This window comes from Micromys minutus, assembly GCF_963924665.1.
Source record: "Micromys minutus genome assembly, chromosome: 1".
NCBI classification, from domain to species: Eukaryota; Metazoa; Chordata; class Mammalia; order Rodentia; family Muridae; genus Micromys; species Micromys minutus.
The window spans coordinates 17569756-17713934 of NC_137969.1; the positions used below are offsets into that span (position 1 = coordinate 17569756).

Below are 144179 nucleotides of genomic sequence, written 5' to 3' on the forward strand. Positions count from 1 at the left end.
GGGCTTAAGAACGCGTAGGACTCTGAGCGGTGTCATACGTGTGCGTGGACTATGAGTGGACTCCATGGTTTCAGACTTCCAGACACACCTTGAAGGTACCTGAAGAGAAGGCTACTCTTCTACCTAGACAGAGATGGGGCAGGGCATGGACTCTGCCCAGTTGGAACACTGGGTTAAATGAGATTTTTATTGTCTTCATTTCTTTTGAGTCACTGTGACCAAATACCTGACAAAAACAACCCAAGGCAGGAAAAGTTTGCCTTGCCTACAGTATCAGGGGTTCAGTCAGTGGTTGCTTGGGCTCCTGCACTTAGAGGAAACATTGTGGCAGAGGATGTTCTGTGCCTCATAGTGGATAGGAAGCAGAGAGTGCAGGAAAGACCGTGGACCTACTTCCTCCAACTAGATTCCACCTACTAAGTTTTCTAGACACACCAGCAGGAGATGAAGCCACCAACACACGAGCCTTTGGGGACACATTACTTACCTCTCATTGCTGTAACAAAATACCCGATGAAAGAGAAGGAAGGTGGGAAGGAAGGAGAGATTTGCTTTGCACACCGTTTCCGGGTACAGTCCTTCTGGTTGGAGAAGGCATGGCGGCAGAGACGTGAGGCAGCTGACCACATTGGTTCCACCTGAGGCAGGAAAGAGAGAGCGATAATGCTGGTGGTTAGCTAGCTTCATCACGTTTATTCAGTCCGGGATCTTAGCCCATGGAATGGTGCCATCCGTAGTTTTGGCCACTTTTTCTACTTCAACTAACTTAATTTGGGAACACCTTCATAGACATACCTAGAGGTTTCCCTCCATGATGATTCTAAATCTCATTCAGTTGACAATCAAGATTAATACATCACACAAGGCTGTTGTATCTGCATACCCCCAGACTTCCCATTTTGCTTCCTATTTTGGGACAGGGTTTTACTAAATTGTCCAAGCTGGCCTTGAACTCATTCGGAACCCCAACCAGGCCTCGAACTTGTGATCCTCTTTGCCTCAGCCTCATTAGGAGCTAAGATTATAGCCTTATGCTACCAAGTACAGGCCACTGGAAACCTCTTCTAACTCACTTGAGGCTAAGCTGACTACTCTGCCTCCTGCCTGTCACCTTGTGCTCATCCACTGTCGGGGTCTCTAAATGTCACCCCGGTATTTAGTTGTTTCCCTACTACTCAGTGATGTACTTCCAAGCTAGACAGGATTCCACCTGCCATGGAGATATGGGTGTGCCCAAGGTGCCCAAGTAAGACAAAGGTATTTAAAGTTAAGATGGGGATTACTGAGTTGTTTTGAAGTCGACTATCCTTACCTGCAGGATCAATAACCCAGAGGGTGTCAGTCTGAGGCTGAGCAGGCTGTTGCTGGGTGGGCCTCCTCATAGAGGTAACTGTATGCAAGCAAGGTAATGGTGGTATTTGTGACAAGTTTTGACTTTGTTTTGAAACAATTGCCGCTTTTCCGGCAGTGGTTGGTTTGTGACGATCCATGCATTGTGGCCTTTTGCCAAGAACTCAACGTTCACATGTCTCAAAAGAAGGGAAAGAAAGAAGAAGATGTGGGGGAAGAGAGAGAGGCTGGAGGGGGAGCATTGACTTGAGCAATTAAAAGCAGCTCCAGGACAGATGTCTTCTTGCTTTTACCTCTAGCTTGTCCCCTAGCCCTTGCCTCTAGGCAACGGCTAACACACCCCAGGAATAATTCATTGGAGAGCAGGCACCTCCATTCCAGTGTTCCCTCCATCCACTTAACATATTTTCCTCTTTACCTTATAGAATGGGATGTTTCAGAACCGTACAAAGCACCCCCAGGACCCATCACCCAGCCTGGATGCTGTCACTGTCCTGAGTCTGACAGCCTGCCCCAGCATTCCTGCAGATACCTCTGCTTAGCAGGGGTCTTTTCTATAGAAGCCTGGGTCAGTTTTTCTTTTCTTTGTGTTTCCCACCTCTTCAAGTTAATCAAGGGATGGCACTTCACTGCTCTGTATCCTGAGAATAAAATCGGTTCCTGAAATCTCGTGCAGTGTGAGAGATACCCATTGATGTTCTTGAATGCACATTTGCAACTCTGCTCTTGTGTCCTTGTTAATCTCTAGACTCCTCTAACCTCAGTCAGTTTTCCAAGGCCTTGGTTGTCCAGCCTTACAGTTGTTACTTTGTGGCCTTCGAACAGGTCCAGAGATTAAATGGGGGAAGATGTAGTCATTTGTTTATATGTGACGCTGGGGACCAAAACCCCCAGCTTGCTCACACTAGGCAGATGCTATACCACTGAACTATGCCCACAGTCTACATCTTCCTTATCAAGCTATTAGTTTGTTTTTATCGGCCATTTAATAGAATCTGTCTGGTCCACTCCAGTGCACATGTGGTAACATCACCTCTGTGTCTCCAAGTGTGCAAGGCAAGGCTGGCCTGGGGCAGTCTGAGTGCTTCATAGAGACTGAAGCTTTTCTTCTGGCCTCTGCTCCTGTGCTAAGAGCCTCCGAATTGGAGGAAGGAGTGGAATTTGAAAGTGAATTAGATGTTAATTGACATTGACTTGGAGCAAGCCTGCCAGTTCTCTTAATCTCACAGGAGCTTCAGTTCAGTCAGGCCAGCCAGTTCATGCTCACGGTCTCTGCCCTGTGGTCCCCTTCATCACCTGAGACCCGTCCCTGCCGACATGCTCAAGATGCTACAATTATCCTGCCAGCTCTTTTTTTTTTTTTAGGGCTTTCACCAATTTCTACCAGTTTTCATGTTTATCGCCTATTTTCTTGTCTGGAACAATGGCCCTAGGAAAGTAGAAAGCATCATTTTGTTGGTGAATGGACCTCAAGTGCTTGTATCCGACTGGCCCAGGCATGTTGTATATTATCAGTGAATAAATTTGTTTTTAAGTACCAAGTGATGCTTTCTGAACCATCTTTCCCTGCAGGACTTCTTGAGAACTGGTTGCATACCATGCTTAAAGGTGTTTAAATGCTTAAAAATGCTGACCGTTCCCCCAGGTCAGCCAGATGTGGAATCCTATTTCAGCCGCTTGCCAGCTAGACATTCTTGGGCACCAAATTCGTTGCTCCAAGTGTGAAATGATATGGTTCTGGGTGAGTTGTGTGCCTTTAAATGATGTCAGTGTCCTTTGGGCCTATGAACAGGATCGTATCGAAAACTAAGGTCTTTTCAGATAGGTGGAGTCAGGAGAGATCCTTTCAAAAAGGAGACAATGTAGAGGCAAAGGCAGTTGAACACAGAGAGAAGATGGTATAAAAACACATGGGGCACTTTACCTGTGAACCAAACAATATCTGGTGCTGAGAGAAGAGAAAGAGCCAAGAGGGGAGCTGGGAACAGATCATCTATCACGGCTTCCAGACGGAGCCCTGCAGATGCTTTGGTTTGGGCCTCTAGGCTATAAGACAGCGTGTTTAAGTGACCCTTTCTACAATATTGTCATAGCAATCTCAAGAAATGAATCCAGACCTCAGACAGAAAGTCCTTCGAAGGCCGCTGGCTGCTGTTTCTATACTGCTTAGCACCACGTAGCAGCACATGGCTACTGCCCATATTTTTGGTTTGGTTTTGTTGGATAATACTTTCTAAAATTATCTCAGATGTTGTGCCTGTGAGGTGCTTAAAATAACAGTTGCTTCAGTTAATCATGACTGTGGATTTTATTAAGTAGAGCCTGTGTCTGTAAGTTTCAATTTCCTTCTCCCGGGAAAACGGGAAAAAAAAAAAAAAAAACAGCCCCTCCCCCAACCGGTAGGCAGGCTTTCATGAAAAGAATGTAGGTAACTCAGTGCCTGGCAAAGGCCAGGAAGTTAATAAATGACAGCAACAGGTGCCTCAGGCTGCCCTGCCGTGTATTCCATGATCTTTAAGAAGGCTTTTGCCGTTGCCATGGTTACTTGTGTTCTTCAGAGCTTAACATTTCACTGTAGTCCTTCCCCCCTCTGCTGGTATTTGTTGAAAATCTATCGTGTGCTAAGCAATATTTCATTCTATCCACAGGAAATTTCAGTAACAATTCTGTTCCTTTTTTTCCCTAAAGACCTATTTGCTCATCCTTTTTTTTTTTTGGTCTTGTTTTGCTTTATAATTCGTCATGTATGGCGTTTTATGACATGTGTATGGTGTGAGGAGAACCTAGTCCAAATAGGGAGGTTGGAAAACAACCGTAGCTGTTGATTCTCTCTGTTGCAGTAAATATTAAAAAATAACAATCGTTTATCTCTCTGTTGGCCCTGAGGTCTCACTCCTCAGGCCCAATTTTAGTTTGGAGCTGCATGTTCCTCTGGCGCCCGGTCTGAGCTGCCACCACAGTTCAACTCGTCCGCACAACTCCCTTCCCTTGATGGTTTTCTACTGCCTGTTCTCTGCCTTTGTCCTGGGGTATTTCTGTACCCCAAAATCCCACACAAACACAACTCCACAGCCCCATAGCTTTTCATACTGGTTTATATATTCAACTCTCAATCTACAAATCCTCTATACAACAAGACTGCATCAAATAGACAAAGATACAAACTGCCCTTCTATATGAAATATTAGACCTGTAAAATTCATAACGTTCATAGTTTTTAACAGCAATAAATCCCACTTGGGTCCAGCTGGCCCTTGGGAAGCTCCATGTTGCCTTGACCTCTAACCTCTGCCCTCTGACCTTTTTCCAACCTCTCAGCTCTCTCTACTTCTCTCCCCCTGCCCAGTCACTGGCTTTCCTTTATTTTACTAGTTAAAAGAGAAGGTTCAGTCACGTGACTGTGACTAGCCAGCCATTCTGGGGGAAGTGAAATTAACATTAAAATACAAACAGCTTCAGGACAATCTACATCTCTGCTTTCATTTTCTCTGTGCCAGGGTTTCTTGTTCTTCACTGCTATGTGTAGCAGGCTAGCTGACTATGACCATCCAGATTTTCCTGCCTATACAGCTAGACAGGGAATGGAACTGTATCATGTAGGCTGAGTATATGGTAAAGATATTATACTATAAGACTTAGTCAGACTATAGTCATAATCTTTGGCATTCGAGAAATTGCTATCAAGATCTTTATAGTATGTATCTGATAACATTCTGCCCAAGTTTAATACTAATTTTGCTTGTGATTTATGTTTGTTTTTTAAAATTACATATATGCATGTCTGTTACATATATACATATATATGTATATATGTATGTAGTACATATATATGTAGTGTGTGCACACAAATGTAGGTGCCTGGAAAGGCCAGAAGGTATTGTCTCCCCTGGAGCTGGAGTTAGGGCAGTTTGAGCTGCTCAACATAGGTGCTGGGAAATAAACTCAGGTGTAATTTTGATTTTTCTCGCCCTACTTTTAAAAACAGTTCTTAAATGCTTAAACCTCCCTTCTTGCCCATCGCCTCCCAGAGGTAGTGAAAAAGAAAGGCTTATTAGGATACAGGAGAAGTGGACCTGTTTAGAAATTGTTCTTTGAAGCAAATCCCATCTGTATTGTCAGGAAATAAGAAATTCAGTTCCCAGACGTCAGCGCCAGCTCAATGCACTGGCAAACACTTCACTAATACACCAACAATCCCGCTTGGAAGTGTTGGGGTAGCAAAGCAGCAAAGGTACAACCTAGCAGAGACTCCTAGTACCAGTCAGCAGGAGGGACCAGGACTACCAGGTACACCAGAAGTTCTTTGCTGAGCCTCCCTCAGTGAAGTGGAAGATCAACCAAGACACGAGACCAAGTAGCCCCGCAATGCTAGCTCTACAGGCAAGCCCCTCTCACAGTCTGCTGCGTCCTGTTTATACTCCCTCCAAACATCACATGTCCTCCACGGGTCTTGCCTCAGTACATGAGTCTGTCTCAGTGAAACTCCACGTGAGTCAGCTGACATCACTCTGCCAATCGGCCCAAGTCTTCGGAGGTGGCAAGAAGCTGCCAGCACACCACCAGATTTTGGTGTGTTTCTAGGCTCTGTGGAGTCCTGACAAACGATGACCAATGAACAATGGTGAAGTGTACCAATGCCATCCAGTGTCACCCACCATCTGTTGGGTCCTTCCTAACATCATGTGTCCTTTCACGAGTTTGCCTTAGTGAAATACCCTTTCGCCTGTGTTCGATTCAGGAAACACCCCTTCATATGTTTGCCCCAGCAAAACACCATCCAACACAACTGACTCTTTAAAGAAACCAAAAGTTTCCACTTCACTCCAGGTCCTCTGGAGGAACCATCTTTCCAGCCCCAGAACGTTAAAAGAAACCAAACTCTAGAATTTGAGCATTTGGGGTTGTCACCACCTGAGTAGAGGCTACTATTTATAACTGATGGAGCTGACACTTGGGATATCATTAAACATTCCTGCATGTACAGAAAACAGTTCTCTCCTAGAACAAGGATGTTTCCAGTGACAGCAAATTTCTTTTTAAACATTGCTCCCTTTCATCCCTGTCATTGAAAAATGTTGGGCCATCTAACCATTGTCTATTTCTAGGCATGATTTCTACAAATCTCTCCCACTAGCAAACTGGTTTTGATGCTCTCCAGTCTTCACGGTTAAGACCAGCCTATTCACGTGCTCAGAATGGATACAGCTCTTTAAGAACCAGTCTGCTTTAAGAAATTGGTTTGCTTTCCATTGCTGTGATAAACATCATGACCAAAAGCTACTGGGGAAGGAAAAGGTTTATGTCATCTTACACTTCCAGGTAATAGGTCATTACTGAGTGTAGTCAAGGCAACGATTTATGTCAGAAACCTTGAGGCAGCAACTGAAGAAGCAGCCATGGGGGAATGCTGTCTATTGGCTTGCTCACCCTGACTTGTCCAGTTTTCTTTCTTACATACCTTAGGATCACCACTGTCACCACCCACAGTGGGCTAGGTCCTTTCATATCAAACACCAATCAATTGCCTGTAGGCTAATCTGATGGGTGGGTGCACTTTCTCAACGGAAGTAACCTCTCCTTAGATGACTCTAGCTTGTGTCAGGTTGACAAAAACCAACCAACACACACCTCATGCTTGCGCTAAGGATGTGGCTTAATACGATGAGGTCCTGGGCTTAATCTGTAGCTCCTCAAACAAAGCAAAGCAGAAAACATCCTTCATGCTTGTTAATTAAAAACGAGAAATCATTCTGTGTTCTCAGTATTCAAAGGGAGTTCATTGGCACCTTTGTTTCCAGCAGCTGCTTGGGACATTGAGTGAAAGACTGTCCTGAATGGAGCTGTCGTGGGAGAGATTTAGAAGGATGTATGACCTCTGGTGTGTGTATGCAGCAATTATGCACCAGCAAACAGACAGCTGCTTTAATCCCAGGTCTGTGTTAGAAGCTCTTTAAAATTTGTTTAGCAGTAACCATGGGGTTCAATTTTCCTGTGCATAGTCTAATTTTAATTTTAAAAAAATCAGTGGTATAATATGTAAAGCTTTGCTATTTATCTCTCCGAGATAATAAGGCCCATTAGGGCTTCTAAATTCTAATTTGCAAGGACTTAAAAAAAAACAAAACACGACTCCTGTGTAAATACACAGTGAGTGTGAAAGCATTTGTTCAGCTCATGGATTGACAAGGCAGCCACTGAGAGGCTGTAACTGGACTAGTTCAAAGAGTGACTTGAAGAATGCCATTTATACGGGCAACTGGGAATCTGAAGCTTTTTTGTCTTGTTGTTGTTTTGTTTTTAGATGAAAAGCTGGTCAACGTTCAGCTGACAATGAGGAGGAGCACAGCACAAATTTGGGAGGTATTTGAAGGAAGGGGAAACACAGGCTGAGTTCTTGGCTGCTCTGGGGTGGATCATAACAGATAAAAGCTTTCTTTTTTCTTTTTTTTTTTTTAAATGCTTGTTTGTTTGTTTATTGTGAGTACACTGTAGCTGTCTTCAGACACACTAGAAGAGGGCACTGGATCCCATTACAGATGGTTGTGAGCCACCATGTGGTTGCTGGGAATGGAACTCAGGACCTCTAGAAGAACAGTCAGAGCTCTTAACAGCTGACCCATCCCTCCAGCCCAGGTAACAGCTTTTGAACTGAGTGATGGTCTTGTACTTCTCTTCTCCCTGGCTTGGAACCTCTTCTGTGCCAAGCGAAGTGTGGTGAGAGGCAGGATGCCCTCACGCTGTGTAACTTGGGCTTTCTGATGCTCCCATCGCCTTTGCTGCATATTAAAGGTACACTAATTGGTTACTAATGGTGAATTCCCCCATTTCTTTTAGTGAGTATTACTATCACCTGAGATAAGAACTGTCTCTACAGAGCAGGGATTTATTTGAAGCAGTTATGGACTGGAGGGAAGGCTCCCAAGCACAAAGCACAAGTGTACCCCACAGCACTCCTATGGAACCACTGGCTGAGTTTCCCAAGCTCTCTGCAGTTTTTATTTTGCCCTGTCTGGCTCTTCTGTCTGCTTTACTGTCACTGTTTGGAAGCTTTCTACCTCTGCCCTTGAGTTAGGCTGTGGCCTGGTGGATCAGACACAGATCACACCTGAAGTACAGGACGAATGTTTTATTGCCTCTTGGTTACTAAACCAGTCATGTTATTTTTGGCAGCCTAGCCTAGAGGTAAGGCAGAGGGAGAAAAGCAAGAGGAACAGGAAACCATGCAGTAAAATATTTACAGGAAAGAGTTGGCTTGCTTGAAGCAATTCACTGGCCCTTTCTCCTTGTCTTTTTTTTCTCCCCTCTCTAATCACGTCCCTCTTCCCCTCTTTTAGTTACACAAGCATTAGTCTTAAAAGCAATGTTGAGATGTAAATTCTTCTTAATTTCTTAATATGATGCCATGTTTTGAGTCATGCAGAAACACCATTTTAATAATTAAAAATACCCATTTTGCTATAATCAATCACAAATGTCCCTAACAGTTCCACTCTGTCCCTGCTCTGTGTCTGTTTCATTTCATCTGAGGAGCATGGCTTCTGTGGTCCTGTCCCATGACTGCTTTGAAATCTAGATGAGCAGGTAGTCCTTTATCCTCAGGACAGGCTCCAAATAGCTGATCCAGGCACTTCGGAATTAACATCCCTCTTAAATCCCAAGTAAGTAAAAGAAGCAAGCTCTGGGATACAGAGAGCAAAGGACTCAAGGCTGAGCTATAACAGCCTCTGCTAGGCCCCTTTGTCAGCTTCACCATGGAGACCACTAGCCTTCTTTGATGATCTTTACAGCAGCACTGTAGGGAATGCATAAAGTGACATTGTTCCTTTCAGAGTACCCTCATTCCTGGTAGCAATGGTCAGGTTAACCAGAATAATTATTCACAAGCATGTTTTTGTTTTAGTTTTAGTTACTGCAATATCTAAAACCAAGGAGAAGACTATGGAATATTGCTTTTTTAAAAAATGTGTTCTGGAAATAGCTAAAGAAGAATTTTTTGCTTTTGTAGTTCATGCTGCCCTTGAATACCCTTGTCTTCCTAGTGCTACAAATATGGACATATACCAGCATCGGTATGCTGCCTCTCTTCGTATGGTACTAGAACCTGAGCATCAGACATGCTAAGCACATGTTCTTATATTGAGTTAGCATGCTTCCCCCCCAGCCATTGCGTCATTTATAAAACCATATGACCCTTGTTACATTTAAAAACTTTATTTTAAATTTTGTGGATCAGTGTGTATGTGCACCTGAGTGCAGTTATCAGAGGAGACCAGAAGGTGGCGGTATAAGAGGTCTAGCGCTGGGGTTATAGGCTGTTGTGGGGTACCCACATGGTACTGAGAACTAAATGTGTGTCCTCTGCAGGAGCAGTAGGAGATGGTAACTACTGAGCTGTCTCTTCGGCTCAAGGCCACCCAGGATATATCCTACCACTGGGCTTTGTGCTTATTCATTTGTTCACATCCAACATAGACCATGCTTCAGGCAGAAGAGGGTTAGGGAAGCCTATAAAAATGTAAGAAAAGGTCGAAGCCTTGTGTCCTAAGAGATGTGAAGGCAGATGGTTGTGTAGCCACTTCCTCTGGCTTGAACCAGTCCTTCCTGCAGGGAGGATCCAGAAAACCAAGGAACAGGGTGCTCAGGAAGCTCAGAAAGTTGCAAGACTCACAAGGCGTAGCATTATGCAATTGTTCCAGTCTGTCACGGAGCTGCTTGAAAGCTGCGTATGGAGCTCCAATGAAGTGTTTTTTTTTTTTTTTTTTTTTTTTTTTTTTTTTGTTTCCTTTTGTTTTTCCAGACAAGGCTTCTTTGTGCTGTCCAAGTTGTCCCTAAACTCATTCTGTAGACCAGGCTAGCCTCAACCTCAAGAGATCTGCCTGCCTCTGCCTCCCAAGTGCTGGAACTGAAGGTTGTACCACCACCCAGCTGCACCCAGCTACAATGTAGCTCTTTCATGACCTTTCACCTGAGCTGAGCCCGGATGGTTTTTTCATAGATTTACCCACCTTTGTGTTACCCGGATTCCTGGAAGGAGCCCCTTATTCAAATTTCTATAAATAACCCTCCAAAAACTATTTAGTTTATCAAGCTAGATTTAGAAAGATGCATCTTTGGTTTTGTGTCAATGAATGCCCTGGTTGAACAGCTCACATCTCCATAGGAAAAACCACACGGCAATGAACACCCATTTCAGTTCAACGTGGCACTGGTCAGAAATGATTTTACCTATTCTCTGGGTTCTAGAGGCCAGAGCTGGTCCAGCTTTGGGGCTTCAGTAACTTTATGGCATCTGGCAAGCCTGCATCATACAGTTCATCATTAGTAAGATGTTAGAAAGCTCTTGTTGACAAGGTGATATAAAAATTCATCCAGAACACAGGGCTTAGAGCGTCACCATATTAACTTTGTGGATGTTACGAAGAATGTGGAGGAGCATGGGTAGTCAGTCCTGTGATGGTTTGCAGACACAGAAGCTGGATTCAGATAAGGCCATAGGTGCCTGTGCTGGTAAAATAGGCAGCTCAGGAGCAGCTAGAAGCTCTCAGGAGAGAGAACTCAAGTCTCAACCTAACACCACCCTCAGTTGCCTCTGAGCAGGAGAGCTGTGGAGCCTAGAGTACAAGAGACTGTAAAAGGGGTAACGGGCTATCTTAGACACCTCTGGTACCCCAACACTGCCTGCTACAGTTTTGCGTGGTTTTTCAGGGTCTTTCTGAATGAACTTTTTCTAGACCTTGGCCGTATGAACCATGTGAACATTCAAGGTCAATTTCACCTTCCCCTGCCCATCCTCAGTGTATGATATAAATATATATATATATTTGTATGCTATATTTTACGGTGAGAGAATTACTAAATTAAAGTGCGTTTGTCAGGGCCGGAGAGATTGAGTGGCTAAAAGCATTGGTTGTTTCTGTAGGGTTTTCCCTCTTGGCAGAGTATTTGCAGAGCCCAGTTCCCTGCACCCATCCCAGATGGTAGCTCACAACTGTTTGTAACTCAGGGAAAACACCTTTTGCCCAACTCCACGGTCACGTGTTACACATTCACGTAGGCAAAACATTCATACACATAAAATATTGTTTAAAAGGTCCACATACCTATGCTTCATCATCTTTCAGCCATTCTTTCATCTGTCTGTCCATCCACCCAACAACCCACACACAATGAATACGCATCATTTGGTGGTAAACATGTTCCTGTGGCGCTATTCTTCCCTGGTCTATTTTTTTTTTTAATCAGCCTTTGGTTGAATCCAGGAATGTGAGTGATCAAAAGCGCCAGTGTTGTAATTTTTCTCCACCTTAAGTTTTTTTTTTTTTTTCTTCTTCTTCTTCTTTGTTCAGTTGTTTTTAATAAAATGTACTGGGTACCAGTAACGCGACTTCAGAGCAACCTAAGAACCAGGACCGAGTGTGTGGAGGCTAAAGAGTTTAGGAGCTAGCGGCCTTCTAAAGAGCGACTGGGGATTAAGTGATAGAGAAGGGTGTTCCGGGACTGAGCAGGGATTTCAGCAGGAAATAAATGCTCTGCCCCGGGGGTGTCCCCAGGGCATTGTAGCCTAGCCGCTCACAAAGTCCAATCAGAGCGCGCTCAGAGTCACAGCCCTAGGCTCCTGCTCTTTAAATTACTGAACCTTGTGGAGACACCGGCACCTGGCTTTAAGCTCAGCCCCCAGTAAGTATGTTTCTGAGGGAGTTGGTGTATTTCTTTAACCCCATTCCCCCCAAACCTCTGCCATAGACCCCAGAGGACGCAACAGGTTCTCAGAGTCCTGGGGTCCCGTAGTCCTGCCTCAGGCACCCTTAGCCAGCCTAGGGCGGAGCAGTGGGGCGGGCTCTCACCCAATCACCCCTCTGGTGCCCTGGGGCTGGACTTTTAATTCGTGAATTTAGTGGAGGGAGCCCAGCCTGGAGGCGTGGGGCTGGAGGGTTCCAAGACCCTTGGCGGGAGCTGGACCGAAGTGGTGAGTTGCTCTGAGTGCGGACCCAGTGCGGGGGCTGAGCACCCCCTCTTCTAGAATACCCAGGGCAGGGATGGGGATTGGAGTAGGTAGACCAGGGTCTCCCTCTGTCTCCTCAGCAGGTGGCGGGAACCTAGATTGTCTTCCCGGAGCCGGACGGGCTGCAGGGTGGTGTGGGTCCCCGCCACTGGGCGACCCCAGGGTCTGGAGGACTGGTTAGAGCGTGCAAACTTTCCCCCGCGGTGGTGGCCGGCTCCGCTCCGCGCCACTCTGCTCCGCTCGGGTGCTCCTTCCATCCTGCGGAGGGGTGGAGGTCGCTGGGTTCCGGCGACGCGAGCAGGAGGCAGTGAGACTTTCAGGCCACCGGCTCGCTTTCGGGCAGGGGGGCCAGAGGAGGTTCGGTCCGCGTCTTGAGAACTCTTCTGAGGTAAGGAAAGCTCCGGGAAAGGCCGGAAGGGTGGGGGACTCCCGGCCACCAGTCACCATCTGCTACCTACGTGCAGCTCACCGTGCTACTGGCCGGAGCGGGAGGGCGACGCGGGTGCAAGAGCAAACCGCCGCCCCGCGGCCGTTGCCAAGAGCACGCACCAGGGATGGAAATCGCGGCTCTAATAAGTCCTCAGGGTCACACAGCACCGAGACTTTCGGCTTCCCTAGAGACGGAGACCCGGGGCGCTCAGGGCATACCTTGATAGAATGCGGGGACCAGGGACAACAAAAGGAATATGGACTGACCAGAGCTTTGTGGCTGCTGGAGGATCGGGGCTCGGGCTGAGTTTCCGAGAATGGGTCAGAGAGGTTCCAATCCTCAACCCGCGTCCAAAGAGGACCCGGTGGGGGAAATCTCTTGGTGGCGCTCCGGACGGCGTGACTCCGGGACGATCCCCTCCCCCAGGCGACGGCGGATTCCTGGAGGCTCCCAGCTTCGCGCGCCGCCTCGCAGTCGGTTCTTTTGTGTTCCTCAGCCCCGGAAAGGCTCCTGAGGAGGGGGGAACCAGGGCTGGAGGGCACTGGGTCTGGTGGCGGCTTGTAGAGAAAGGCAGCGGAGTAAAGGTATCAGCGCTTCCTGCAGCTCCTGCCTACTTCGGGAGCTCGCTCTGTTGCTCTCTTGTTCAGTTGTGGACTTTTCTCATGCCCTGGCGGAGAGCGGTTTGCTCGGCTTTTTGTGTGTGGTTGCTGGCCTTTGTTAAGCGAGGGGAAGATTGAAGTCCTTTGCAGGCCCCTCCACCCTAACTCACTAGCGATCCAAACAACTTGAACAATGAATTTGCATTGAACCATATAACAACTTTTTTTGTTGTTGTTTTGTTTTGATTGACCAATTGAATATTGGCAAATTCCTACGGTTCAGCTTGGCTGACTACTTATTTTACTCACTCTTTGTGAATTTACCTCTTTGAAGCACCACGGGGCTGGCATCTGTCCGGTGGTTAGTCTGGAACATCAGAACTTTATGAACAGCACGCATTGTGCCAAGTTCTTTACCTGTTAGCATGTTACCCGCCAACCCCATGCAAAAGCCCACTTCAGAGAGTGAAGCAACTGTCACTGTCACAGAATTAGTAAATGGGTCCAGAGACCTGGTCCTGTTTGAAAAGACGATTTTTTTTAAGCAAGGTATTTTACTTTTCATTTAAGTATTCCATGATTTTTTTTATGGACTTCCTTATGGTTTTATGGTGAACTGTTTCTCTGTGTTCCAGTTCGGTGAAGTAAACAAACATCAAAGAAGGGCTGGAGAAAAGGCTCAGCTGTTGGGAGCACTAGCTGCTCCTCTAAAAGACCCGGGTTCAACTCCCAGCACCCACATGGCAGCTCACAACTATCTGTAACTCCAGTTTTAGGGAAACCATGACAACAGGCATGTGGTGCACACATAGTCCCACAAAGGCAAAAATACCCATACACAGAAAATAAATCTTTAACACAGTATAATAGCAATGCTTAAAGTATGGTTGATTTGGATGGGAGAGAAACAGGGTTTGTCAGTTGTCAAGAACCATCACCTGGTTTTCAAGAGCCAGGAAGTCTCCTTACAAATGATACACACTTAACCCAGCAAGAGTATGAGCAACAGATGTTTCTTGTGGGGATAGTGACTTAGAGGAAGTGGCAGGAGGGTTGGATAGCCAGTCTTAGTAACACAAGACAGTTTGTCAGTCCCCCTGATTGATGAATAACTATGGTGGGCAAGGTAGGTCTTGGATATGGCTCCTGTATTGCCACTGTCTTTCTAGAATGAATTAGAAACCACTCAGCTTCAGGCCCAAGAGAAAGCCAGCCTAGTCTGGCTCACTCCCAGGACCCTTTTGGTCACTGCAGCTGGCCTCCCAATGAGAAGTAGGGCTGCTCCCCATAGGACTCACAAAGGTGGCTCTGAAGTCAAGTGCCCCTTCATCCCCACAGCTGCTCCCCAGAAGACAGAAACCTACATCCACCACGGGGACCCTTGTAAAATAAAGAGTGAGCGCTTTCCATCAAAAGAAGAAAATGAAGCTAATGGGTTTCCCTGTTTTCTTTTAAAACCAGTGTTTGCAGAAATGTACTCCCCCAAGACTTCAGTCTTAGAATCATGTGAGGTAATTGTTTAAATCTAACTTTAGTAGGCTCCTTTCCCTGTTTGAATAGAGTGTGTTTGGAGTGGAAACCAATAACGTGCCCAGTCTAAGCAGGAAAATGGCCAGGCGGACTTTGCCAACTCTGACCTGTTTAAGGGGACAGACGTGGAGGAAGCAGATTCCAAAGCTTGCAATGGTGAGGGTCTCAAGAGAGACTCTACCCTGAAGGGTGGATCGGTAGTCCTGCCTTGGGTGACACTGAAGGGATGGCCTGCTGCCTGCTTTGAGGACACAGCCGTAGCAATTCTGGACTATCATTCCCAGGAATGTAGAACTGCCAACAGGAAGATGCTTGGCTCTGCTGTAGAGAAGGTAAAGGTGATGACTTTGTGCCAGCTTCGTTCCCATTTTATTTCAGCTGTCCTGTATTGGGTATCTCCTGGGTACCAGGCCCTGAGGATACCTGGAGTATCCCCTAGCACCTTCCACTGCATCTGGGTCAGGTCAGGTCAAAGCACCAGGAACAGGGTGTTGGTACCTTGGTCTGTTGTTCTGAAGCTGTATCCAGGAAACCTGCCTCGTTCTTGGAAAGTGACAGGAATAAGCAGAAAGGTGTTCTAAGAAAGACGTTGGTTCAGCCGTTTGCTACCTTCACGGTTGCTGGTTAAAATTGAAATTAGGGCTGACAAAGTGGCTTCATAGTGGGGGAAACCTGAATAACTGTCAAAGCTATGAGCTCAATCCCAGAACCCACAGTAGGAGAGCACCAACCCCAGGAACTTCTGAAAACTGTCCTCTGACTTAGGTGCCACAGTGCGGGTCACCCTGCCATGCAATAAGTAAAATTTGAAGTGCCATTTAATAAGCCCCATCCCAGTTGTTAGGTTGGTCATCAGTATAAGTCAGCAACCATGTTTTAAACAAAGAAAAGTATTTTATGTGCATGAATGTTTTGCCTGCATCTGAGAATGTACACGTGTGCCTGTTGCCTGTGGAGGCCGGAAGACACTGGGTCACTAGGATCTGGGGTTTGGAGTCCTTGTGAGTCGCTGTGTGGGTGCTGGGAATGGAAGTCAGGTTCTCTGCAAGAGCAACAAAGAAACAGGAGCTCCTAACTGTTGATCCATCTCTCTAGTCCCCAAAGACTGAACTTGAGGAAAACATAGTTTGTGCTCTTTGGGCTGTTCTCAGAAGGGGCTCTTACCAACCAGCGGGGTCCTACACTAAATGCCTTCTTTTCCTAGGTTGCTCTTGTAGGTTTTTTTGTTTCGTTTTGTTTGTTTTCTTTGTTTTTTGTTTGAGACAAGGTTTCTCTGTGTAGCCCTGAATGTCCTGAAGTTAGTTCCATAGACCTTGCCGGTCTGGAACTCAGAGATCCACCCCCTCCTGGGGTTTTCATTGCCACTAACGGCGAAAATCTTTCTTTGTCACTTGAGTTTGTTTCATTAAGTGCCTACTTTATAACTCTTGTGACTTTGGTGTTTTCTTATTGGATGTTTTTGCACTTTCTGCAGGGGGATGAAGAGAAAAGTGTATGTTTGAATCCCACCTGGCCTCTGAAGCCACACGGGCACATCCGCCTCTGCCCTGGTGAACAGAGGTGTTTCTTTCCTTTGGGATTTCCTTCTTCACTCTTTGCCTGGGATTTTCAAGCTTGAGCTCCGAAGCCTGCTTATTCCTAGTGCTCAGGAGATTCTATCTGTGTCTGGGGCTCGGTCTCATTACCAGGAAGTGTGCCTTTCTCAGTTCCTGAGACTTTGATCCTTCCAGGTTTGAGGCCCTTAGGCAAAGAACTGGCCAAGGTGTGTGTGTTTGTGTGTGTGTGTGTGTGTGTGTGTGTGTGTGTGTGTGTGTGTGTGTGGTTTGTGTATGTGTGTAGTTTCTGTATGTGTATGTTGCGTATGTGTATGTATTGTACATTTGGTGTGTGTGTTGTGTATGTGTGTGGTTTGTGTATGGTTTTTTGTGTGTGGTTTGTGTATGTATTGTGCATGTGGTGTGTGTGTATTGTGTATGTGTGTGTTGTGTATGGAGTGATTTGTGTATGTGTGTGTGTGTTGTGGGGGGAGAGCAGAAGGAGCCCTTGGACGCCATCATCAGGGTCACAGGGCACACTGTGGCTGTAGGGCAGCTTGATCCCAGGAGCCACCTGAAGATCTAAGGCAGACGGTGATTTGTAACTCTGTACAGAAGTAATTGGAGCAAGATGGGAGCTCCTCTCCAGACTGCTCAAAAAAGCCTACCTCTTGGCTAGTTTTTTTTTTTTTTGTTTCTTTGTTTGTTTGTTTGTTTGTTTGTTTGTTTTTAGGAAATGCAGTTTTCGTTTTCTTTTTTTTCTTTGTCTTACAACTTTGTTTAAAAAAGAAAAATACATGTACAGATTTTTAAAAGCATTTTGGCATAAAACTATATGAATATATTTTTGTCAGTACTTGATTCTTTTAAAGGTTTGATAGTATGCATTGAAATCTTACTACTTACCATAAGTATAAAGTACATGTAGAACAGATCGTAACATGGAAACAGTCAAAGTTTTCTTGGTGTGTTTGGATTAAACATAATGATTTTTGAATACCAAAAATTGCCACAAGGCTATATTCTTAGCTCTTGGATTATTAATGACTTAAGGTCTAGGTGTACTACACTCCGAGAGGGTGCAATACACTTATTTTTTTTTTCTAAGAAGGACTGACAATTTCACTTTTTGGCCTTTGCTTTTCTTTTTTTTTTGAGCTTCATATGGCCTGTTACTTGTTTCTGGGGTATTCAAAACTTTCTGGGACTAGTATCCATTTATCAGTGAGTGCTCTTTTGTGACTGGGTTACCTCACTCAGGATGATATTTTCTAGAAACATCCATTTTCCTAGGAATTTTATAAAGTCATTGTTTCTAGTAGCTGAGTAGTATTCCATTGTATGAATATACCACAATTTTTGTATCCATTTATCTACTGAAGGACATCTGGGTTCTTTCCACCTTCTGGCTATTATAAATAGGGCTGCTATGAACATGGTGGAACATGTGTCCTTATTGTATGTTGGAGCATCTCTGGGGTAAATGCCCAGAGTGGAATAACTGGGTCTCCAGGTAGTACTATATCCAATTTTCTGAGGAACTGTCAGACTGATTTCCAGAGTGGTTGTACCAGTTTACAACCCCATCAACAATGGAGGAGTGTTCCTCTTTCTCCACATCCTCGCCAGCATCTGCTGTCATCTGAGTTTTTGATCTTAGAATTTCAGGGTTGTTTTGATTTGCATTTCCTTGATGACTAAGACTGTCAAGCACTGTCTTAGATGCTTCTCAGCCATTCGATATTCCTCAATTGAGAATTTTTTGTTTAGCTCTGTACCCCATTTTTAAAAATAGGATTGTTTGATTCTCTGGCATCTAACTTCTTGAGTTCTTTGTATATATTGGATATTAGACCTCTATCAGATGTGGGGTTGGTAAAGATCTTTTCCCATTCTGTTGGCTGCTGTTTTGTTTTGTTTTGATTTTTTGACAGTGTCCTTAACCTTACTCTTGGCTAGTTTTAAGGTGTACTTGCTTTGAACTTTGATAGTGAGTCTTGTCCTGACTTTCTTGCTCTTAGCGCCCTGAGCTTCTCTCAGCAGGATCTATCTCTCTTAGAATGCAGGGAGTGCTTGCCTGTCTCCGTGTCCCCTTCCCAGTGAGCCTTGTACTTACCCTGAGTTAGTTAGTAGCTTATCTAGCACAAAACCCGAAAGCCTGTCTTTTAGACCGAGGCACTTGGACTCCTTTCCCCAGGAACTTTTTAATCAGCAAATCTAGGCACACATATCAAATGCTTACGGATAATAGATGATAACTTCATTTTAAAACAAATCTTATCATCTATATAATTTGACGTTTCCATAAAGCAAATTTGCATGCCAAGAAGGTGAATGTGGCTGTTTGTTTGTTTAACACAGTACAACCCAAAGATACACTGATATGAAAAATGCGGAGGAATGATGGTAAGGAAAATATCAGGGTTCCTTGGTTTCTGTAATTAAACCGTCACGTTTCTATGAGAACAGAACTCTTTGTGTGTTAGTAAAAACACTGAACTCCAGAAGGGGCGGCAGTCTGTAAATCTAAACTGAAGCATTTTGGGAAGTGTTCATTCGTGTTTCATGGCGTAAGGGAGGGCATGTTCAGTGCAAGCCTTGTGTATTGTGTGTTCAGAGCCAAGGCTGCAGTCACATCTCCTCCGGAGCCACTGAAGGGCTGTGTGCATGCTGGATCTAGTACCTCTAGGTTGCTAGCTGATTTATTACCTGTGAGGAATGGTGTTAGGAAGTCAGGTGTTTTGGATTCTTTCCCCGTCCCCACACGTGGCAGTGGTGGCCATCATTTGGATTCTTGTTTCTTACCAAGTCTTCAAGGGTGAACAAGGAGCCTCCTTCGGCCCTGCCTCTCACTTCTTGGGTGCCTAGTCATTGGAGACTGTGACTTGGAATGGGAGTGTCCCATAGGATGACCGAGCTTATCAGAAAAGCAGATTTCAATTTCTGTTTGCCCATGACCTTGAGGTCGTACCTTTCGGGCTTAGGTGTGATGAAATGCTGGGTGTCTGGAATGTGATCTGTTGGTAAACAGAAGGTAATGAAGCTGTGCCTTCAGTGTAAGAAGGGCAGCAGAAACTTTAAAACGCCGTGGCTGGGGACCTCAGTGGCACCAGCCGGAGCTTGGGTGAGTTTGTGGTGAACAGAGTAACAGAGCCCTGATGTTCTGGTTAGAGCTTGGACTCTGAGGGAAAATGCTGAGTTAAATTCTGACCACACTGTGACTGCCTGGTAATTCTCGCGGGTTACCAAGATTCCTTCTGCACATGGTATCTCTAAAGTGGGATTATGCCTTAAAAGTATGTAGAATGTGCCTGGAATACAATGAGTGTTTGATGAATGTCTGTTTCCAAGAATCAGGCAGCTTCAAGAACCATGCCTGAGGTTTCTAGACCCCAGAAACTTGTCTTCTGATTCATTCTTTATTGAAGGAAGAAGCCTCCTCCTGGTCCCTACCTGTAGCTCTGGAGCAGGCTGGGTGCTTGGTTTCCTAAGTGTTTAATTCTAAACCATGTCACCTCCCCTGGGGTGGGCTCGCTCCTGGAGCAGGAAAGGCTGTCTGTGAGTAACTAGTGTTCTTTCTCTCCATACCAGGGATGGTACTTTGAGTGAATGACCCCCTTGGAGACCACTCTTCTGCTCCCCTTGTTACCAGCCAGGAGGCAGAAGATTCCACTGGTCCAAGAAGGGCCCATTTCCCTTGAGCTTCCGGAAAGTACCTCATGCTTCGGGGATCAGGCCAGCTATGGCTCTCATAGTCTGTGTCCTGCTGCTACTGGGACTGTGTGGAAAGGTCAATTCAGGAGGTCAGCCTGCATTCCGTAACACTTCCGGGACTTTGAATTATGAATTGCCTACCACAGAATATGAGACCCAAGACACCTTCAATGCCGGGATTGTTAGCCCTCTCTACCGAATGGTGCATATCTTCCTCAACGTGGTCCAGCCCAATGACTTCCCTCTAGGTGAGTGTTGACCATGGGGAGGATTGATTTACTTCTCTTGGTTTCGAAATGACCAGGTTACCATACAGAAGACAATCAGCAGTGCACAGTATGAGGTTCAAAAGCACTGACTACACGGGGGCGGAAAATATTCATATAGAATTTAGAAAGATGTGTAATTGGTTAAGCTGGGTGAGAAACAAAACTGAATCCTTTTGCGCTGTTGCGTTTCCACTTTATCTTGCTTTGTCTTGTTTCAAAGTGTGTCTGTGTGCGTGTGAATGTGTGTGTGCACACACAGAAGTGAAAATTAGGGTAAAAATGCAAGTTGCTGGTCACGAGATGAGAGGTTGATGGTGATCAGGCAGTTGGTGGTGTTACCACCAAAAAGCAACTTTGACACTCCTTAGGGCAAGGACAGACATGTCTAGACTTGCTTCCACGGTTAACTGTTGCAGTGCTAAGACATTAGTGTGAGGAAGGGAGGGTTGGTCATTTTGTAGGTCAAGACTCTTGCTCTCTGTACACGATACTGATTTTTCCTTGACCCTGTCTGTAATTCTTTAACCTGGGAGCCCACTGGTGTGTGTGATCACGGGGACAGTCCTGGGAAAAGGACAATGGCCCGTGCGAAGAATCTTTCCTGCGGCCTGCATTTCTGATGGACTTAAGCTGAACCTCTCCTAAGCTCGTCTTTAAACTACAGAGATTTGAATACTGGCGTCAGTTATACGGTTGGTGGCAGTTTAAAAGGTGAACGTGGAAGACTCTGAAACAAGGAGAGCTTAGATGGTCTGGGCTAATGTCTTAAGAGGGTGTGTGTGGGGCGCACGGGTTATTGAACCTCACTGCTTACATTATGGGGCTATATTGTCGTTTTCTTTCTGTTAGAAAGTTTATCTATTTGTTTTTATTTTACGAGCCTTGTTGGATTTTCTGTGTATGTGTTTGTCGAGTGAGGTTGTCAGATCCTCTGGGACTGGAGTTACAGACAATTGTAAGCCATCATGTGGGTACTAGAAACGGAACTTGGGTTCTCTGTAAGAGCAGCCACTGCTCTTGACCATCTTTCCAGTCCTGACCGGTTAAGTTTTAGATAACACTTGCCAGAACAAAGAATGAGAAATTGCCTGGATCAGGTTGGCCTGTGAGCACGGCCATGTCTGAGGGAATTTGTATTAAGTGCTTTAGTTGAGGTGGGATGGAGCGCCCATCTTGAAGGTGGACGGACAGCCTTGTAGACTGGAAGGAAGGAAGAAGCTGTAAGCAAGTATGGGTGTGTTCTTGTCCTCTGCTCTTGACTGTGGATGACATGTGACTGGGTGCTTGGGATCCTGCTTTGACTTACCTCAAATGTTGGACTGTAACCTGGAATTGCAAGCCAAATAAACCCTTCCCACCCTATGATACTTTTTGTCAGGATATGTTAGCACAGCAGCAGAAGTGAAATGAAAAACAGGAACCTTTATTGTTTCATTAAAATGCATGTTTATCATCTGTTTTAGATTAACCTGAAACAGTCTGAAGTATTCTTATCAGGTTTTGTTTAAACTTTAGGTCTAGGAAATAAGTCAGACTGGGTCTTTGGTGTCACTGAAGATGATCTTGAATTAAACATTGTTTAAATACATATAGAGATAGAAACAGACATTCAGACATACAGTGATCTCCCTCTCTTAGCCTTTTTTCACAAGGAAGAAGTCTCACCATGAACATAGTACATATGGGCTTCACCTAAACCTAGTTATTCCCCAAAGTCCACATCTCCAAGTGCCAACATATTGGAGCTCAGATCATGTATTTGGAAGGAGCAAAGATAGTGGGTGTCCTATTCTGTATTCTATTGCTGTGAAGAGACACCATAGCCAAGGCAAGTTTTATAAAAGAAAGCATTTAATTGGGGTTGACTTATGGTTTTAGAGCTTTAGACTATTATGATCATGATAGGAAGCAAGGGGACACAAAGGCAGACACAATGCTGGAGAAGTAGCTGACAGTTCTATATCCAGATCCACAGGCAGCAAGAAGAGAGAGCCACTGGGTCTGGGCTTGAGCTTTGGAAAGCCCAGCCCTAGTGACATACTTCCTCCAACAAGGCCACACCTATCCCGACAAGGTTACACCTCCTAATCCTTCTCAAACAGTGCCACTCTCTGATGACTAAGCATTCAAATATATGAGCTCATGGCAGCCATTCTCATTTAAGCCACCACAGTGGATAAGGTGGATGTCCACAAAATACTTTGGCTAAGGTCAACAAGAGCCAAAGGTGTTGTGAGCCAGAGTCTAAGTAGAATTTCGTTGGGGGAAGAATCTGGTTGGTTCTGGGTGGGTAGATCACATGAAGGTGGATATTTCTACAGTTGTCTAGAGGGATAACTATGAACATATCATTATATATGTTCATATGTATATATACATACATATACACATACATGCATACTTAGGGAAAGTGGAAGAGGGGAATGCATGCAATAAATGTAGCATTCATTACGTGTTCAAAGGACAATACTTTTATCTTAGCTTTGTTAGCATTTTATCTAGGCTCCACCAAACATATTCCCTCTCTCCTTATCTTTTTATAAAGCACAACAGCTTTTACAGTGTCCTGCAGGGATGATCAAGGCCAAGTTGTTAACTTTCAGATCTTTGTTTCTTGTAGATGGACTCTGACCTTACTCAACCTACTAAAGAACTCTTGTTTATAAGGCTTAAATGAGATGTTGTGTATAAAGCCTGTGTTTAAAACCATGGCCCCAAGGAGAATCAATAATTGTGGTTGCTATTAAACTTTATTATCTGTTAGGAAAAGTTGGCCAAATATGACGTTTAAGTTGATGTAGGGAGAAGACAGGGAACAAGATGACTCCCTGGGCATCATTAAAATGTCCCTGCTGCTACTCCCTCAAGAACATTCTACACAGAATTACCCTGTTGGAATCAGTTCTGTGACTTTGCAGAGGGTCTTAAGTCCAGTCTGGTTGGCAGGCCCCTAAGTTGCAGAGTGGCCGCCGGGCAGACGAGAGCAGAAAGCAGAGCAGATTCAGGGCTCACAGCCGTTCTCAGTGATCATGCAGGCTCTTAGGTGTTCTCTGCTTTGTTCTTTACTGATGGCCCCAGTAGTCAATCCATAAGGTTTGCTTTGTTACCTATAAATTCACTGGAATCTTCCATATGTCTTGGAGGTAGATAATGGTGAGAAGTGAGCATCAGTTATAATCATATCTCTTAGCTTGGGAAACTGAGTCAGAAAGGGCACATGTTCAGATTGTTAGAAACAAGCAGACCGAGAGACCGTTGTTTCTGGGTCTAGTTATTTCTCCAATAATCATTGGTTTCCTACGGGTAATCTCTTTTTTCCTTTTATTTTAATATTGGGTGCTCTTAAAAACAAAAACAAGCATGGATTAGGCCCTGTAAGAAAAACAACAATAACAACAAGGGAAAAGAACAACAACTGAAAGACGTACAATAACCATGAGTCAATAAGAAAACTGATAGATAGTCTCTGTGTGTGATATGTGGGCATTGCAGACTGTCCACTGCAGGTGTTAAATAGTTACCTCTTCCAAGTCTATTCGGCCACATGAATTTGTTCCAAGGTAAGACCTGGAGCCATTCTGAGGAAGCAAGCAAAGGGGTTGGTTTGGGGAGGGGGTCGGGAAGACATGTCTGAGTTTAGTTATGAAATATTCTAAAATAATTGTTCACCCTGCTTTAGCATATTCTTAAATTAGATTTTAGGATGATTGACCTATTTCGAAAAGTATGTCCAGGCTAATGTCAATCCCCCCTGGGATCTGGCGCGTGTGGGCATGGCTTGAAGGTAGAATTGGGGCAGGAGGGTGAGTGAGACTGGGTTCCCATGCGTTTGGGATCTCCTCAGGACATTAGAGTATAGATACTCCTATCCTGTGGTTAAATAAACTTATTAGCTGAGGCAATCAAGAGAGTAGAACATCAGGTTGGAGGCTTGCACCACGGCCCTCAGTGAGGCAGGAGATGGCCTTGCTGTGGGGAGTCCCTCTGCCTCCATCAGCACCAGAGACCTTAGCTGTCACGCGCCCATGCTTCCCGCCGCTAGGAACAGGCATGCAACAAACAGATTCTTCTGCGGATAACCTTTATTGAACAGCACTTTGAGCAGGGGGCTTCTTGAGCAGGAAACTTCTCTCTGAGCCGGGGACTCCCTACCAGGTTCTACTGTCTAGGTGACCCCTCACGCGCAGTCCCCCACGTGCGATCTCTCTGTCCAGTCTCTGTCCACTCGGGACCTCCCGCAATCTCTTTTACTGAGTCTCTCTCCACGTGGGATCTCCCGCAACCTCTCGTATTGGGCTTCTCTCCACGTGGTATCTCTCCGCCATCCCTCCAGGTGGGGTCTCCCGCAATCTCTCCACTGTCTTCCTCTTCTCCTCTTCCTCTCTCACGTGGGGGAGAAAGTGCACTGCTATATATGCCTAAGAGACTTGTGTTGCTACCTGATTGGTGCATCCTCCTGTAGCTCAATCACGTGCCCCGAGAGCGGGCTATGACGTATGTGGCGCATGCGCATTAAGTCTCTTGGCTGGGCAACAGCTCTGTTTGCTGAGTTCTCGGCGGGAAGCCGGTGCCATGTTTGGGTGCGGCACAAACGGCTCCCTACACTTAGCATCTCCTGCCTCCTCCCAGTGTGGTCTTTTTTTTTTTTTTTTTAACCACAACCCTCAACTCCCACAGTCTTGGTTGTATAAAATTTAGATTGGCCCAGGTTACAGGCTTCAGATTAGCTTCCCGATTAGCATCTTATTTTACACTTATGTGCTTGTGCAGCAGCTTGTTTACTTCTGTCCTTATTTCTAAACCCCCAGGGAAGACAGTCAACATCTGGACCCTCTCGGTACCCATGGCCAGGGTGCTGCTGAGTGGGCCTGGGACTGCTGTGAGTTATCACCATCACCACAGTATCAGAAGCAGAGAGAGGAGGTTCCAGGAGAGTTGCTGGCCAGGTGACCAGCTTAATAGGTGTGCCTGTACTAACATCTAGGTGCCATTAGGTGATAGCACCTGAATTCATGCTAAGTAGTCATTGTCTTTTTGCAGATCATGTGACTCATGTTGGCACTGGACTTTGCCAAAAATAAGATCACAGAGGGGAAAAAAAAAGATGTGTCTTGCTCTCTCCTCCTGGTGTCAGTGTCTTTCTTTGATGGGCATCCTGTCCCTCCTCCTCTTCCCAGCAACTTTACAGGATTAGACAGGTTGGCCATTCTGATCTAGATCCTCATCTAGGGCCTAATTTTACAGTAGCTGAGGCCAGAACACGGAGTGGATTTCGGAGGTCCCGCAGCTAGCAAGCAGTTGGCTGCAGCTTTTAGGCAAACACAAGGAAAGTGAGATTCAAAAGGCCTAAGAGACAGGGCCGCAATGTCCCTTGTGTTGATGGCCCAAAGAACACTACTGAGCATCTAATTTTATATTTGTATGTATGTGTGTGTGTGTGTGTGTGTGTGTGTGTGTGTGTGTCTGGTATGTATGCATGCTTGTATGTGTGTTTGTGCATTTGTGTGTGGTTGCATGTGCATGAGCTTGTATGTGTGTATGTGCTTGTGTCTGTGTGTATGTGCGAGTTCTTGTGCGCTTTTGTGTGCTTGCATGTGCTTGTGTGTGTCAGCTTGGATGGGCAATGGGTGAGTCAAGGTATGACAAGCATCTTGCTGTGTCCGTTTCTCCAGTCTCATAGCACTGTCGTGCCTCAGAACTGCAAGACACGTCCTGACAACTATTACCTCACTCCTTTGTGCACAAAGTCCCTCTGGTTGAAATGTGACCCTTTCTCTCTTCAACTTGTAACAAGCAGCAGGAAGAGTCCTTCAAAAGACTCTGGAAGTGGGGCTTCCTGCTCCGTGGGGCCCTGCCCTGGAATGGCTCACCGGTTTCCTCTAGCCCCTGTAGGAAGCAGATTAATGTGAATTCACACATGGGAAACGCCAAAGCAGTGCAGGATGAAGCCGGCCTGGTGGGGAATCAGCATGGAGACTCTAAAGTATGGTCTTCATAGGGCTATGCCAGGTCAGAGCTGCCCAGCAGGATGAAGGCAGAGAGATCAGAACCCCACTGTGTGGCTGGGGTCTAGATCTAGAAAATCACCATTCTCTGAGTGATGGCAAAGAAAGAGCCTGGGCCTTCTAGCTTCACTAGCTCTATGTTGTTGAGCAAGTTACTTAACCTCTCTGTTCCCCTGGAAGATGACAGTTGGTCACGGCTCTACCCTGGGGGTCACAGTGTGTAAGTATTAAGTAAATATTTATAAAGCGCTTAGAATAACCCTTGATAGTAACATTCGTTGGTGTTTATTTCTTTAGCAGATAACATACGAATGTTTATAATCTGTAATTGGTTAAACCCAGGTTTGATCACAGAGACAAAAGAAACAGTTATGTGACCCTTGAACACTGGCTTTGCAGTACAGTGTAACAGATGGTCACAGTTTGGGGCACCTACACAAGCTCTAGAATATTCTGGGAATAAACTGGAAGCCAAAAGTCCAAAAATCAAGGTGTCAGCACAGCTTTGCTCTCTCCTAAGAGCCTAGGGAAGAATGCTCGCTTCCTCCGGTCTGATAAGTGTCCCTTGGCCTATGTGGGGTCACTGCCATCTGTCTGTCCTCCTCTCTCCAGGGTCCTGCTCCTCCAGGATGCTTTCACCTCAGCATAAATTTAACTCGTAAGGAAAGACTTTCCGCAAATGACATTTGTGGGTTCTAGGGCTGGGACTCCGACCCTGTCACTTTGACGGCCTCTGCTCAACCTCCTGTATCTTCTCATTCTTCCCCCGTTCTCTGAATAGCCCCTCGCAGCTCAGAGACGCTAAGCCTCAAGTTCTATTCTTAGAATGTGATCCAGATTTGTAACCTGGTTCGTCTGATTCCAAGCACTCTGCACCCCAGATCTGCAAAGCCTGCCTTCCTGGTGGGAGTCTGGTGCACCTTGGCTGAGAGCGTTGACTGAGGTACCTGCCTCCCAACAGGCTCACAAGCTGATTACCACCTCCCACTCCAGTCAGCTCTGACCCAGGCCGGAGGACTGGTTTGCTCATGGCTGTTCTGACAGTGGCGGAGAAAGAAGAGGAGGCTCCGTAAGGAGACTGGCATTTGAACTGAGCTGTGAAGTATATGGTTGAGTCCCAGAAACAGGGAGAAGCTGAATGGTGCAAATTGAAACCGACTCAGCAAAGGTCCTTGAGAAAAGGAGAGCAAGGGTGTGTGTGTTTAAACAGAAGCATGTAGATAGGCTGTGGAATGCCCACATGAGGGTCCACAGACAGCAAGGAGTTAGGGGTCACTAGAGAACCTTGTACTCCTCACCACAGATCGCTACCTGCAGGAGACCACAGAGACGTATGCATTTGCCTTCAGTCTTGGGGAAATTCCTCGTGTGTCTGGAGTTGGGCTAGCTCACTGTCACTCTAGCATCGGTGTTTTCTGGGGGTTTAGTGGAAGCATTGAGTTCTTAGGCTTTCCATGCCGTTCTTAAAGTAATCTCTTACTTCTTAAAACACTAAAAGAGAAAAAGAAGTCAAAGCAAAAATGTGTGCGCAGATCGACATGGATAAGCTGCTCAAGTTGACCTGTCACAAATGTCACACACCTGCAGCAAGTGGAAGACCTGTCTCCTTCAAGACCACACCCGAAACTTGCTCCTTGGTCACGGTCTGCCAAGATTAGCTAGCTGACCTGCCACTTTGCAGTGACAAGGACTAGTTAGTATTCCTGGTGGACGCTTCTCAAATGTAGTCTTAGTTCTGGTTTCTCTCCCTGAGCATGTTATTTATGAGGATATTGCTATGTCTAGCTGTAAATATTTCTTCTTCACTATATATCGTTCCGCTACGTGTACATATCAGAATTTGTTAATCCAACCAACCAGATTGATTGGTATTTAAGGGTTTCCGGTTGAGTCATTATGCATTGTACTGTTATGAATATTCTTTTATATGTCTTTCAGTGACTTCATACAAAATTCTGTTCATGTGAGTTGCTGGATATTTTCCCCCACCAATGCTACCAGTTTTAAAAGATATATTGAATCTTTTTTAAAAAATTACTAAGGGACTCGGTGAAGTACTTTGCCCCGAAAGCTTGAGGTCTTAGTTGAGATCCTCAGAACTCAGATCAAAAGCAAGGCACATGCTTGTAACCCAAGCCTGGGGATGTGAGAGACAGACAGATTCCTTAGCCTCGTCTGCTGAGTCTGCTAAGTCAGTGAGCTTCAGGCTCACTGAGAGACCCTGTCTCAAAAAAACGAAGGCCAAAGCAATCCAGAAAAGACACCAGACGTCAACCTCCGGCTTTGACATGTACACATTATACATTTGCATGCACACACACTAACATATATGTCTCAATACACATGAATAAGAATTACTAGGGAACATTTGAGATGTATACGAGAGCAGGACAGAGTCTAATGGGGCCTACCCTTTCCAATAACACTCTCCTGGGTTATCCTTCACCCAATGCCCACCCCCCCAAACAAATTCTAACCGTTTTATTATTTGATCCACAGCTGGTTAAATGCAGAATCTATGGATAAGGTGGCATGACTGTATTTACAAAGGTCAGACCAAAGTTCACATCTGAGGCAAAGCAACTTAGAGATATTTACATACCTCCAACCCAAAACATAGATGTTTGGTTGTGCTTCTCAGAGGTTCCTCCTGTGGTGGTTGTGATGGTCTAGAACTTATTAATCCAACCTGTTCTCTAATATGTTTCAACTTTGAGAGGGCATGGGATACTCTGGGAAATTTGTGACTTGATATTTTCATACATCGGGCATCTTTCCATGTTTGTTCCTATTATAACATTTCTGAAGTTAAAAATAGCTCCTTTTAATCAAGGAATTTAAAACATCCACTGGCCAATTGTTTGATATATGGCCAAGACTTAAGTTTTGCCTTCATTTTGAGTTAACTGAAGTTCCAAAATTAGTGTTTTGATATAAATCATGCTCACAATGCATCCTTTATAAATTTAGGTTTCTTTGTTTTGATTTCTTTGAAGTTTAGCAAAAGCGAAAATACTTCAATTTTGAGTGCCAGATTTGTAGTTCAGTTTCTCCTCAGATATCAAAATTACTGGCCTTTATATCTGGTTTATTTGTGTGTGTTTGTGTGTGGTGTGGGGCCTTCCTTATACCTGTAAGGCCTGTGCCTTCCCACTGAGCCACGCCCCGGAGCCACGCCCCAGAAGCCACGCCCCTGGAACCACGCCCCCGGAGCCACATCATCATCTCTGATTAGGTTTTCAGCTCCCAGTGTCTTTACATTCACGTTTCTGCACTTCATGTGATACTTAGTCATAACTCATTCGAAACTATTTATTATATATAAAAAGGCAGAAAAATCGCGTGTCAGCAAATTCAGTGTCAGGCTGAATTTCCTACTCGACTACAATCCATATGCGTAGGGGGATTTCCCCTAATTGGCTAATAAAGATGACAAGAAGCCAATTGGTGGGCAAAACCCAGGAGGTGAGTTTTTCAGGGAGAGAGGAAGAGGGCTTTTTGGGCAAGGTGGTGAAGAGAGAAGACATGCCGAATGTAGGTTGGGGAGGGAGACGTCAGACCTGGCGGAAGCCTCCACCGCCGAAGAATTCCTACACAGAGTAGATGCTTAGTAGGACTTTAGATTCCGTGCTCAGCGGTCGTGTGGTCGGCTTGGTTTTAAATGCTAAGATTGTCTGGTGTTTCCCATTCTTAACGATTCAGGCGGGCAAGTGAGAGGCCGCATCTGTGTGGCGGTGCTCTGCAGAGCCTGCCGCGGGGGAGGATGGATGGTGGACCGAGGTAGCTCCAGACATTCAGGAGGGACACCTGCCCGGCCGCTTAGCAAAGCCAGGTAGAGGAACTGATAAAGGAGATCTCAGGCCTTTGCATGGGAACAAGGAACAGACAGAGACCAGAGCAACTTGGCGAAGCTAGCCCTGGAGGCTGGGTGAGACCACCATTGCTGGCAACTAGCCGGAACAAAAATGGGTTCCTTTTAAAATGACATACTACACATATGTGGAAACCCTAACCCCCCAGTATCTCAGAAGATAGCGTCATTTACAGATTAGAGTCATTGAGAATGTAGTTTATAGTTAAGATGAGGCCATACTAGAGCAGGCTGGTGTGGAAGAGGGTTTTTGTGTATGAGTTGAATGTGTGTGTGTGTGTGTGTGTGTGTGTGTGTGTCTATGTGCTTGTGTTTATGTGGGTGCTTATATCTGTGAGGGTGTGTGTGAAGGCCAAAGATACATATTGGGTTCCTTTATCTTTCTCCACCTTTGCCCACTGGACATAAAGCTTGCTGTTTAGGCTAGACTGCTTCCTAGTGAGCCCTCTGGATTCCCAGCTCTTTCTTGGATGCTGGGAATCTCAGGTCTTCATCCTTGCGCTGATCCATTACCTTGGCATGTGGTGTCTGTCCTTTCAGGGGAGAAAACCTGGAAACAGACGGGGAAAATTCTGTTTTTAGGTTGCTGAGTCTTCCCTGCGAAACAGGAACAGACCCAGCATTTTCAGCTGGCCTCTGCTAGCTCCTGGGGTGTAAGTATTCTGGCAGAAATGAAGAAGATACTAGCCAAACTTTTGCCCCTCTCTTTGGCCATCAAACCATGAAAATAATGAACCTAAAGAAACTGGAATCTCCCCCAGGAATCTCAACCTCTGGGTCTTCCAAGGACGAATTTGCCTCCTAGGAAGAGATGCACACAGGATAACTTGTCAGATACTTTGCAGTAGAGACTGAGGCAGGCATATGCGTCAGTGGCTGGCAGAACCATACCTTGACCAGGATTGGGTACTGAGCGGCCAAGCCTAGCTTGCTGGGCCCTGACTGTAACAACCCCGGTTACAGAGATAACTTTTAACTTAAGTTATTCAGTCTCTTTAACAATTTGAGGTCATGAGATAGTGTCTTCTAGGCTGGTCTTAAGCTCACTTCTGCCTTAGTTAGGTTTCTATTGCTGTAATAAAACACCGCAGTCATGACAACTTGTAGAAGAAAGCATATACTTGGGCTTATAGTTCCAGAGGGTTAGAGTCCATGATGGTGAAGCAAATTTATGACAACAGGAACTGAGAGCTTACATGTGATCACCAGCAGGAGGCAAAGTAAAAAACACTAGGAATGGTACAAACCTTTTGAAATGAGAAGTCTATTCCTAGTGACACACCTCCTAGCCCTTCCCAAACAGTTCCACCCACTGGTGGAACTTTCGAACTGTATCTATTTTAACTTGGTTCTTTACCTCCCCTCCCCGCTTTGTTAGTTACTATTTTATTTATCATTATTCGTTAATCTTTTTTTTTTTACAGTCCAGTCATTATCCCCTTCCCTGTCTACCTTCCAACTGTTCCTCATTCCATTCCTTCTACCCCATCTCCAAGATGATGTCCCCAGCCCTCCACCCCACCCCACCAGACCTCCCCACTTCATATCAGCTGGTGTATGCTGCCTGGTTGGTGCCTCAGTGTCTGAGATCTCAGGGGTCCAGCTTAGTTGAGATAACCTATGGTGTTGCCTTCCTCAGCTTCTTCCAGCCTTTCCCTAATTCAGCCACAGGGGCTCAACTTGATTCTTATTTCCTTTTTTAAAAAAGACATATTTATTTATTTTTTATTTATTTAATCTATGTGAGTACATGTGTACACTGTAGCTGTCTTCAGACACACCAGATGAGGGCATCAGATCCCATTACAGATGGTTGTGAGCCACCATGTGATTTCTGGGAATTGAACTTAGGACCTTTGAAAGAGCAGTCAGTGCTCTTAACCACTGAGCCATTTCTCCAACCTGATTCTTTTTTCTTTTTATTGGATATTTTCTTTACTTACATTTCAATGTTCTCCCCTTTCCCAGGTTTTTCTCTGGAATCCCCCAATCCATCCCCATCCCCTACCTCTATGAGAGTGTTCCCCCACTCACTCACTCCCTCCTATCTCCCTACCCTGGCATTCCCCTACTCTGGGGTATTGAGCCTTTACAGGGCCAAGGATCTCTCCTCTCGTTGATGCCTGATAAAACAATCCTCTGCTACATATGTTGCTGGAGCCACTGGTCCCTCCATGTGGACTCTTTGGTTGGTGGTGTAGTCTCTGGGAGCTCTGAGGGGGTCTGGTTGGTTGATATTGTTGTTCTTCCTGTGGGGTTGCAAATCCCTTCAGCTCCTTCAATTCTTTTCCTAACTCCTCCATTAAGGACCCCATTCTTAGTCCAATGGTTAGTTGAGAGCATCCAACTCTGTATTTCTCAGGCTCTGGAAGAGCCTCTCAGGAGACAGCTGTATCAGGCACCTATCGGCATATAGTTTTTGGCATCAGAAATATTGTCTGGGTTTGGTGACAGTATAAGGGAGGGATCTCCAGGTGTGGCAGTCTCTGGATAGCCTTTCCTTCAGTCTCTGCTCCAAACTTTGTCTCTGTATTTCTTCCTGTGAATATTTTGTTCCCCCTTTTAAGAAGGACTGGTCTTCTTTGGTCTTTCAACTTCTTGAGCTTCATGTGGTCTGTGGATTGTATCTTGGGTATTCTGAGCTTTTGGGTTATTATCCACTTATCACAGAGTGTATACCATCTGTGTTCCTTTGTGACTGGGTTACCTCACTCAGGATGATATTTTCTAGTTCCATCCATTTACCTAAGAATTTCATAAAGTCATTGTTTTTAATAGGTGAGTAGTACTCCATTGTGTAAATGTACATTTTCTGTATCCATTCCTCTGTTGAAGAACATTTCATCTTTCCAGCTTCTCATTATTACAAACAAGGCTGCTAGGAACATAGTAGAGTATGTGTCTCTGTTATATGTTGGAGCATCTTTTGGTTATATGCCCAGGACTAGTATAGCTGGGTCCTCAGGAAGTACTATGTTCAATTTTCTGAGGAACCACCAGACTGATTTCCAGAGTGGTTGTATCAGTTCACAATCCCACCAACAGTGGAGGAGTGTTTCTCTTTCTCCACATCCTTGCCAGCATCTGCTGTCACCTGAGTTTTTGATCTTAGCCATTCTGAATGGTGTGAGGTGGAATCTCAGGATTGTTTTGATTTGCATTTCCCCGATGACTAAGGATGTTGATCATTTCTTTAGGTGCTTCTCAGCCACTCGATATTCCTCAGTTGTCAGTTAAATTGGTTTTGTTTTTCTGAGACCATATGGGCTTCGTCTTATAGATACTGAAATGTAGTGTGGTATTTTTATAGTAGTAATTTCAGCTTTGATCATCCCTTTTGCCTTGTGTGACTAGAGACATTTTAGGAACTTTTATCTGATTAGAAAGTTGTGATAGTTGGTATGGTCTATTTAGCTAAAACTGTTGATGTCTTCAACCACATGTCCTGAAGTACACACAGGCTTTGTCCTGAGCCATGAGCTACGTGTAGTCTCAGATGTCCCTCTTTTGCATTGTTGCCCCTGCTGTTCTTTGGAAATCTGTGTGGAGCTTGCCCTCTTGGGATGTTGCTGAGGTACTTGCTGTGTGTGCTTCAGAAGAAAGCAAACCATGAAAACAAAAGTTGCCTCTTTTCAGTCTGCAGTTTTTCTTAACCAATTACTCTGAGTAGTTCCAAGTGTCTGGTGCTGGGAAATTGGAGAGCAGAGTCTGTGCCCTTTAACCACCAGGGTAATGCTTTCTGCTGCGGCCCTCTTTGTCCATTGCTTTTCCAGTTGGTGTAGATGGCTGGGTGCTCTGGGGTGGCATAGTGTCTGCCTGCATGGGACCTCAAAGATGACGTGATAGTCTATTCCTGCTTCATCTTTCTCTAGCAGAAATCTGTAAATTCCCATTCATGGCTTTATAGTTTCTCAAGTCGATGTCCTGCTTATTAAATATGACAGGTATATTAATTGAGTCAAAGGCGCTCTTTGTATGGTCTGGGTATGGGTGGTGGTGGGGAGGAGTCTCTGTAGGCTTCAATATCCTCTTAGGAATTGGCTGACCCAGAAGCTCAACCTAATGAGATTTGGACATGAGCATCTGGAGGGTAGTTGAGGGAGGCGTGCTGAGGGTGAGGTTTCAGGCTTACCGATGCTGTCTTACCGTTCTTTAAATAGCCATTCCAAATACCACTTGTGCAAGGAAATAAAGCTGGGCAGAGGTGGCTGTGTGCTTCTGATGTGCAGACCAAGCCAAGTTCCTCTGACTTTGGAGATGGGAGATTCCTGAGTCTGTAATATAGTAACAGGGCTGCTCCTTCTTGCTGTAGGCTCCTTCTTGTTGCAGGCTGGCTCCTCACAGGGACATTGAAACTGTGTAAGAAGTAGGAGTCAGATCTGTCCCTTTCTTTTTGGCAGAACTGTCTTCTTAAGCTGAGGCTGTCGCTAGCCTGAATCACGGTCCAGGTGGGCCTTCAATACATGGAACAAAGACAAAGACTATGTGGTTATACCGTCTGCCGTCCCCACTGTTCCTGCCATCCCCACTCGCTGAGCATTCCCCTGCCTCAGGTGTATCTGTATTTTCTTTTGAACCATTCTATTGGATTGTTTGTTTCTCATTTCCCTCCAATATTTGTTTGGATTTCATTTCTTCAGACCATCACCCTCGCTCCAATATCTCTTCATTTCATGCACCCCAGTATTATAAAGGGTACCCCCTTCTCTGGGGTTTTATCTTCTGTGGTTTCAGTAACCCATGATCTAAAATTTTCAATAGAAAATTTCAGATATGAACTATTCATACACGTTCAGGTCTTGTGTTGTTCAGAGCAGTGTGATAAAAGTCTGTCATTCTGTCCAGGTCATGAAGCATCTCCTTACAGAGTATCCATCCTCTATATGCTGCCTGCCCTTAGCCATCTCTGCTGTCACAGTTTTTGGTGTGGTGTTGGACAATGCTTATGTCAAGCAGCCCTTGTTTTCCTAAATAATTTCTGAAACACAAGAGCATAGGGATGCTGGTACTTTTATTTCTAATTGTATTACCAACCATTGTTCATCTCTTGCTGTTCCTAATTTATAATTAGATTGCATGTAGTGAAAAAGCAAAGAAGGGTCTGGGCTGGCACTTGGGGTGAGGTGTGCTGTCTGGAACCTTCCTGGGATCACACAGGTGAGGTGGAGCCGCTATGCCCCCAAATTCAAGGATCAGCCGCTGGCGGAACTCACCGAAGAGGAGAAGTATGACCAGGAACTCAAGAAAACCCAGCTCATCAAAGCTGCGGCTGCGACTGAAACCAGCTCGGTGTTTGCAGAACCCCTCATCAGCAAATTCACCAGCACGATGATGAAGGGAGGCAACAAAGTTCTGACCCGATCCCTCATGGCCCAGACTCTGGAAGCTGTGAAAAGGAAGCAGTTTGAAAAGTACCATGCTGCCTCCGCAGAGGAACAGGCCACCACTGAACGGAACCCCTACAGGACTTTCCACGAGGCCCTGAGAAACTGTGAGCCTGTGATTGGGTTGGTGCCTATCCTCAAAGGGGGCCATTTCTACCAGGTCCCTGTGCCTCTGGCTGACCAGTGTCGGCGCTTCCTTGCCATGAAATGGATGATCACAGAGTGCCGAGAGAATAAACCGCGGCGGACGCTGATGCCAGAGAAGCTGTCACACGAGCTGCTGGAGGCTTTTCATAACAGGGGTCCCGTGATCAAGAGGAAGCACAGCATGTATAAGATGGCAGAGCCCACCCGTGCCCTGGCCACTACCGCTGGTGGTAACTACCGCTGGTGTAGCAGGAAAGGAGCGGTGGGCAAAGGACACTGCCACAAGAAACCACTGAGGGGCTGGAGAGATGGCTCAGTGGTTAAAAGTCCTGCTCTTTCCAAAGGACCTGCTCTGATTGCCAGCACCCCTGTGGAGGCTCGCTCACCGCCTGTAACTCCTGTTCCAAAGACACCTTTCCACTGTGGGCACCAGGCGTGCACGTGATATACAGACATATGTGCAGACAAAACATCTATACATATAGTACCACTAATAAGTGTTAAACACTTGGGAAAAAAAAAAGAAAAAGAAAAGAAAAAGCAAAGAGAACCAAACAGTATATATCTAGGGTTCGGTACTAGATGCAGTATTAGGCATCCACTGGGTGTCTCGAAACATATCCTTTCCCCTCCAAAAAAGGACAATCCCTGTGTAGTATTTGTCCATTTCATGTCTCAGAATCAAAGTGTCTTACTGGAAGAGCTCAACTGACTTTGCTCATTTAACTTTATAGTTCTGTATCCCCGGAGCCTGGAATGGTATTTATTGAGAGTTGGAATTTACTGTGAGTGCAGCAAACATAACATTGGATACTCAGTAAACATTTGCTGGCTATCGGAGTCCTAGCCCCAGCCCCATGCTGGCTTCTGCTCACTTCTGAGTGTCTCCAGCTATTCTGTCCTGGCTTTTTGGACGGCAGTCCCTCCTGCCTTTTAGTTTCCAGAAACTGCAAGCTTCCTCCTGACACTGGGGGACTTGGCATGAGCCCAGCCTTCTGTCCAGATGTATCCCCCCTCAGTGGTAGGTATTGTCTTGCAGAGCTAGGATAGCAGGTAAAGTGGGTTCAGGCGGTAGAGCTGTAATTTGTTCTGTGAGTGGTCAGCTGTTGGTTGTAATTAGGCAAACAGAGTACACTGAAACACCAAAGCAGGTTCTCCAGTAACAAAGGGGTCCCTGCCTCCTCTTACTTGCATTCTTCCAAGTCTCACAGGACAAGCCTGGGATCACATGAAAACTGACACACATGCACACATGTTATTACCCCCAGGTGGGTTACCAGACATGAAATGCCATTTTCAATGTTTTGAAAGATTTGCAGTTCATCAGAAGGTCTGTAAGGCTTCATGCTACCCCTGAGCAGAAGTGAGGTCAGCTATAACCTGTGTGCACTGATTGTTAAGACATCATTTCTGATAACCATTGAAGGGCAGGGCAGTTCTTAGTTTTCCCTTTCGAGGGCCTTGCCTGTGAAAGGGTTATGTTTTCTTTTTAATTTCTTGTTTTAATTTGTGAGTTTGCAACAGCAGAACTCTGTAGCTCACCTGGTGACTGGGAACTGGCACCAGTTTGACCACTCGGTGTGAGGGAAGATTGTCATTTAGGAGAGATCAGAAACTTCTGGTTGCTTTCTTTTTACAGAGAGCACTTAAGGCTCTGGGACAGGAAACTTGCTTACTTAGGACCACACCATCATTGTCAGCTAGCAGGGTCAGGTGTGGGAGAGGCTGAGGTATTTGAGCTGCTGTTTCTCAAGCTCTACTGCGTTTTTTTGTTTGTTTGTTTGTTTGTTTGTTTTTTTTGTTTTTTGTTTTTTTTTTTGTTTTGTTGGTTTTGTTTTTTTTGTTTTTGGTTTAAAAAAATCTTGAAATCATACCATATTCCCAGATTGAATGCAAACTGAGAAACAAAATACAGCTATCTAAATCCATCAAGTGTTAAGACATTTACTCACAGGTCTACCTGTATGGATCTAGAACTGTCCACACTTGGGAATCCAATCGTTTATTTATTTTAAATTTAATTTTATGTTTTTACTTACTCACTTTTACATTCTGCTCACCGATTCCCTCCCAGTCATCCCCTCTCACAACTCCTCCCCAATGATTTATTATTATTATTATTATCATTATAGTACATGCTTATTTCTAGATTGTTGTTGTTCTCAAGGAGAACCCCCACTTAGACAAAAGCCAGCTTCCTGGATCTCACTTCCAGGCCTTTGTCTAGGGCGTGCAAGTTTTACTGCACACTTGGCACTGGTGCAGAGCTCCGGATTGGGGCTCTGGGGACTACGTGGGGGAGAAAGCATTTTCTTTCCTAAGGAATGAGCAGTTTCATTGATCGTGGAAACAAGATGTATTGATGCTGCATAAGTCATCCGTGTAAGACGCTCTAAGGTTTCAAGCTCTAAGCTATGAAACCTCAGCGTTAACTTGTGTGTTAAATCATCGCCGATCAAAGGGATGATCAAAGCCTTATTTGTTTTTTACTATAGCTTTTCATTTTCTAAAGAGAATATAGCGATACTCGAGTGTAGTGTAAGGACCCGCAAACATAGATTTGTAAACGTATAATGAGTTAATACAGCCATGCTGTGTGACACAGGTCTGAACAGCCGTTCCAGCCGCTGGAGAAACTGAGACAGGAGAATCCCAGTTCAAAGCCTCCTGAGACTACTGAGCCAATTCAAAGCGAGCCTAGGAAACCTTCAGCGGGATCTGACCAAACAAAAATGAGAAAATCCTCATTTTCCCCAGAAGATGCTATGTGCAGACACACCAACAGATCGGCATAAATGTAAAAACTAAGACTTCAAAAGTCATCCTCATTCGGAATCTGAACTCATGGAATCATAAAATAGAATGCATCCACTGAAAACCATATTTAAAGTGTAGGTATAAAATCTCTCTTCCACCTGATTCTCATCCTTATCACTTCAAGGTTCTAAGAGCTCTCACCCACAGGTCGATACATGCATAAGCCTTCTAGATTTTCCTAATCTGCAAATGCATAGCCAGGGTAAACCACCGATTCAACTTCATGTGTTCTGCTAAAATATTTAACCCTTCAGATGGCAGCTAAGGCTAATGGGATTCTGATTCCGTCCTTAAGAGTCACATGCACAAAGTGGTCCATAAAATAAATGGGTTATGAACTCCAGTTTACAAACACACATGGCTCGTTCTAAAGGAGAATTCGGGTTGAAATTAAGACACCAAGTCTGCGTGCGGTTCTTTGTGCAGTGCAGACACAAGCCCCTGGGTAGCTAATGCATGGTTGTCAGCACTTACTGCAGAGCCTCCCTAAGGAGGTAGGCTCTTGGACTGCTAATGTAACTCATTGTAGTTCTCTCTTGTCTTCTCTCTAGAGGCCAGAGCTTGCTAGGTTCTGTGTTTACATTAATTGACGTTCTTCCTGAGTCAGAATTCCAAAATGAAAACCCCCAACAGAAAAACATCTCACTACTTCAAACAAATACAGAAGTGTCTGATTAGTTAAATGTGGGTCCCAGTCCGAGCCACCCAGACTAGGAGTGGCCTCTTGGGATTTTGACTATACTTACCCAGTGTTGCTGGTGCCTCTGAGGGTGGGAAAATGCAGTGTAGGATGTGGGAACACTTGAGCTGGCTAAGGAGTCCCCCGACCTGCAATGGAGGCCAGGGCCAAGGGGTTCTCTGAGTCTTGGACATCCAAGCACCACTGTGACTCATGGAAGAGAATGGAGTGGGATAGCATCTAGCCTAGGCCTGTGTGTGTGTGTGTGTGTGTGTGTGTGTGTGTATGCACAGGCTTGTCTCAGTGGTGATTGTCCTTAGCTTGGTGGAGGCAGGCTGAAGTGTCCCAAGGCCTTCCCCAGGAGATTTAGCTGTGGCTGTGTACGTGAAGACCATCTACATGTTCCCCATGGTGGTTGTAGATGAAAGAGACAGTCCGTACTTCTAAACTCTTTACTGACTCTTCATGTCAGAAAGTGGATGCATACTTAACCAAACCCACTTCTCAGGGTGGACCTGAGATTAAATACCTTTTGCTGGGAGGAGTATCTAGGGAAGAAAGCTTATTGGCTAAGCCCTCAGACCCTCTAGGAACCTCATTAGCATGGAGAACTCTGTTCTGGGCCTTATGTCCTCTGTGTCATGTGTTCCAGGCAAGGAATCTGGCAGGGAGCGGGGAGTCACTTAAGTCTCAGGTGTGTGCCTACCGAGTGTCTGGGTCTCAACCTGCTTCTACCGTACCAAGCTTCCTGGCTCTCTTGACAATGTGATTTCTCCATGCCAAGCCAGGTCTCAGGCAGTGCAAGGGTGGGAGTCCACACTAAACTCTGAAGTGAGTTGAATTGGTGATGTTGCTAAGGGGCCCTGATTTCCAAGGCTTCCGAGAAAATGTCCATTGGAAATGACAGAGCTAAGGCAATGTGTTGCTGGAAATGTCAAGTGTGATTTTTGAGAAATAGGGGGCGGGGTGGGGGCTGTCAATCAATGTCCAGCAGTTCTGATAGGTGAAGTACGTCCGCTATCATTTACCATGATGCATATATATGTCTGCTACTGAACTCCTGCTTCCTATGGCCGCTATGGCTCACGTGAGCCAGTCTAAATCCCTGCTGCAGAATTTGCAGTTTTGGGTAACAGAATAGAGATCAATCAAATCCCTAACTAAACCTCTGGTTTGCTTTTTAATAAAGAGATTGATGCTTCAGACGTTTAGAAGCTAAGCCAGGTTTATCAGACTTACCAAGTGTTTGCTTCCACTTCTACGTTCAGAGTCAAATTGGTCAGAGTGTGCCTCTTCCCTCTTCTTTAAAACTCAGTGGAGTGCAGCGATGCCTGTGGTCCTGAGTTTAAAGCAGTTTGACCAGTGGGGACAGAACAGGAGAACGGGGATGCATCAACAACAACTCTTGGTTATTTTCCTTGTAGCATTTAATTCTTTTTCTTTCACTGGTCAGAGTGTTTCTCCATGCACACTGGCTTTTTTTACTACACACCCAAGATGCTTACTTGCTCTCTGGACAAACACCTCAGGGTTACTCTTGCTGCAATAAGACACCACGATTGAAAGCAAGTTAAGAAAAGGGTTTATTTGGCTTACATATCCTGATTACAGTGCATAGAGGGGAAACCAAGGCAGGAACTCAAAGTAGCCAAGAACCCAGAGGCAGAAGCCGATACAGAGGCCACAGAAGAGTGCTGCTTACTGTCTTGCTCCCCATGGCTTGCTGAGCTAGCACGTTTTTTTGCAGAATCCAGAATCATTAGCCCAGAAGTGGTACCTAGCCCCACAAGAGGCTGGACTCTCATCAATCACTAATTAAGAAAATGTCCTATAGTCTTGCTTGTCTACAGCCAGATCTGATGGGGGCATCTTGTCAACTGAGCTTCCTTCATCTCAGATGACTCCAGCTTATGTCAGGTTGACAGAAAACCAGCCAGTGCGAATGAATAACGAAGAGAAATAGCTACAGAGGAAGTTTTGTTTGTGAAGTCATCTGGGACGAATCTGGTGCTTTTAGCTTCTGCCAACCATGTGTTCACACCAATTCAATTCACTGTTCCCGGAGCCACACTGCATGCTGTCTGACCCAAGCCAGGTTGTTACTGGGCTATGTTTCAGTCATTTCTGCCTTCTTAAGGGAATCTATGAAGTTGCAGAGGCCTCGGGAAGGTTTCTGCTGTCTTCTGGAGCTAGGAATCCTGAACAGGGCTACCTCTCAGATAAGCACAAAGGACTGAGAGGCCTCTGTAATTTATGAAGGAGCTGCAGGGGGGTTGGCTCCTCTTTCCCGTTGCTGTCTGGGGCTCCAGTATGACAGCCCGTGGTGAGTCCAGGTTGAGGACGTTAAGGACTCCTGCGAGTGTCCCATGGATTCCCACTTGTGCATCCTCTTCTACAACATCCCTGGAGAGGATAATTCTACTTCCAGCATTTGTTTCTGCTCTTCATGGAGAAAAAAAAATTGTCTGGAGGATCTTTGAAAAACATATGGTTCTGGTTACGTATTTGATCTGCACCGGAGACCACATGATCTTAATGATAGAACTGTGGGACTGTATGTGGATCAAGTAAATTCATTTTGTTATATGCAGCACAGGCTTGGAAGGCCTCCTAGAGACAGAGTGTCATGGTGGGAGAAGAGTGAGGTCTATACATACTTCCTGGTCATGTGAAAAAATACTTTAGGTTTTTAATTTTTAAAATAATTGTATTGGCATATTCTTCCATATTCAGTTCAACTGCAAGCTGAAAACAAAATAACGTGATCTAACTTCTGACAAAATCTGGTTAAAATTCTGGCTCCTGTACATGTAAAGTCATATTTTACCACCCAGCACATGTGGAAGGATGCAGACCATTCACTGGCATCCTGTGTTTCAGTTTCATCTGAGAAAAAGGAAGTGATAATTTACCTGGTGGGATTACTCTGAGTCACGTGTGTGACATGGGCACAGCATCTGGGAAGGCAACAGACACGGGTTTAATTTCCCAGAGCTGGTCAGGTGGTGATGGCTGCAGCAGGTGTCCAGGGTTACAGACAGACAGACAGACAGACAGACAGACAGACAGACAGACAGTTTTCTGAGCTTTTCAGTCTAAGGTAACTATTGTATTGTCAAGTGTCTGTTCACAATTGGTCAGAGCCTGAGGCTGGGAGGGGACAGATTTGGGTTTTAGCTCTGGCTCTTGGTTTACAGATTCCTTTAACTGCTGACCCTGTTCACCTCTCTGCCTAAGTTTCTCACTCATTCAATGACATGATCCAACCTTATTCTCAAAAATGTTTAATGGGAATTACACACACACACACACACACACACACACACACACAGTGATTGAAAATGTAAAAAATAAAACCTTCCCGTTTTAAGCAAATATCAAACTTAATTTTACCTTTAGGCCTCCTGATGTGGTGCCCTAAGGGACAGAATGTGGGTAGTACCCTTCCAAAATGCTTCATTTGAATTAAAACTGTAAATATAGGGAGAATTTTGAGAACTATATGAATAGGAACTGTAGAGCTGATAAAAGCGTTAGTGTCATGTTAAATGTCTTGGGAGTCTCCTTCCCATTGTACACAGGGGAGTGACTTGTAGGATGTATGTGGGAGCATTAAGTAAGCTACTTGCATTCTCCTGTGAAGCTCTAATGATAAATGACATGGGCAAATCTGCCAGGCAGTGGCCAGAAAGAATCAAGTTAACCCTTAACTCAGTAGTTCCTCCACCTTTCTGTTCTTACATTGCACACAGTGGCTCTCCTAAGAATCCCAGTACTTTGACTTCGTTTTAGTAGTATATAACTTCATGCATTCTATGCTTTCTTATCCAGGAACCACTCAAATGTTATGCAAAACTAATTTCATAACTTCAATAACTTTTTTCTCTTCTGGGGTCCCAATGTTGGCTCTAATTCATTTTCTAATAACTTCTTCAAACTTTCTTTGCAAGTTGAGCATTAATCTGGAACGACCACTGTGTAGTTGTTACATTGTTTCCAAGATGAGAGCACACAGCATGCACCTGGGCCATTAATACTGTGCTGTGCTGTTTTGTGCTTCAGTTTTTAATTGTTTAAGAATCATTACATCAAGGAACATCTAGTTTCACAGAATCCACCAGAGCAGAAGGAGAAAGAAATAGAAAAGTCAGATATAATAGAATAATTATGCACACCAAGGCCAACTGAAAAGCAGTCACGCACAAATGAAATCTACACAGCCGTTGTCCAGGGCTACGGTTGGGAGAAGTGGGAACAACTTTTTTACAAAGAGCTGCTGGCGGCTACTGAGATGTCTCTGTCCAGCTTGCTGCTGGCAGTCCCTGCCATGGTATGCTGTCCCCAGCACATCAGGAGCACACAGAGGAGGTCAGAGGACAACTTACAGGGATCTTTCTCTCTTTGCTCTGGAGATGACATTTGGCTCACTTGTGGGTGGCAAATGCCCTTTACCTGCTGAACCATCCACGAATACAACTTATTCCCTACCTTGGCAATATTTACAAATAAGTTTTAAAAGCCAACCAGGAGCTATTAACGTGAGAACTCCTTCCTCCTGTCTCTAAGCAGTGTATGAAAACTGAAATATTGTGGGGAATATTTACTTCTCATCCATGCTAATTTGGGAGCGTGCTCCAATAAGTGTTAAAAAAAAATTAGCAATTCTCTTGTTAAGTAAGCTCATTAGCTTAATTTCTTACCTAACTCAGAGAAAGGACTACTATTACCAGGATACTATGTCTACCCAAAGAATTTATAAGTACCTAGTAGACCTTATGTATATGTATTGTATACTTTTACTGAAAAAATTTTTTTTTATTTTGTGATTTTTTTTTTCTTTACAGATTTGATCAAAAGACTCATGCAGAAGAATTTTGACATCTCAGTTGATTCCAAGGAGGTAAATTTTTCTTTTTGTTATTAAGAGCAGCAAATAGGAGAAAGATCATGTTTGGTGTGAACACAGGCCTTTAAACAACCATTTTTTTTTCTCTCTTTTACCTGTAATTTGGTAACTTTTTTGACTCAGGATTTTTATGGGATATTGTCATATTTTATAAATCTCATTTTTTGTGGCAGCAGAAATGTCCAAATTTGCTGTTCAAGAGAAACAAGTTCTGTGTCATTCTTAACTTTCCTGAGAAGAAATACTAAATTGTGGTTGTGTTTTAGCTAAGGGAGGGAAACTCTTTGCAGAAATGCGTGATAATTCTTAGAAGCGAGAAGCAGTGACAGGGGAGGTTGTCTTCCGGAACAGTTTGCTGCTGACAGGGGAGGTTGTCTTCCGGAACAGTTTGCTGCTGACAGGGGAGGTTGTCTTCCGGAACAGTTTGCTGCTGACAGGGGAGGTTGTCTTCCGGAACAGTTTGCTGCTGACAGGGGAGGTTGTCTTCCGGAACAGTTTGCTGCACAGCAGCCTCTCACCTGGGTTCACTGCTGGGTTTGTGGAACAGCTGCTTCAGTGGGCACACTTGGTTGGAACTGGAGGAATGTCAGAGATGAGCAAGGTTGTTCTTGGACAAACAGGAGGCCGGACCTTATGGTTCCAGAGCAAAGGGTGACAAGGAAACCCATAGGTATGAAGCAGCACACAGAGGAACAGAGGAAAGCGAGTGACTCTGAACAGAAGCCCTTACCACAAGTATTGACTCCGGCAGAAGTAGAGAGGACTGGGGGTGTTCTGGGACTGCTGGGGACCAGGTGAGTAGAGGTCAGGCGTGGAAAAGGTGAACAGTTGGTCCAGAGAGGAAGAAAAATGACCCAGGCCAGATAATAGGAGGTGAGTGGCCAGGATTTTCAGAGAGCTTTAAAAGATCTTGCTGATCTCTGCCCAGCCCACCAGGCTGCATTGGTTGATCCTCTCCATTTACTTCTAGGACCCAAAGCAAAGAAAGTTCCGTTGATTTCGGTTAGTTGTGAGTGGAAAACCCTGAAAACACACAGATCTTTGTGTGTTGAATGTAGGGTGTTAAAAAAACAGGGAAATGTGCTTGTCATACTCTCAGCCCCCAGAAAAGTAAGTAGGACATGTTGTTCTTCGATGTTCTGCTCTGAGGATGGTGTCCATGGAAACGAAGACATAGGCAGTGCAGGTCTGAATTCCAATACCTACTGCCCCAATGGCTAATGAGTCCAGGCTTTGTGGTTAGAAACGACTTCATCTCAGCTTCGGTCTGTGATAGGTGATACAGGAGAAGGGTGACTATAAAAACCAAAGAGGGAAACTGCTGTGCAAACCATTTCATCCAGCAACAAGGCCAACTTTGGAACTGTTGAAGAAGGAACCACATTGCCTTCTGCCCACTACCCTCCTAGGACTCTAAAGAGCATTTGTCTGCCTTCAATGCTCTTGCTTCATCTTATCACCAAAGCATTGTCTAGACTGGCTCCTAACCCCGGGCAAAATACAATGGCTGTTCCATGTATCTGGAACACACTAGCACGCCCGACTAATCCGATAACCCAAGTGACAAGGGCTTTTCTGGGGTTGGCTAAGAAAGGGAACATCACCTCAGTCGGATCCCTGTCTAGAGACTCCAAGATGGTGCGGGGGCCTGGAAGTGGTCCAGCTACCTACTCAACACCCCTTCAGAGGGAGAAGGCACACTGCTAGTCTGAATTTAGATCCCGTTTTAATGAGGAAAGCACACTCCAGGGATCTTTGAGGGTATTTAAAAGAGAGTTCACTGCAGGAATTATTGGGTTTTACTGTCTGCAATAAACTTGAGCCCATAACCTTCAAGAGAACCAGCTCATCCCAAACACGATAAAGTACAGTTAGCAGAGTAACCATTATGTCTCCGGCTGCCATTTCCTTCCTAGTTCTTGCAAAAGTCCCATCAGGTATATTTTCTGCTTATTCTGCCCATGAGGGAACCAAGACTCAGCATGGCATTGGTAGCGATACTGTGGATGTTCCCTAAAGGTTTTGGTATTGTTCTTTAGGGCTGGTTACCGGTATTTTGAAAAGATCCCTAAATGGTCATAATAGGCAACTGAATAGAGAAACATAGGACACCAAGGTGTAGAATCCCAATTTTAACTGCTGTGTGAAACAGAAATAAATTTATCCTGTGTGACAACTCATTTGGAAAGAGATCAGTGAAAATTCACCCACCCAAGGCTATGCAGGTGTTTATTGTACCGTGCCAAATACACCAGGCACGGTGACTGTTGGGTTGAAGAAATTACAAAAGAATTAGCATTTTGTTAAACTTTATAAGTAGAGTGACCGTTTTAGATCCTGTATGATCAGCTACAATACCAGGTGAGGACAGATTGCCCCAAATTACTCAGTTGTAATATTCATAAGAGCTTCCCTGAAATAAATATGTGGCCTTCCCCAAACCTGGACTCATGTACTATAAGGGAAGAGGAGCCTGGAAATTAATTACACTGGGAGGTCCTTAGGGTTATAGATGTGGGAGTCAAGTTTGTGGACTCACCCAGGGAGACAGAATGGGACATGTCAAGGTGACCGTTGGGAACATGTATATCTGAAATGTCCCCAGAACTCAACATTTCCAGTGTTTCGGTTAAAAAACTATTAGAATCACAAGCATTGCTCTTTCAAAGGTTTGAGGATCTGCCCCAGGTAAGAAACAGCTTGCACACAGTAAAATGTCCAAACCAGAAAACTTTGAAACAGTGACATAGAGAATGACACAGCCACCTTGGTTTACTTTGCTCCAGAGGGCATTTAGAAGCAACAATAGCATGTCTGGAGAGATGGCTCAGTGGTTAAGAGCACTGGCTACTCTTCCAGAGGTCCTGAGTTCAATTCTCAGCAACCACATGGTGGCTCCCAACCATCTGTAATGGGATCTGATGCTCTCTTGTAGCATGTAAGTGTACATGCAGATAGAATACTCATATGCATAAAATAAACCTAAAAAAAAAAAAAAAAAAAAAAAAAAACCAAAAAAACACCAGAGGCAACTTCCCCCTCACACAGGTGACCAAAAGGGATAGTCTTATAAATTGAGCAAACTTAGCTTATAGAAAAATACACTGAATCTGCTCTGTTTTTCCTCTCCTCGCTGTGGTTTGTTTCATCTTCCTGACTGGTCTTCATCTCTGGACCTTGCTGAGGAATCTCTGGTCTTGGGTTGTGGCTTTAATCCTCTTAGCACATCAGTTATTTGACTTAGTTTTGGCTGGGTTAATATTGCCTGTAGGGTTTGCTCTTTTGCAGTTAGTAGGACAGGAGATGGTAGCCAGGTCTTCTAAGTGAGAACGTTACCTCTTATGGCAAGTTCACGGATACCAGGTCATATGAAAGAAGAGATACAGTGCCCAGACTTTGGAGGAGGCAGCATCTCTTCTGAGACCTGAGCTTCATCCAGTGAGGGATGGATGAGCTGAGTAGGGAGGTAACCTAGGAAGTCAGAGTAAGAAGGGAAGAGGAAAAATGATTTGCCAGAACAGCCATAGCCAACTTAGAGCGGCCAAGAAAAATGAGGAGGTGAAGCCAGGATTGGCAGGTAAAGGTCCATGATGGGAAGTTTGCATTAGAAATGGTGGAACTGGGGCTGGAGAGATGGCTCAGAGGTTAAGAGCACTGACTGCTCTTCCAGAGTCCTGAGTTCAAATCCTAGCAACCACATGGTGGCTCCCAACCATCTGTAATGAGATCTGATGCCCTCTTCTGGTATGTCTGACAATGGCTACAGTGTGCTCATATATAATAAATAAATAAATCTTTAAATCTTTAGAAATGGTGGAACTTCAGTTGATGCTGCTAAACAAGGGAAGGACACTTCCAGATTTCATTTCAGAGGGGGGCACCTTTGGAAGAGTTGCCTTTGGTTCTTGGACTATAGGCAGCCCTTGCTACTGCCTCATGAAGGTCATACAGCAAGCACGTTAGCATCTATAACTGCCCTGTGATTCCTTTCTTCCCTAACCGATGATCATGCTCACTTTGAACCTTTCAAAGACCCAAAGGTAAATTCTGGGAACTCGACTCCGAAACATTGATTCTCAATACGCACTCAAGAATTTCTATTCTGTCCTGTGTGGCTCGCTCCTCCTTGACATTTTACAGTGTGGGCTATGTATGGTTATGGTGAATGACTCACGTGACTTTTCTGTTTTATTTTGATGCACGCTGCCTTTGCTCCACACAAACTCCTCAACTGCTTTGATTCCCACAGCCAGAAAGCATAGTGTTGGCTTTGAAGGTAAATCGTGTGCTTGCTATCTGTCCCATGTCCCGTGTCCTGTGTCCGTGTTTGTCGTAGGTCAATGGCTAGTGTTGTCTCTGTTGTTACTTCCGGCATTTTCCCCTGTGTTACTGTTTCAGTTTCTTTTGTCTGTATCAGCTCTATGGTGTGTGAGGCCCTAAGTCCAATTCTTCACAATGGCAGGGTGGGAGAAAGAGAAAGGAAAGTCAAACAATCTCATTCCTGATGCTGTCTGATACTTAGCTGGTCACATTGGGAGGATTGGATATCACTTATAAACTTTTTTGTTGCTGTCAAAGTTAAAACTAATGCACTATAAACACTTTAATATATCTTCTTTCCTGGGTTTGAGTTTATTGTCTCCTGTGGTTCAGAAAATATTGAAAAATCCTTTTGAAATATTAAATAATTTTGTTTGCTAAGAAATGGGAGCAAAACCTGTGAGTATGTGAGAATTTGGAGTCATGGGTTGGTATCTTAGTTGGCCAATGATATTTGTTCTCAAGGAAATGCTAAAGAGTCAGTATAATATGGGTGTTTATAGATAGGAGAAAGATGCTACACACACACACACACACACACACACACACACACACCCTCTAATGAACTCAGCAGCTGCCCTTGGTTTTTTTTTTTTTTTTTTTTTTTTTTTTGCATTTTCACTTTAACAGTGGACAATATTCTAGTATCAGCCGCACCCCGACTCACACATGAGCACTTGCCTATTAGCTACCTGCTCTTGACTCAGAGCAGTTGCTTTCACTTTGAGTTTGTGACCGCTCATTCCCTCGTGCCTATGAGGCTCCTCACGTTAATGGATATTTTTCCAGTGTAGGGAACCAGGCGCTCCCAGAGGACGTAGCCGATTTCACTTTTAGTGCTCTTTACCAAGGTGTCACATTCACTCTGGCAGGGTTGTCCACCCAGTAGGGCTTCTGTCTGTACATCAGGCCCTTAAGCCAAAAGACAGGCCCCGAGGCAAAGCAGGCAGTGGAGGAGAGACGGCTAGCTGAGGATGAGAGGCTTGCCACCTATTCTGCTGGACATTCAGGAGTGATGACAGAGACAGTGGGGTAGGGGACGGCACACTGGTGGGTGGTTGCTCACGACAGGTGGACAGAGGGTGCACCTCGTGATCACATCCCTGCATCAGGAGATGCGTTTTAGCGCTGCAGACTTCAGGACCAAGGTCACTGTTTTCGTCACTGCAGTATTCCAGTGTGGACAGGCTAAGGGAGTGGTGGCCTTGAGCTCTCTTTGATGGCCTCACTCATGACAATGAAAAAACAGAAAACCAGACACCATTCACCTGTGGAAAGATAAAGTGAGTTGGTTAGGCAGGAAGTTGTCTGTGAGATCAGAGCTCAGCACACACCTAAAGGAGTAAGGCTCAAGTCTTGTCCGACTCTTCACTTTAGCGCCCCTGACATCCATTGCTGTCTTGCTTGATTATGAGTCATCAAATGTCATCCTATGATTTTTTTTTCTTCTGCCATTCTATTTGTCTAGCTTTCATGAATTTCTGAGTTCCATCCTCAGTACTACATATGCTAGGCATGAAGACATACATCCTGTGATGGAAGCATCCAGGAGGTGGAGTCAGGGAGATCATTCTTTACCACTGAGACCAAACTGGGTTGCAGGGAACTTTGTGTCAAGAACAAACAAAAGCATCAGGGAGCGAGCGGACGTGAGAGACTTGAGCGACTTTGTGCATGGACCAGAAGGAAAGATTATTTCGTCTTCCGGGACATTGTTCCATGAACTCCAGTTCCCAGCTAACAAGGAGAATGAAAATATACTAAGGTCTGCCTGATGATTGTATGTGGGAGTCGTGCTGGATCCTGGGAACTCAGGACCAGTGTGGACGCAGGCTGCCACGGCCCGTACTCCACAGATCTGCCTCTTCCATGGCATAGTCAGCTCCACTTGCTAGCTCCTGGTGATTGCCTAGGCCCTTCCTCTTGAAGCAGAGATTTTTTTTGTTTGTTTGTTTTTTTAAATTTTAAAGTCATCTGGAAAACAAAAAGTCCTTGGAATCCAAAGTAACCATTTCCCACTTGACCTTGCTCTTAGGTTAACTTCCAGGCAGTGAAAAGGAATATTAAACTCTTGGCCAGCATTCTGGTAATTCAGTCCTCCACTTCCTTCAGCGGAGAGCTTCTAAATGAAAAGCAGAGAGCTTTTGAAATGAGTGCACACGGGGGTGCTTGACCACAGGAAGCCCCTATGGAATGTACGCCTGCTTCTCCTGACATGCACTGTGCCTTTTCTTTGCATTGCAGGTTGCTGTCTATGAAATCGGAGTTCTCATCTGTGCCATCCTGGGGCTGCTGTTCGTCACCCTCATGCCCCTGGTGGGCTGTTTCTTCTGTATGTGCCGTTGCTGTAACAAGTGCGGTGGGGAGATGCACCAGCGGCAGAAGCAGAATGAACCGTGCCAGAGGAAATGCCTAGCCATCTCCCTCTTGGTGATTTGTCTGCTCATGAGGCAAGTCAAGACTTGGACCGTGGCTGTTAAGGTGTTGTAGAGAGATGGGGGAATGTCTGTTTTTATTCCTGAGTTTATTTTCTCCTCCTTCTTCTCCTCCTCCTGCATCTCTTCCTTCGTCTTTCATTTTCTTCTGTCCAGAGTTCACAATGTAGACCTGGCTATCCTGGAACTCCCTATATACACCAGTCTGGTCTTGAACTCACAGAGATCCGGCTGCATCTGCCACGCCAAGTGTTGGAATTAAAGGCATACATTACTACACCCAGACCTTTTTTCTTTTTTGGGAGACAGGATCCCACTATAGAAGTCCTGGCTGGGCTTGAACAAAATATCTAATAATGCCTACTTTGGCTTCTAAGTCCTGGGATTGCAGCCCCCTCCCCCCTGCACACCCAGATAAAACCGTGAGTTTAAAGTAAAGAAAAACAGAAAGGAAGAGCGGAAGTGACTCACAAAGGTGCCATTGTCACTAGATAATAGCATAGTCTGGAAATTGCCCCGCCTTACTCTGGTGAGTGGTCCTTTTGGAAGTTTTTCCTCACATAGATGTCCTGATAAATTGTGTGTGTGTGTGTGTGTGTGTTTGTGTGTGTGTGTGTGTGTGTGTGTGTGTGTGTGTGTGTGTGTTATGGGAACATAGGAATGAGTGAATTCAGGTATGCATATGCCATGGCCTATATGAGCTCACAGGACAACCTTGGATGTAGGCCCTCATCTTCCACTTTGCTTCAGACACGGCCTCTTGGTTGCCTTTTCCCTGAGAACTCTAGGCTAGCTGGCTACAGGCTTTGAGAGGTTCTCCTGTCTCTACCTCCCATACCTCCATAGGTGTGCTGAGATTACAGATGTTTGCCATACCAATGTCAAGCCTTTATGTGGGGCTTCTAGGATTTGAGTTCAAGTCTTCCTGCTTGTGTGGCAAGCACTTTTTACCCACTGAGCCAGGTCCCCATCCCTAGGCAGACTTAATGGCTGAAGCTCACAGCAGAAACAGGAAGGAGAGCCTCTGTTTGCTAGTGACAAGTCCCTGAACCCTGTAAATTTGTAAAGACTGCTGAACATAAAGAACTTCCTAGTCACTTTGAAACCTACCCTTCTAGAATTTGTCATTTGCCAAGCCTAGAATTCCTTCATAAGGCAGGATGTTCATATGTATGTAATTCTCAGCCGGTGGTAGATCAGAAACGTACATGCCTTTAAGACGGGGCTATTTTGTTGGATCTACGTCTATTCCTCAGCTGAAGATTGCCCCCCAAACCTCTGGCCCCCTTATTGTTCCACAGTTCTTCCATGCTTGTAGAAGATTTTTTTTTTAATTCGAATTTTACTTTATCGTGTGTGCTGTGAATGTGTGTGCTCCCGAGTGTGGGGTTGGAGGGTGCATACACAGAAAGGTCAGAGGGCAACTCCTGAGGGTCTCTTCTCTAATTTCATCATGCCTACCCTGGGGGTCAAACTAGGATCATCAAGCTTGGCAGTAAGTCCTTTTACCCACTGAGCCATCTTGCCTGAGCTCAGTATTTCCCACACTTTAAGATGGTGTGTTACGTGTATAGTGCTGAACCTGAACTGTGTACATGTACAGTCAAAACAAGACTCAACGGTGAGCACTCTTCTAGCATTTGCTCAGCAGCTGGAAGACGCTTTTAAGCCTAACCATTCTAACTGGGACTTTAAGCAGTTAAGCCCTACAATGGAGGTTCTGGGTCCAAACCCAGAGGAAAGTACTTAAGCGGGGTTGTCATCGTTAAAGGCTTGGCCAAGAAGCAATGGCTTACAGATACACCCACCAAAGATTCCACAGATCTAGATCTGTCGCCAAGAAAGACGACAAGAAAAAGGAACCTGCAGATCTGGTACCACAAGGAAGAGCACAAACACTTGGTTCCTTTGTTTGCTTTTCAAACAGTGTTTCTCTGCATAGCCTGGCTATCTCGGAACTCACTGTGTAGAGCAGGCTGGCCTCAAACTCACAGAAACCCACCAGCCTCTGCCTCCTGTGCCACCACACTTGGCAAAACAGCTTTTTATATTTGAAAAAAAGTATATATGAAGTGATTGGCAGCGCCCCTGGGAAAGAGATTGGAGGTTGGCCTAGAACCTGGAAGGAGCTGGGCTGCTTGGCCCCTGAGTTACTGCTCAGGCTTGGGCTACCTATTGAACTGATTTAAACATGAACAACAGACTCCCATCACCAGCAAAAGCAGGAAACCGTAGAAGTGTAGATTTTAACCAAGTATTGATATGTGTACCAACAGCACCCAGCTACATGTGCCCTTAATGTCCTGCACTTCTGGTTCGTCCTTCCCTTCCCTTCTCACTTGAAGCCAAAGCATGGCTATCTCTTCTCCATCTTTGGCTTTCTTGGTCTGCATGCCTGCTGGTCGCTTGCAAACAACTATTCCACTGATAATTCCTGGAGTGTCTGTCTCTCTCTCCTCCTTTGAAGCCTTCTCAGGAATGCAGACACAGCAGGACAGCACTGAGAGGGGAGGGGTAGTTTGCAAAGGAATGTGAGACCCCCTCAGAGGCCACAGGGGTTCCCTAGTGTTTCCAAGAAGCTGGGGGAACGGGCTTCCCACACCCATAGACTTGGCCTGTATGTTTTTCATCCATACACCCTAGACATTAAGAACTAGGCTCAGATCAGGAGGCTACATTTGAACTCACTGACTCTCTTAAGATAGTTCACTACTTGGCAAGCTTGTTATTTCTTTAAAAATACATTGTCTTGTGTATATGAATATTTTATCTGCATGTATGTCTGTGTACCATATATGGTTCATGACTAGTACCCCCAAAGTCCAGAAGAGGGTATTGGATCCCTTGGGACTGGGGTTACAAATGGTGTGAGCCTTTATGTGGGCAATGGGATTTGAGAATGGATTCTCTGGAAGGGTAGCCAGTGTGCTTAACTGAAGCCATCTTTCCAGTCCCCCCAAAACTAATCATATTTGCCTTGTGAGAATCCATGTCAAAATACCATGAAGAGTCTTTATTATACAGATTTATTTATGTCAACCTTAATAAATACTTACATATGTATAACAAGATTTCCATTTTAAAAAAAAAACATGTTTTCTATATTGGAGTCCTCTTTTAAATTAGACTTTTGTTTGCCATTCTATAAATTATGAGTCACCTTATTGTGAATTGATGAAGTATTTACTGTGATTAAAATACCAAAATACATAAACAATCAAGCTACAAAGTAAGATATAAACCTAGCTTCCATTTACATAGTTACATATAGCTCACCTATCTTTATTCCTGAGATGCAGACCCATCAAACACATTTTGATAGGCTTTTAAAGTATATATTAGTTCGGAAAATTGTTTTTTTAAAAAAAACCCGTTCATTTTCTATTTTCTTACACATTTACTTATGTCTTTTCTAATCCAAATAAAACATTTGTTTTCAATTCATAATTTTAGGTTTTAATATAATTAAGTCAGAGTTGATCTACTACTGTTCGAGTGTGTGACAAATATAGAACTAATTTGATTTTATGTTGTAAATTAAACTTATGTGTAAAGTGTTATAGGATTAAATAAGACTAGTAGATGTCTTTCTTCTTTTTCTTCTTTTTCTTTTTCTTCTTCTTCTTCTTCTTCTTCTTCTTCTTCTTCTTCTTCTTCTTCTTCTTCTTCTTCTTCTTCTTCTTCTTCTTCTTCTTCTTCTTCTTTAAATTCTGACAAGAATTGTAAACTTCTTCCCTCAAAAGTCTCGATTTACTATAGCTATTTTGGTGTCTCCTGTTTGAAACCCCTACCAGTTTTCATCATGATTGAAAAATTGCTAAATATTGTTTGCAAGTAATTAGGAGAGCTTCGATTAGGGTCTAGAAGAGGAAATGGCTCTGTATTTTTGAAAGTGAAAGAGAATGAAAATGGAAAAGGAATCCTGTCACTAAAATCAAAGGACTGAGTGAAAGGAGAGGAGGAAGAGGGAGGCCATGTTGGAGAGGAGGCAGACAGAGGCCATGCTGGAGTGAAGGCAGACGGAGGTCATGTTGGAGAGGAGGCAGACAGAGGCCATGTTGGAGAAGAGGCAGACAGAGGCCATGTTGGAGAGGAGGCAGACAGAGGCCATGTTGAAGTGAAGGCAGACAGAGGTCATGTTGGAGAGGAGGCAGACAGAGGCCATGTTGGAGAGGAGGCAGACAGAGGCCATGTTGGAGAGGAGGCAGACAGAGGCCATGTTGGAGAAGAGGCAGACAGAGGCCATGTTGGAGTGAAGGCAGACGGAGGCCATGTTGGAGAGGAGGCAGACAGAGGCCATGTTGGAGAGGAGGCAGACAGAGGCCATGTTGGAGTGAAGGCAGACAGAGGCCATGTTGACAAAGGCAAACTCTTTTAGCTTCTGCTTCAGCAGATGTTGCATACAATTGAGAAATATGTTTGCTATGATTAACATAAGTTTTACTTCCACTAACCCTGAATGTGTTCATCCGACTCAGCTCCATTCACTCATTCTGAATCATACAATTCAGTACAGCTGGTTTGACTCTTAAATCTTGACCACTTTGCTTGTTAACTTTATAACTTTTCTTTCTTTTTTTTTTTTTTTAAGATTTATTTATTTCATGTACATGGGTACACTGTCGCTGTCTTCAGACACACCAGAAGAGGGCATCAGACTCCATTACAGATGGTTGCGAGCCACCATGTGGATGCTGGGATTTGAACTCAGGACCTCTGGAAGAGCAATCAGTGCTCTTAACTGCTGAGCCATCTCTCCAGCCCCAGTTTATATCTTTTTATTTCAAGGATTCTTTTCAGTCTCTCATTGTTTTGTTTGTGACAAGGTCGTATATGTTAAGAGGAAGATTACCCGGTGTGTAGGGAAGCACGTGAGGTCATGCTTTCTCTGAGCCTTCCCTAAGGCAGCTATAGAATGTGAGAACCTTGGGACCTGGCCACGTGTTTCTGCAGTCTGTCTGTCTGCAGAGGATTTCATTCCTGCTTCTGTGGCTGATTCAACTGATGTATCTTCCTCAGGAAAAAAAATAGCTTGTCTTTCCTGTCACCAGCTACATTTGTTAGAGTGTCCCAAAGATAATGGAAGTGAAAAACAGGTTGGAAAGATAGCTTAGTGCTTGAAAGTGCTTGCTGCTCTTGCAGAGGACACAAGCTGAGCTTGAAGCACTCACACAGGGCAGCTCCCAACCACCTGTAACTCCCCCTTTCCTGGCCTCTGTGAGCACTGAACTCAATTGCACGCACCCACACACAGACATGCAAGCTTATACGTAAGTAGAAGTAAAGACGAATATAGAAAGCCTAAACCCATCCCTGCCTTGAGTTTTTCGAGGTTTCTGGATATCATCATATGTCAGCTTTGGTGACGATTACCCTGGAGAAGGAAAGCTTCTAAAGTATAGGATATGCTTACCACTCCCTGCCTTGGAGGGCAGAGGGTTCTCAGAAAAACAGATCAAACTATATCCTGCCAGAACATCTTGAGTCTTTGTTAATGGGAACAAGAGATCTGGTTGTTAAATTTTTAAATAAATAACTTTAAGAAGGAAGAGACCAGTTGCTGCTCGATAAAGGTGTTTATTTGGCTTTTTGCTGGCTAATTTCATTAAGGCCGTAGATAGGGAAAAATTGCTTCATTTTCTAAAGATTTAGTTTATAAAAGCTCTTAAGTCTTTATTTGTAAGTATGTGAGGAGATTATTTTTCACAGTGTACAAACAATTTATAATACCGTTTATCCTGTGAATAAATGTTCCTGTCTTCTGCTTTAAGAACTGAAGACATTTTACTATACCATACCAAAGCATATATTTGATAGTTTAAGAAGAGTATGCCCGGTTCAACAGATGGGAGGTGTACTGGATGGTTTTGTGTCAACTTGACACAAGCTGGAGTTATCACAGAGAAAGGAGCCTCAGTTGAGGAAATGCCTCCAATGAGATCCATCTGTAAGGTATTTTCTGGTGCCATCCCTGGGCTGGTAGACCTGGGTTCTATAAGAAAGCAGGCAGAGCAAGCCAGGGGAAGCAAGCCAGTAAGTGACATCCTTCCACGGCCTCTGCATCAGCTCCTGCTTCCTGGCCCTCTTGAATTCCAGTCCTGACTTCCTCTGGTGATGAACAGCAATGTGGAAGTGTAAGCTGAATAAATCCCTTTCCTCCCCAACTTGCTTCTTGGTCATGATGTTTGTGCAGGAATAGAAACCCTGACTAAGACAGGAGGTCACTGATATTTTATGGCTTGTTTACCTTGGGCCATTTTTTTCTCAGTGTCTTTGTGCCCTCATCATTGGCTGGCAACTGTTAAAGGGCAGAAACATTCGTTTATGTGGCTCTAACGTCTTCGTTAAAATAAAATGAATGACGGGGAGTGTCTAAATCGACTGCAAATGGAATCCTTCATTTTCTACTTTGTTTAATTGACACGTTTAAATTAGAGATCATACTTGGAAACGAGCATCGGTTAATGTAGTAAAGTTTTTATCAGTCGCTGGTGTTTATACATTGGGAGGTTTCACGTAAGGACTCAGGTTACAGGTGTTTGAAGATGCTGGGACGTTCCTTTTTGGTGACCCTGTGGAGAACTACAGAGAAAATGTTCTGCCAGCCACCTGACATCTTCCAGGTTTCAGGCCACCCCTTTTCCTCTCGTGCTTTCTGTTTGACCACGAGGGCTTTTGGACGTGTTGTTTTAAAAATTATTATTACTGTTATTGCTATCACTTTTGGGTATTTTATATTGCATGTATGTATTTCTGTTCACTTTCTACATGCCTGGTGCCTGCAAAGGCCAGATCCTCAGAAACAGGAATTACAGAGTGACCATGTGGGTGCTGGCATTTGAACATGGGTCTTCTGAAAAAGCATCCTTGCTAACTGCTGAGCCATCTCTCCAGCCCCAGGACTTGTCATTTTTAACCTAAACATAAACATTTATACTGAAAATGTGCTTGGAAAGTTCCTGAGTTGGTGTGCAGAGCTCTGTTTAGTGAAGATTTTGTTAAAGTTATTGATAACATGATTTCGATTGTCTCTAGCCAATCTCTACCTTCCTGACAGTTGGGAAGTTTGGAAAGAGTATTCACAAAGGTAGTATAGCAGGTTGTTGATCTGAGTGAAGTCGTACAGAGTAAAGGAGAAGGGCAGCTTCTGACTTCCACTCTGAACACACAGTGAGTGTCAGCAGAGCAAGTTTAGAACAAACCTTCAAGCGTCCTGTATGGGGACAGATTGCATAAGGCAAAGTTGACAGGGAGGTAGTTACCACCTCCTTTCAGGGGCATTGAACTTAGGTATAACTAAGAATAAACTTCAGCAGGCCTTGTGACACACAACATCCCAGATCCCCGATCTCCTTTCATGGGGATGGACGGGAAAAGGTCACTAGGAAATGGTGAACTTCCTGATCCACTTTGACTTGAGTCATGACCAAAATGGGTCTGTTTCCCAGTAGAAGGAATAGCTGAGATCGTTTGTAGAATGCAGAGGGAGAAAGTAACATTCCCCAGGGATGAATACCAGGTGTGTTTAGGGGGTGATCCTGACTTGTCACACCCCGATATTTGAATTGGGCTTAGTTAAATAGAAGTCCTGGTGCATTACTGTGTTTCAGTTCTTGGTTGTGTATGTTTATGTGTGCATGTGTGTCTTGCACATAACTCTAAAGTCACTGAGTCACTAATGTGAATTGAGCCATTGAGTCACTAACCTAGCTTAGGGTTAGGGTGTCATGCTTGTTGGGAATGATTATTATTGAGGTACAATATCTGCTTCCTATTCAAATATAAGTTTAGGACAGCGTAGTGGAGCATACAAGGGAACAGGAGGACATTTTGTTTTCATTTTCTGAGATTGTGCTAAGATGTAACTCAAGCTTAAGAATAAACAAGTCTCGGGGAATTTGTGGACATCCCCTAAGTCCCCTCCTTTGCAGTGTGAGCAGCACATCCTAGGGTGGTACCAGCTGGTTTGTAATGTCAGCTCCAACCTGCCCTTTGAGATGGTGGCTGAGGCGCGATAGCAAACAGGTCTTTTTGGAGTTAGTGGTGGTGATGGCAGAGATAGGAGGGGGAGCCGGGAGCAGGGATGAGGAAGCAGGTCCAAGTCATGTGTTCCTGTTCTCCCAATTCCACCGTAGCTCACTAGGCTGCATAAGTACTGTCAATGTAATGTGCCATGTAGGCATGTTAGGGTCACCTAGGGAGCCCTAGAAGAACTGTGATCACTGCCACAGGAAGACAGGTTTTAAGGAAAAAAAGCCCCAAACGAACCAAGCACTCCTCGGAGTGTAACAGTCACTTTTTATTTGTTTAAGATAATTTTTTTTACTATGTGCCTGTATGTGTGCATCTGTGATTATGTGTCCATATGTGTATATGTCCATGGGTAGGTATGAGCACAGGAATGGAGATATCCTGGAAAGCCACAGGCACTGGATTTTTCCAGAGCTGAATTACAGTTGGTTGTGAGCAGTCCCACAGGTGCTCAGAACTACACTCGGGTTCTTTGGAAGAGCAGTTAAGAACACTTTCTTCCAGGGTGGAGAGCCGGCTCCGTGGTTAAGGGCACTGACTGCTCTTCCAGAGGCCCTGAGTTCAATTCCCAGCAACCACATGCTGTCAGACAGCGACGGTGTTCTCACATACATAAAATAAACAAATCTTTTAAAAAAGGAAGAATACTTTCTTCCTGTTGAGCCATCTCTCCAGCCCCATTCAGCAGCACTCTTAAACAGAGTGAACATCTGTCCTGTACTCCTTGTTGTTTGTTTTTGTTGTTTTGGTTTTTGTGACATGGGTTTTTTTTTTTTTTTTTTCAATGCAAAAAGGCAGAATTTATTATCTTACTGGTACGCTCATATGTGTGCATAAAACACAAGAAATTGCTTGGTAATCTGATAGGGTGCTGCATAGTGTTTTCCCAAGATTTCTCTGGTACTTGCTAAACTGTTCTGAAAGTATATGCCCATTGTACACTGGACAGTTAGTTACAAAACAACAGTTTTGGTCTTTTGGGTCTGTGGGTAAAACGTGTTGTGCTATTTATTAATTCTCTGGTGCCCTCTAGTGGTCACATTGAAAAATAGTTTGGGTTTTAGCGCCCCTGCCATTTTGGGGGTTTCTTGTTCTGTTTTGTTCTTCTTTTGAGACAAGGTTTCTGTGCAGTTCAGGGTAGTCTGGAGCTCTGAGGTCTTCTCACCTTGATCTGCCAAGTGTCAGGGTAGTGGATGTATACCGCCATGCCTGGCTGGGCGGTTACTTCTACAGCCTATAAACTTCTGATGTTCGGAGGCCCTGGCTCAACAAATGAACCAATTCGTGTGATGTAAATCAAGAGATCAGCAGTGGCTAGTCAGAATAAGAGCTTTAAACTCAGTCTTTTGAGATAAGTGAGGAAGAAGGTTTTAAGCTTCCCTTCAAGGTGACTATATGAAGGATTTTGGACTCCCTTATAATATGCATTTTATGTAGAAAAAAGTATCTTTTTCATAAGTACATATTTAAAAATTTCCATAACCACGAGAAGAGCACTTAGCCCTCACCACGAGAACCAGGGCATTTTTTTAAAAACATTTATTTATTTATTATATATAAACACACTGTAGCTGTCATCAGACACACCAGAAGAGAACATTAGATCTCATTATAGATGGTTGTGAGCCACCATGAGGTTACTGGGATTTGAACTCAGGACCTCCGGAAGAGCAGTCAGTGCTCTTAACCACTGAGCCATCTCTCCAACCCAAACCAGGACATTTTTATCACCATCATTTGGGTGGCTTTTGTACTTTATATAAATGAACAGTGGGCATGCCTCCCCGTGTGTGAGAGATAGTTCGCTTCAAATTGTCGTTTTGCCATAACCTAGTATTTCGTGAGAGGAACTCACTGTGGGTGTATTTTATCCCAGCAGCAGGAAATAAAATTAAGCCTTCCTGTCCTGCTTTAATGCTGAAAATACCTGATTTCACATGCACGAACACACAGACACACACACACACCAGACACTGCCTGCACCTTTGTCACTGTCCTTCCAGCAAGTGTTGTGGATACTGTTCACTTACTCCATAACCCAGTACTCCGTCCTAAACTCCATCCTCATCTCTTCAAAGAGGCCTTAGTCCTGCTTTTCGTCTTCATTTTGGTGGTGTTGCTGGGGGCGGTCTTAGTGAATCTGCTGCAGGGGAAGATGAAATAGGTGGCCGTTCTGTGGCTCCCGTGCTGCTGAGGACACCGGATCTTGGCCAACACTTTTTCTTTTTCCCTGCAGCCTTGGCATCGCGTATGGCTTTGTAGCCAACCAGCAGACAAGGACTCGGATCAAAAGGACCCAGAGACTGGCAGAGAGCAATTTCAGAGACTTGCAAACACTCCTGACCGAAACCCCAAAGGTAAAAACCTACAGCCTGCCCATTCCGTGGTGCTTTGTGTAAGCTGCTCTGAGTACCTGTGTGTGCATTTCGCAGCTTAGACAAATGGAAAGTCATTGTCCTTTAATGGTGTAGATGAAGGAAACACAATGAGAAAGTTCTCAAAAGCATGAAAATATGGTGTCCATAGCTTTAAGATACAGGCATCTTATTTTGCTGTATTTTATTTAGGCATAACAAAATCACTGCACATAGAAAAGTACCTAACAAAAAGTCTCACTATGGGTTTTTTGGGTTTTTTTGTTTGTTTGTTTGTTTCTTGTTGTTGTTACATCGTTGAATGCTGTTGCCTTTCTGGCCCCCAGAATTGTGAGACATAAGACATGACCACAGCTAGTAAGTTTATAATAAGCAAGCACTGTAGAGAAGTTTGTCATAGGAGATAATGCTTGGGAGTGAGTCAGTCCATCAGAGTACCAGCTAAGATGAACATTTACTACCTCCAAGCTATTTCTTTTTCAAAGTGCTCAGAGTTAATTTTTTTTAAAAAAAATCCTAAATCTTAAATATTGTCTTTGCATAATGACTTTGTACCTCAGAGGGCAGATGCCATGTAATTTTCTTTTCTAGCAAATTGACTATATATTGGAGCAGGGCATCAGCACCAAGAACAAGGCGTTCTCAGACCTGGATCGTAAGTACCACTGAAAGACGCTTTGCACTGTTTTTGTTACGGCTGCCTACCTCCTATAAAGCACAGAACAAAAGAGGAAGCAACTGAAGGTAGGAGGAAGCTGGGGCAAGCTGCAGAACTACTGTGTGCTTGCTACTTGGAATTGAATGGTTAAAATCCAACTTCTAGGGGTTGGAGAGATGGCTCAGTGGTGAGTAGAACCTGTTGCTCTTGTAGAGAACCTAGGTTCTTCTTCTTTTTTTTTTTAACATGTCTTTGTTACATGTGTGCATGTGTGCCTGTGTGACAGGTGAGTGTGTAACACAGCTAGCACACATTCGAAAATCAGGACAGCTTGCAGAATTTGTTCCATCTACCATGAAACACTTAGCAGCAAGTGTCTTTGTCTTCTGAGCCAGCTTGCTTGCACAGGACTTCTCTCATTTTTGGTATTAGTGATTTGCCTCTTTTCTCTGATCTTGGTCAGTCTGGTTCTTTTCTTAGTATCCACACGGAGGCTCACAACCACCCGTGACTTCAGTTCTAGGATATCCAATACCTTCTGCTTACCTTAAGGACAGCAGGCCCATGCATGCTACGCAGACTTCTGCACAGGCAAAACACGCATCCACATAAATTAAATAAGTAAATCTTTAAAAAAAAAAAGCCACTCAACATTTCACTTCAGTTTCATAAGCAGAGGAACTTGGGTTTCTGTTTTAAATTTTTATTTTGCAGGGCCAGGTTATGTAATACAATTCAAGATGGCAAATGCTGTGTTCTTTACACAAAGTCTGAGGGTCCATGGAAAGTAACATTTCCCTTGGGGAATGAGGGTTTGGGGGGGTCCAAGGCAGCTGGTGATGGTTTGGAGTAGAGGCCGGGGCTTGGGGACAGGAAGAGAGCTGTTTTGCAGGTGTGGACTCCTGGGGTTTGAGGAGAGCTCATGAGAGCTGATGGGAAGCAGACCTGCCCTCATGAACTCCTTTCCTCTGTATCTAGGTATTGACTCCTTGCTGGGAGGCAGAATAAAGGACCAAATAAAACCCAAAGTAACTCCTGTTCTCGAGGAGATTAAGGCCATGGCGACAGGTAAGCAAGGTGACAAAAATGACCAAGAATAGTTCATCCTGGATTCCTGGATTTCCAGGGTCACTCACTTTGACTTGCATGTTCTCCAATGGGTAGACCGATTCTGGCCTTGCAAATAGGTCTAGCAAAGACATGAACTGCCCTAATGTGTGTCTGTGTGTGTGTGTGTGTGTGTGTGTGTGTGTGTGTGTGTGTGTGTGTATGTTTAAAGCTTGTGCTAGGCCTATGATACTGGAAAAACAAAGTCATTTCAGGTCATAGAAACTCAATTTGATAGGGGTTAGCCACTTGGTTCTGTAAAGTTTTATCAGAACACAGTTCTGTGCATGGGTTTATGTATGATAGATGGCTGGTTTGGGGTTAAAGTGGCAACGTTTTGTGGCTTTTGAGAGGATTAGACCCATGAAGCTTGTAGGCCATTTACTATCTGGACTTTCAACAGCACATCTGTTGATGTGTTGGGTGTGTTAGCACATCTGTAATATTGGCCTTAGAAAGGCGAGAAAACCATGACTTTGAGGCCAGTCTTGGCTATGTAAGGAGATATGTAGAACCTTGAATCAAAAAAAAAAAAAAAAAAAAAAAAAAAAAAAAAGAATGGGTTAATTAATTAAAAGGGGGTGGATTCTTGAAAAATTCTATCACCAGCCATTTCCTTTGTAGGCTAGGAAACCCAGAAACATAAACCTCAAATATTGCTCACCCTTCTTCCCTCCCTTCTTCCCTCCCTTCTTCCCTCCCTCCCTCCCTCCCTCCCTCCCTTTCTCCTTTGTTTGTTTTTTCTTGTCTCACTCTGTCATTTCCTGGGATTAATGTTCACCTCTAGTTTCTTTTCCTCTTCCTGATAACATTATTTATTAATATTGTGTATGTGAACATGCACGCCACTCATCACATTCAGAAGTCAGCTCCGTGGGGCTGGTTCTCTCCCCCTTTTCCTTTGAGACAGTCCCAGGGATTGAAACTTACTTTGTCAGACCTGTACAGCCCACCCCTTTACCCTGGAGCTCTTGAGCAAGCTGCTTTTCCTGTTCTCGAAAAGGTAACAGTTGTTTCCAACCAGTACCCTACCCTGAAGACCTTTTTCGTCTTTTTTTTTTCATTAATTTTCTCTGTATGAACGGTTTTGCCCGCATTGTATGTATATATGCACCATATGTGTGTTTGATGTGTGGAGAGGGGTCAGAAGAGGACATTAGGTCCTTCTCATAGTAAACTTGCACTGTAGACAACCTGGGGTCCAAACCCAGGTCATGTGCAGCAGCAGCAAGTGTCCTTAACCGCCAGCTAAGGGTTAAGACGTCTCTCTAAGGAGTCAGACATCTCCCTAACCCCCTTCCTTCCCATGTTGTATTTTCTTTGTGCTTCGCACATTATTAACGCTTATTTTAAGGCCAGCCTGAATAAGTTAGTTGCGTTTCCATTGTGGCCAGGAATGTCCTCACATGTATTCAGGAAGCCATCGCAGCAGCAAAGTTTTTAATCCTTGTGTTGTGAGGTATCCTGTAGAGAAGACCATTTGGACATGGGTGAAAGCCAGTGGGATGTCTTCACTAGCCAACTGCCAGCCACACTGGGTTCTTCATACCTGAGTGCAGCCCCAAACCTTTCTCAGGGTGAACATTAAGAAGGACTAGCCAGCAGTAGAACTACAGAAACCAAAAGGCAAGGTTACAGTCAGGGACTTTTTTTTTCGGAATTATGAACTTTGTTTTGTTTCAGCAGCCCACCTGCTGGTCCAAAAGCCCAATGGTCCTGTCATGATGTCATAGTGTCACTTGTGCTGAGCTCTGGGGGGCCTCTCAGGCTTGGGGGTCTAGAACACACGGATTTCAGAGAGAACAGAAGCATAAAGCCACCTGAGAATATCACACATGGGCTGCAGGTCAGTCCACACAAAGGGAAAGAGCGTTGGACTGGCTCATGCTAATTGGATGGGAAAGGGTTGAGCTGAAATTGAGAGCCTGAAAGGTCTTTTGTGTTTTCTTTAGCTGCACGCAGCCTGGGATCATGGAATGACTCTGAGTTACAGCCCTGTACTGATTTCAGGGAAATAACATGCTTTGAAGCTCTTAGAAAATGTAGATTTGGGCTGGAGAGATGGCTCAGCGGTTAAGAGCACTAACTGCTCTTCCAGAGGTCCTGAGTTCAAATCGTAGCAACCACATGGTGGCTCAGAACCGTCTGTAATGAGATCTGGTGCCCTCTTCTGGTGTGTTTGAAGACAGCTACAGTACACTCATATATAATGAATAAATAAATCCTTTTAAAAAATATAAATTTATAACTACGGGGTTCTTCCTGGGACATGATAGAATAGTCCTCATGAGCTAGAATGTCTCTGAACAGTGAGTAAGTAAGCAGGTGCTTCCTGGGCAGCCTGCTGTATCACGTGCCTTTCTTTGTTTCCAGTGAAAACAGCTGAACTCAAAGGACAGGACAATGAGACACAGCACGTCTATGCTCTCGTCCTCTTGCATTCTGCTCTGTTTATTCCTATGTCCTTTTTTCTTTCCCAGTGGTAATTTTATTGAGACCTTATATGTGACAGGGCACAGTAAAGAAGCTGACGATGTGGTCCCTTTATTATTAAGGGTGGAGGGTTATTGGGGTAAGAGAGAGAAGATACTTAGAGACATCTGGAAGAGTCCAGAGCAGAGAGGAAACTTGTAGACAGGACAGCGACAACAGACTGGATATGGTTGGGAAAGGAGCAGGGGCAGGAGTGGCGGTGTGGTGTGTGTGTGTGTGTGTGTGTGTGTGTGGTATGTTTGTGTATGGTGTGTATTGTGTGTGTGTGGTATATATATATATATATGGTATGTGTGTGCATATGGTGTGTGTGTGTTGTGTGTGTGTGGTATGTATATGGTATGTGTGTGCATATGGTGTGTGTATGTATGTGTGTGGTTTGTGTTTGTGGTGTGTGTGTGAGGTGTGTATTATGTGTGTATTGTGTGTGTGTGTATGAGAAAGAGAGAGAGAGAGGGGGAGAGAGAGAGAGAGAGAGAGAGAGAGAGAATCATGTGACATCTAAGGCTGTGCAGCTGTGAGGAGAGAAGCCCATGAACTAGGGCAGGCCTTGGAGTTCTAGGTTAGAGGAGGAGGTGAGAAAAGTCAGGATGCTAGTACAGGGACTTTGGAATGGACAAATAAGTACACTGAGTAGGGACTGAGAGAGCCCAAAGACCAGCACGGACGTTGCTATGCTGATAGGCACCACAGGCACATGTCATTGGGGACCCATATGTCAGTGGAGACCCATATGTCAGTGGAGACCTATATGTCAATGGGGTCCCATATGTGCCTTCTGCCAGAGGTAGAGGAACTGACTACTTTGGGGGGATGGGAACCTCTTTCACAAGTTCAGAGGAATGCTGGCTTTTATATAGCTGTCAGAAATCCTCCTATGGTCCAGCTTGAGCTCATTTCTGGATATATGTCCTTTCTGAGATCTAACAGTCTATGCTTGGGGGGAAATGGCACACAGCTGACTTCCAGCCTGCTCTTTGACAGTCTAAACATCATTGAGTTATGGTTGGAACAAAATCAAGAGCAAAGATTAAAGCAGGTTTCCGAATACATCTACCTGGATAAGGTTATAGAACCGAAGACCGGGGGTTGTACACCCCAGCACTGGAAGCTTCCTTCAGGTTCTGAGTCTCAAAGCTTAGTCAGACTAGTTAACATCTAAGAGCTGAGACCAACCTGCCACTTGTGAGAACCAAGCCTAGACCCACCAGACTCTTGGTGTAAGGGTGACCCAGCTGATATTTTCTCTCTCTCTGTGTGTGTGCATGTGTGCATGCGTGTGTGTGTGTGTTTGTGTGTGTGTGTGTGTGTGTGTGGTGTGCCTGTGGGCCAATCGTTTAAGGGAATCAGCCCTTCTGCTTGCATCATTCCTTTGTGTCTTGATTCTCATCTCTGTTTTGTGAATCACAGGGGAAGTATCTGATAAGGAAGATTTACTTGATCTACTTTAACATTTTTGCCTTTCCTTTGTGTCGTTCTAAACCACTGTAGAAAAAAGATTTTATTCTGCCCTTCATCTCTGGCTGAGGCTCTACAGTGTAAATGAATCAGGAGATTGATTCTTGGGCTTCAGGGATCACTAAAGAAAACTCAGACTCATCACCTTTGAGGAGTTGGGTTTGATTGTTCTAATCTTCTTGTCTTCTGGGTACTGTGGTGGTGGCCTCAGCATCTTAACATGAGGAACAAACACAGACTTTCAAGAGGTCTGTACCCAGTGTCACAGGAAACGGGGAAACTGGGATCTTGGTCTAACTTTGACTGGATCTAAAACTGTACCCTCAATATGCTCTAGCTTTAATTCAAACCTTCTGCCTCGTTGTTTTGATGTTTCATTTAATTATATAGAAATAGTTGGTCAGTTACTTTTCTGTCGCTGTGACTAAATACCATGACCAAATGCACCTCAAGGGAGAGATCGTTCGAGCTTACAGTTCCAGAGATAATGGTGGGGACCAAATGAGGGCAGAGAGGTCACATCTCAGCCACAGGGGAAACAGGAAGAAGGATAAGACTACAAACTCTCAACACCCACCCCAGGGGTGCACTTCCCACAACCAGTCTCATAAAGTTCCATGGCTTCCTCAAGCAGCGTCCTTTCTCACCAGCGACCAGGGTTTTGAATGTCTGGAATGTTGAGGAATGTTGAGAAACCTTTCTCATCCAAACCAGCACATTCCAGTCTTTGGCCTCCAGAAGCCCATGAGCACATTATACAAAGTGCATTTATTGCAATGCATTAACTACCTAACTTGAAACAGTCTACTTTTGAAGAGTCCAAAGACTGTCCAAAAGTCCACCATATTTTTTGAGACTCAGTGTAACCCACTGTACAATTGAGAGAGAGAGAGAGAGAGAGAGAGAGAGGGAGAGAGAGAGATCACTACCACCAAAGGTCATTCTTCCAACATTACCATGGCACAGAATATACACCCCCATTCCAAAAAAGAGGAAAAGGGAACGTAGCAAGGGAATAGTGGACCCAAGGGAGACTGAAGCCCATCAGGGCAAACTCCAAATTCTGCATCCCCATGTCTTATGTTCAGGACTTACTTAGATGACTCCTCCCCCTTCAGATTTACGTATCAGCATGTAATGTTTCATCAACTTTTAGTTAAAAAATTTGAAGTCTAGCATGAAACAATGGGGTTCTTTACACTCATTTTTTTTTACATGTATATATTAATTGTGTGCATGTATTTATCTTGTGTGTAGGTAGGGTACAGATGTTTGACTTCAGAGAGCAGCTTGAAAGTGTTGGTTCTCTGGATCCCAGGGACTGAACTCCGCTTATCAGCCACAAGCCCCTTCCCTCTGTGTGCCATAGCTTTTCTCCTAAGTGAAAATTATACGTTTTATTGACCTCCCCCAATGCCCTCACCCACCACCTGCCCATTTCTGGCTGGTAAAGGGTCGTTCTCTTCATACCCGTAGCCCGTGTGTGGGTGCAATTGATTCTTAAGTGGATGAAGCTGCTTTTGTTGAGTGGTACTCGAGGTGTCTCCACGAAGTTCCCGAGTTTGTGCTCAACTCCTGCTTAATGAAAGAGAGCCGGTGGCGGGAAGATGCATTGGGCAAAGGGCCAGGCGAGGAGCTCCGGTTTCTCCTGTGTGTCCTGTCCCGTTGCCCTTTGCAGACGTCGGAGCTCATATCCTGGCTTTTTTGAGGTACTGGCCTGGCCAGTTCTGATTCTGCCTGTGTTCTTACAGCCATCAAGCAGACCAAGGATGCCCTTCAGAACATGAGCAGCAGTCTCAAAAGTCTACAGGACGCAAGCGCCCAGCTCAGTACCAACCTGACCTCCGTGAGAAACAGCATCGAGAATTCGCTCAACAGCAGCGACTGTGCTTCAGACCCAGCCAGCAAGATCTGTGATAGCCTCAGACCAGGGCTAAGCGATCTGGAGAGCAACCACGACTCAAGTCAGGTGAGCGCGCCACACAGCCGGGAGAACTAGAGGAAGCCGAGCGGGGCTAAGGCTGGCTGCTCCTGTTGGGTGCACAGTGGCTTGGGCGGGAAAGGAGTCACCAGGATGGAAAAGTAGTAAAACACACACACACACACACACACACACACAAACATGAAGGAGAGGGGGCTTTTGAGAAGTTCTGTGTCATTTGATGGTTTATCAAGGTAAATTCAGATTTAAAAAGAGCAGGCCACGAGCTCATGTTTAAATAGTTTTCACACTCTAGGATGCGGGAGAAGGTTTAGCAGGTTAGAGCACTTGCTGCTCTTGCAGAGAGGACTTTTCGCTCAGTTCCCAGCTCTTGGGTAGCTCACAGCTGCCGTAACTCCAGACCCAGGGGCTGTAGCGCCCTCTCCTGTTCCCCACACATACTGCACTCGTGTGCCTATCTCCATATGGACATAGAATAAACTAAATAAAATAAATAAAATACTAAAAACACCCCAAAACTCGGCATAATAACCATCTATGCTAGAATAGACAAGTTCATTACTGTCTACAATTTATCTCCTCATTTGAGATGCATTCAATTTCATATTTGTGATATTAATCAATATATTACTTTAGATATATTACCATTCACTATTAATGTCTTAACATACTTTTCTCACCTTCATATTTTTTTTCACCTTCATATTTTATGAGTCGGTTTTTTTTTTTTTTTTTTAAGATTTCACATATACTATCATTGCACATCTGCTGAATTATATTTGGAACCATCAAATGTTTTCTAAAGGTCAGTTTTCCTTTAGCTCTTTGGAATGGCTCTTTTGATAGGATGATGATGTTTTATGCTTTGCTGTTGTTGTTTGCCTTTTGAGACAGGGTCTCACAATAGCCCCACACCTGCCTGGAACTTGTTAAACAATCCAGGCAGACCTCAGACTTTTACCCTCTGCCTACAGCTTCCTAATGCTGGGAAGGCAGGCATACACTACCACACCTGCTTTTTAATTGTTATTAACCAATTAAATAATTATTAATTAGTATTAATTATTTAATTAACTATTGCTTTTTAATATGATTTTTGCACATGTGGGAAAGTTGTAAGTACATGGCACTCCTTCCATGCCTTTGGATACTTTTTCCAAGTGCTCTGCTTTCCTTTCTGCTGTTGTAATACAACACTCTGGCCAAAAGCAATTTAGGGGAGAAAAAGGTTTCTTTGGCTCAGACTTCCAGATCATTGTCTGCCCTTAAAGGAAATAAGGGCAGTAACTTAAGCAGGAATTTGAAGCAGACACCATCAAGAAATGTTACTTGCTGGCTTGCTGGTACTTGCCTACTTAGCTTTTATATTCAGCCTGCCTAGGGAATGGTGCCCCCTGCAGTGGGCTGCGTCCCATATAGGTTACAACTACCCTACAGGCATGCTCTAGGTCAGTCTGACCTACACAACCCCTCAGTTGAGATTTTCTTCTTAGATGACTGAAGTTCATTGTGTCAAGTTGACAGTTAAGGGGGGGGACACCAACATTCAGTTAATTTGATCTGTGTTTTCATATTGTTATACAATGTTGCATACAGTTCTCTTCTTGAAAACAAAGTTTGTCGTAAATTGCCAACCGGTTCCTTTTATAGCTAAATAGTTTAATATGTTTGTAAACTTCATATGATTTTCATGTGCACATCAAAGTTAGGATACAGGACACAGAACTCCCATGCACTCTGCACTGTCTCTTCTGAGTCAAGTGTTTAATGAAAATGCCCTCCCTGCCTGGCCTGGAATGGGCCGAAGTGGGACACAGAGTTGGACTTAGAGTTAACTTTAAAGACTCATGGTCTCTGGCCTTCTAGTTTTCTAACTATACTGAATGCTTGCTGATAACGTCTAAAAAAAAAAATCCTAAAATCTCTACTGCTTATTATGTGGTGAAAACCACTGGCTTGAACAATTAACACCTGTTGCCCAGCAGGAGAGAATTAAGGAACATATTTATTTCTATTGCTCCCTTCTCTCTCTGGGTAGCCAGAGTTATTATATCCCAGGCACCCAGGAAATTATTATATTCATTTAATAATGACACCAAAGGCGTATCAGCTACAAGAAGCAATCCTGAGATGAGAACCTTGCCATCGAACTCATTCACTGCAGACCATGTAAAAATGGTGGGCCACCTCCAGGAAAGCCACCTGCCATCCTTAGTCTACCCTAGACGGCTCCTGATACTTCTTTCTTTGCAACTCCAAGATCTTGTTTTGCGAAGAAAGTATTGTGTCTTTCTTTCCTCCTTAACATGGGTTTTGTTTCCCAATCTTCTTGTGTTGTGACATTGGCATTTTTGAAAGTGCCATTTGTTCGGGGGAGTGGTCTTCACTTAGGGTTATATGTGCCTCTTGTGGTGAGTTCTCCACATTCACCAAAGACCTATTCAAGAGTGGTGCTGTGTCCCTGGTGTATGTCATGCTAAGAGCCCCACGGCATGGATCCCAGGTGCCAAGAGCTATTCTACTTGGGACCCACCTGAAATTCTGGACTTGGAAAACTGGTTTCAGACTTCTAACCAATGAAACCACCAGCTGCATTATTTAATTTTAGTATTATTTGTTTGTTTACTTATTTCTTTTGCTTGATGTAGAGGCTCCAATTTGGAGCCTGGCCCACGTTTCAGATCAAGCAGACTGTAGTCTAAGGCTCTTTTTACTTCTGAAAGTGATGTTTATTGAGTTTTGCTTATGACTTCACCAAGTATGTTCAGCACTAGCATTTGTGCTCAAAGCCACACAGACTTCTGTATCTCATTAGCTGACTACAGCAAGACCGCAGACTTTAAAAACCAGTGATCGTAGATGCCACTTTGAACAGAATATGGTTTCCCCAAACCTTATCCTGTTTTCAAAAGGAAATCAAGTTAGGCCCTGCAATGTTAACATCCTGGGGCCTGGGTGTAAGATGACTGTGTGTGTGTGTGTGTGTGTGTGTGTGTGTGTGTGTGTGTGTGTGTGTGTGTCTGTGTGTAGGTTAATCACCCTTATTATTTATTTGTTTCACAAATTTCCAGCTCCCATCAGTGGATAGAGAACTGAACACCGTTAATGATGTCGACAGGACTGATCTGAAGAGCCTCGTCAAAAGGGTATGCTCCTTGGAACACCTAAGGTAGCTTACTCTATACCAGGACAGTCTAGTACGTAGGAACATGGGCAGCAGTGAGATCTATGACAGCCTTGACCTCTGCTTTCTTAGGCTTGGTTGTGAGTGCAGTTTAGACTGAACCTTATTCTTGACACAGAGTGCTGCCCTGCTCTGCCCAGGAGCTGCTCTATTGACTTGATTTTATTTCCTTCCTAAATGTTACTCCTTTTCATACACTATGCCCTCAGCCTGACACTCACTTCTTTCTCTCCCTCCTTTATTCTGTGACTTTGTGGTTTTAGCCTTCATGAGCTACTTTCTCTTTTACTTAAAAAACAAACAAACAAAGAAACCACACTAAACTAATTTTATTGTATACGTTTCCCCCTTGAATGTCTTTGCTCAACATCTTCATGGTCCCAATGGCCTGTCGTTTTTATTACTTTGGTGCAAACAACAGCTTTATCTTTCTTCTGGCTTTCTGCATACAGTCCCAAGGACTTTCTTCTATGGTGAAAAGCCTTTAATATGATCTCTAATTTATCCAGTTCAAAGAACATGATCTCAGTCTAGGCATACAGTTAAGCTCAGCGACAGAACACTTGCCTAGTGAGTGCTAGACCCTGGTTCAATGCCCAACCCAAAAAAGTAGCACTTTTTTTTCTAAAGGGCACTTGGGTATAGACCCCTGATGACCATATTAAGGTAATTCCAATCTTAAGATAAATGTTATGCTTTTGTTTTGCTTCTTTACTTAATATGAAACAGAAATATAAGCCAACTGATCTTCAATCCGTTTTGAAATATTTTTAGGGGTATATGTCGATTGATGAAATACCCAATATGGTACAAAACCAAAGTGTGGCTGTCATCAAAGGTAAGAGTCATGCTTCAAGGCTATTCTGCCTCTCCCTGCTAATGCTATGTTTGGTGGGTATAAAGGAAGGGCTTGTTATAAATGTTATGGTCCTTTTGTAGTTAAAAAAAAAAAAAAGTCTGTCACCAAACCCTATAGAATATCATATATTGGTATAAAGTACCAGGTATGGAGTATCAGACATTTCAATTATGCCATCTTTAGTCAGTGGTGATGTAGATAAAAGAAAGAGAAACACCAAACTTCATATTTAATGTTTGTTGCTGTCTGGTAAAGGTGTCACTGGGTGATGAGTTCCTAAGCTGGGCTCTAGGTTCTAGGACTTGCAACAGCTGCAATTTGGAAGGTCCTGTTTTAATTATCTGCCTGGGGAGGGGAACGAGTCTCCCAAATGATTACATTTCTGAGATGAACTTAAAATGGTGCCTATTTTTAAGAAAACTGCTCAGAAGAATTTGCTTGTCCTTGCGGAAGTATTTTTCTTTCTGTCGAGGGTCCTGATGTGATGGTCCTTTAGGTCCTTTAGACTTCAAGGCTGCATAGAAATTTAGAGACTCAAGTCTACACTGAGGGGGTTTTAAGGTTTGGAGCCACTAAATTGTGCTACATTCAGGTTACAGTCCTGAGGAGTAAGTGTATAGACGGGTACAATAGAGGAAGCTCTTTGTACCAAATGGGTGCCCTTGGGACTATAGCCCTCCTCTGAAGATCATCTTCCCAGTACTTATTTTATTCATTTACCATGTGATTTTAAAACATGTGTTCTATGATAGAACCTGGAGAGATGGCTCAGCAGTTAAGGGCACTGGCTGCTCTTCCAGTGGATCTAGTTTAGTTCTCAGCACCCACATGACAGCTCACAACCATCTCTAATTCCAATTCCAGGGCATCTGATTCCCTCTTCTGGCTTCTTTTGGGCATTGTGTGCATGTGATACAGACACACATGCAGGCAGAACACCTATACACATAAAATTAATGAAACTTTACAAAAAGATTCTAAAGGCAAGTTCATGTTCTCATAGGGAACACCTGAAGGCTACTTACTGATGCTGGATACCCAATAGCTGCCTGCTTACTAATCTTTGTGTTTGATTTCTTGTTTCTCCTCCCTGGACCTCTTCTACCCATACGAGCAGTCCTCTGTTGTAAGTGCGCTGCATGCATGAGCTAAAAAAAAAAGCACAGTGTTTCTGGTGTCATTGCTTAAACGCGATTCAGCATCATCCCAAGACCAGACAAGGTCCCATCTCTTCTCAGCCTGGATGTTAGTTTATTTTTATGACCTTAGCTCCATCCTTTGAGCCTTCAATCCTAGCCTGAATATTTTTTTAAGTGCCTACTTTGTGTCAAGCTCTTCTACAGGGTGGGGCTGTGAGAAAGCATCAGGCATGACCACTGACTGTCCTACACACAGATCACACTCTGGTAACACGGCCAAGTATGTGCAAAGTAGCCACAGTGGGGAAACGGAAATGGGAGCCTTCCTCAAAAAGGCACCCTGCACAGTGAGGCCTGAAGAATACATTTGATTAAAAAGAGCTTCAGCCACCCATCCATCACCAATGCTGACAAGGCTGTGTCTTATCTCCTGGGAAGTCTCGGGCAAGACAGGCCCTTAAGGAACTGCTCAAAGCAGACCAGGTCTTTATGTCACATTCATTGAAGTGGCCTGTGGAGACCCTGCAGTTAAGAATCTTTAGAACTTTTTGTTCAAGAGACATTTGGGGAGGCAATGAGGTGCCAAAGAGGTCTCCAAACAGCTCAGCTGCTGTCTGTTTCTAGATTTCAAATCCCTGTGGAAAAACACATTTGAAAAAGTTCTCACCATATATACAAAATCACATTTTGAACCAAGCCTCAGACCTCCACCTAGAGTCCAGCAGAGCGCTAAGAAGAGTTTGGAGACTTCTGCTCTGTTTGCCGTGGCTATGACCTCGGTGGTTTCTGTTTCTCTGCCAGTCGGGGCAGGGAGACTTAACTATTGTGTTTGTTCATGGTACATCTGTGTCAGAACCTAACCTCTGGACTTGTGGGAGTGCTGGTCCAGGGGACAAAGTATGAGCAGGTAGCTGTGATCCAGGATCTATTGGGATAGAACAGCACATTCTAGAAAGTGGGTGTGTCCTTGGATTTAAATCTCCACCCTGAAGAGCCGCTATGCATCTGAGTAGAAACAGAGCATTTTTTTTTTCATCTGACCCTCAACCTTTCTTTCTTTCTTTCTTTTTTTTTCTCTCTCTATATATATCAAGATATTAGACAAGGGAGACTGGCTTGACCTCAGTATCATTCCACTAAGTCTGTGCTTAGATTCACTGTGTGGTTTGGCCGTTGCTTATAGATGGTCTTGGTGCTTGCTGTAGGTAGAATCTTACTTTGTCAGAAACTCCCGTGAGGAAAACTTAAGTGATTTTTCCTTGTCTCCAAACAAGGTTTCTGTCTTCTGTGTTTGAAAGTGAGTAACTGTGGTCCCTTTGTTTGCAGATGCCAAAAAGGCCTTGGATTCTTTTAGCGACAATGTTAAGAACGTGAGCCAAAGTATTCCTATTGAGGAGGTGCTATTTCAGGTCTCCTATTACCTGAATGACAGCAACAGATACTTCCACCAGGAGCTGCCCAAACTGGAAGAATATGACTCATACTGGTGAGGGCCCCCTTGGAGCTGGCAAATGAGGGGCCTGAAGCCTGAGCTATGTACCCCTGCACACACACACACACACACACACACACACACACACACACACACACACAGTCTAAGTGCTCACTGAGACAGCTCAGAGATTAAAATTGGAACAACACAGAAATGGTTTCCGAGTAACGGTGACATGCGTATTCATGAGCTACTCCTTGTTTAAAAAGCAGAAATTGAGGGACTGGAAACCCTGAAGCTACACAACTGACAGTGTGGGATCTTGGTATTAATTCCGTCTTGAATCTTTGCTAGTGTTAATATGACAAAAATGTGTGAAGTGTAAACGTAATCAAGAAGGGGATTTGGGAAAACGTCCTCATTGATTTGGGAAACGAATACACTGAGGCTGGTATTTTTCTGAAGGAACCTGTTTTTCTGAGCTGTGATGTGAAGCCACTAGCTTAGCATCTGAGCTGGGGGTTGGGGGCCTTGGGAGAGCTGCTGTACCCAGGACTTAAATAATGCCGGTTGTGTGGTTGGACTTGGAATGTGCTGATGGACATTGCAGACAGAGAAGGACTTAGGGGTTGCATGAGGGTAAGGTGTACTTTCTTCTCTCAACGGTGCAGTCTTAGAACTTGCCCTCTGGAGAGCTTGGGGGCTTTCTCTCACCTGGCTTTCTTTCTGCTTGAGTACACAGACAGATGGTTGGATTGGAGCCTCAGGGGAAGGGGTGGTTCAACGTGTTCACTCAGCATCTTATGTATGTTTCCTACAGTGCTTTCTGACATCTGCAGAGTTACGTTCTATGTGTGACTGTTTTGTAGAGAAAGATTTGGGGGCTCAGAAAAGGGAACAGACTCCTTTAAGGACATACCATCTGGTGGTGCCATAGATCACTGCAAATGAGTAATCTTCCGGGGTGGGGGGCATGTTGCATTTCTTTTGTGGGGCTAGGACACCCCAACAGACCTAGGGGCAGACATAAGACAACCTCCCCCAGAGGCCTTGAGAATTCATTGTTGTTTCCCAAGTAGGACAGCATAGCACATTTGTCTGTCTGCCCTGACAGCTACCCACCCTTCCTTCCTCCAGTCTTGCTTGGAGACCATAAAGCTTTTTTTTTTTTTTTTTTTTTTTTTAACTTTCTTTTCAACTAATCATTTGATTCATTAACCTTGAAAGTTCTCTGAAACCAGGCTCCAGAGTTTATTTGATTTGGCCTTCCTGGTATCTGGAATGAACCTCTCACAGAATGACTGCTGCTAGCTATTAGTGTAATTACCAAAATTGCTTTTAATTGAATGAAAGGCTTGTGTGTCCACTTCTGTCAGGAGGCCCCAAGATGAACAGATACTGCTGTTTTTTTTTTTTTTTAGTATCTTAAATGTTGGGAAGGATTCTTAGCCTTGAGTGCTCCTCAGCTTCGGGGAAAGTTGGTGCGCATCCCAGGGCTGCCAGTAAGACCTAATTGAGGCTCCATTATTCTAAAACGTCTCTCAGGGCCATTACAAAATTAAGTTTTGCATTCTGTAGACATTTGATTTAGGATGCTCATAAAATTCTAAGTGTCTCATGCATCTGCCACACAGAGTATTTTCTGGTTTGGCAAGAAGTACGATGCCCCAGAATAACCCCTGTAACCCCAGAAGAGATTTGAGAAAGAAAGAGGAGCTTACTCTGTTTTCTCTGTCATCTACCTGAACCTTTGCCACAACTTTCAACACTAAGAAGTTTGACAGGGTTTGAACGCCTTAGGTGTGTTTTGATCAGAGCCCTGAGGAAGCTTGGGTCTGCTATCCGAGCCATGTTTTGTTTGTGGGTGTTCACCACTACCACGGAGAGAGGGCACTACAAAGCCAAAGGAAAGTGTAGAGGCTGGTTTGCTTAAGAAGCAGAAGTGGAAAGGGCTCTTCTCATGAAGGCTTGCTATCTGATGTTAGATAACCAACACTACGCTAGCCTTAGTCCACACTCAACCAATATAGTCACTGCCCGTTTGACATAATAATGGGGCTGGAGAGATGGTTCTGCCATTAAAGACTAGACTCAGAACCAAAAGCTATATACACAATAACACTACTTTTCTTTTTCTTCTTTCTTTTGCAGGTGGCTGGGTGGCTTAATCGTCTGCTTTCTGCTGACCCTCATTGTGACTTTCTTTTACCTGGGCTTGCTGTGTGGTGTGTTTGGTTATGACAAGCGTGCCACCCCAACCAGTAGAGGCTGCGTGTCCAACACTGGAGGCATCTTCCTCATGACGTGAGTCTTCACTCCCATTCTGTCACACAAAGGTAGAAATGGGGGAAGGAGGAGGAGGAGGAGAGGGAGGAGGAGGAGCAGGAGGAGGAGGAGGAAGAGCAGGAGGAGGAGGAGCAGGAGGAGCAGGAGGAGGAGGAGAAGGAGGAGGAGGAGGAGGAGAAGGAGGAAAAGGAGGAGAGGGAGGAGGAGGTGTAGGAGGAGGAGGAGGAAGAGCAGGAGGAGGAGGAGGGGGAAGAGGAGGGGGAGGAGGAGAAGGAGGAGGGTGATGAGCGTGGCATTATGAAACCTGCAGCCTCTTGGACTCACACCGGAGCCTGTGAAGTCACATGGTTTATACATGATGGGCTCCTTTTTAAAGCAGCCATCATGAAAATCTTCTGGAGCTGCACAATACCTATGAATCCTTCATTATCTTCACCCACTCACCCATCTCCTACCCACGCTTGAGACGCAGAGACACCATTGTCTCCTTTAAGCAGTACCACTCACCCGAAACTCTAGGGACTTGATTGAAAGCGGGGTTTGATTGAAGGGCAGCACCTTGGTATCCAAATGTTATGTCCCATGAATTGGGGACAAGAGTGGGTGATAGGTACCTGACAGTGGGGAGCCTGTGGCAGATAGAAGGGACCATCCCTGCTTTAAAGCAGCTGCATATAAGCTCAGATACCTGGAAAAGGTTTCCTGTGAGATACTGAGACAGACTAGTGGACAAGAGCAGCGTGCCCAAGGATGGTACCAGAATGGTCAAGGGGGATTCAGGTGCAGTGGCAATGAATGTGTCACAGAGGAAGCTGGAGGCCTTCCAGTTCTCTCTGTGACAATTGTTCTGGGCTCCATAAGCAGGCTCAGGGGAAGCAAGGATTGGAAACACCACCTTTAGGAGGTGGAGAACCAACCTACCAGCCATAGGCTTTGACTGTTGCTGGTATGAGGAGGAAGATCCGAGAGCTGGTACCATGCACTGATCTGCCTCTTTAACCACAGATTTAAATCAGAATGGTTTGTGCTCTGGGTTTCTAAGTATTTTACCCCAAACAGGCTCTAGTATCCTGTACCTTCGTTAGCATTAATGCAGATTTGTCTAAAAGTATTCTTAAAATGAGTGGCCTGGGGCCTGCCAGGACCCAAGAAAGCATTCCACATGAGAAGCCTACTTGTTTACACATGTGGTTTTAAAGCATTCTTCTTTGGACTGAAGAAATAGCTTAGAGGTAGAGGACTTGCAAGGCTCTGGATACGACCTAGGGATGGAAGGAGGGAGGAAGGGAGGGATCTCCAAATGAGAGTAACTCAACAGGGAAGGAAAAAAGCAATAACAAATTAGACCAGCAAGGAAAAAATGTATTTATTTTGCTTTTTGTTCAATTAATCATAGATACAGATAGATTTGTTTAATGTTAAGACTTTCACAAACCAAAACACAATTTACATATGTACACACACACACACACACACACACACTCTGTCAGTTTAATTTAAACTAGCTTGCATATCTGGGTGCCCATTTTCAAGGTTCTCCAGATTCTGACAAAGGCCACAAAGACACTGTCATGCCCTTAGACTCCTAATTCATATCCTGGCAACTCTGGGAAGGAAGGAGTGTGAGCTCTGAAAGCTCCCTCCTGAGCAAAGATGTGTTTGCACAGTTTTTTTTTTAGGGTGGTGAGGTCTGGCCAGGTAGTGGTGGTGCTAACCTATCACTCAGGTGGCTGGTCTTCAGAGTTAGTTCCAGGACAGCCAGGGCTCTTACACTGAAAACCCCTGTCTCCAACACCCCAAAATGTGGTAAGGTCTGAATATACAGCTGCAGTAAAAGCACTTGTGAGTGGGGCACTAGGTTGACTAATATGGCTCTCTAGAAAAGAGAAATGTTTCCAAGATAAGATAGGGATCACAGAGGTGGGCGTGTATTATTATAACCACACAGTTCAGGCTGGGTAGTCATTGTTCTGTTCTTTCTAATCACCAGAGTATTCTCTGCACATTCTTTCCTTCATTCCTTTCTCTTGCCTTATCATTTTCCTTGTTGCCCTTAGAGTCAAACTAGGGTTTTACCCATGCTAGCCATGTGCTCCACCACTGAACGACATCACCAGCCCTCCTGCATAGGGCGGCTTTTCTTTTGCTTCCTCTTGTGGTTCATTCTCCTCTTGCTCCTCCTCTCTTCTGGTCCCTATAATACACATCAGTGTGTTCTTACACTGGGCCAGTGTTCACATCACTGACCTATGTACCCATACCTGTCCACAACACTGACATATGTGCACACACCTGTCCACAGCACTGATCTATGTGCACACACTTGTCCACACCACTGACCTTTGTACACACACCTGTCCACAGCACTGATCTATGTGCACACACTTGTCCACACCACTGACCTTTGTACACACACCTGTCTAAGCCGCTGACCTATGTGCGCATACCTATTTATGCTACTGACCTATGTGTACACATATTTGGAAAATAGAGGCTGGCGACTACTGTATCCATTCCCTTTCAAACAGAAAGAATGTCGACCAACAACTCCCTTACAACACTTCTTCCCACACACCAGACTTCTCGGCAGCATAATCTGCGTTGCTTCCTGTTTTCTCGTCTCCCAGTAGCTCCCAGGCCCTCTCCAATTTATTTTTGTCACCCATCATTTCACCTCTCAAATCAACAGTAACTTTCAGTCTTCACAACAGCAGGGGCAGGAGTGTTCGCCAGGTTGAGCAGTCCCTTCAGCAACTGTGCAAAGTCCCCATTCCCAGGTGACAACTTCTTACCTACATGATTTCCTTCCTGCTTCTCTGGCTCTCTTCCTTGCTCTCTAATACAGGCTGTCTTTCCACCACCCATTCTTCAGAAGTTAAAGTCCTCCAGGTCAGCCCCAGAATGCTTGTCCCTTCAATCCATCCTCATTGTCAAGAAACCATTTCTAAGCTGCTGATACTAATGTGTCCTCTAATTCCATGTATGTGCTCCAAACACATTGAACTCCTCCACCACACTGTAACATGAACAAGGTCAATTTCCTCTTCTCTTCTTCCTCCCTCTGTTCTTCCCATCGCTTTCCATGTTATATTTCATTCATCCACTGGCTCCTCTCCATCAATAACAGCCACTGTCCTGGACCATAAGAGCCTCCACAGCGGTGTCTTACCATTGTTGACAACTATCCAACTCACTCTTCACATTATGCCAAAAGTGTATTTCTTCAGAAAGAAATTGGTTCATATTCATCCTAGGTTTCAGACCCCCATTGCTCTTCCTTGGAATCTCCCAGCCTCTATCCACTATGGGGACAGAACCACACGAGTCCCTTTCAGAACGTCAATGGTGCTATGTGAGTTATTTTACTCATTACTGCAACATAGTAAACAACTGAGCAAGGAAGATGTTTTTATAGTTTAGGGGCACATCCATCATGGAGAGGAGGTCATGGCAGCAGGAGCTGGAGGCTCACACTGCAACCACAGGCAGGAAACAGGAAAGAGAGTGTTGTTTTCTCTTTTGCATCAGCCTGGCCCCTTAGCCCATGGAATGGTGCTTCCTACAGTTAAGGTAGATGGTCCCATTCCAATTATTCTAATCCAGATAACCCTTCACAGACATGCCTAAGAATATCCTCCAAAGGCCCAGATGTTTGAATAGTTGGTCCCCAGTAGGTGGAGCTGTTTGGTAGGTTTAGGAGGTATAGCCTTGTTGGAGGATGTATGTCACTGGGGGTTTTGAAACCACTTTGAGGTTTCAAAAGCCTCATACCATTCCCAGTGCTGTTGCAGAAACCTGGTGACCCACCAGTCAAAAATAAAGGCACTGAGACCTTTCAATATTCCAACGCTTAAGCCTTAGCTATGCAGTCAGCTCACATAAGTTAACACTGTCATCTAGCTCTGTCCTACACATGAATAGCTATACCTTCTATTCCCATAGTCACGTCTCCCTTCTCTCTTGTCTCCTGATGAAAAGACTGTTTTCTTTCTTCTTCCCAGAGTCCTTTGCTCTGCCCAGAAGTCCCACATTCCACCTCCTGCCCTAGCTATTGGCCATCAGATTTTTATAACAACTAATCAGCAATAAGATACATCTGATACAACTCATAAACAGTCTAGGGATAAAGGTCAGTGTAACCTTTTCTTTAGGATTTCTAAAACAGGAGGCCAGTGAAAGGTCACACTAATGACAATATCAGAATCTGTTAAGCATTTAGCTCACTGTCATTTCATCAATTAACAACCGAAGATGAAGAGACACACATTAATACAATGTGAATGCAGGTTACCTCCACACAATGAACTCTCCATTTCCTGCTTACGTGCCTTTGCTCTAGCCACTGTCTATGCTGCCATGCTTCACCACCATGACCGAACTTTATCTCTCTGGAACTGTAAACAAAACAAGCCCTTCTGTGAATTCTCTTCAGCATGGTGTTTTATCACAGCCATGGAAAGCAAGCAAAGACAGTATCTCACTGGTGTACCTCACAGCTTATCTCCTAAGTGATTCTAGAGCCTGTGAAGTTGGCAGTATGGATCTCCACAGGCACACTTCCTACATATAGTTATCTGTCTGTCTGTCTATCTGTCTATCTGTCTATCTATCTATCTATCTATCTATCTATCTATCTATCTATCTATCATCTATCTATCTCTCATAAGCTTTTAGCTCACTGTCTCATAGATAGATAGATAGATAGATAGATAGATAGATAGATAGATAGATAATTATATACGTAAATCTATCTCAGAATTCGTTTTGAGCTAACCCCAGAGAGCAGGCTCCAGACTCTGCGAGACCACAGGTAAACCCAAGACGTTCATCTAAGTATTCTGTGAACATTTTCTAAGACTCTTTGCTTGTGGAAGGTCAAGGTATTTTTTAACCCAAAAGCACTGGAGATGGCAGGTCCGCTGTGCTTGATGAGTAGGTGGGGTTAGTGAGAACTCACAGGCATCACTCATGTTGTTTGTATTTTTTTCCAGTGGGGTTGGATTCAGCTTCCTGTTTTGCTGGATATTGATGATCCTTGTGGTTCTTACTTTTGTTGTTGGTGCAAATATGGAAAAGTTGATCTGTGAACCTTATGCAAACAAGAAATTATTACAGGTAAATATGGTTTGCTATTTATACGGGAGGCTTGGGCATGTTCTTGGGTCTCACCATATCTTGTGGATTGTATCAACTGAAAATCTATAGGGACTTTGCTCTCATTGAACAAGTTGAAATTCTGCTTGTAATGCCTAGATCTCTCTCTCTCTCTCTCTCTCTCTCTCTCTCTCTCTCTCTCTCTCTCTCTCTCTCACACACACACACACACACACACACACACACACACACACACATGATAATAGGCTTACCCTGGTAGATATCAAGGAGGCACCATTAATTGAATTTCAGGTTTGCTTTCCCCAAGACTCCAGGACTCAGACTGTACTTTTACTTTCTTCATTAATATAGAGGTTTGGTTCATATGTCTGGCTCCCTAGTATCTGTAGATTTGTATGTACATGTGTATGCTGTTTGTCTGTGATGTTTGTATGTATATAGTATTGTGTATCCTTGTCTGGAGGTCAGAAGTTAATGTCAGATGCCTTTGTCTTTTCCACTACACATTTTGAGACAGGAGCTCTCACTGATTCCTGAGTTCACTAATTGGCTATCCTGGCTGACCAGTAAGGCCCCAGGATCTGCCCTTCTCTGCCTATGGTGCTAAGGTTAGCCATCTCTACAATTTTCCTTTCCATCGGTGCTAGGATCCGAACTCAGGTCCTCCCGCCTGCACGGTAAACACTTTACCTCCTGAGCCATGTTTCCAGCCACAGATCCTCACTTTTGAAACCTATTTATACTACCCCTTTTTATTGTTATCATTAGTCAAGAGAAACTAAATTGGGACCACCAACAGATCACATCACCTCTATTTAGCTTCCTAAAAAAAGAATGGTAGGACATTGCCTTCAAGGTATGTGTATGAAAAAATGACTAAGCAGAGGCGAACTTCATGTTTGGCCTAGAACTCACAAAGACCTGCCTGCATCTGCCTCCAGAATGCAGGGGTTAAAGGCGAGCACCCTCATGGCCAACTGGGAGATAAATGTTCACTTTATCCTGAGGGACTGAGTCTATTGCTTTATGACTTGATCTTATTTTTCTAAACCAAATGGTCTAACTCATCTTCTCGTGTGTCTGATAAATTGACGTTGCTCTAAAAACACAAAGTTCAGTTTTTCTGATTGATGTAACTTTGGTGCTCAACCTATTTATTCTAACTGTGCACTGTTCTCCCATTTTCACCTGAGAACGAATAAGAATTGTCACAATAAAAAATATCCCCCAAAATCTAACAGAACGATACATTTGATTGTATGAGTAAGTTGTATAGCTGTCTCTAAAACAACTTCTATGTTTGTTCCAGGTTTTGGATACTCCCTACCTGCTCAAGGAACAATGGCAATTCTATCTCTCTGGTGTGCTCCTCAATAACCCAGACATTAACATGACCTTTGAGCAAGTCTACAGGTATTAATTCTTGCAATAGACATTTTCTGTTGTGGGTAGATTTTGCTACCCCACCTATGGGCCAGCCATGCTACCAGCCCAGGAGCTATCTCAGATCCATGAATAGAACTCTCTCTCTCTCTCTCTCTCTCTCTCTCTCTCTCTCTCTCTCCTAAACTTTCCCCTGCTACCCCACACCCAATCGAGGAAGTGGCTGGTGGCCACTTACCTGAAAACTCACATGGCTGGTTGGCTTTATCTTCTGCTGCTACTGTGTCCCCTTCTTTTCCAGTCTCTTGTTCTTCTGCTCTACCTATGCAACTGTCAGTGCCCCACCCCATGCCCAGCCATTGGCCGTGGACATCTTTATTGATAGATCAAAAGCTGGTTGGGGACAAGGGATTTAAGTGTCTGGACATACAGATTCAAAGCATTAGCACCAATCTTCAACAATGTTCCTGCTGGCAATGTCTTTTGTTGTTGCTAAGAATGAGAATTTTATTTTCAGTGTTTTTTTCCCCATCCTAATGGTATGAAGTTCCAACTTCAGTACTAAGCTTTTTTCTAATCTCAGTAAAATGTCATAGAAAATGACCCCAAAGTGTCATCTTTCCAAGCCCTTGTGACCTGGCTTTGGTGATTTCTCAGTCCCCTTGTCTTGGTATTCCCTAAGATTCCCTGGCTAATGTAACAATAATATGCATTAACAAGGTCCTTTAAGAACTCAGAGTGTGGCACATTCACAGACACCACAATAGTGAGAGAGCTTTAGGGCAAGCTTGTGCGCCCTGTCATCAAGTCACCTAGTTCCTGTGGATCTGGAAAATTTCATTCTTCTCCACTCAGTATGATGCATAAGCCACAGGAATCTTTCCCTGAAGTTGTTACAGCCAAGTGAGACACGTGTGTTTGCAGTAGTGCCTGACACATGATAAGAACGTGATGTGACAGTGTTCGTTTTCATGCATTTCTTCCCTTGACATGGGAGAACATTGGTATCCCTGATGCTAACTGAATACACAGATTTCCCCAACCCTTTTATAACCGTAAATCTTCAAGTCCTGCAGCAGTGATGGGACAGACTTCTCATGTGTAACGGACCCCTCACTTTGAAATTTACCTTTCATTTTCCCTCCCTTTGGTAGTAAGTTGGCCGAGAAAACATTCAAGCAGTCAGCATCCTTCCCCTGGAAGCATCTTCTTCCCTATAATGTTTCCTTTTGGGTAGAAGATCTGGTCATTTTCAGGGTCCCCTTTGGGTCTTTCATAAAGGCCTTTTGAAGTTCAGTGGCCACACAGTTGCATAGAGGAAAGTGTAGATGGCTTCTGGAGGTCTTGCTTGAGCACCTCAAATTCATGGTCATCTGACAAGATACAAAAAATCAGACCTGAGGACCTGAGGCCTTTCCATTGTCTTTAGTTCGGCTTTTAGAGGAGGTCTCTAAATAGTGTGTGATATTCCCTTTCCTCTAAACCTGGGGTAACTGGGGTGCTCACTTCCCATCATGCATTTTGACAAGATGGAGAAATGCTCCTACTAGTTTGATGAATGGCAAACCTCCTCCTTCATCCTTAGTGGGAGCCAGAGATTGCCATGCTGATGAACTGGTCATGTTTTCTCTGCTTCTTTCCACAGGGACTGCAAAAGGGGTCGAGGCGTGTATGCCGCTTTTCAGCTTGAGAATGTCTTCAACATCAGTGAGAATCTCAATGTTGAGAAGGTGAGTCGTTAGAGCCAGTTATAAACTTGAACTTGGTGTATTTCTTCCCTCTGGTTGAGGCTGATGTGAAGGCCACAGAAGTTAAGACACGGTGTTAAAATAACAATGGGTACAGAGCTCATCAAAACACTTATAGGAAAAGCTCTTGACACTGGAAAGCTGTTGAGGCGTTGTGGCCCCCTTAGTTCCTCTAAAGACTTTCAATAATGCCAAATCAGCAAGATATGGGCCAAGACTTTCTCCCTCAGTCCTGCTTGGGATCTACTTGCTCCAGCAGCAATAAGTACATTTGCAATCCTCACACTTACCTGTTAATCTCCAAACATTTTTCTCACTGCCAACCAGTTGTCCTTATCTTCTTCACAGTTTTTCTATAGACTATGCAAAACCCTCCAGAGAGGTCTCCTATAAGAGGAAACCCTTAGTTTTATCGAGCGAGCACGCTCTACAAGATGATGCCTACTGACTTCCCAGGGACGTTGGCTCTTTAAGACCAAGTTCCTCTATTCTGCCAGGTCTGGGACTTGGGATCAGAGATGGAAAAGTATGGTAGTCACTGTCTTCATTCCTTACAACGTAAGCACTGCCACCCCAGGGCTCCTGAATTGGTTATGTGAACCATACCCACCTGTGACAAGGAGCAGAAAGGATGGAGTCCTAAGGAGAATGACTGTCTTAACTGCTCCAGTCCGCACCCTTGTCATGTCTTGAGATGCCAAAAAAAGTCCACTCTACAGCACACTGGACAAAAGAGCAAGAGTTTCTGCTCTTGGTCAAGAGAACAGTTATGTTAGACATCTTCAACCATCCTACCAGGAGGCCTTTTTAAGTCTTCTCGGCTTCCATAATGAGTAGATAGATCCAGAGCAAGACCAGGGGAGAAGGTTCTGCCCCCCATCTTGTTCACTTTGGCATCATAGAGGGTCATGAGAGGAACCAAGATGGTTCTACAGCTTTCTCCTGTGAGGACCTTCTGTTTGAAAGGTTTATGGGAGTTTTGTATGCAGCACCTCCACTAAGTATTTTCGTAAATGAAACATCATTTTGTGACAAAATCCTAAGCAGATTTTTTTTTTTACACTCCTTTGCCCAACATGCCATGGGCTATTTTCCCTGCATCCCACAATGAAACAGTTGAGAATGGTATCCGGGCACTGTATTCTGAAGGACACTACTGGTTGGCTATTAAAACAACCCTAAATCAGCAACCACATTCCCAGGATCTTTGTCTCCCAGAAGATATCTCCTATGCCTTCCTGTTGCTGGCTCCTTCCCTGGAATGACAGCCCGCTCTGTCCTTTCAGCCTGTTTGTCAAGAACTGATGCTCAGAGCTCATTTCTTCTCTACAGCCCATTTCCACTGAGTCCCTTCTGCCTGGTCTTCTAGTGAAATTCATGTGTCCCTCTTATGACTCGGCCTCTTGCTTTGAAGTCTTTAAGGGTAGAGGTGTGACCTTACTTCTCTTTAGAATGCACCTCCGGAGAGAATGCTTATGGAGGCCGGGAAGGAAGCAGTGATTCCAAAGTATGTGCATCTCTCTTGATCTAGTAACCCCCATTCTTCTTGAAGGCACTGAACATGTGACCTTGGAGGGTCAAAGGATGCTTTTTTTTTCACACAGCTTTCTGAAGACATAGCCAAGGAGTTGAACAACCTGAATGTGAACATTGATAGCATCGAACTGTTGGACAAAACAGGAAGGAAGAGCCTGGAGGACTTTGTACATTCTGGGATAGATAAAATCAGTTATTCCATATACTTGGAGGAGGTATGTGTCAGATACAGAAGCATGATCTTTGGGGAGAAATTAGGGTATTACACACATGTGTTTCAGTTTCATTTGTGTTTATCACAGTAGTGGGGTCACATAGCATAAAGGTCAGCATTTCTAAGGCCAGCAGTTTAGGGCATTTAGTGTATTCATAGTCCCTCCAGCCCCAGCATTGTTTCACCACCCACAGAAAGCACTCTACACAAAAGCAGTTGTACCCCAGCTCCAAACTCCTGGTAGCCACCCATCTGTGCTCTGTTCTGTATAATACATATAAGTAGAAATGTATACTTATTCTCTAGGTCATTCTACTGAGCATGCTTTTAAGATCCATGAATGGTACAGTGTGTATTTGTCGCATTTCTTTTCATGGATGAAAATAATACATACATACATACATACATACATACATACATATATATATATATATATGCAAATGTTGTTACCTATGTAACAATTTCTAGCTTTAGTTTGTTACCTGATAGCTGTGGCCCTCTGTTGTTTCAGATTTCAAAAGCTCTTTGTCTATAAGGTGTTTTTGTTTAGTTTGGTTTTTTCATTTCCTCCCTGGTAGGCAGCGAAATCCCCTACCAAAGTGGATCTGCTGACATTTGCCTCTTCTCTGGAAGCAAAAGCAAACCAGTTGGTAAGTTCGAGTAGCCTGCTTCAATACCGTTGTAGTTGGAACAGCAAATGTCAATAGCATCGTTTGGGAAGCCACAAAGAGGTCCCTGTCACCGTGGCTTGACTGTGTCTCACAAACACTTCACCAGTGCATTAGAGACCCCAATGGCAAGTGTCCCTACATGGTCCAGAAGACTTTTTGGCTTTGTATGTGCTTTCACGGATCCTCACTTCCACTCCACACACACACACACACACACACACACACACACACACACACACACACGGCATGCATGTGTGCATAAACACACACACATACATATACACAAAATGTGCATGCACAGAGACATGTACATATAGGGACACATACATATATGATATATTATATCACACACAGCATGCAGGCAGACACACACACACATGTACACAGATATATAGACACATACATACACTCATACAGACATGCACACATTTGCACACACACACATTTTCTTGCATTGTAAGGAGTGGTAACTGAGTTGTGTCTTGCATCACTAACAGTGAACATAGACTAAGCAGAGGCACCACCATAGCCCACAGAACCCCCCTGCCATCAGCTCTCTTACGTGGCCAGACTGGTCCCCTCTAAATAGTAGGCTGTGGTGACAAGGAAGCTGCGCTCTAGAGGAAGACCCCGGTTTAAATCCTGACTTGGTCTCCTCCTAATACTAGTAGCTTGAGCAAGGTGTTTCACACACCCATGCCTTTGTTTCCCAATCTGTAAGATGGAGGCAGAAGCTAAACCTGCCTTACAAGACTGTCATAGTCCAGACACTGACCATAGTTTAACTGTGAGTTAACTTGGTTTTTCTCAACAGTCAAATAGGGAACTTTAGTGGCTGTATAATTTGGGGGCAGAGGAGAAGAAACTAGAGCATCGTGCGTTTAGGAAGTGCTTAGGAGTGTGAGTTGTTGCTGAATCCGTGGCTTTGTAGTTTGAAGCCGTTTGTCTGGGTGCTGAGTCTCGGGGCTAGCCCCGAGGGCCGTGCCATAACTGTCTAAGAGGGTTCTGACTTACATGGTTATCTAGTGTCTTCTGTCTTTTACGGTTAAAGAGCGGGTGTTGTGGTGCAGAGGGATAGTATTGATCCCCACATGTTTTCTTTTCTCTGCAGCCTGAAGGGAAGCTGAAGCAAGCCTTCTCACTGGATGTCCAGACTATTAGAGCCATCCACCAGCAGCACGTTCTTCCCGTGCAGCAATCACTGGTAACAGCCAACAACCTGTGGCATTTTGTGGCAGCCTGAGTGAAATCCCGCACCTTGTTAGCTAGCTTAGTCGCAGATAGTCTCGAGACACACCATCCTATGTTGGAAGAAGGCCTGTCCGCTCAGCCTCAAACATGGAGCTGGGCTTTAAAAACCACGACCTTAAACCATGCCTTCCTTTACTGCTCGCCCCTCTCGTCCTTCCATGAGGGTGTGAGCAGCGAGGTTCTCTCCACACCTGTCTCCAGCACCTCACCTTAGCCTGCATCCCGGCTAGTAGGCCTCCTGGGTGGTGGGACTGTGGCTCTGGGCCCGTGCTGACATATTCTCTAATTCTCTTTCTCCAAACTCTGCTTAGAAATTTGTGAGGGTGAGGGTAAGTAGCTTTGTGTCCTTTAGCACTGTTGGCCCCATCTGTGGCTAGTCTCTCTGTCCCCTCTGTTCTGTCCCCAAACCTCCCAATTCTCTGTCCCCTTGCTTCTTCAGTTCTATAGGAAACAATGGGTAGTTTGCAGTTTGAGATCCCACAGACCTGGTTTCAAATCCCCCCTTTGTCCCTCCAAAACATAATGATTTCCCGGTGTCAATCAAACAGTGAGGTTCCCAATAATAAACGTGAGAAGAATTCTGGACTTTTGGGGTGACTCCTATGTCACTGTCAATTAGTTCACGGGAATATCCGACCTGAGCTTAGGGGGCTCAGGAAGCAGAGGAATTGATGCTAATCCTGCTCCCGGGCCTGTCTGCGGCTGTCAAAGGGAGAACTGTGTGGGAACTGGGTCCCTGTGTCAGCTGCTCAGGTTTGGGATGCACGCAAGTCCATCCTCTCCAATATAGACACGTATGGGTCTAGTTTTCACTCTGGTGTCTCTTGTCTCTTCTCCTTCTTACTTCCTGGTTTGCTAGACTTCTACAGGATTCTCCTGTTGGATCCATATACTCTGTATTGGCTCACTACAGTTCTGTCCTTGTGCACACCTAAACATTGAGAGCACATGTGAGCATACTTACAGTTATTTGTGTTTTTCTTCAATGCTTTGCTTCAGGTAGGCTGGTCACCCTGGTCCTTTCAGAGCTAGGACAACCTACTTGGCCCTAGATCTATCATCTAAACCAGGCAGGGGCTGGAAAACTGCCCCCTATCAACCACAACCTGACCCAATTCAGCCTGCTGCCAGTTTTTCTTTTTCTTTTTTTTTTTTAAATAAAGTTTTATTGGGACACAGCCATTGCAGCTAAGTAGAAACTATCTCTGGCTGCTGTTAGCTATAAGAATAGAATATGGCCTGTAAAACCTGAAGTATTTGCAATGTAGCTCTTTACAGATAAGGTTTGCCCATTTTAACCTAAACCATTTAGGTAAACCATGCTTGATGGGAAGGCTCTGTTTTAAAAAGAGCTTTTCCACCAATTAAACCTTCATTTTGAAGGAGTTCCTGTTTGCTGTGTGTGATATGCTAACCCTTATAATATATAATTCTATCTTTTTTAAAATAGGTTTTCTTACCCACAAATGGTGCCTAAGGTTCACATTGTTGCTCATGTCTGCTCTACTTTCTATAATGCAGACATTACACTATACAGTCAGATCTGATGTCCATACTGAGAGAGGGGCTGACACAGGGCCTGTGTTGATGTTTTGGGTGAGAATTTTGAAGTCATTTTCCTTTCTCCACCAGAATACTTTAAAGCAAAGTGTCTGGACCCTCCAGCAAACAAGCAGCAAGTTGCCGGTAAGGGTTTGATTTTCTTTCACGAGGTTCGTTATCAGGTACCACACCTAGAATTTCAGAGGTATTGATTTTCACAAACACTTTAAGTTAGATAAAGGTGTTGGGAGTATTTTGAATACCAACCTGGCTTTCCCAAGACTTCCCTTCTCTCAAGGGTTTTTTCATGTAAGACTCAGGAGTCTGGGTCTTGCTGGGTTAGGAGGCAAGCTTAAATATGGTTACCCTTATAAAGATTGTGTTGCACACCAATGGTAGTCTCGGCACTGTTAATCGTACATGCTCACTATAACTTCTGAACATGCCATTGGCTCTTCAACTTGCTTATTCCCCAAAAGACTCAGCCTGGAAGAGTGGCCTCTTGTCACAGCTGGTAGGGAACATGGCAGTAGGCAGACAGGCATGGTACTGGAACAGTAGATGAGAGTTTACTTCTGATCCACAGGCATGCGGAGAGGGAGACAGAGGAAGGGAGAGAAAGAGACAGAAAGAAAGAGAGAACTGAAATGGCATGGGCTCTTTAAATCTCCCACCTCCAGTTACAAAACTCCTCTAACAAGGCCACACCTCCCAATCCTTCCCAAACAGTTCCACCAACTAGAGGCCATGTTTTCAAATACATTTGCCTAGGGACCATTCTCATTACGTTATCATTCTCATAACGATATACACATACATACCACACACCACACACACACATACACACACACACCACACACAATACACACACCACACACACATACACACACACGCCACACAAACACACCACATACACATACATACACACACATACCACACATCACAAACACACACACACAACAGATTTACTGTTTGTGGTTTTGCAGGAATCATTTTAGTTATTAAACAATAAGAGACTGACACACTTGGGGCATAAGTAAATGCATGGATTGCCATTAAGCTGCTGCTCAGGGTACTGCCTCTTGTCTTACAGCCCATTAGTTGGAACAAGTCATTTGGCTACAACCATTGTTGCCATCATGAGATGAGAAGTAAAGTTCTGCCTCAGTACAGGGAGGGGATGGCTTCCAAGACACCTCAAGAATATTCAGTTCCCTCACATCAATTGCATAGTGTGTGTGTCCAACAGAGGCACACCTTCAGCTGCATGGAAAGCATCTCTAGATTACGTACAACACTCAATGCAGTAGAAATATGTAAATAGCTGGTATCCTGTATTCTTTAGGGAAAAAAATTAGAAAAGTCCTTACACGTGCAGTAAACCTTTCCCTTCCCTGCTGCAAAAGATCCCAAACTCTTAGATTAGAGGACTTGACCATATACCATCCTACTGCTGGGAAGCTATGCCAGGAAGGGTACCAGTCATCTTGAAAGGTTCATTACTCCACCGCAAGAGGCACCCTGAAAAAGAAACTGAACCCCGAGACTATGCTGTGTTCATCTTATATACAGAACTGTGGCAGACGAATCAGAAATAAGTCTCTTTGTTGAACTGGAAAGACTGCTCATAAAAACCCTGGGGTATGAACCCCATAGTTAAAAAAAAAAAAAAAATGTTCCCTCTGCTTTCTTTAGTGAGCCCAATATTGAGACACGGTCCCTCTGAAGACCAGTACATTTGCTTTTCTCCAGGGCTATGCCTGTGTTTCTGGTCCCAGTGTATTTCATACGTGTATGTATGTATGTATGTTCCGTGCCAAGGGGACCTTGTAATGTACTGATGAGCTCACAGTCCTTGCTGGCTCTCTGCACATTCAAGATGAGACCTGCAGGTACATGTTAACTCCACTGGGACCCAGTTTTGGGTATGAAGTGTAGACAGAGAACTCTGTTCTCATTCACTTACCTTGCTGTGTTTCCCTGAACCTCTGTGCAAAAGGAACCTCTTCTTCCTGTTGGTGACAAGTCGTCACATGGGTTTGGAGTGGCTGCCTCTTGGTGTGATGCTCCAACGGGTGAAGGAGGTCAGCTGTGTCCTCTAAAGGAAGCCGGCGATGCAGTTCTTCCAGCCATGTGAATTTACAAACCACCAGGGGATTCCTATCAAAGACACACTGGGCATGTAGCCCCAGAGCGTGTCCTCACTCTGAGCTCATCTCTTCTTCCTGTCCTCAGAGGGCTGAGCCTAGATTTGGTGTTATAGTCCCTAGTCACTAGATGGCTTTTATCAACAAGAATTCTGTGTCTGTGGGTGGGTTCAAGCAGTTTTATATTTATATTTATGTTTATATTTATATTTATATTTATATTTACATCTATATTATTTATATGAATAGAGGGGCTTGGCATTTAGCACAGTGGTAGAATGCTTGTCTAGTGAGCACAGGCCATGGGATCAATCCTGTATTGAAACAGAGAGGGGGGATATATGGGTGGGGGCAGGTTTATGTCTACCACAAACATGTATAGATGCCCCGTTTTGTTGTTGTTAACATACACAGCTATGTCGCAGTATGTCAGCTGCTGATGGAGCAGGTACCCGGTACCAGACATGTGCACAAGCAAATTGCATGGATCTTATTGACAGTATCACTCCATTTTATAGAGGAATTCGGGGCCTTCAGATTTTTGATCTGAGGAGAGTGGGGGGTCTCTAATTGATTTGCAAACTGCCTAATTAAATCTCTTGTTTCCCTCCCAATTATTGTGTTTTCCAGGAGAAAGTGAAAACAATCCTTGCCTCTTTGGATTCTGCTCAGCATTTCCTCAGCAATAACCTTTCCTCCATTGTTATTGGAGTGAGTTCTCTCTTCTTAAACAACTGGGTAGATAAAGTGCCCTCTAAGTATATTACAGGATGAAGAGGCTATACCCAGGAAGTATGCTCTAGTCCAATGGTTCTCAGCCTTCCTAATGTTGCAACCCTTTAGATAAGTTCTTTTTCCGCTGGTGAAATCAGCTAGTTCAAGCCAGATTAGGGTATATTAAATGCAAGTTTATTGAGAAGTAAGTTCATTGGCCCCAAGGACTGAGGCCAGGGGAAGTCACATGGAGAAGGGCAGGAAGGGAGAAGAGAAAGAGGAACAAAGGAACGGTGTGCATTGCAGAGAGAGAAAGGAAGAAGAAGAGAGAGAAAGAGAGGGGGGGGGGACCAAAAAGTCTGGATTATATAGGGAAGAGCCTCTGGGGGAAGGGAAGTCAAGCCCCTGGGCTGGAACGTTTAGGCTTGTGGGCAGGATATCCCTGGTAAGGACTGAGGGATGCTGGGAGAACCTGGAGATCAGGTCTGCTTTGATATCTAAGATATGAACCTCAGTCCCTTGTCCCCAGGTCTGAAACTAAACACCTTTTACCCAGTTCCTCATGCTATTGTGACCCATAACCATCAAATTATTTTATTGCTACTTCATAGCTGTAATTTTGGTATTGTCAGAAATCATAATATAAACATCTGACATGCGGGATATCTGATATGCTACCCACAGGTTGAGAACCACTGCTCTAGTCCTTTTACTAATGGTCCTAATCTTTGCTTCCTCTCTAGGAAACGAAGACATTTGGGGGAACAATAATAAACTACTTTGAACATTATCTGAAGTGGGTCTTGTATGCCGTAAGTAGCCTTGTCTCTTTTGAGCATAAAGGGTGCCACATCTCAGGAGAGTCATTTCCTAGTATAAATTCTGAAGGATATTAAAAGCCTGGTCATTTCAACTGGAGATACATTAGCCTGTTTGGACCCGGTGTTCAGGTCCCCATGGTGTTCCAGGTCGTGTAGAGAACCCGAGGAAGTGGAGAGCAAAGGAACAGGGATTTTATTCAAAGGTGTAGTGAGAACGCAAAACAGCCACACTGCAAGGAAGCAGCTGGCTATCTGAGATGGCTGAAAGGTCAGCTGCCTACTGGTTGAGGCTTTCTCATACGGGGTCCTCAGAAGGAAGAGCTAGTTGCTAGGAATGAGGCAGGGGTGGTTTTCTGTTTTAACTAAAGGCACGGGTTATGTAAGTTTTTATTTATCTCCCATGTCCTTCCCCGTGGGTGTGCCTGGCATTAGTTATACACATGTCCAATTATGCACAGGCATAAGAAGGCTCATAAGGGTTTTCCTTAAACGCTCGCTCAGAGAACACAGTTCACTGTACTGTGCACACATCCTGAATCAGCTCAGGTTCCATTCCCATTTCTCCGCCTCTCCTTCAAGTGTGCTCAAGGATACAGCGAGTTATAATGAGGTTCGTTATGGTGAATTGACATATTGTAATATTGGGGTGGGGTGTGTGCGACTCAGCTTGATGCTGTGAAGGTCTAAAGTGACTAAAGCCATAGTGAGGAAAGGAGCCAGTGACAGCTCAAGCCCAGTGGAGTCCTGTTGTGCTGAGACTTCCTATACATGCCTGCGTTGAGAGGATTTGGAGATAGGGGGAACCAGGACCGTCTTCGGGGTGGGACAGCCTCCCCTAGCCTTTTGCTCACCTTCCATCAGATACCTGTCCACTGCAGCCCTTGGCTGGGCATGTGCGTTCCTTGGTTCGCCCAGCAGTTTTCTATTTATAGCAAGGGTCTCGCTATAAGTGTGTGGAATTGTATCAGCTATAAAACTCCTTCATGCTCAGCATCTGGCAGCCCCTTATGGCTTCCGGGACTTGGAGATGCTCTCCCAAATCCAGCCAGGGATCCTGACTTAAGGCATGATGAGCCTGACTCCGTGAGCATTTGCCTGTGTTTCCCATTCTGCAGATCACAGAGAAGATGACATCCTGCAAACCCATGACCACCGCAATGGACTCCGCTGTTAATGGCATTCTGTGTGGCTATGTTGCTGACCCTCTGGTAAGAAGCCCATCTTTCCAAAAGAGAAGGCATGTTAAGTAACCATGTTCTCCCCGCCCCCGTGTTGTGTTATCGGTAGTTTTCTATGTTTTCAACCTTGTTCTGAGAACTCTATAGCTTTGTGACAAAGTTCTTCTTCTTCTGAAGATTAGGGGCTGGAGAGATGCCACCACTATCCTCCCTGGTCCCATGCCCTTTGCTCTTGTCACCTTCCTTTTCCAAACCAGTTTTCCTTAACCTAATGGTCTTCACTAGAGTTGTTTACAGGAACGTGGGCGAAGCATCATTTATGAGTGTGAGCACCCTTACTAGTGACATGCGATGAAAGAATAATTTTTTTCTTCCCCCATGAACCATTATCTACCTGTAAACTCCCAGGGAGGTCTGGGCTCCAGGAGCCCTACCATCTTTGTGAAAGGATGTTGACAGATCCAGCCTTGTGCAGGGAAGGAACCATAGCTGCTCTTTGTTCAAGAGGGCAACAGCCACATCACGCTTGGAAGACATGCATCCCCACACTAGCTCTCCCATCTTTTGTACCCCTTCCTCTATTTCCTGAGCCTTTCTGGGGGTGATATAGACGCATCACTAATGGGCAGACATTCAGAAGTCACGCTGTTTCTGACCAATTGTGACAGTTACCATTGCTCACTGTAAAGAGAAGCCGCCCCGACAGCCACGCCCACGAGTGAGCGTGAGTGTAGTTATTTGGAAGGTCAGTCTATGGCTGCGTCATGATGGTTCAGCACAGCTACAGAAGTAGCTTCCTCACTAGGGCCTACGACCCCCTAGGCATAGTCTTTGACTAAATTGCTAGTACCAGATGTGAACTATCTCCTGTGCAGCAGACTTCAGAAGCCAGTTAGGAAGAGGTTGGTTACCCCCGTTACGGAGTCACCACTACTACAACCCGTGGGCGGGCACATCTCCCCTGACCTGCAGAGGGTGCTGCAGACAGAAGTCACAGCAGCCTACACAGGGTCTTCTGCAACACGGAGGGTTAGTCAGTGGTAAGAAGCTTCTAGTCCAGTCCCAGTCTGATTTCTCTGTGTCTTGTAAGAAGAGTGTGTGGCATTTTCTATCACAGAGTCTTACCATTTAGTCTGGTTTGCCCACAACAGCAATGGCAAGGTCAGTATGGCTTCGGAGGTCTCAGAAGCCTCTCTAACCAACAGCTCACAGGGAGGTAGCCCAGCTCTGGCACTGGAGATTCATTAATAACTTGTGGGTTTTGAGAGTAGTTTTATCTACCTATGCAAGGTACTTCTAGTCAGACACCTATTTTTTTCTGTTTTTTTTAATTGAAAATAAATTGTTCATGCAAGTATATTTTAATCATGGCTTTTCTCCTCCCTATATCCTCCCAAATCCTCCCCACCTCTGACCCCTGCAAGTCCACACTTTCTCTCTTTAGAAAATAAACGGTGCAACAGAGAAATGAACATGCCAAAATAAAAGAGAACAAACAGATAAAGCAAAAATACATCATCCCCAAACCCCTAACATCCATGAAAACAAAACCACAGGAAACACAGACATACATGCACTCATTCATTTTCTTAAGAATTTTAAATAAATTTAAATAAAGCAAATTAGGGCATCTTGTGTAATTATCCCTCAGGACACAGGTTTCATAATGTAACTCAGAAAATACTTTAAGTGAAGATGTCCCTCTGAGAGGCAGCAGAAAGTTATTAAATTATACAGCAATAATATTCACTTCCCTCGCTCCCGTTTTCTTTCTTTCTTTTTTCTTTTATTGGATATTTTCTGTATTACTAATTTTTTCAAATTTGAATTTAAATGACTAAATAAATATTAGGTTTTCTTGTGTCTTTTCCACACATCTTTAGTTTCAGTTGGCCCTTCCCCCAACCCCTCCCACCTCCCACTTTCAAGAAGGCACATTAGTATACAGAAGAAGTATACTAATGAATATTGGCAACAAATTGCTTTTGTTTTTTAATGTAACATTGCTTTTTGAGAAAACATGGTTAAATTTTAGTCTGTGGTCAGCCAGCATATTCAAGTTCAAGTGCTCTTCCGTGTAGTTCAGCATTACCATGACTAGTTGGCTTTTCTGATTTTGTTCCACTTCTGAATAGTTAAGATGCTGGCATTCCCATCCTGTAACAGTTCAGCCAAGAGGACACAGTGGCATTTAGCACACACCAGGTTCCCCACAAGATGTACTTACTATCTTTAACTATTTTGGTTAGAGAGCCTGTCCAACAAAGATACCCTGTTGTAGTAAATATTTAATCTCGGTTGGGGTTTCTACCCCATCTTAGATCATTTTGTTCCTAGATTTAAAAAAAAAAAAAAAAGCACAGAACTTTTATATTCTTAATAAGCCTTGGTCAGCACCAGAGCTGGCCAGATATCTACCCTCTTAGATATTAGTATCTACTTCCCCATCAATAATCCTGATATGACTTGCCATGTTCCAGCTGGTCAGTCATCAAGGTCATTTCTCACAGTCCCTTACCCCATGGTGTCTTTTCCTCTCTTCACCTTCTCCCTCTGTCCCTGTGGTCTCTGCCTCTGACCCCAAGCTCAGGAACCAAAGCCCCGCCTTCCTCTCTTCTGCCCAGCTATAGACTGTGGGCATCTTTCTTCAACCAATAGTTTTAAACAAAAGAACAAGTTTACAGAGCATCACTTGATGTACATGAGGATCTCCTCATCCCTAAGGGCAACCAGACCAGGGGAGCCAGTATTTAGCATTGTAATCCTGGTATGTGATTATGTGTTTTTTTGACTGTCTTATACCAAGTCTTAGTTTTACCACTAGATGCTTCTATACGCCTTTTGCAAAACAAACACGAGCCTAGGCTCTGCTCATCTTTCAGAAAGAATAACTGGGTTACATTACTATGTTGCACTCTACCTGGGGGGCTGTTGCAATTCCCAATTGATTTTGAGAGCCAAACAAGAACTTCAGAAATTGCACAAAGAATTCTCCCCTTAGCAAATGTTCTTTCCTATTGTTGAACTTCCAGCATTTAATTCTACTGACTTTTGTTGTTGTTCTTGTTGTTCTCAGAATCTGTTCTGGTTCGGCATAGGGAAAGCCACGATGCTCTTACTTCCGGCTATAATCATCGCTATCAAGTTGGCCAAGTACTACCGCAGGATGGATTCAGAGGACATATATGATGAGTGAGTGTGGGGTTGCTAGGCAGCACTGTCCTCAGGCAGCCACCAAAGCCAAGTTCTCAAGAGACAAACTTGGCTTCTGCCTAAGCACTGGGCTGTCCCTTTTCCCCTCGTTTCTGTCACTGTTGTTGCCGTTCTTGGTTTTGCACGACTCTGACTTTTTTCTCCCTCAATCTCAGCTTCTTTAACCCATGACCTTCTTATTTCAGCTCGTCCGTCTCGGGGATGTGGCATTTCACTTTGTGATAACTGTTGTTGCTTCCTTCCCACCGGCTCCGCCGCCCGCCTTTGCTCTCTGTCTGGTGAACGTGCATGCTTCCTTCTGACTTCTCTGTCCCCATCCTCTCGGCAGTCTGTGTCAGCACTGGCTGCAGTGAAAACTGTGGGAGGGGGTAGATCATGAGCCTTAATAGTGACATCACAAGTAAATAACCCTGTCTCCCCCTTTTGTATTTTATAGTGTTGAAACTGTACCCATGAAAAAGTAAGCCTTTTTTCAAAAAAAACTTCTATCTTCACAGAAGGGCTGGGGGGAGGTTTCTATCACATGTCAGACCTTTAATTAAATTGGTCATATGAGAAAAGGACCAAAAAAAAAAAAATATGTCTGGGTCAAGATAAATCATGACACCTCTTAGAAAGAAGGTTGACGTATAGAAGTTGCTTGCTTGTTGAGCGAATGAATGTTTTAATATTAAATGTTTTGATCCATAAAGCCACTGTTTCCCTCTGTGGTTTTGAAAGAGGGAAGATGTAAATTTAATACACCCTCAAACCTTCTTTGCAGACTTAACAATATGTGACGAATGTTTACACTGTCTTTGTGATCCGTAATGTAAACATTTCATCCCCGGGGTAACTTGGTGTCTCTGGTGTATTTATTTTTGTTGCAGTTTGGAAAACGGTAGTAATGGTTATCATAAAGATCATTTATATGGTGTTCACAATCCTGTTATGACAAGGTAAAATGAAACCTGAAGTGCATGCCTAGCCTGTGGTGAGCCTTTTCTCTGCTAGACCTGACACCGAGTCTTCTGCATGCTCTCGGTGCCCTTCCCTTCTCTCTGCATGACACTGCACTGTCATTGGCTGGGTCCAGCCACGCTCTGCATAGCATTCCACAATGCCAGATGGAGAAATTTTTAGTGGGGTTCTCAGCAATGGAACTGAGTAGCATGTAGATTAAATGTCATCTTCAAATGCTATGAGCGACCCTAGATTCTAATGGGATCCATGCATGCACACCTCTACTGAGCCTTCTTCTGCCCCAAATCACAAAGCAGTGATTTGAAGACCTTTTCCACCTCCCTCCCTCCTTCCCTTCCTTCTTTTCTTCTCTCCAGCAAATTAACTATAATCAGCCAAGAAAAAAAACTCAAACTTTTCCTTTAAAATCCTTGTGCTTTTATTGGTCCACGGAGTTAAGGGGCTTCTGTGGGTATGGATTTGCCAAATAACTTTGTTACCTGCCAAGTGAATTCTCTTGCACTCCACCAAATTTTTAGGTAGACATGTCCACCGTGGCCACGCTTCTGCCAAGAAATGTGTCCTCCCCATGTCTACAGGGTTGACTCCAAGCCATTGGTCAGCTCCCCAGGGGATGTTGCAAAGCAGTAAACTTAACATTGGCATGGGAAAATCACTTGTCATAGAAGCCCCATGTGTCATGTGGGGCATATTTCTGTAAAAGAATAGAGACCACCTTCAGGAGGTCCCCAGTGTGGGCCCCTCACCTGCTTCTTCTCCATAAGGTTCCCCTTCTACTCAGGGACATCCTTATCTTTAGCAGTGTTGCCTGGAAACATCAGGGTCAGGTTTCAAGAGGAAGAGAAGAACATTAGTAAAATGTCTCCTTTTAGAAAGATAAAGTTTCCTCCATCCACCGTCCCCAACGTACAAGTTGGTACATCCCAACAGCTTAAGATCCCTCGTTTCGATTGTCAGCTGCAGGGAGGGGTGTCATTTTCATGTCTGAACTGCTCTAACAAATCACTATAAGCCATGTAGCTTATAAAGAACAGAAGTTTCTTCCTTATGGCTCTGCAGGAAATGATGGTGCTTGGGAGGGGCAGTAAGGTTCTTAAGTGGGGGATAGAGACTTTTTTTTTCTGATTAATTTGCTGAACTTGACTGACAGGGTGTTGTGTCGTGAGGTTGCTTCAAGCCAAGTGTCAGTTTCTGAGATTGTGTCCAGAGCACACACACAGTGCTATGGCCTGTACTTTATTCTGCCCTTCCCCCTCCTGGCGTAGTGAGCTTGGGGAGTGTCTCCATTTCCCAACGAAGATTTTTCCAGGTCAGAGGTGAGCTCTTTCCTGCCAGCAGCACCCAAACAGCAGTTCTCTGAGGACTTGCTGAGTGTGTCGAGCTGACCACCGGCGCTGGCCTCCTGGGTGGGACATCTCCAAATGCCCACGCTCAAGGAGGACTTTTCGCTGAGGCTGCGTGGAAGGTGCTGAAGAGAGGCCTGCTTGGGTGCAAGGGTGGGGCCAGCTGGGTCTCTGGCAGACATGCTGAGATGGGAATTGGGGTGCAGGATATTTATAAGGATCTGTGGTTGTGAAAGAGGAGGAGATATTCAGGAGGACCTGCTATAGGCCTCATCTCAGCAGTGGGGAGGCTGGCACAAACATGGCTCATTAGAAGTCACCCTCATGGGCCGGATACGGCCTTTGTACCTCAGCTCCCTTGGGTGTGGGATCTGCTCAAGCCCTCAGGTGGAGTAGTTGTTCTCGTGGAAGGACTGTTTGCTGACTGCCTGGAAGCTGGTGACAAGCCCACGTTAGAAGAGGGTGTGGTGGTGGAGTACAAGAAGCAATGGGAGGGAAAGCTCTGGAAGGCCTGCCGAGCGTTCTGGAGCCCCATGTTTCCAGTAGGAAGAGAGGGCTTAGCTTGCCGGTGGATTGTTTTTTGCGAACCAGGAACCTTTTAGCAAATCTATACAACAATGAATGCTTTGCCACTTAGAAAGGATGTCAAAGGCAGCAGGTGTGCCCAACTTTTGACACTGACACAATCATGTACAAAGCTCACACTCAGCAATCAGGCAATCAAGCTAAAAGCATAAGTTGTACACAATATAAAGCCTTGCATGCTTTCGATAAGTTTACGTTGTGTTAGGCTGCGTTCTTACCTCACTTGAGACCCTCAGGGGTGGAGGTTTGGATATGCCTGCTAGTCCAGATGTCCCCTTTAAGCATCTAGGATGAAACAAGCGAGACCCCACTCAGTCCCACAGGCACACCGCTTTTAGGATGAAACACTTGGTTCTCTGGGCCATTGGTTCTCCTGAATAACAGATCGTGTCTGTATAAATGGATTTTAGGAAGCCTTGCTAAAGCTTTGGTTTGGTTTACTGCAGAAGAGGAGAAGGAGGTGATTGGGAAAGAGAACCGGAAAAACGGGAGCCATCCGGTGAACGGTTCATCTGGGGCTGTAAATGCCAAGGTTCAAAACAGACAAAAAGCTCCAGCCGAGTTAAATGCCTAATGTTTTGGGGTGCTTGGCTGAAGATTCTGTTTGTGCACACCTGACACACACCTTGCTTTGAAGGTGTGACTTTGGAAAGGACTCGGGATTCCCAGCCATGTGAGAAGCAAAGCCAGGACTGAGTTAGTGCCTGAAGTCATTCCTCAGTGCTCCATAGGCCACCTAGATTCCTTTGAGCTTTCTGCATCCAATGGGATGACTCCAAAGACAGGCTAAAAGCCTCGTTTGCTTTGTTTTGATTTTTGCAATATTGTAAGTCCCAATGATGGCAGGGCTTTTCCTGTGTCACAGAAGCCACTTTTTCAGTGACAATTACACCAAGATCTACCATCTGTCTTTCACGAGTGTTCACTGTCCTATGGGGACCTGGCGGGTCGCCCAAGGAACCTGCTCTCCTAGGCAGAAAAAAGAAAAAAAAAAAAAAAAAAAAAAAAAAAACTCAAAGTCAGTCATGGATTAGAAGGCTGGCTTCTGCTTTGCAGATGAGAGAGTGATACCTCAGAAGCCCTAGGGCACAGTCCCTTCGGCCTCAACAAAACCCCAAGCTCCTGTCAGAAGCCTCTGGGGTCTAGATTGGAGTAAATCTCCACACTCCATTACTTGCTTCACTGTAGAAACTTAAGCCTCAGTTTCCACATCTTTAGAGAATGTCAAAAAGAGTCCCGCTTTCCTAAAAGTTGTGAGTGTTAAATGAGCTCCCGAGGGTCAAATGTTCAATCGTAGTTAAGTGCAATGCCCTCTTTGAGGGTTTGTCGTCCATGATATTGGGGATGTTCTTATTCCCTGGATGGTTCTGACAGGATGTAAAGACAGGCAAACATTAAGTAAAGAAGTAAAGGTGATCCCGAGCCTGTCAGCCAAACCAGTTCTACTCGGCCTCCCTTCATTACCCACAGAGCCATGGAAAACAGGGAAGACCCCTGGAGAGACCTGTCCACTTAAGCCTGGATACCCGCTCCCCTCACATGGGCTTGGTACTGTAATTCCTCTGAAGCATTGGCATGCTGTCTGTAACCAGGAAGCTAGGTGTGAGTGCCTTGTGAAGGTGCTTGGTCACTTAGGAAAAGCTTTGTGACAATCAAAACATTCCTTAACCGAGGTAAGGTCAGTTTGGTCAAACTATTATCTCATTCATGGGGAATTGGGCAGGGCAAAGTGTTCATAAGCCAGAAGCATATTGTTAGTGGTAAATGCAACTTCATAAACAGATTTAATATAGCCCCCTTTAATGTTTCCTATGCAATGCCTGAACACAGTCTGTCATAGGATTTGTCATTTGCTTTTGCCCAAGGGAAAAAAAAGCAATGGGCTTCCTGCTAAGCCATGAAGCCTGGGACGTTCTTCATAAGGTTAGTTCTGCCTCCCACGCAGTGTGCACCAAGGAGAGGTAGTTCCTCTGAGGAAGTCTATACCTGACCAAAGTAACTTAGAGGAGGAAAGACTTATTTTTGTCTCCTAGTTCCCAAGTTATGGCAGGAAGTCATGGTGACAGGAACGTGAGGCTTCTGGTCACAGTGTATCCACAGTGACAAAGCAGACAGCATGAATGCTAGCGTTTGGCTTGCTTTCTCCTTCCTATGCAGGTTGGGGCCCTACACTGTAGTAAGGAGCCGCTTACATTAGAGGTGGGTCTTCCACCTCAACCTAACCTCGAAAATCAGGTGCAGACATGTCCGGTGGTGTGTTTTCATGGTGATTCTAAATCCTGTCAAGTTGCCATCATAGAAAGAATTGGGTCCACCCAACTGGAGGTGGCATGATTTGTATCCTTTCTGTACCCCATTCTGGCCCCGACACTCGTGACAATCCTCCTGTCCCAGTTTTCCTACTGGATTATGGACATTAGCCACTCTACTCTGCTTGATGTTTTCCCATCGATGCTAACAAACCATATCAGGGGAAAATATACAGTTTCTATGAAATATGTCTTCAAACTCATGCCTTGTCATTGACCTGGGAGGGTACTTTCAATGCAATCTGCTTGCGGATGCTTTGGGAGGGCCCGCCTTCCCCCATGGTTCTCCTACCCAAAGGAAAAAACACATTTGACCCAAGGGAAGTGCTACTGAGGCCACAGCATCCCTGCCTGCACCTCCCCCGAGTGTGCCTGTCTTGAGGAAGGTACCCGAGACCCTTCTGTACAGTGATCTCGGTGGGTCCTCCAGATGGACTCCTCCTACCTCTGACCGCGAATACTCTTCGTGGTGGTCAAGGTCATGGTCTTAAGGAAGTGAGAGGATGGCGGGGTTTAGTGCTAACCAGAACCCTTCTTACAGGATAGGTACACATCTGGGCTCACATATGAGGAATCCAGCAAGATCCCTGCAGAACTTCCATTAGTTTCTGCCATTTGTGACCAGTTACCTGCCCACCACCTGGCCTCTGCTACTCTGATGTACTGCACACATGTTCCTAGTGACCCTTAGCACACACATGTTCCTAGTGACCCTTAGCACACACATCTTCTTTTTAACCACGGCGTGCCTTAGCTTGCCTCATGCCATCCTCTACCTCATCCTTTCGATTGCAGCATGGATAGATAGGACAGCCTGCTTTTTCTGGCATTCTCTTTCCTTGGTTTCCGTGGGGATTGGTCTGTATTCAGTCGTGACTATAGTCACAGCCTAGTTCTCAGCATAATGATGTAACCACCTGCAGCCCAGCCCACAGTGCGACAGTTCTCTCTTTTGTTTTTGTTTCCAGTCCATCTCGATACTGACAACCGAAGTCGAAACTGCTTGAGTAAGTCTGATGCTTTCATATATGTGAGTTTATAGGACTAGTGCTTTGGGTTTTTACAATATGAGTAATTCTAACATAGTAAGTGGAACATCTATATAAGTATATAGATTATGCGCTTTTAATTACATGGAATCCAGCTACATATGTGATTAGATAATGTGTACATACATATACATATGTGTGCATATGCACATGCACTGTAATTACATCTAGCTGTACAGGGTATAAAATGAGATGCTTTTAAATGTAGTAAATATAGCTAACTCCTAATAGTCACATGTGTGTTAAGGGTTATGAAGTTGAGAGATACTCTCTCTTTGCTAAGATTGTAAAACATTGTCTTACAGTAAACTCCTATAAGCATATTTCCTAAATCTGTGTCAGAAATTAAACTGGAACGTAATGATGAGGTGGTGCACACAAGACCTGCCCACCAGCCTCTTGGATACATTTATGTTTTATGTATTTCTCGGGTTCCTGACAGGACCATATTAGGCTTCTGCGTTCTTGCTTTCCTCTGTAACCCAAAGCCAGTTTCTAAAATTGTGTTTGGTTTCCATTTCAGCATCATGATAGTCAACGTGGAAAGAATCCCAGACTTTGGATAGTTTCTGAGTCTTCTAGAACCTTCCAAGTGCAGAAGAAACCATGGTGGCTAATGTGGAGACTCAGGCCGGCACTGGGAACACGGCATCAGTGGTGTTAGGCTAGCGCTTTGTCAGAAGTGAACAGTTGTGGTTATAATCCACGTATCCATTGCTAGTCACAAGTGATTCTCTCCTGTTTTGTTTTTAACTTCTTTTTTACACTGAATTTCTATTTAGACACTAAAACATATTGGGGTGTTTGTCTCCCCCACCTTGATACATTTATCTGTGAGCCAGCTATTCAGATATCATAGCTGGGTATCTAACTTACTTCCATATGTGAAGTGTGCTAAATACAAACCAGTTTACAGAAAAAGATGTATTTTGTGTATAGTAAATTGTATATACACCCTTTTAGCACAATCGGTTTTTTTTTGTTTTAAACAAATGAATACGCTAGATTTTTCTTCTCCGTGAGGTTACTGTTGGGGTGGGGTTGACTTAGTGATGCTTCAGAAGGGGATCTGCATGTACTAAAAGTGTGTCAACCCTACAACAGGCATGACCTTCCTGGTGGATTTCCGTCTGCTCCATGCAGAGCTGCCTGTGGTTTAGAAATAGAATCCAAGAGCAATCAGTGACCTGCTTGATAACACTGACAAATTCAGAACGAGGACCCTTGGAAGAAGGAACTGTGGCTCAGCCAGGGGCAGAATCATTTTTGAAGTCACCAGTCCTGGTTCTCAGTTCAGTGTCACTCTGGTTTGTAAGGACAGGCACTGGGTTCAGTGTCGTCTGGTTACCGGTGAGATTCTAAGCTGAGGTGCAAGAGTTTCTATGCTGATTCTGAGATTTGAAATAAAGCACGAATGAACAGAGCCTTTGGTGGTTTTGGTCCTTAAAATACACAGAAGTGTAAACTGAATCTGCATTTGCTGTGGGTTATTCTTGTTGGCCTTGATCTTTCCAGAAGGAAGCAGAGCAAGAAAGCTGGGCAGGTCAGACAGCGTGTTCTGAGAGGGCTACCCCAGGAAGGCTGCAGTGTGTGGGCACTGCCCCTTCCCCTCAGCCTACCCTGGCGTTCTCCGGCTCATTCAGCTCTTGAAGATTTGTCCACTGCATTCTTCTCAGAGCCTCTATCAACAGCATCTTGAGTGCCATTGGCTTGCTTACAAAGAGATATAGTGGAACCATCTAGGCCAGCACAGGGTCCTCACCAGATTGGACATTGTATACCACCTTAAAGCATCTTAACCGCTTTCTACCATTCTCTAGGCATGCCTCTTAATAACATCCTCCTCCGTGGAAATTTACAAGACATGCTCATTATGGAAATACAACTGAAATGCTTGTTGAAGTAGGCTACATTCCAGTGGCAGCCACCAGATGGCAGCAGAGCACCAAACGGTCTATTTGCCAGGCATAAGGAACTAGTACCAGAGTTAAGGCACCACAGTCCTGCAAGGGTATTTCCATCTCCAGGGAAAGTGCTAGAAACTCATTTTAGACTCATTATGTTAGTGGCCGTCGGGGTCCATCCTCGACACAGGATCAGAGTTCTCAACTGGAAGCAGGAATACCTGGAAGGCACATAATAAACAGACTACTTTTTGGGTACAGCCTGACAGGCAATTTTTCAAGGTTTTAAAGTTTCTCTCCCTCACCTTCCCTCCCTCCCTCCCTTCATCCCTCCCTCTCTCCCTCCCCCTCAGCTTGAGGTGGCACACACTCTGCATTCTCTTGTGTACTCTGCTTTTCTTCTTTGCACTTTTCTTAATCTCCCACACTCATACACATCTCTGTTCATTCCCCTTTCACTCTTACACACACTCTTCACACATCTCTCTCTCTCTCTCTCTCTCTCTCTCACACACACACACACACAATTGCTCACACACGCTCACAATGCTCTATCTCGCTCACTCACCTTTCTCTTGCCCTAGCCTTTTACTGATACTCCAGGTAGAAAAAAAATGACACTGTATAATAACCACATCCCACAAAGAATTAAGAATTACAATTATTCCCCAAAGTTTCAAGCTTCCCCTATTTCCCAGCCTGTGGCCAAAATAATAATAATTGCAAACTTAGCATTATTTAAACTTTAACTTTTGACTTATTACACTTCAGAGCTCAGAGCTCCAAGGTCAGCTACTTGCATTTTCCTGTGAAGCTCTAATGATAAATGACATGGGCAAAGCTGCCAGGCAGTGGCCAGAAAGAATCAAGTTAACCCTTAACTCAGTAGTTCCTCCAGCTTTCTGTTCCTGTACATTACACACAGTGACTCTCCTGAGAATTCCAGCATTTTCACTTAGTTTTACCAATATATAATTTCATACATTCTATACTTCCTTATCCAGGAACCACTCTTAAATGTTGTGCAAAACTTATTTCATAACTTCAATAACCTTTTCCTTTCTTGGGGTCCCAATGTTGGCTCTAATTCATTTTCTAATAACTTCTTCAAACTTTCTTTGCAAGTGGAGCATTAATCTGGAACTACCACTGTGTAGTTGTTACATTGTTTCCAAGATGAGAACACACAGCACACACCTGGGCCATTAATACTGTGCTGTGCTCTGTCCCTGTGCCTCAGTTTCCAATGGCTTAAGAATCATTACATCAAGGAACATCTAGTTTCACAGAATTCACCAGAGAAGAAGGAGAAAGAAATAGAAAAGGCAGATATAATAGAATAATTATGCAGGCCAAAGCCAACTGAAAATTAGCCACACACAAATGAAATCTATACAGCCTCTGACCAGGGCTAAGGTTAAGAGAAATGTGAACAACTGCTTTTTACAAAGAGCTGTCATGGGCTACTGCCATGTCTCCATCCCGGCTTATTGCAGGCAATCTCTTATTTCACATGGTGGGTCCCCTGGAGGAATGTGTCTCCTGCCTCTTAGGATTCCAGACGCCAACCATGTTTACAAGAAGCTGCAGTGGGCTTCTGAGATGTCTTCCTCCAAGCCTACTGCTGGAAGTCCCTGTCATGGTATGCTGTCCCCAGCAAGTGGCCAAGTTGCTATACTTAGTCTAATAACAGACTGACATACAGACTCCTACCTCCCAGTGAAAGTAGATGCTAATGAGGTCAAATGATGGAGTTTTAGTTCACATCCAGCTCACAGCAAGCCCCGTGGGTTCCTGAATCCACCCATTCAGAAGTTCCAGTTGTAGGCTCATATTCAGCTGTAGCCTGAACCCTCATACTGATTAAATGCTTGAGTGCTGTGAGGACCCCTTAGCACTCACCTGGGCTGAATGGGGTGTTAGTATTACGGAAACATCTGGGAGAAGCCCAGGTGATCTCTTGTGTGCACGCACACACAGCTGTGTGATGGGCAGAGCAGTGAAGGCCATGGGTCCTCCTGCCTTCCCTGTGCTTGGAAGACAAGTGTTCTCTTGGGATTAGACTCAGCAACTGGTGCTTGCTCAATACAGCAAGCACTTTGCCAACTGAACCACCTCCTCAGCCTAATATGCTTGTGTGTGTGTGTGTGTGTGTGTGTGTGTGTGTGTGTGTGTGTTTAATATGATGGTATCTTTGGGTAATTTACAGAGCCTGCCTCTTCCAGGGTCAGCTAGTTTCTGAAGATAATCCATGCATTTGGGATCGCACCACTCCTATGCAAACCCAGCCACCCTTTCTATTTAACCCTCATAATCTGAACCAATTTCCTCCTTAAATTATCCCAGGGATTGCTAGGTCCCAAGTCCAAGTCTGGTTCAGCCTATTCTACAGAAAGTGCATCCCGCCAACTTTGATTATCCCATGGAAACAACCAAGGCTGTGGCCCAGTGTTCCTCTGCATCCCCACGTCTACTTTCTCTCATCACCAAGACTTTATACCAAGCACTGTGGTCCTGTGTGGTATGGCCACTTCTCATTGTAAGGGACGTGATGGAGCCATCTTTTCTTTGCTCTTTTTACACATTCAATTTATTGATTTCTGATTGAGAGTGCCAAAGGTATCTATCTATCTTACAGATAAGTAAGACAAACTAGAGACAATATGGTACATGACCCCAAATATCTAGATAAACCATTAGGACAAAATTAAGGTAGAACCTCAGAGAGTTTAAAATATGATTAACTTTTAAGAAACAGCCTCTGCAGAAGAGGAAGCTGGGAATCTGTTCTTATCTTCTCTGCATTATGAAATATTAGACTGTTTTTATTGGATATTCTCTCTATTTACATTTCAGGTATTATCCCCTTTCCCCCAATCCCATACCCTCTCCCACTCCCATTGCCTCCATGAAGGTGCTCCCTCTCCCAACCACCCTCTTCCACCTCAGCGCCTTGGCGTTCCCCCTACACTTTCACTGGACCAAAGGCCTCTTCTCCCATTAATACCAGAGAACAAGGATCGACAAATGGGACCTCATAAAATTGCAAAGCTTTTGTAAGGCAAAGGACACTGTCAAAAGGACAAAATGGCAACCAAGAGATTGGGAAAAGATCTTTACCAATCTTACATCTGATAGAGGGCTAGTATCCAATATATATAGGAACTCAAGAAGTTAGATTCTAGAGAATCAAATAATCCTATTAAAATGGATTAATTACTAAGCCCGTTTAACTAATTAGTTGTTTAGTTCTGTACCTAAAGAGCTAAACAAAGAATTTTCAACGGAGGAATATCGAATGGCTAAGAAGCACCTACAGAAATGCTCTACGTCCCTAGTCATCAGTGAAATGTAAATCAAAACGACCCTGAGATTCCACCTCACACCAGTCAGAATGGCTAAGATATTTTCATGGCATTAAGTGCTCACAGGACCACTCAGTTGACACACTTGGTGCAGGCACACCAAGACAGCTGTCAGCCACCAGGGTGGCTCAGTGTTCCATGGAAGGCCAGCTTCTGTCTGCTCTCATCACTGACTTTACCCATCAGCAATCTCTCCATGGAGAGTGTGTTTGGGACATGGACAATGATTGTCTCCCCCCCCCCCCACCCCCAGCCCCACCTCCCATAGATCACTGCAGCTTCTTGCCTCAAGTGGGTAATACATTGCAAAATCCTACAGACACCGACAGAAGGCTTCCTGTTAGATACCATGGGAGCAAATTGTTCTAGAGAGAGGGGAGACAGAGTAGTTCCTCTGAGTGTTCTTTGAAGGCAATGTCAGAGAGCACCAACAGGGAGCACCATAGAAGGCTCTGGAGCTAGGTATCCAGCCTCAAGCAGCATTCTGTACTTGGGCAAATCTCCCTTTACTCTTGCTAGCAAATAGTCCTTGGTAAATGAGGGTCTCCCTTTTGCAGTCTATTGGGGGCTGAGGCTAACTTAGTTGGGCCTCTGACACTGCTACCCTCTGCAGATGTTCCCCCATTTAATTCCTGGTGGCTGGGAGCCTGCCTTAGGACCTCTTCATGAAAAATTTCAAGGCCACCTCTCTTTGCTGCTGCCACTAGTCCCTGGCCCAAGAGGTCTCACATCCTTGTGTAAATGGCCCAGAGCTTCCCAGCAAAAGCAGCAGGAGAAAGCCTTTTATTCCTGCTCTTTCTGATGCATTCAGAGAACATTTCCAGTTTGGAATAGTCTGTCAGTCTCCTGGCTTATGTTCCAAGGCCTCAAGAACCTACAGTTTATCAGCATGTCAAAATACTCATCTTACAACTTTATTGTTTATAAATCAGAACACTGCAAACTTTGTTCTCTTGGGGAAGATCCCAGCCATTGGGCCAATCAGGAGCTTAGCAGGTAAATGCTCAAAAGGAAAAGTGGTAGAGAAAAGGAAGAAGAGGATAGGGAAGGAAAGCAAATAATATAAAAGAAAGGTAGGTAGGAAGGAAGGAAGGAGGGAGAGAGTGACGGAGGGAAAGAGGGAGGAAGGGAGGAAGGATAGAAAGAAGGGAGAGAGGGAGGAAAGGAGAAGAAAAAAGGAAGGAAAAGAGGGAAGGAAAAGAAAGAAAGATAAAGGAATGAAGGAAGAGAGAAGGAGAGGGAAGGGAGAAAGGGAAAGAAAAAAGGAAGGGAGGAAAGAAGGAAGGAAGGAAAGAAAGAAAGAAAGAAAGAAAGAAAGAAAGAAAGAAAGAAAGAAAGAAAGGAAATACACTTGAAATACTTTTCAACTAAAAAGAAAATGACAGAAACAAGGACTGAAGATGTCCTGAAGATGTTCCATTCTTCTCAGAGCCTCTATCAACAGCATCTTGAGTGCCACTGACTTGCCTACAAATCGACGTAGAGGAACCGTCCAGGTCAGCAGAGGGTCCTCACCAGCTTGGACATTGTATACCACCTTAAACCATCCTAGTTTCTTACTTTCTACCTTTCTCTAGGCATGCCTCTTGAAAACATTCCTCTCCGTGGAAATTTACAGACATGCTCATTATGGAAATGCAAATAAAATGCTTATTGAAGTTTTAGGAGGTTCTGATGGCAATATATATCTTAGTTAAAGTTTTTATTTCAGAGTCAGGAGCTCCTGAGAGTCCTTCACTGTAATTGTACATGCCTTATAGACTTCTCAAGTCTCATAAAGGCTACATGGAGGCCAATGGTTCTGATATAAGAACCTGTCCCATGACAATAGAAACACTTCAAGATTTGACAACAATGAAGAGTTTCTGAACACACTCCATACACACCCAAGAAAGAAGTGATACACAGAGTTAGGAGATGACCTATAGAACGGGGGGGGGGGATCTTTTCTATCTATCTATCTATCTATCTATCTATCTATCTATCTATATGACAGGAATTCATTGTCAGACTACATAAAGAACTACGAGAATCAAACATCAAAAACAAGTAATCAAATAAATAAAAGGGTAAATGATCTGAATAGACTCCTTTAAAGACAGAAAGTACAACTGATAATAAATGTGTAGAACGACTGTTCAGCGTGGTTAGCCATCAGGTAAATGTAACTTAGAGCTCCTCAGAACTCCACTGGGATTCCCATCATCCCATTGGCTGTCCAATCCAGAAAGCAAACACCCATACTAGCAAGGTTGGGAAGGAAAAGAAACCCTGATACACTGTTGGTGAGAGAGTTGGTTAGTGCCTCCGTTATGGAAATTACTTTTAAGGTTCTGCTCAAACCCGACATTAGACCTATTATATGATCCAGAAACTACTGTGGGTATACATGCAGAGAAAGCAGTCAGTAGAAAGACAGAGACCCACATACCCATGTGTAATGTGATGTCATTCATAGCAGACAAGTTGTGGAAGCTGCCTAGATACCCAGCAAGGGGTAAATCAACATAGAGACTTACTCAGCTACCAAAAAGAAAGAAAGAAAGAAACCATGCCATGTGCAGAAAAGTAAGTGTATGTGAAAATCAACCTGTTTAAAGGAGAGAAGCCAGACTCAGAAAGAAGTATTTCATGCCCCACTTCCATGAATGGTATCTGCTCAAGGAAAAGGTCGCAAAAACAGAAAAGGGATTATTAAGGCAGAGAATGGAAACCATCAGGAGTGAAGCCATAAGAGGACAGTAAAGGGTGACTATTACTAAAGAACATTATATGGATGCATGAAAATGTTACAATAAAGTACATTGTATTGTGTAATTAGTATATACTAATAAAAATTTACAAACTTGGCCAATAAAAAAAAAAAATGCCTCATGCTTGTTACCATGAAAACAGCAATACCTGGGTACCAACAGATTGTCCTGATGGCTTCAGACCTGAGCCCATGACTTTTTCATCCATTTGTGATGCTCAGCAAAGCAGAGCATCAAGACAGGATGGAATGGAAATAGAATTCTAGCACATTTCTCCTGCAGGAGAATGTGACTTCTGTGCTCTCTATTTCTTGCCAGAAAGGCTTTGGAGGTTGCCTTTCCCTCAGACCCCTCAGTTACCCGAGGCAACTTTTGGAATGGGCTAGCTAAAAGCTGATGGGATGTCACAGACTATGTGAATGATTCTTCCCAGCAACATATGTCTTGGAGCTCTGCGGAATGTGTCTGCATCTGCTTTCGGTCCTTAGCAAGGCTTTCTGATGAAGGATGGGACCCATGAAACAATTCATGGTCTGGGTTACCGGTCTATCAAGTGACTCTTTTATTATAAACCATTAGACATTTGCCTAATGTTTGTCCTCTTCATGTTGAAAAAATTTTGGAGAATTTCTTATCTCCAAGATAGTCACCGTGCAAGCCAAACTGACACATGTCTCTACATGCATCAAGCCCACAACACAAGGTCATCCCAGGGCACTCCTAATTCCTTTTGGAGATGGGTATTGCTAAGCTTGCCAAGGCACACATGTCACTCTCAGAACCCGAAGCCATAGCTGGTCATTCAATAGGATGCTCATGTCCCCGAAAACTAGGTTAATTGGAAGATGTAATAGTTTCCTCAGACAACAACTTTTAAAAACTTGAACTTTTCAAATAGCCCCCTGAAGAGTTTCTGTTTTTCACTAGGACTTAACCTTTCTTGATGAATTTTCCGCATTACCATCACTCCACAAAAGCAGAAGGAACAGTGGAGAATCCAGACTCTCCCAGTACTGATGAACTAACTATAAACGTTCACCAGCTAAGGACCCACTTGAACCTCAACTTTCACTAGAACAAGAGCAAAACACTTAGTCCACCCACAGACTGTTCTGGTCGTCTATTGATGTGATTGTTTCTCAGATTTGGACATTGTTACTGATTTACAATCTAGAAGCCCAGGTCCTCCAGAACCACCATAGCTTTGCCAAAACGTTTGACAGAGGGACAATTAAGACAGTCAAGAGATGGCTTACGGAATAGGAGAAAACCTTTGCCAGCTCCTTATCTCACACAGGATTAAATTCAGAATATATAAATATTAAAAACTTAAACATTTAAACACCAAAAAGTTAATAAATATACAAGTAAACTCAATAGACCCCTTACCAATGCTATGATAAGTATCAATTCCTGTAGGGTTTCTCTTGGATGGAAAAGGCATCTCAGAGGACATTGTGCTATCTCAGAATCTTACCGCTGGATATGACACAGCCTCAGTTCATATGACCCCACAGCTGTGATATGAAAACTATCAGCATCTAAGAGCTAGGCATGGGCCGAACCTGCCAGGTCTTGAGCACATGAGTCAAATTAAACTCACGTTGGCATTCCTTTGAGTACCTAATACTTCAACTAGCTTCCACCCCGAGTTATTGCTCTCTGCCAGCTCCTGAGAAATTCTTCTCTACTTTGGCGAGGAAAGATGTCCCCTAGGCTTCCCTCCAATCTGGAAATTAACTTCTGCACTGTCATCTGAGATAAGCCTAACCCCGTATTGTCCACCACTTCCTCGAGGGCAAACACTACAGCAGCTTTGACTCCATCCCTGTTAGCCTGCACTTTTTAGTTGGTTTTTAGACAAGTAAAGGAATTAACAATGGTTGAGAGAAACAGATGAGGTCTCACAAGCATCCGGGCACTTATTCCCCTGTCTTCTCTGAAGTGGCCCCTACAGGGGCCTTGGCTCTGTGGATCCATGTGCCCTTACTGGTCATTCCAGAGTTATTTCTGGGGTTCCCACCCAAACATCAAGATCACCAGCTAAAACTTTAAAGAAGAGACTCTAGAACCATCTTCCTCTCTAAGATAATAAAGTGGCATGTGGGCATTTATGTGTATTTCTGTATGTTATATACTATGAGATTGTGTGTGTGTGTGTCTGTGTGTGCGCGTGTGTGAGCATGCACATGCACATATAAGTAGATGCAGAGAGGGGCTGTGAAAAAGTATTAAGTCACGTGGACTCCTTTAAGGAATCTTTGCTATTAAAAATAATGTACTTTTAAAAAGTTCTAAGATGGCCAAAAAGCTTGATTTTTGGAAACAATTATCCTAAAAGAGCAAAACTAAGAAAACTACTATCACCTACTATCCTAGCTTACTGTGGCCACCAAAAGCACCACCATCACCTCCACCCCCACTATCTCCACCCACCACCTCACAACCTTCTGACACCACCTCCCCTATCACCACCTCTACCACCAAGGAAAGCTTTTTCAGAAAGAAGAGTCATGTTTGAAATAACTGTTACTCAAGAACAAGCTAAAGCTAACAAAAAAAAAAAAAAAAAAAAAAAAAAATCCCTAGTTACTTCTTGATTAGTCTAAACTAAAACTAAGTTTTTTTTTTAGGTTGACTCAGCATCTGAAACAATTGAACACACCTAACAAAAGGAGTTGATACTAACTGGTTTGAAAAGTTCATTCTCCTGCAGGTCAAGGAATGTGAAGAGCTATTCAGTCTCCCTTCTTACACGCTGTGGTGTGAACACAGTCTCTGATGCTCTACAGAAGACAGTTGAGCAGCAGGTGTCTTTTGACTGCTAAGCAGGGATTCAGAGACCTCAGAATTAAAACTTGGAACGCAGGTTCTTCGCATAGTTCCAACAAGAGTACTTGTTTACTGCACTCACTAGATTTTACTGTTTGTTTAGCCAGACCTCTCCCCAGCCCCGCCCCTCCCCAGCCCCGCCCGCCCCTCCCCCATTTCCTCTGTCACTGAAAAGGCTTCAATGTACTTATCTGACCAACAGATAGATATTGCTTCAATGAAGTAACTCAGTGTTCTGTTCATGAGGTCACTTCCAAAGAGCTGGGTTGATGGCTAGGATGGTTTGATAGTCCTGCTCTTAGCTAAAACTCACCTCGGAGCCCAAACACACCCAACTCAAACACTCTCCGGACAAGCGGTTCTGTGTAAAACACATGCAAATCAAACCAGTTTTGAACATGGTATTTCTCTCCCAGTGACCTAACAGCCTGCATGAGAGAGGCCTTCAGTCACCGCTTTCACTGGTGGGCAACTACCAATTTATTAGTATTAGTAATATTCATTGTGTTCTTTGCTTAGCGTCACCAAAAAGTTGCACTTGCTATTTAAACTCTGTGATAGAGCGTTTAAGCAATGACAAAATTCCAACCTAATGAGAAACACCGAATTCAAAAAACGACGCCCCACACTCTCACCCAGAAGCCTGTTTTCCAAGAAAACGGCTTTAGATCTCAGTAGGAGATCTAACCGGCTCTGCCCCCGGAAAGACTTCAGTGGGCTGCCTGCTGGGAGCTGCAGTTAAGTGCTACACTGTGCTCAAAGGGACCAGGCAGGGACTGGAGAAGAAGATTGAAGAGTGTAGACTGTCACTCAGTTTGGTGCGTGGCTGTGGCCAAGATTCCCTACATAGGTGTATCTGGAGGGAGACTACCTGCGACGGGGTGACCTGTGCAAGCTCTCTCTGATGACCCGAAGGCAAATATTTTTAAATGAAATTCCATTTGTGGCGCATTATCTCTCCACCATCTCCGGGGCCCACAGATTCATCTGCCCACACGGTGAGTCCAGCTGGCTCGGAGCAACCAGGAAGTCAGAAACAGGTTTCAGCGACTTCGCTCACTCATTGTCAAAACTGTCCCTGAAGACAGCCAGGTGGGAGGATTTCAGACCACGGGTGCTGGGAGTCCTGGGTGTAAACCAGAGATCCATCCCTACCAGTTCCGTGAATCCTGACCCATTTACAGTTTGTTACTGAGTGCAAATTTCCCCATCTATGAAAGGGGAAGAGCCACTGGAGAGAATATGGGAAGAATGGGCTCAGTGTTTGGCAGCTACAATTAAATAATAAGTTTCTTTTCCTCTGTTCACAAATATATGTCGCTGCTGGGGTCCCTGCCTTAATTTTGCAAGGCTGAGTTACATTTTGATGGGGCCACTGGATGAGAAAGGCCGAGGAGGGCTGGTGGCAAATGCAAACCCCTGCAGGTGAGCACCTTCCCTCCAGGAACTGACTCTCCCGGAGGGGTGTGGCTGAATCAGTAAGTGAGTTATAAAAGCCCGGGTTGAGCTCCTGTATGAATAGTGAAGCCTGCACCCCAGCGTGAGCACTGGAAGCCTGCATACCCCAGCACCTGCGTCTGTATACTCACAGGAAGGTGAGCCTGGCTCTTTTAAACCTGCGTGCGCCCGTGTGTGTGTGTGTGTGTGTGTGTGTGTGTGTGTGTGTGTGTGTGTGTGTGTGTGTGTGTATGTGTGTGTGTGTGTGTATGTGTGTGTGTGTGTGTGATATAAAATCTCTATTGTTATTGTTAGTATTAACTAGTGTGTGTGATTTGAGGGATGGGGGCTTATACACGGAGAGCAGAGGATAACATAAAAAGAAGCTGGTTTTCTCACCTTCCGCCTTTACACGGGTTCTGGGCATCTAACTCAGCAGCATCAGGCCTGCTTGGCAAGCGCCTCCTTCCTCAGGGCCATCCTGCCAGTCCAATCTTATGAGTTTGCTACCCACTTCTTAGCCCCTGGACCTCCTTGGGTCTGGACCACATTATGGGGACATAAAAGCTGTATCACAATGCCAGGAGAAGCAGGTCTCTCTCCTTGGCTCTTTTAGCCTCCTGTCTCTCAGGACCTTTCCCTTTTCTAACCTTCCAGGTGGGCAGAAATGAAATTGTGGCTTTTCCTACCTTTCAGACAAAAATTCCCACTTTTTTTTTAAAGCACAGATTTAATGTTTTTAAAAGAATTACCGGGTGATCGTCTTTGACGCCATACCAACTCTTGTACAGTCTGACGTTTCTTTTTGCTATTTTCTGAAGAGCAGAACAAAGGTGAAAAGCAAGAAGTGAGTAGTAAGGGTGGCTAGAAAGGGAGACTCACTTTGGCTTTTCCACTCCATCTTCTCTGTCCATCAAGATATCCTCACCAACTCCCTTCTCTTTCTGAGCCCTAGTTGTGCCAGCCTGGGGGTGGTACATTGACAGCCCCTGTGCAAGCCCTTTTGTAGATTGACAGGGGTGAGGATCGATTGGTAGGGCTCTGCTTAATACCCAGTAGATGGCAAATAATTATATAGGCCTCCTCTGCCTTTACCTATAGCTTTATACCTCATAAAGTGTACATGTATATGTGTGTGTATATATATCATAAAAACCATATACATATATATGTATATATGTGTATATGTATATATATCTGTATATACACTGACCTCAGTTATAAGCCTCACCTTTGGTCTTGCCTTCTATCTGAAACTCGTCCTTCTCCACCCTGTTTTAATTTAGCCCCATCAAGTTCAGTGTCCTCCCCAACCTTCTCGCCTTCCTGGGGCTCTTCCTCATAACTTTCCCCTCTATTCCCACAGCCACACCCAGCCCAGTGTGTCAAACCCCGTGCATGTTCAACTCTGAGTCAACATATCTTTTTCATAACACTTCTATGCCTCCTACTACGCCCTTTCCCAGCTGGTGGTCATTGGTATCCGAGTGGATGATAGCGGAGATGATAGCGGAGAAACCCAGCTCTCTCTGGAGATAGTCAAGGGGTCTAGAGGGGAAGAATGGCTTTTCCAAGATTATACTGAGGACTGAGAAGGAGGAAAGTCCCTAGCTGATGCTATTTAAATCCCCCCCCCCCCCCCATTGGGTTGTGTGAGTTCTTTGAGGCCTGGGACTTTCTCACTCACGGTGGTAATAACGTTCAGCTGAGAGAAAGTGAAACGCAGCCTGCGCCTGACCCCCCCCACCCCCCCCACCCCCCCCCCCCGTCTGAGTGAGTGACTGGAGGAAGGTCATGGGCTCATGCAGTGGAGAAGGAAAGGAGGTGTAACTTTCTTCAAAGTAGAAATGAGAGCAGGCAGGCTGCTTAGTGGATCTTAAAATGGGCCAGCCCGGGTGGGAGTGGAGGGAGGCAGCCATTGGATGCTGCCACGCGCTCACCTGCCTCTGTCCGTCTACCCAGCTGATGCCATGAGAACCCACAGCCTCATCCTGCTCTTCTTCCTTCTCCTGGCTGCTCCGGTGCTCTCAGAAAAGGGCAGAAAGGGAGCCCAGAATGCACCACACGGCACAACAGAGGAGGTTACAGAGGGCATGTCCCCTTCCTTGGAGAAGACCCAGAATAAGCAGAGAAGCAAGGCATCCAAATCTATGACCCACGGCAAGTTTGTCACCAAAGACCAAGCCACATGCAGATGGGCTGTGACTGAGGAGGAGCTGGGCATCAGCCTGAAGGTCCAGTGCACACAAGCTGATCAGGAGTTTTCCTGTGTTTTTGCTGGTGATCCAACCGGCTGCCTTAAACACGACAAAGACCAGACCTACTGGAAACAAGTTGCCCGTGCGCTTCGCAAACAAAAAAATATCTGTGGGAACTCTAAGACTGTCCTGAAGACCAGAGTGTGCAGAAAGAAATTTCCAGAGTCTAACCTCAAGCTGGTAAACCCCGATGCACATGGGGAGATGAAGCCCAGGAAGGAGAAAACAGAGGTCTCCCCAGGGGAGCACAACAAGGTCCAAGAAGCTGTCTCCATGGAGCCAAACAAGGTCAAAGAGGACAACACCCCAAGTCCAACTGCGACCCAGACTGTGGCCATCAAAGATCCAGAGTGTCTAGAGGACCCAGATGTGCTCAACCAAAGGAAGACTGCCCTGGAGTTCTGTGGGGAATCTTGGAGCTCCCTCTGCACGTTTTTCCTTAATATGTTACAGGCTACATCATGCTAATGAAGTCAGAGGGAGCAGCCTAAGACAGGTGGTATTAGAGCCCCACTGTCGGCTGGAAAGTCCCCAAGTTCCCATCAAGATACAAAAACATTTTTAATACGGGAACAAAATGAAGTATTTAAACAGATTTTGTAAACTTTGTTTCTATGTTTTAGAATGTGCTTTATTGTTATTATTATTTTTTTTTCATATCTTTGGATGTGCTTTTCAGAGACTGTTTACCTCAGCATATCCTTCCATGGACCACGCACCTAGGCGCATATAAGCAGTGGATAAATCCACGTAATAATGTCCACGCAAGGAATTGTTGGCTGTATTTACCAGGATAATAAAGTTCTGGGCACTCTCAGAAATACCACCAACCACTGTTTCCTTCTGATACTTCTCATTCTGGAAGAGCTTACGGCTCATTGTTCACAAGCCTCCAGGTGTGAAACACATAAGGTTGACCTCAGGGTTTACTCATGCAAGGTTCTCCCCTGAGCCAACCCTCTGCCCTATACCCACTGCCCTGTATTGTTTGATGTTTCAACCATCCGTATCTGTTTTCAGATGGGATGCCCTGGGCCTGGTTTCATGGTGACTTCTCAAGATGTCACAGGTGATTAGAGAGGAGGCAGTAATTCCTTAGAACCAGGAATATTTTAAATTAATTTTGTTATAGTTGTTAGTGTTATCATGTGTGTGTGTGTATATGATATGTTAGGGTTCATGCATGCAATGGTGTGTGTGTGTGTGTGTGTGTGTGAGTGTTAGATGACACCTTGGAGGATTGTTTTTATTTTTACATAAGTCCCAGAAGTAAAAAACAAAACACAAAACCCTGTGAACCAAGCTTTTTGTTTACCCATGAGCCATCTCACTAACCCTGGGACTCAGAAATTATAGCCACTGAGAACTCAGGCTTGAGGATTCACGTTTGATGATCTCATGTCCATCCGCCATATGTAGAACTATCCTCACAGAGCCCATTAGGGACAGAGGCCTGGTAAGCCTTGGTCTGTGATAACAGCTGGCACAGGAGGGGGTGGTGCTGCATGGAAAACCAGAGAGATGTGGATGATGTGGGCTGAGCTCACAGGGAAGCAATGGTAGAGCTGGGCTCTGGAGAGAACAGATTCAGTAATGAGATGGAGAAGCTGGAGCGATGGCTTAGCACTGAAGACCACTGGCAGCTCTTCCTGAGGTCCAGCACCCATATGGCGGCTCGTAACCTTCTGTAGCTCCAGTCTCGGGGGGTTCGACAAACTCTTCGGATACACAGGCATACATGCAGGTAAAACACCCGTACAAACCAAACAATAAAATAATATTAGCACTTTTAAAAAAAAGGATGAAATGAAGTACAGTAAGACACATTCAACATGACAGCACATTGTTAGAGCAAAGTTAAGTACAAGTCCCAGAAGCTGAGAGTGTCTGGGTGGCTTGTTGAGATCCGTAGTCAAGACAACTAGTTGTGTACATGTTAATAGAAAAGAGATGAAATTATTTTGGAGTTCAGAGTTGAGGAGAAAGAACTATTCCCAATGCCTTGTTATATTTCCTCAAGTGGGAAAAGAGTCAGTTAGCAGTAAGCCCCACGCATGACATTTCTGATGGCATCAGAGCGGAATGGCAGTTATGATGCCAACAAAGTCTTTTGCTGTTTTCATCTTCCCTGGACACGTGCTGAGGGATGTAGGAGGCCTCACAGTGACATTAGGAGGATATCCACAGCTCTGTAAGGCTAACAAGAGTTATATGAACTCATGGTGCTTGTGATAACATGCATATGACTTGCACAAACTCAAGCCAGACAGAATTCCAGCGTTGTGAAGAGAGGCTGTAAGGGAGTCTCAGGCCTAACCAAGGAGCTGTTATCAGTCGATGTGTGCAGGGAGAGGTGGGGAGGGAGTTTTCTCTATAGGTGTGGCCCTTGGTAGGTTAAGCACAGTCCAGTGAGAGGCCTTGCATGGGCAGTTAGAGAAGTGAGATGGATCAGGGAGTAGTGGAGGAGGGGAGTAAATATAAAAATAGATTACTCATTCTTGAAGAATTAATTAAAAAAATATTAAGACAACAAGAAACAAAAAAAAAAAAAAAGACACCGACAACAAAAATCAACCAACCAAAATCCAAAAGCAAGGTCTTTCACTTGCTATGGGCCTGGTTCTTTGCCAAGACTCTCCCATAATTATGTTCTTCCCCTCACTAGCTCATTCACTCAAATGTGGTTTATAGAGCATGGGCTCCTCCTAGGTGTGTTCCTGGTGTTGGGCACACAGCGAGGCATCCTGGACGGCTGTTACAGCTCTCCCTGGGTGGGGTTGGTGGTAATAAATTTGGTTCTATGAGAGTTAGAGGAGAGCAGAGCCGGGTAGAACTGAACCATGGGAAGGTATTTTACATGGCCAGCCAGCCAGGGACCTCTCTCTAGAGAGAACTTGAACCTAGATCCAAACAGAGGGAGCCAGCCAGGTGATGGTCAGGCTTAAGAATGTCCAGAAGGAGCTGTCATAGCAAATGGTCTGACATCACAGGTAATTTCTTTGTTAAGTTTCTGTTTTCCAGGCCCTCTTGCAAACTTAAAAAAATAACATCAGGGAAACAGAAAAACGTATCCTCATCCTTACAATCTATTCCCACGATGGGGACCATGCTCGACACACTAGTGGAGTATCAAAGACTAGACTGCTATCACAAGGTGGGGCCGTAGACCTAGCTTAAGAATCTATCAACTTTAGGAATTAAACCAACTGCCCAGGCTCTTCCTGCTATAGTGTGGGTCTGAACTCTCCCTCAGGTACATGTACCATTAAAGGTTGGCCCTGAATTTGGGGCCTTGTTGGGAGGTGGTAGAACCCTCAAGAGTTGGGGCTTCATGGGAATGGGAGTGAGTTGGGTCACCAGGGATGTGTCCTTCAAGGAGACACTAAAAAAAAGCTAGTCTCTTTTTTCTTTTTTCTTTCTGCCTGGCATTTGATCCCATTACGATGTACTGTACCACCACAGACCCTAAGAGATGGGGCCTAAGGGCAGAGATCAGAATCTATTAAACCAGGAGTCAAAATAAACCTGTTCTCCTACTGCTTTGTAGAGTACTTGCTTAGTATGCATGTATTTCTCAGGTCAATCTCCAGGACCAAAGTTTAAAAAAGAAAAGTTACCCATTATTCTATGCCCTTCATAGAGTGGGTGCCCACCACAAGTGGCCATTCAGAGTTTGTGTTGTGAGACTAGGTTATAGAGGGAAGAGACGTTATTTTGTCATATTTTTTTTTTCTTTCCGGAGCTGAGGACCAAATCCAGGGCCTTGCCCTTGCTAGGTAAGAGCTCTACCACTGAGCTAAATCCCCAACCCCAGGACCATTTTTGTAATGAGTTTTCTTTGGTGGTAGGAATTACTCTGTTTGACTTTGGTTTTGTTGTTGTTTGTGTTCTGTTAACTGTTGTTTGCGATGAGGTCTCAGTATGTAACCTGGGCTATCCATACACTGAGTCTGTGGCTCAGACTGCCTTCAAACTCATAACCCTACTGCCTCAGCCTCCTCGGTATTGGCAATTTGGACATGCATCAACATGTTTGCCTTGATGTTACATTTTATAGAATAGTAAGTGGCCAAGTGCCACCATTAATGATCACCTACAAGGTGACAATGACATCGTTCTCATTCTCTTATTTAATTTCTCAACAAGCATGACAGGGACTCCTCAACATCCTGAGTGAAGGGACTGAGACTCAGAAAGGCTGAAATGCTCCTGAGAACCACAAAATGGTGAAAGCCAGCGTCTGTGAGGAGATTACTTGCTTTGGGAGCTCATGAGTCCTAACTGGGGAATCTGAGAGTTTTCTTCACTGAGTAAGACTGGCAGTTACGATATTCAGACAAGAGACAAACCTGGATGTGCACAGGGCCCACCAGTCCTCTCCCCATGTGAAGCCCCTTCCAACTTTTACAAAGAGAAAATTCTAGAAGCTAACACTTGCATTTTTGTTCAACCTTTCATCCTATTCACATCCTGAGGGACGGTGGTAAAAATTTAAGAAAAAAAATAAGCAAAAGATAATCCAGATGTTATATTGGATTCTACCTAAATTGCCACTGTATAGTTTCCCTGGGATCTCTCTGGAAATAAAATAGAGAGACTTTTAGCTAGGCTGTGGTAGCAGGGCTAGGGAGCCGGAAGCTTGTGGATTTCTGAGTTCAAGGCCATCCTGGTCTAAAGGGTAAGTTCCAGGACAGCCTGGATTACACAGAGAAACTCTGTCTCAAAACAAAACAAAAACAAAACACAAAACAACTTCCTCCCCCTCAAAAGGAGCAGCCTTTCTCCTTCCTTCTTCTCCCTCCCTCCCTCCTTCTCTCTGTGCTGACTAGAGACATGAGTGCACTCTCTGAAGCCACCAGGAGAAGTAATATCAATCTGTCCCATAATTCAGCAGGAGGGCCCCTTCCCCCCAGCACCCCAGCTCTGTGTGGTTACTCACTGCAACACTAGTACAAACTTGAATGGTTGGAATCAGGCACATCTCACCTGGCCTCCTTCCCAACTACCTTCTTTCATTAACTCCCCTCCTAAATTGCTTTTGGCAGAATAAGCAAGAGGTATAAAGTGTCAGGGGTTAAAACTCCCACACGCCGACAAGTCAGCCACCCGCTGGTATCTTGGTTTTTCATGTCTCTGTGTACACCTTGAAGTATCTTCCTCAATGACCTTGAAATATCTTCCTCAGTAAATATGTCATACCACAAGCATATATAAGGACACGTTTTGTTAGGGTCCATTTAGACAGGGACTCAAGATGAATGGGAGTTTCCCTAAAAGGGCTGGTTTGGGACCTGGATTGTTGGGTTTGGGCTATCCAGAGCAAGTTTTCACAACGTTGGGGGGAATGTGTGTGATCATGCAGCGCTCAAGCCTGTCTGGCCCACCAGCATAGTGCCAACCCTCAGTGCCAGGCTGTGTCCAGAGATTGCTGGAGGGAATGAGAGAAGACACGGACAAAGATAGACTTTGGGTGACAGAAACCTGGGTTAGAGTTTCTGACGGTGCCAGCTAGGTCATTTTTATTTTTTCATCTCAAGTTCTCCTCCATAAAATGGGAGTAGGAGAAAGGCATCTGAGAAGTGATTAATATCAAAAGCACTAATGGTGCACACAACGGCTGTCATTAAGTCAGGACTTGGTAGTGCTGAGTATATAATTGAGAGAAGAATTAATAAGACCATTTTCTAAGAAAGCAAAACTCAGGGCTTGCTTGCCTGTGAAATGAGGTCTGGCTGTCCCCAAGTCACTTTCTCATGAGTACTCTCTACCCCATGGTCTTCAGCAGTCACCCATGCCTGCCCAGGGACAGAATCATTGTCCCTGATCTAGGAGCAAGGTGGTGACAAATCTGGTATATGAAGGCCAACCCAGGAGACTCCCATCTGTGTCTCCCTGTCTGTCATCTACCAGTTCCTCCTCCCCTCCCCCTCAACTTCCTCCTCCTCTGTCCTTTCCTCCCCTTTCTCTTCCTTACCCCTCCCTCTTCCTTCTTCTTCTCTCCCTCCTCCCCCTCCACCCACCCTCCTCCTTCTCTTCCCAACCCTGACTTGGCAGTATGAGCTGAGGGCCATCTACCAGGACTTCTACCAGATGGAGATATGCCAGTTGTACTGACCCATCATCGCCTGGTTACTTGTTGTGAGTCTTATCCAGGAACATGGCCAGCAAGGGACCTCTGCCTCTGTCCTCAGGATCCAGCTTGAGGGCAATTTCTCTTGCTTGCCATGACATTTAACCCCCACTTCTAACTGACAATATCCGCAGCCAGCCACTAAAACATACATTGGGCACTCTAGACCTTGAATATCTGTGTAACTATGTTCCTGAAGACTCTTTCCCATCTGTAACAGCTCTCTGTACCTGATCAACCCTTAACCATTTTACAATCTGATATGTATAAGTTTGTATAAAGTAAAATGCATATGACCATTAAGATAAATAATTCAGACTGAAGTTAAAGATTGACAATGTCTCTGGAGCAAAATCAAAGTAACTGACTAGCGTCAGCCAACAAAACCTGACATATCTCGTCAACTTATAGTTAATATGGAAAACACAGGGGGCATCCCTCTATGTTTCTGACACAGAGTATTCATGACAGCTACAGTTATCCACACAAGGAGGCTGAAGCTGAGAGAGACAGGAGACTTCCCACTGTCATAGTTAGTCAAGCACCAGAATGGAAATCCAGGTATTGCCATCTTAAGGACCTGCTGTTGACCACCATGAAGCTGTCAAGAAGCTGAGGGCCTGGAGCATAGCTGATGTGCACACATGCATAGTCCTTGGTTTTGACCTCAAGTATCATTGGAGAAGAAAAAGTAGGAGGTGGATATGAGAGAAGGGGAAAACGAGGAGGGAGAGAGGATGGTGAGAGATGATGTAGAGGAGGATGAGAACTTTAATATAACTTTGTAGTTGGGATGCAAAGGAGGTTAAGATTAAAAAAACAAGGGCTGGAGAGATGGCTCAGCGGTTAAGAGCACTGACTGCTCTTCCAGAGGTACTGAGTTCAAATCCCAGCAACCACATGGTGGCTCACAACCATCTCTAATGAGATTTGATGCCCTCTTCTGGTGTTTCTGAAGACAGCTATAGTGTACTTATATATAATAAATATAACAAATTAAAAAAAAAGATTAAGAAAACAAGGAAATCAGAAAGGAACACTAGGTACCTGAGGATACAGGAGTAGCCATCAATGTCAGAAAGGGGTTCTCTGAAGAGGGAATTGATGAATCAAGACTTTTTATTTTCTCTCTTTTTAAAAATTGGATATTCTCTGTACTTACATTTCAAATGTTTCCCCTTTCCCCCAATCCCATCTCCCCTCCCCTTCCCATTGCCTCCATGAAGGTGTTCCCTCTCCTAACCTCCCTCTCCCACCTCAGTGCCTTGGCGTTCTCCTACACTGGGAAAAGGAGCCTTCGCTGGATCAAAGTCCTCTCCTCTCATTGATGTCAGAGAATGCTATCCTCTGCTGCATATGTACCTGGAGCCATGGGTCTCTCCATAAGAAGTCATTGGTTGGTGTTTTAGTCTCTGGGGGCTGTGGTGGATTTGGTGAGTTAATAATTTTGTTCTTCCCATGGGGTTGCAGACCTTTCAGCCTCCAGTCCTTTCTCTAGCTCCTTCATTGGTGTTCTCATGTTCAGTCTGATGATTAGCTGCAAGTGTCCTCCTCTCTATCAATATGGTTCTGGCAGAGCCTCTGAGGAGGCATCCATATCAGATTCCTGCCAGTAAGCACAACTTGGCATCAGCAATAGTGCTTGGGTTTGTTGGCTGCATATGGGATGGATCCCCAGGTGAAGCTGTCTCTGGATGATCTTTTCTCTAGTCCCTGCTCCTCTGAAACAATTCACAGAAATTATGAAACTCAAAGAGAAGGAAGGCCAGAAGGTGGATGCCCCAGTCCTTCTTAGAAGGGAGAACAAAACACTCATGGGAGGAAATCATGGAACCAAGACTCTTAGAGAGCCTGTTTGGGGAAACCAAGAATCAGGAAGTGACCCAGATGGGGTTTTAGAGAGAACTTACCTGTGATTTAAAAAAAAAAAAAAAAAAGCCAGAGTTTTGTCTCTAATACTGATATTATGCCCCACCCCCTACAGCCTCATCTATATAAGGAGATGGTACACTGGGGTATAGTTTATTCTATAGACTGGGGAGATTTCTATGGTACATAAGCCCCTATGTGTGCTGCCTTTAGGCTGAGTGTTTGGTGGAGCAACCTATAGGAATGAGCATGCCTCCGCTGTGAGCCACAGGTGAGCAGGAAATGAGTCTGTCTAGCTTCCCACTCTCTTCCAGGGACTTAGCACCCACCTGGTTCCTGGCAGATGTTCAATAAATCTCCGAGATAACGGCAGGGTTTCTCAACCTCTGTGAAGTTGACAGTTGGAGCTGATAAGCGTTTGAGCAGCTGGCAATCACATTCTTAAGCCCTTAAACTCCAGGAGCCTAGGGCCACCTTCTCCTCGGTTGGGACAGTCAAAATTATCCCCAGAAGATGATAAACATTACTAAAGGGAGGGTCATCTCCAGCTGAGGATAATTCTACCATGAGGTAATGACATCACTTCTCAGGTCCCTGAGGCTACTTCTGGGAGGGAAGAGAGAAGACTGGATTCTGCACACAAGCCGATTGACCATAGGATGCAATGAAAGTGTGCTGAGGAGAATGATGTGGGAACTGCATGGGTGGTCGTTTGAAATGACATCTTTCGGTTGTGTTCTGCCCTAATCCATTGTCTGTTGGCAATATACTTACCGAAACTTTGTGAGTTGAAGCAACAGAGATACTGTCTCATGGGTCTATTCTAAGGTCGAGGGGACATACAGATGGTTTTTGGGCAGAGTCTTCCGGTGATGTAGGATGGTGGGAAACTCAACTAAATGGGCTTCTATAGAAAGCACGCTACTGACATAAGCCAATGATGGATGATAAATTAATTGTGATTGATAAGGGCAGCCAAGGTGGAGCTACACTCCACTGGGCACCTATCCAAGTGTTTCCATGGTATTATCTCATTTTATCTCCACAAATATCTGTCTGTCAGAACTGGCGTAAGATTAAAAAAGCAAGGTTACAGGGAGCCTTCATGCTTGCTAGGGCCACTGCATTCCTGAGAGGCAGAGACTGGGGTTGTAGTGTTATATATAGTAAGGCCTTTGTGTGTTACTTTGAGTGATGTTTCAGCAAAGCCTGTACTATGAATCAATCAGCCGAAGCTGAGAAATTGTTTTAAGACTGTGTGAGTATTGAGGAAGTGTCTTTCTGGATAGTCTGTACTTGAGAGCTTGCAGCTGCACAAACATTGGTCCTAAGATGCTCCTAACAAACCTGGAGTTCTTACTTTTGATTATGGAAAGCCATGGTCAAAAGGGACTGAGATTTGTGAGGGTTGTTTGCTCTCACGGGCAGCAAAGGCAAGATAAAACTTTGGTAGTTGGAACCTTTCCCAGCTCCAATTAACCTTGTATAATTTTTTAATAAAGTAACTGGAGTGAGCTAGCTGGGCGTCAGTCTTTTTTCCAAGAAGGCAGAACCTCTCTACTCCTTTGGGAAATGAAGGCTTAACATCTTGCTTCTCTTTCTACGGCAGCACCAACAAGGATCTCTCTAGGCAGCCTGTCCTCAGAGATCGAAGAAATGGGCTGGGCTGGGCTGGACAGTGAGCCCTAAGGGTTTCTCTGTCTCTGCCTCCTTGGCACTTAGGTTACAAGGGTAACTACCATGGCCAGTTTGCAAAGCAGGCACTTTACCAACTGAGCTGCCTTCCAGCCCCTTCTAAAAATATTTCTGACACAAGGCTGCTTCTTTACGTATCTGTGAATCCACACCATCAAAGCTGAGTACACAGCTTGGAAGGTGGGTGCTGATAATGTGCAACCCTCCAAAGTAGAGCCCTTACTATGCTGAAGGTCAGGGATTGTGAAAGCCAAACTCACAAGGGCAGCCCGGGTGTGGGAGGCGCCACACACACGTCCCACCCTGTGTCCACTGTACTTTCTCACCCCAGAGCTAGCATATGGCCAATCAGGGCTTCAAAAAGCAAAGAAAGTGGTGTAGTCACCTGACTTCCCTATGCACTTCTCTCCCTCCCTTTCTCCACCCCCCTCCCTCGATCCCCAGTCTGTATACACCATCTCTGAATTCCGGCCTGGAAAAGCTCAATGTGCTAAATGGCATGTGCTAAAAAGAAGCTGAAGGGAGACTCCATCACTCTCTACACCAATACATGCGCTGGCTGCCAGGGCAAGAACAATTTGAGAAAGACATGGAAAGAAGAGATGTGTTCACTGTGTTTAAGAGCTCAGGTGTCATACATGACATGATAGCAGGAAGAAAATTAATCAGAAAAACAAAAACAAAAGGCCATCAAAGGAAGAAAAAATGCAGCATCATCCACTGTCAGGCTTGACTTCATCCTTCTAGTTCTCCATCAGGCAGGTATGAAGATATAACTGGAGCTGGGGACCACACCTATGGGTCTCAGCACTCAGGAGGTAGAGCCTGAAGGATCAGGAGTTCAAGGTCATCCTCTGATACCAAGTGATTTCAACCCGTGGCACACATCCTTAATTCCACCACTCAGGAGGATCTTTGTGAGTTTGAGGCCAGCAAGAACTACATCGCCAGTTCCAGGCCAGTCTAGATAGTGAGACCTTGTCTCAAACCACCACCAGGAACAACAATAGAAACCAAACAGAGACACAGTGAGCTCAATGCCAAGCTGGGATTTATGAGATTTTTAATCCGACTGGATTATCAAAGGTTCATATAATTTTAAAATATGAACCAATAAAAAAACCAGAGCTTCAAAAAAGCAAATGAATTGTTATGGTTACTACCTTCTTTGTATACCTCCCGCCCACTCTTCCTCCTTTCGTCACTAGTCTGCACACACGCTTTGTGAAGCCCTGCCCTGAAAAGTTTCTCTTATTCTACTTCTTAAGCCTGAATGGTGTTCTGTACACAGCTATGTTGGAAACAGCAATAGGAGTGTCCCACTATAGAAACTGAGATCGTTTGCAATTCTTTATTATAAAGAATGCTGTTAAAGACATTCCTAAAGAGAAATTTTGTAAACATTCAGGAATTTATTTTCATTTGGAAATAAATATCTATGAGGAAGAACAAAAAGGTCTAATTTTGCTTTGGGGAGAATGCATTCTATGACTGAAAATTCAGACATTCACAAAGAGATGGCTGTGCTCAAGTGTTTGAGCAGGTGCCCCCCCCCCCCACTGCCACATCATGGTCTCCCTGCATCTGTGTACCATCTCCCTCACCCACCAGTTTTAGAAGCAAGTCTGAAACCTCAGATTGTTTTGTTCATGTTGGGGTCCAGGAATCGCCTCACAAACCACACAACACCCATCTCAGTAAGACAAGTATCGTTTATTGAGCATATGCCCCAGGACTGGTTGACCAGGGCCATGAGCAAATTTGGGAGCTGAACTATGACATTAAGTTAGGATTCTCCAGGGTTTTAAAGCCCCAAATCCACAAGCATCTGTGCCAAGTCATTTTACCACTCAGGATTTAAGGATGGGGGATTTCCTTAGAAACATGTATTTGATGTACACTTATCCTGCTTCTATTGGTTGGGATATTCAACTCTGGTAGGGGACTTGCTAACATTCATGTCCTAACTTGTCTGCTAGGATGGGAACTTGTCTAACATTCATGTCGTAATTTATCAACCAGGATATCAGTTACCCACGTACACATCTCTTTCTGCCAAGTAGGATGTCAGTTCCCAGGGAGGTCTGGGGAACTTAAACTTTAGTAGATCACTACTCAAAATAGAAATATTACTCCAAATAGTTTTATTTTGGGGCAGGTGTTCTCTATGCTGGAATCCATCCTAGGGGCGTTTTCTAAAGGCAAATACCACAAAATTTATGCATAGGTGCAGAAAGTACTGTTGGGTGGCTGGCTTGGGTCCAAGTTCATTGTGGGGTCCAAGCTTATTGTGGGTAACTACATAAAACAGTTCTGACATCATGATTGGTTTCCAAGGTCACAAAACAGAATATTTAATCTTGGCATTAGAAAGTTTCCTAGTAACAGCAGAAACATGAAAATGTTTTCTTACAATGGCAGGCTAGCCAGGGAACAGTTACTTAGGCCTTAATATCCCATTTAGGCCTTAATATTTTACCTAGGTAACTAAAATTGACAAACATGTCAAAGATTGTTTAAGACCGTGATCGTGTTTAAGGTTCTTGTCAAACTGCCTGTCAAAGGATGTTTACAGCAAAATCAGCTCACATCCGCAGCATCAGAATGTGTGTCCACCCCCACCCCACCCCCAATCCCATGACTCCTAGTGTAACTATTCAGTGTTCAGTTTGGAAGACAGTTAAGAATGAAACAGTTCAAAGCCAATAGTGATGAGTAAAAATGGACAGTCACAAAGGTGCTGAAAAAACTGAGGGATAACATCACATGACACAGGTAATTCAAAGGCCAGAACCTCACACCAGCTGCCAACAGCAGAAAAGACATGGGAAGGCAGAGGAGTCACAGAGCCAGGGCCCAGGGTACCTGGCTAGAGGTTGTGAGATCTGGTAAGGCCACTGCTCCCCCTGGGACTCTGAAGAGAGAAATCATGCCAGGGAAAGAACAGTAGTGGTGAAACCAAAAATGTTCTATTTCCATGGAGATCAACCATGTCTTAGATCTTCCTTATAATAGTACCAATATTAAAAGAGCAGGAGCAAAGGAGAAAGTCTTAGGCAATGGTTAACAAACACCAGTTAATCCATTGAAAGAATTTCTAAAATATATGAGAACATACTTCCCATGTGCTTATAAGTTAATATGCATGTAACAGTTCTCATGATAGCTAACTGTTTCCCACATCACCAGTAGCTATTGTATTAGAGAAGGAAGAAAGCTACAATAGTAGAGAACCATCTGTTGCAGTAAATATTAAAAAGTAAAAATTGGTTTCTCTTTTCCAACCCTGAGGTCTAACTCCTCAGACCTGAACCTGATCTGGCGCCACTTCTGAGCTGCCACCACAGCCCAACTCCCTTCCCTTGGCAGTTTTCTACCACCTGTTCTCTGCCTCTGTCCCGGGATATTTCTGTACCCCAAAATTCCACACAAACACAACTCTAAGGCCCAATAGCTTTTCATACAGGCTTATATATATTCAACTCTCAATTCACAAATCCTTTACATAACAAGATTATATCAAATAGACAAAGATACAAACTGCCCTTCTATATGAGATATTAGACCTATAAAATCCTTAATGTTCATAGCTTTTTAACACCAATAAATCCCACCTGGGTTCAGCTGGGTTCTGACCTCACCCTCTCTACCTACCTTGCCCCACCCAGTCACTGATTTTCTTTATTTTACTAATTAAAATGGGAAGGTTCAGTTGGAGTCATTAGACTAGCCAGCCCTTCTTGGGGAAGTGGAATTAACATTAAAATACTAACAGCTTCAGGACAATCTACATTTCCTCCTTTTTGTCCAGTTAAAAACTTTTTTTCTCCACTATAAGATGAATATAACTATTACTAATTTACAATTTATGAAGTATGAGACAGCCTTAACATCTAGCCTACCAATTTTGTCTAATAAAGCACTCTTATCTTGAAAGACTATAATTTGATCTTACTTATATCTCGGTTTTAGATTGTCTGAAAATCACCTTGAGATCTATATTAACTTTAATGCCAAACAGGTGGTCCAGCTAAGAGGCTACTAGTCTTCAACAACGTCAGAATCTCAGAATGACTAATATTACCTGATAATGAAAACACAGCTTCCAAGACTAGCCAATATAGAGACTGCTGCTGATCACTAAGACAGTCTCACCTCTCTCAAAATGTTGGAGCATCAATCTTCAGCCTTCTGGCCGAGGATCATATCTGACAGACCTTTTAATGCAGAAATTTGAAGGGCTGATAATTTTGGCTTGGCAAAGACTATCAGTCGACTATTCCGCAAAAGTGTCCCTTTCTGGACAATATTGTCTGTAGATGAATGAGCCAATTCTTGCCAAGTGGATGTCTCACCACAACTGAAGCAACTCCACTGATTCTCAATTTCTTTTTAAAAATCTAAGAAGGGGCGCTGTCATGAGCAGACAGGTCTCTAGTCAAACGATCTTTTTTTAAAAAAAAAGTCTATGATTCTGTAGACTTCTGAAGCTTTTGAAGATTATCTACATAAAGCATCTCTGAACTGTTAAGCCTTGACTACTCTTGGCTATCTTAAATTGAAACTGTCTTTAAAAAAGGTACACTTTTAATGACTCAGAACCATGAGCTTATTATCTAGCCCTCAACTAGATTGTTTGACCAACTAAACACAATGTTTAAACTTTAAATCTGTATCAAATCAACTTAGTACTGTAAAGATTATAACTAACTTTGTATCAATTAGAAAGATTCTTACCAATGAAGATATGACTTTAGCTTAGTTACCAAAATAGGATTATGACTGTATAATCAAATCTGGCTAATTCTTCCCTGTATGATTATGACCATTTCTAAATTCTTTATAAAAACCTTACAGTACCCACTTTCAGGTCCAGGGAATTGGGTGACGACTCATCTTAAGCTTCTTCAAGCTGAATATATGGGCGTTGAGAATTTAGAAGGGGGAAGGGAATGAAGAGCTGGACAGGCTTCAAGAGGAAAAGCCACACTGACGGTTGTTGTAGTCTCTGATGTCTGGAATCAGGCCAGTTCAGCATTCTGATGACAAGCTTTATAATAGTTGTACATTCTGAAACATAAATCTCAACAGAAAACATTTTAGTAGAGATATTTTGTTTGATCTTTTTTAATTTAGTTTTTCACATGGTCTACCTCTACCAAATCTAATCCAAATATCTGTGGAAGGCACATAGAGCCAAATCACACTTTTTAAAAGATGCAAAAACAAAACCTTTCTCCCAAAATCAAATGTCCTTAAGTTGGCAACTAAATTATCTTGTATCTTGTATTCTCTCCACAGAAATAAACTCAAAACTCATATTTTGAAACAATATAAACAGAGCCATGCACCTCTGGTGCCTGGTCCGAGCCACCACAGCCTAACTTGTCGGAGCAACTCCTGTCCCTTGACGGTTTCCTACCACCAGTTCTCCACCTCTGTCCCAGGGTGTTTCTGTACCCCCAAAATCAAACACAACTCTAAGGCCTGATAGCTTCTCATAGTTTATATATTCAACTCTCAATCCACAAACCCTCTACATAACAAGATTACATCAAATAGACAAAGATACAAACTGCCTTTTAACATGAGATACTAGTCCTGTAAAATCCTTAATGTTCATAGCTTTTTAACACCAATCAATCTCCACCTGGGTCTAGCTGGTCCTTGGGAAGTTCCATGTTGACATGATCTTCCCCCTCCATCGTCTGACCTCCTCTGACCTCCTCCAATGGCTTTCCTTTATTTTAGTAATTAAAATGGGAAGGTTCAGTTGGAGTCATGTGACTAGGCAGCCCTTCTTGGCAAAGTGGAATTAACATTAAAATACTAACAGCTTCAGGACAATCTACAAAAATGAGTTCAGAGTTTGAACACCAGGACATTGTTAATAACTCTGCTCCTAACAGATACTATGTCAAGGGGTTTAGTAAGAGTAGAAATGATGATTTTAAAACCTGTGTGAGATAGACAAATCCTCTACGAAGACCCAATTTCTGGAGAGATCTTCCAGGTACTTAGCAGCCTCCATGAGACCCAGCTGTATTTATTTTCTCAATTAGTGATCAATGGGGAAAGGCGCAACCTCTGGTGAGTGGTCCTGGGTTCTATAAGAAGGCAGCCAGAACAAGCCATGTTAAGCAATCCAGTAAGCATCATACATGGACTCTGTACCAGCCCCTGCCTCTAGGATCCTGTCCTGTTTCAGTTTCTATCCCGATTTCCTTCCATGATGAACACCAATGTGGAAATATAAGCTGAATAAACCCTTTCCTCCCCAACTTGTTTTTTGGTCATGGAGTTTTGTTGCAGCAATAGAGAGATCCTAAGGCATGCATCACAGGTAGTCTCACTTGTGATGTGTGTTCCTGAGTTACATAAGAAAACAAACTGAGCAAGTTTAAAGACCAAGTCAATAAGTATATTTCTTCATGGCCTCTGCTTCAGTTCCTATCTCCAGGTTCCTTCCTGTAGTTCCTGCCCTGACTTTCCTGTCTTAAGAGTTTCTATTCCTGCACAACCATGACCAAGAAGTTGGGGAGAAACATTTCCACATTGCTACTCATCACAAAAGGAAGTCAGGAGAAAAACTCAAGCAGGTCAGGAAGCAGGAGCTGATGCAGAGGCCATGGAAGGATGATACTGGTTTGCTTCCCCTGGCTTTCTCAGCTTGCTTTCTTATAGAACCCAGGTCTACCAGTCCAGAGAAGGCACCACCCACAATTCCCCTCCCCCCACCCCCATGATCACTGATTGAGAAAATGCTGTATCTCATGAAGGCGTTTTTTCAAGGGAGACTTCTATCTCTGTGAGAACTCCAGTTTGTATCAAGTTGACACGAAAACCAGCCAATACAACTGACCCATTGTCAACTTCACACATAAACACATTATTGAGCCTCAACCCCTACTTATCTCCAAGGTCTATATAACTTTATAAGTCCCACAGCCTTTACAAATTCTTACACATTAAAATTTCAATCCCTTTAAAATACCCAATGTCTTTTGAAACTCAAGTCCTTTTACAATTCAAAGTGTCTTAACTGTGGGCTCCACTAAAATACTTTCTTCCTTCAAAAGGGAAAAATATCAGGACACAGTCACAATCAAAAATCAAACTAACTGTCCAATGTCTGGGATCCACTCAATGATATTCTGGGCTCCTCCAAGGGCTTGGGTCACTTTACCAGCTCTGCCGTTTGTAGCACACACCTTGTCTTCTAGGCTCCAGCTGCCTGTTCTCTGCTGTTGCTACTGTTCTTGGTCATCTCATTGTACTGGAATCTTCACAACACTCCTGTCTTCTGCTGCAACTGGACTGCACTTTTACAAATAGCCTCTCATAGGCTCTTTTTAATGTACTAAACCTCAACTTCTCTGCATGACCCCTTCAGTTCTGGGCTTTCAACTGCCACTGAGGTTGCTCCTTCACTAATGACCTCCTCCTGGCCTCTCACAATGCCAAGCATCAGCTGCTACTCCTTTATGTTTCAAAACCAGTACCACTTGGGTGACTAATATATATATATGTCTGGCTGCCAATATGAGGTACAACCATGGCCTTCTCTGGAACACAGCCTCTTTGTGCTCTCAGGACAAACATCCCAGAAGATTTCACCTTAGTGATGCTGATCTTTTCTTACTCATTGCTAATTTCTTACCTCCAGCTGACCAGCATCAATTGTCCCAGTAATACAAAGATTTTGAGTTAGTAGCTCTGGTATCCTGTTAATCACAGCCGACTCTTCACAATCAAAATAGCAATGACCCTAATAAGAGTCTTTAATCTTCAATCTGAAATTTCACAAGCCAGGCCTCGATCTTCTGCACTGTTCCCAACAGTATCTTCCAAGTGCCTACAGAACATCTCAAAGCTCTTAATACCCAATGTTCTTATATGACTCTTATAGCCCAAAGTTCCAAAGTCCTTCCACAGCCCTCTTCAAAACATGGTCATGTTGTCACAGGGATATCCCGAATATACTGGTACCAATTTGTTTTAGCCAGGGTTTCTATTTCTGCACAAATATTATAACCAAGAAGCAAGTTGAGGAGGAAAAGACTTATTCAGCTTACATTTCCCCATTGCTGTTCATCACCAAAGGAAGTCAGGACAGGAACTCAAGCAGGTCAGGAAGTAGGAGCTGATGCAGAGGCCATGGAAGGACGATACTTACTGGCTTGCTTCCCCTGGCTTGCTCAGCCTGCTTTCTTATAGAACTCAGGACTACCAGCCCAGGGAATGGACCTTCCCAGCTTTGATCACTAATTGAGAAAATATCTTACAGCTGTATCTTATGGAGGCATCGCCTCAACTGAGGCTCCTTTCTCTCTGATAACTTCAGCTTGTGTCAAGTTGACAAACTAAACCAGCTGGCACAGACTGTAATATAGAAGTATAAGCCAAATAAACCCTTTTCTCTGCAAGTTGCTTTTTGTCATAGGGATTTATAATAGCAATAGAAACCTTAACTAAGATGGGAATCTTAAAATACAGAACAGTGAGAAGATCCCAACAGGTAGAGGGTTAGCCCGGGCAAAGGCTTTCTAAACAAGTAGTTCTCAATCTTTCTAATGCTGCGATATTTTAATACAATTGCTCATGTTGTGGTGTTTCCCATGTTGTTACTTTAATAACTATAATTTTACTATTGTTATGAATCATAATATAAATATTTTTGTTTTCCAGTGGCTTAGGCAACCCTGTGAGAGTTTTTTGACCCCGAAAGGGGTCATGATCCACAGTTTGAAAACACTTCCCTAAGCAGATGTAGTAGGGTGCTGCTGAATACATTGCCTGAAGATTGAATGGGGTCCATGAGGCAGTTGCTAGGCCAAAGTAAACACTATTTGTCAGCAAATGAGTGGCTCCAGCCAAGAAACACATGCACCACATGGCTGGGGAGGACTGGGGGCCAGGAGTTAGAGTAGATACCGCTAACAAGGATGTGCTCACACCAGATAAAAAGCCAACAACAGGTAAAGACACACTTGAACTAACAGTAATTGGCCATAGAGCCATCAATGATTCTATGCCAGGAGAGGCAGAATTGAACTTCTCAAGGAAGCAGTCAGCATGTGTGGATGATGAGGGGGGAACTTGGGAAATGAAAGAAGGTTCTGTGTAGGGGATGGTAAAGACTGAAGCCAAAAGAAAGTGGAGTCTTTCCAGATCAGAGATGAGCTGATGTAGGATGCAGACCAAAAGAAAAGAAATAAGATTAATTCTTGACTTGAAAATGAGTAGAAATTGCTAGATCTCAATGAAGATGAAAGCTAGGGTTTGTATGTAGATGACCAACTGACTTTTGCAGGGGGGCAGTGACTAAAATTATAGGAGAAATGAGCAACATACTTAGAGAAGGTGATTGTTGTGTTTTGTTTGGGACAAGTTCTTGGTGGGACAACCAAAATGCAGATTGTCCAGCAGACATTTAGGCATGCATATTCAGGTATGCATACAATGCATTGGAAAGCCATCAGTGAGAAAACAGTACTTAAAACCATAAGAGTAGAGATGTTCCAAGGAACAGGAGTGATCAGTGAATTGGACTGGGTTGTCTGGAGAGCACTGCTTGGCACACAGGCATGTCCAATCAATGATTGTTGAGTGAATGGATGAGCGAGTGATAGATGGGTCTTGTGTTCTGAAATCAGACAGAAGAGGAACAGTTTTTGGCAAAGATTCTGCAACTTTCACAACACAGCCAAGGTTGAAAGTAGAAGTCCATCCAACAGAGCCACAGATGTTAGTGTGGTAATGGGCTGTGGTGAAGAAAGCAACATGGCTAGCACCATCAGGATAGGTGAAGGTCTTTGTGGCTGGATTGGAATCAGAGAGGCTGGAAACCAGCATTCCTCTTGTTTACATCAGTGAAGCTGACATTCCCCCAGTCTACTTTAACTGGACATCTGAATGGCACCAATATTTATTTTTTCAGTAGCTTATCTGATTCGGTGTAAGTGGGTACTGTGGTTGTAGTTTATGGCTATTTACCTTGGCAGGGCCATGAATGATTCTTCCTCCAAGCATTTACTATGTTTTTAGTTGAACTGCTTTCCCAGGGCAATGTAGGGGTTAGCCACTTGCAAAGTGAGCAGGGGAGGCAGGGCTGGGAGGGGAAGCGGAAGTTCTTGATCTGTTGGATCGAGAGCTTTGGAAAACTTTGGCTCCAGTTCTCACTCCTCTCACCCAGCAGCAGGCTCTCCTACATCTCCAGATGGTTCTCCTTTGAGGCAAGTTGACAAAAACAAGCTTGTTGACCCTCCCATTTTCCCAGGTGGCTCTGCACATGGTATGAAAGGTCCTCCTTTGGGGACCTGTGAACAGCAAGCCAGTTTTCAGTTGCAATTACCCGATCTGTTGATTTCGCCAAACCTAAGAGATTACTAATCATACATTGTGTGTGCACACACAGACGTGTGTGCACATGGAAGGCAGAGGCTAACACTGGATGCTTTCTATGATCACTTTTCACACTACTTTCTGAGACTTTCACTGAACCTGCCACTAGGTAACCAGTTTGGCCTAGACTGACAGACCAGCAAGCCCTAGAAATCCTCCTCATACACCCACACTCAGCTATTGTGTGGGTGCCAGGGAAAATAACTCAGGTTCTCAGTCCCATGAAGGAAGCAGTTGGCTGGCTGAGGCATCTCCTCAGGTCCCTAAGTCTACATTATAAACACCTGCCTTGAGCAGCAGGCTAGAGGTTCTTTGGAAAGCATCTCCACATGGCTTAGCTGACTTAGATGGAGGAAGGTCTCTGACTAGTCTCAATCTTTTGATGTTTTGAAACTTCTGCTTCTGTGGGATTAACTGCATCCAAGTAAGGGAGTGAGTCAGAGCAAGTTTAGGAGATTTTCCCATGTTCCCTGGGCTTGTGGTGGTTTGTAAGATTCCAGCACTTGAGTAAGCTCCTTCCATAAAACCTATAACTTGCTTGCTCTTTTTTCCTTCCTTCCTTCCTTCCTCCTTTTCCTTCTCTCTTCCTCCCCTTCCTTACCTCTCTCCTTCTTTTCATTTATTTTTTTTTCTTGCACTGAGATTTGTATCTAGATCTTTGACATGCTAGATATGCCCAACCAATGAGCTGTATCTCTCCCTCCAGTGTAGTTGGAACCATCTGCTACCTTGTATTTTCTCTTTCTTCCCTAAAACTACAACTCTGGGACTTGTTATATATGAATAAATGCCTAGGCTAATAGTTTGGGACTGTTTGTCCCAAGAAGACTAGCTCAGAACTCAACTATCCCATTTATTTTATTCTATGAGTAACCCATGACTGGATACCACATCTCGTTTTTTCACATGGCCGTCTTCCACAGCACTCTGGGGTGAATCTTCCACCCATTTCCCAGAACCACCAGCACCATTCCCTCTGCCTGATGTCCCACTTTCTAATCCTGCCTTAGCTCATAGGCCACAGGTTTTTCTATTGACAGGTAAAACTTCCATACATTGCATAAAAGATTCCCTCCCCACTCCAGCTTTCTCTTATTAAAAAAAAAATGTTTATAACACATACCCTGGGACTCAAAAAAATGTAACCTACCAAGTTTGTGCCATTTTTAAGAATGTATTTTCAACTAGGATACATGCATATATGAAGTTAATGCCACATCACAACTATTATGATCTATCAGATCCTAACTGTTAAATCCAACACAACTCAAGTACCAGGTCTATGCAGATGACAAGAATTTATTGAAATCAAGCCACTACTGATCGATCAGGGTGACAGAACAGACTCAGAAGCAGAGGTGCAGCCCCAAACCAGAATGTTATAGAACTTTAATCTTGAAAACCATAGACATCTATGTCAAGTTCCAGATAAATTTCTCTACCAATCAGAATTTAGAGGTAGGGGACTTCCTTAGGAACATGTCTTTGTGGTACACTTACCCTGTTATCATTAGTTGGTTTATTCAACTGTGGCAGAGCAATCTGCTTAGCATTCATGTCTCAACTTGCCAAGCAGGATGCCAGTTATCCAAGGTCTTGGAAACTAAAACTTTGATTCCTATTCCAAATGGAAATTTTATTCAAAATGGCTTCAGTTTGGTTCCTTTCACAACTGTTCTTCCTTGGGCCATCTGAACAAAAGAATGGAATATCTCTGGGTTAAGGATATAACATCCTGATTTACTTCAAAGATTAGAGCATTACATTATATTGTTTCTTAAGAGTTAATTTAGCTGGGCCTGTCAGTCACCTGGTCAGGGGACTACCTCTCAGAAAGCCTGATTCACCTAAAGCTATCCTAAAGAGGTGGGAGAAATAGTTATCTCTTTAATGAGATGGTATGCTCACCCTTCCCAGAAACCCCTCCTACAGTGTAGCGAATTACAACCTTCTCTACAGGCAGCACTCTTAAACCTGTGTACTTTTCTGAGTCCTTACTGAGAAAGCATAACTTTTCCTTTGTCTTTTTTTCCTATCTTTTTCCTTCAAATACTAGCCCAAGGCCTGCACGTGTTTTCTTGGACATGAGAAACTCTAGGGTTTCTCACTGTTCACTGAAGCCATCTCACTTTCTGCCACAAGCTGCTAGTCCACCATGGGGATGATGACTCGTCTTCACTGCTGGATCTGACTCCTTTCTGGGACCCTAGATCTAAAGGCATACCTTTCTTCTTTCTCTCTCTCTCTCTTCTGGGCAGTTTCTGACAGTCACAGCTGCCTGCTCTGTTTCTATTTCAACTTTAACAAAACAGTCTCCAAACTTGCTTCCGAGTCCATTTCTAAATTCTTCAATTAATAAGACTAAGAACCCCCAAAGTGGACCCCAGCTTTTCCAGTAAGAGGGAGTTGCTTCCTCTGCAGCCTTCTCAGTGTCAGCTCAATCTGTGTAGCAGCCTGTCTCTTCTCTTGCCAGCCAGAGGACCCAACACTGAGGACCCTTCTGGGGTACCCACCCAGGTCCTGTGTATAAACCCATTCACTAAATACTCCTAGCTACCTTTAAGATCAAGGATGTGAACATTGATATCAGGGCCCATCCTTGTGAGGTTAGAGGGGAAAGCTCACATAGGTTGAACTAAGTAGTTTCATGCTACAAATTCTGGGGTTTGAGGTACTCCCAAAAGGCATCTGAGAGGAAAATGAGCACCAACTCTTTGTGAGTCCAACCCCTAGGCCTCACAAGCATCTCGTGGTGGACTGAGACCATCTCAGGTGGCAGGGGTTGGGGGGGCAAGATGTTGGGCTTGTATTGCCTCTGAAACAAATCACCACAAACCTAGTGACTAAAAATAATTCACATGCATTATCTCATGGGTCAAAAGCCACAGATCTCAATAGGTTAATGTCAACGCATCTGTAAGGCAGTATTCCTTTTAGTAGGCTTCACGAGAAAGTCTCTGATTTAGCCTTCTCTCTCTCCTGGTTCTGGTACTTTCCCCCCCTCCTCCAGCACTGTCACCTCCCTCTGCTTGTTTCTCCTTTGTCACATTGACATCTGATTTCAGCAAGGAAATAGTCCCTGGCCCCTCGTGGATAAATGTGATTAGTCTGGGCTCACCTTATAATTCGAGATGCTCTTCCACAGGTCAAGACACTTAAACTTAATTCCATCTATGTGACCTCTTTGCCAGTTAAGCAAACATTTTCATAGACTCCAAGGATAAAAATATGGAACTCTCAAGGGTAGGCTACTATTCTGCACATGTCCCGGACATTGCCCGCTCTGGTCTGTAGTCCCTTGCAGATGGTGACAATTACAAACATTGGATGTATCTGTTTGCAGCTAGTAGCAATTTTCTGATTATATTGTTGTGGAATTGGAACACAAGCTAGAGTTACCCAGACTGAGGGAGCCTCAGCTGAGGAATTTCCTCCATCAAAGAGCTTGTGGACATGTGTATGGGGGACTTTCTTAATTGCTGATTGATGCAGGAGCAAGCAGTCTGTTTCGGGCATACCTAGACAGGTGGGCCTAAGCTATGGAAGAAAATTAGTTGATTAGCCAAAGGAAGCAAGGCAGAAAGCAGTGCTCCCCCATGACCTCTGTTTCAGTTCCTGCCTCCGAGTTCCTGTCTTAAGTTTCTACCCTGACTTCCCCTCATACATGAAAATTACCTGGGAATGGTAAGAGGAAATAAACTCTTCCTTTTTCTCAGTTGGTGTTGGTCAGTTTTATCACACTACCCAAGAAACAAGCTAGGGAAGGATTTGCAAATTGGTATAAGGAAAAAAA

General features: G+C 44.3%; 2 protein-coding genes and 1 pseudogene across 3 annotated transcripts; all 3 read left to right on the forward strand.

Moving 5' to 3' along the window:
* Positions 1-11952: 11952 nt before the first annotated feature.
* On the forward strand, positions 11953-106946 carry PROM1 (prominin 1). Its single transcript, XM_080908064.1, has 29 exons — positions 11953-12027; positions 20038-20408; positions 44177-44232; positions 48488-48514; positions 50803-51008; positions 61261-61381; positions 61991-62054; positions 63036-63125; positions 68867-69084; positions 72129-72203; positions 73016-73079; positions 75566-75725; positions 77823-77975; positions 82949-83072; positions 84382-84485; positions 86101-86185; positions 87808-87958; positions 88536-88603; positions 89736-89828; positions 90187-90204; positions 91508-91561; positions 94195-94275; positions 95022-95090; positions 96215-96307; positions 99354-99469; positions 99927-99950; positions 100360-100428; positions 105659-105697; positions 106263-106946. Exons 2-28 carry the CDS (start codon positions 20189-20191, stop codon positions 105672-105674), a joined length of 2619 nt encoding a protein of 872 aa, XP_080764190.1. The 5' UTR covers positions 11953-12027; positions 20038-20188; the 3' UTR covers positions 105675-105697; positions 106263-106946.
* LOC308426421 (small ribosomal subunit protein uS7m-like) lies at positions 23974-36070 on the forward strand (annotated as a pseudogene). The gene is made up of 3 exons: positions 23974-23989; positions 30137-30266; positions 35396-36070. The product of its transcript is annotated as a small ribosomal subunit protein uS7m-like (transcript).
* Positions 106947-120000: 13054 nt separating the features above from the next.
* LOC308424644 (fibroblast growth factor-binding protein 1-like) lies at positions 120001-120756 on the forward strand (the record flags this gene model as incomplete). The annotated part of the gene is made up of 1 exon (XM_080921734.1): positions 120001-120756. The coding sequence occupies one exon, from the start codon at positions 120001-120003 to the stop codon at positions 120754-120756; it is 756 nt and encodes a 251-aa protein (XP_080777860.1).
* Positions 120757-144179: the final 23423 nt, after the last annotated feature.

What these genes read in the sequence shown, in the direction of transcription:
- PROM1 (XM_080908064.1), top strand. Translation starts at nt 20,189, where the DNA reads ATGGCTCTCATAGTCTGTGTCCTGCTGCTACTGGGACTGTGTGGAAAG. An exon ending in GGAGGCATCTTCCTCATGAC is followed by an intron (nt 77,976 to 82,948) that starts GTGAGTCTTCAC and finishes ATTTTTTTCCAG; the next exon opens with TGGGGTTGGATTCAGCTTCC. An exon ending in TCAGAGGACATATATGATGA is followed by an intron (nt 99,470 to 99,926) that starts GTGAGTGTGGGG and finishes TGTATTTTATAG; the next exon opens with TGTTGAAACTGTACCCATGA.